At 38.2% G+C, this 144,179-nt stretch overlaps 6 protein-coding genes across 11 annotated transcripts in view; 3 read left to right on the top strand and 3 right to left on the bottom strand.

Moving 5' to 3' along the window:
• The window catches only part of nrg1 (neuregulin 1), an 87,600-nt gene extending 39,032 nt beyond the window's left edge, over nt 1–48,568 (bottom strand). For all 3 annotated transcript variants that reach the window (XM_053644832.1, XM_053644833.1, XM_053644834.1), the window contains exon 1: nt 48,141–48,568. In XM_053644832.1, coding sequence (XP_053500807.1) covers nt 48,141–48,423 — 283 coding nt within the window. In that variant the 5' untranslated portion in view covers nt 48,424–48,568. The remainder of the gene's footprint in view (nt 1–48,140) is intronic.
• Nucleotides 48,569–55,773: 7,205 nt separating this feature from the next.
• Nucleotides 55,774–94,516, bottom strand: wrn (WRN RecQ like helicase). Of its 2 annotated transcripts, XM_053644799.1 has the most exons (35): nt 94,018–94,516; nt 90,852–90,970; nt 89,124–89,269; nt 88,896–89,044; nt 88,628–88,777; nt 87,270–87,318; nt 86,685–86,790; nt 85,875–86,223; nt 85,686–85,769; nt 84,160–84,274; nt 82,152–82,227; nt 81,845–81,912; nt 80,955–81,063; nt 78,212–78,280; nt 78,032–78,114; nt 77,594–77,700; nt 77,317–77,504; nt 77,046–77,220; nt 76,067–76,248; nt 75,807–75,908; nt 75,303–75,395; nt 73,230–73,371; nt 72,925–73,095; nt 71,655–71,749; nt 70,800–70,866; nt 70,568–70,635; nt 68,910–68,988; nt 68,562–68,674; nt 67,335–67,449; nt 67,062–67,190; nt 65,989–66,151; nt 65,694–65,854; nt 62,409–62,540; nt 60,836–60,979; nt 55,774–56,016 (listed from the first exon to the last, which is right to left on the bottom strand). In XM_053644799.1, exons 1-35 carry the CDS (start codon nt 94,093–94,095, stop codon nt 55,903–55,905), a joined length of 4,290 nt encoding a protein of 1,429 aa, XP_053500774.1. In that variant the 5' UTR covers nt 94,096–94,516; the 3' UTR covers nt 55,774–55,902. The 2 variants fall into 2 exon arrangements, with proteins under 2 accessions (XP_053500774.1, XP_053500775.1); XM_053644800.1 differs by lacking the exons at nt 70,568–70,635; nt 70,800–70,866.
• On the top strand, nt 93,879–119,155 carry LOC128620117 (uncharacterized). Of its 3 annotated transcripts, none has more exons than XM_053644797.1 (9): nt 93,879–93,986; nt 109,159–109,303; nt 109,463–109,628; nt 109,723–109,960; nt 110,111–110,254; nt 110,975–111,137; nt 111,299–116,514; nt 116,605–116,651; nt 117,238–119,155. In XM_053644797.1, the coding sequence occupies exons 2-9, from the start codon at nt 109,183–109,185 to the stop codon at nt 117,899–117,901; spliced, it is 6,759 nt and encodes a 2,252-aa protein (XP_053500772.1). In that variant the 5' UTR covers nt 93,879–93,986; nt 109,159–109,182; the 3' UTR covers nt 117,902–119,155. The 3 variants fall into 3 exon arrangements, with proteins under 3 accessions (XP_053500772.1, XP_053500771.1, XP_053500773.1); XM_053644796.1 differs by lacking the exon at nt 93,879–93,986 and adding an exon at nt 107,799–107,867; XM_053644798.1 differs by lacking the exon at nt 93,879–93,986 and adding an exon at nt 108,611–108,653.
• Nucleotides 98,779–104,221, top strand: purg (purine-rich element binding protein G). The gene has a single exon (XM_053644801.1). The coding sequence runs from the start codon at nt 99,396–99,398 to the stop codon at nt 100,404–100,406; it is 1,011 nt and encodes a 336-aa protein (XP_053500776.1). The 5' UTR covers nt 98,779–99,395; the 3' UTR covers nt 100,407–104,221.
• Nucleotides 119,156–123,947: 4,792 nt separating the features above from the next.
• On the top strand, nt 123,948–130,689 carry ppp2cb (protein phosphatase 2, catalytic subunit, beta isozyme). The gene is made up of 7 exons (XM_053645328.1): nt 123,948–124,455; nt 127,935–128,144; nt 128,258–128,431; nt 128,532–128,621; nt 129,397–129,558; nt 129,653–129,771; nt 129,939–130,689. The coding sequence occupies exons 1-7, from the start codon at nt 124,354–124,356 to the stop codon at nt 130,009–130,011; spliced, it is 930 nt and encodes a 309-aa protein (XP_053501303.1). The 5' UTR covers nt 123,948–124,353; the 3' UTR covers nt 130,012–130,689.
• Nucleotides 130,690–131,284: 595 nt separating this feature from the next.
• On the bottom strand, nt 131,285–143,050 carry ubxn8 (UBX domain protein 8). Its single transcript, XM_053645329.1, has 8 exons — nt 142,847–143,050; nt 142,464–142,592; nt 139,312–139,388; nt 137,666–137,791; nt 136,408–136,536; nt 136,221–136,262; nt 134,377–134,451; nt 131,285–133,023 (listed from the first exon to the last, which is right to left on the bottom strand). Exons 1-8 carry the CDS (start codon nt 142,929–142,931, stop codon nt 132,856–132,858), a joined length of 831 nt encoding a protein of 276 aa, XP_053501304.1. The 5' UTR covers nt 142,932–143,050; the 3' UTR covers nt 131,285–132,855.
• Between the last annotated feature and the right edge of the window lie 1,129 nt (nt 143,051–144,179).

Below are 144,179 nucleotides of genomic sequence, written 5' to 3'. Positions count from 1 at the left end.
GCCATGACCAATTGTCCATTATCTTAGATAGAGGAAGATGTGGATGTGTGTTCACTGTGTGCCAACAGACCTGGAGCTTTCCGCATTACTTCAGTCTGTTAATATTCATTATGCCGATCTTTTCAGCAAATCCTAGCCATTTCACAATCCCATGAGAACCAACAGAGGCTTTTGCCTCTTTCCAAAACAGCATTGCTCCATGGTGGGTCCGCACATTTTTCGAGACACCCGCTCCACCAGTTACAGACAAGCACAAAAGAATAATCAGCCTCCTTTCACATCTTAAACAACCCACAGGGTTGCCATGAAACTGTAGCTAAATGCAAAGTCCTGGCTTTAAGAGACGTGTTTGGGGGAAAGTTCATTATGCAAATGATGAGCAAACAGTTAACTAAGACTAGGCCATCAACTACTTCAACCTCTTGAAGCAGAAGAAGTTTATACTGTAGAGCACCCTTGTGAAGGTTGTTAGAGGATATTGAAAGCATTATCCACTAATAAACTCCGCTTCAAAGGCTTCAGATTCCCCCAAAGGATCTTCGCAGTCTGGGAATCAACAAAAACTTCCGACATGCCATGAATAATATGCAAAGCATTTCATGCTGCTTACACCCTTCGCTGATAAATAACCTGTTTTTCAGCCAAAAGAATTTAAGAGAAAGCTACCAAGGGAAAAATCTGATTAAACGACAAACTGTGGATAATCTGTGGCTTAATGCAAGAAAACGTACATTTTTGGGACATAGTTTTATGCATGTTGTCTGGGTGACGTTTCCTCCTCTGAGCTGGTCTGAATGTTGTGGACAATCATTTGTAAATAATCAGATAGGTGCTGCATACTTATAAATCCATTCCTTGCTAACATCTCTTAACTCTTCAATGCGAAAGTGAAATAAAATCCCCCCGTTGACTTGACACCAAGAACATTCTGTTACAAGAAACCCAATAATGACTTCCTGTGAGATTATTAACAACAGAAAAACAGGGGAAAAGTATCGTGAAAAATATTTTAAAAATAATGTTAATCGTTCAACCAGTGAGATTCATAACAGAATAAGTAATGACTAATAAAATGAATGCAAAATCCAATACACAAACCTTGCTCCAGATAACTAACTGTACTTTGTTTTTACACAAGTTGTTATAATACGTTGCACATATTTTAGTTTATTTCCTATATTAACCTAGCAGGACTTTGCTTAGAAAATCTTTACAATATCAATTAATGCATAAGGCTTACGAATTAAGAAAGACTAAGAAAATGTAACACACTTGGAGGAAAGCGCTATCTACCCTCTTCCACATACATGAGCTGACAGATGTCCATGATTGGCTAGTGTCACTGTGGTGAGAGAGTATACCATCTATCCATGGCCAATTTTGCTCACTTAGACTTCGTGGATGGGGCATTGCCAAGATTCAAACCTGCAATCTCCAGATGATTGGGTGAATGCTTTTCTAGTGCAAAACTTGGGAGCCCAGAACTTTGTTTTTTTCTGAAATCCAATCTCCTAAGGCAAAAATACAATGCAAAATTAATGCAAGGCACAGACAGAACACGAGTTTGGACAATCAAGTTAAACTCAGGTTCATATACTGTTAATTGTGGCTATTTACTGCTCATGGAGCAGAGTAGTTTTATTATTATAATGCTTTATTTTTAGGTAGACTGATACCAGTTAATGTAAAGGTAATCGTTTTGGCAATCCCTTCATCAATGGTATTTATCCTTTACATATTAAAAATGTACGAAAGCATTGGTGACGTACAATTAATATGAACAATTTCATAGCCTGAAGTAGTGGCACAACGACCAAATCAGCCTTACATCAACTTACTTATGGTTGGTAAATTTGGTGTAACAATATTATCAGAATTATTTAACCCACATATTGGTAACGCTTTCAGTGTCCTTGTGAATAAATCAAAATAATTACATATTGTGTACCTCTAAAACTGTTACCCAGGGCCTCACTAAAAGCCACAGCTGTAATACCTTCAATAAAAATTTTTTTTTTATAGATTTGTTCTTTTGGTCATATCGCCCAGCCATACTCCCAGACATGCAGTCTCCTTAATTAGTCTATCATCTCTGGGTAGGTCTGTAATTACACAAGCACTGTGCAAGCCAGAACTCACAGGACCTGAATAGACAGAGTTCAATGGTATATTGCAGGTTTCCCCCTGGACATAATCATACCGGTTTTAGTTTTACTTAAAAAAAAACAAAAAAAAAAAACAAACACAAACAGGTTTGTGACAGTTGTTACCTTCATTCCCAATTATCTCCAAAAGGTGCCCAACCCAAAACGTCACTCTCATTCAGGAAAAACTGATAAGATGGTAAATTCCATAGCTAAGTAAAGTACAAGGTTATGAATTCATGCCATTCATTCATTCAAACTGACATCACCGAGAGTTTGACAAATTCAGATTTAAGTGACATATTTTTGTCTGTGTGTGTGTAATTATATATTATATATATATATATATATATATATATATATATATATATATATATATATATATATATATATATATATATATATATATATATATATATATATATAGTGAACGCAGATGCATTTCTTTGCTGTACTGATCTGTACAGGAGCATGTAAAAGCTCAAGAAAGTAAACATACAGTATGTAATACCCCCCAAAAAATAGTAGGTCCAACATCTGAGTAATACTCAAATCACACAACCAATCAATACCAAAGAATGCTCAACTTAAATCAACCTTACATTTATAGCTGAACTATTAAGCAATACAGCTTCAATGCTGGCCAGTGTCACAGACAATATACAGACTTAACAATACTGTCTGCATTTACTGATCTCTTCCTCCCATAGATGTGTATTGCAAAGTGGGTGGTCCAATCTTTTTTCATCTCCATCACTATAAAATGGGTCATATGTCACTGCCATAAAAGTAGTACTAGATATGACAGATAACTTCATTTACAACTTGTCTTTCTATATTTATTTATTTGGTGGCTTTGCTTCTCCAGCTGTTTCTTTGTGTCATAGAGGAGTCCCCTTCAGGGAAACTCCTACACTGTTTTTTTTAGGCCACAAAATTTTCACGGACAAGGGTCTGCATTCCAGCCATCATTGCTCAGCCGAGCGAGGAATTCCATGATCTAATACTTAGTCCAGATACACACATACAGAGTTTGACCATCTTCTTCATTTAGTCCATGGACTATAGGGACTTGAAGAAAATGGTACACAGTTCCAACTCGTTTTACATCTGCTAAAAGACTCGCCTTAATGCTGTAATTGGTTGGAGGCTGTCAAGAGTTTAAAGACACTCTCCTTCCAAAGCAGAAAGCAATCAATCCTCCACCATAGTCAACTAACAATTTATGTACATTTATCTAAGCTGTTTAGCATCAGGAAATGACTAATAACCTTGAATTGACTAATTATTTATGTAAATGTTTATTTAAGTGACTTGTTTATGAAATTAACATCCTCAATGAGATTTTCTATAAACTAACTTTGACTGAACAGGTACCAAACTGTATTTTTCTTTGTTGCTTGGGTCGTACCATCAACAGGACACGTCTTGTACCTTTAGTATGTACATTTTACCTGGGAACCATGGGAAACTAATTTAGGGTACATTATTGAATATTATTCTAAAAGCTAATTGAAAAAGGTACACCACAAACACTTTTCTAGGTAAAAGAAGTATACTAAATATACAAAACATATTCCCTTGATGGTTCCACCCCAGTGACAAGGGAAAATACAACTACATGCATTTATTTCTGAGAGTGTGGCCTGACCTTATACTAGAAAAAAACTAAATTAGTTCATAAAAACAAACAAACAATCTCAATTAGGATGTTAATTTCATAAAACAAATCACTTATAGTAGGCTTAGCATAAACAGAGCATGCACTAAGTGACACGCAAACATCTGCAATCTCACACAGCACTCCGGTTTGATCTGTTTGATCAATTTCTTACAGAAATGTCCATTAAACCATCTGCCAGTCCTCTGATTAACAGACTATTAGACTGACAGTAACAGAAACTTGTCGTCAGAGCTTCACAGAGACAACCAGGAAATAAATGGCACCTGCCGAACAGAGGCGTTAAATGAGCACCACTTACCCCAGTGCACACTGCCTCATGAATGAATATGATCAGATTATACTCTGAGAAATTTCAACATCTAACACTTTAAGCGCACAAGTGTGCCTGTTTCAACAAGACTGTGGAAGTACATGAGTAAGCACATGAGTTGTTTTGTGTGACCGTGAGGTATAAAACAAGATATAGGATTTTAGAAAGATATGTGACTGAGTCAACAGATAAAAAGAGAAATCCTCAGTGAACATTTTGTGTGATTGCAAAGATTAATTAGTTTAGTTTAGCTTATTTATTTATAAAGCACATTTAAAAACATCAGAAGTCAAAACCAAAGTGCGGTACAAGTAGTAATAAAGACAGATTTTAAACAAACATAGTTTAATATTACCAAATATGGACAATTGACAAATGAAAATTCTACACCCTCAGCCCGAATTAAAAGATAACGAATAGAATAACTAACATGCAAAGGGAGACTACTCCAGCACCTGAGAGCAGCTGCTGAGTAAGCCCCGTCACCTTTGGTTTTAAAACATTAACGAGGGACTGAAAGGAGTAGTTGACTAGTTGAGTAGTTAATGTGGTCTAAGGGAATGAGACGGTTTTATAACTACATTCACTTATGGCTAAACTTCTGTGACTGGTACTTACAAGACTGAACTGAGACTATACTTCTGAGACTGGTACTTACAGGACTGAACTGAGACTATACTTCTGAGACTGGTACTTACGAGACTGAACTGTGACTGTACTTCTGAGACTGGCACTTCTGAGACTAAACTGAGACTGAACGGAGACTGGCACTTCGGAGACTGAACAGAGACTGGCACTTCGGAGACTGAACGGAGACTGAACTGAGACTGAACGGGGACTGAACGGGGACTGAACGGGGACTGAACGGAGACTGAACGGAGACTGGCACTTCGGAGACTGAACGGAGACTGGCACTTCGGAGACTGGACGGAGACTGAACGGAGACTGGCACTTCTGAGACTGAACGGAGACTGGCACTTCTGAGACTGAACAGAGACTGGCACTTCTGAGACTGAACGGAGACTGGCACTTCTGAGACTGAACGGAGACTGGCACTTCTGAGACTGGCACTTCTGAGACTGAACTCAGACTGGCACTTCTGAGACTGAACGGAGACTGGCACTTCTGAGACTGAACTGAGACTGAACGGAGACTGGCACTTCTGAGACTGGTACTTCTGAGACTGAACTGAGACTGGCACTTCTGAGACTGAACTGAGACTGAACGGAGACTGGCACTTCTGAGACTGAACTGAGACTGGCACTTCTGAGACTGATACTTCTGAGACTGAACTGAGAGTGGCACTTCTGAGACTGAACTGAGACTGGCACTTCTGAGACTGAACTGAGACTATACTCCTGTTCCTGAAACGTGACCTCTTTAAACTCTTTAAAGAGCTGTCACAACTCATTTACCTTTCCGAAAATCTATGGTAACCCTCAGGGAATTTATTCACAGTGGGTCAAACTATCAAAACGTATATTTTAAACTATTTTGTTTACCAGCGTGAACGGAAAAACGTGACTGTCTCTCCCCAGTCCATACATAAGACGCAAGAAAACTCGTTTCATACCACGCTGCACCTGTGCTGAGAAACACAGTGGAGAAATTCCAATCTGCCATCAGAACAAAACTCTGGGACCATAAGACATCCAAACAGCAAGAAAAATAGAGAAAAGAAACGTCATTTCGAAAGTCGTTAAACGGCATTTTTTGACTGGGATTCCGTTACCGCTACCACTCCCACACACCTTGCCGAGGTTGAGTAATTTACACACCTGGAACGTCGCTCTTTTCCTCCTTCTGCCCGCGCCTTCCTTCCTTCTCTCTTTTTCTGCCTTTTTCACCTTTTCCAGACATGTTGAACCGTCTTCTCGGTGCGTCGGTGTTGTCAGGCGCGTGAAGTTCAGGTTGAACAGAGTTGAAGTGTATGCTCCTTGCGATCTGAGCGCGCGCTACTCTCCAGCCAACTGTTGACTAGCCGCCGCCTCCGCGCGCACGTGTTTTACAGCTCGAGCGAGAGGCGGGATTTCAACTTCGACAAAAGCTCAAATTTCTCTTCAGTTAATGAAAGTTCTCTACACCTACAGCTGAGGTGCTCAAACATTTTTACACACAGGAACACGACCAAATTTTAAAAACAAAACAACAACAAAATTTGTACCACAACAAATATGTAAATATTAGCCATATAAGGCAATCAGACCATCCGTACTTTTCCTTGTCTCTGGTGTAGTAAAATCAAGGCACACATTAATATGTATCTGTACACCCTTAAAAATAAATAAGGTACATAATTGGACATTAAAGACCACTGATAAAGGTCACCTTTACTCTAAAAGCTAGTTAAATGTACAATACACACATACAACCTTCTCGCCTACTGGACACATAGCCTATTAAAGCTAAAAAAGAGGTACCTTCATGGTACCACCCCAGCAAGAAGGAAAAGTATCCTTTGGTGCCTTTTTTTTCTGAGAGTACAGATCTTTATTCCTGAATTATTTCCGATAAACCAGTTATATCGTGTTAAAATGTAGATTTCAAACCCCCTCATTTTATTAAACTTGTAGTTTGATTCATGTTGACATTGTTTACACTTGTTTCAAAGTTAACTAGCTTTAGATTAGGAAAACTTCCCATAGGAAACCCGTTGTGTGACTGGAATACTTTTCAGCCTATTTTGTTTAAGTGGCACATCAATTAGATTTATAGCTATGATGTTTTTGTAATTGTTAAAATAATAACTTGAACAATCCTGTTCTCTGGAGACCCTGAGTTCAAATCCCACCAATGGCATAGCTAGAGAGAACCGTGTAGTGGGTGGGAAGTGTCAAGTGATCAATATGCGGGGGCATGGTGGGTGGGGTGGACAATAACTATAACAGTAGCTCTAGGGTGTCCAGTCCAATCTGAGTCTTGGATTCTTCTATACTATAACAATAATACTTGATCATATTTTGTTATATTGTTTGAAGTCATACAAATGGAAAAAAGTAAAAACACTAACCTGTCTTGACCCCAGCTCTAATCTATGTCCTTTTTGTTACAAATTTTACTTTGTGGTGGTGAATTTGCAAATAAAGGAAAACAAAGCAACAAAGCAGGTCCAGACTGTTATGTCTTCCCCCCTCTTTTGCAGTTGACTTTTTTTTTTTTTGGAAAACAAGATTTTAATTACTCTCTTCCCATAGACACTAACACTGTGCACTGAAATCAAAAAGAAAAGATGCCTGCAGCTCCTTAACTAATACTCTAGGGTTTTGTCATTTTTTAAGGTCTTTATTGGTGCCCATCACAGCTCACTATTGGACACTTATTCACACAGAGCTACAGTGGTGAATTTCAACCATTTGTATAAATATTCCAGACTGTGGACTTATAGAAACCCAATTCTTTGGAAACCCATTTTAAAAGTTTTATGTCTTAGGAGCGTCTACAGCTCTTCTCTAGGGTCTAAAGTTGTGTGGTAGCTTAGGTGAAATCCACACTTGAATTGACTGGACCACCTGACTTCAATTACTCTCTTTTCAAGAGGTTCACTCACCTTCCACCAATGACAATCATTGTTTAAACCAATAATGCAGATGACTAGTGAACTTGTGTGTTCTTTGTTAAATAAGAGTATTACTTAAAGATCACACAAGTTTATTATGACAAATGATCAGATCGTTTATCAGATATTTTAAGGGCCACGAATTTCTGTACTGTACCTATGTCAGTTCTACTTTAAATCAGAAAAAAATACAACATGCAAGTGATAGCATCATCCTTTTCAAAAGACAGGTGCTCCACATATAATTTTATTATCAGTAGATCTTAACAGGGGTACATAATTTCCCTTATTTCTACAGTGGGGGAAATAAGTATTGAACGTGTCAAGATTTTTTTTTAAAGTAAATACATTTCCAATGAGGTTATTCACATGAAAATTTCACCAGACATCAGTATTAACTCAAGAAATCCACACATATAAATAATTCACATCATTAAAGTCCATAAATAAAGTTATGTGTAATAAAGTGGAATGACACAGGAAAAAAGTATTGAACACACTAAGAAAAAGCAGTTCTCCAAGACAAGGCAAGGCAAGGATCCAGGTGAAATTTGTAAGTAATTATACCCCCTATCTGTGCAAATTAATATCAGTTGGGTTAGTAAATTGATGGTCTATAAAAAGGCTTTTTGTTACCAAGGTGTCACATAAGAAACATCATGGGTAAAAGCAAAGAGCTCTCCCAAGACCTTCGCAACTTTATTGTTGCAAAACATATTGATGGAATCACACACAGATGTATTTCAAAACTTCTGAATCCTCCAGTAAGCACCATTGGGGCCATTATCCACAAGTGGAAGCAACATCACTCCGTCATCAACCGGCCACACACAGGACCTCCTCACAAAATTTCTTACCAGGGAGTCAGAAGAATAGTCAGAAGAGTAGCCCAAGAGCCAAGGATCACTTGGAAGGAGCACCAGAAACACTTGGAGGCAGCAGGTACCATCGTCACAGAGAAAACAATAGGCAATGCACAACACTGCTCACACTCACCCCGCAAGACTCCATTAGTAAAGAAAAAGCATGTCAAAGCTTGTTTACAGTTTGCTACAACTCATTTGGACAAGCCTATGAAATACTGGGAGAGTGTAGTCTGGTCAGATGAGAGCGAAATTTAACATTTTCGCTGTCAAACTACACACCATGTTTGGAGAAGAAATGGCACTGCACATTACCCTAAAAACACTATACCAATAGTGAAGTTTGGAGGTGGAAGCATCATGGTGTGGGGCTGTTTTTCATCACACGGTACTGGCAGACTTCATATAATTGAAGGAACGATGAATGGAGCACTTTACCAGGAGATTCTTGAGAAGAATCTGCTGTCATCCACCAGAATGATGAAGATGAGACATGGGTGGACCTTCCAGCAGGACAACGACCCAAAGCATACAGCAAAGGAAACTCTCAATTGGTTTCAGAGAAAAAAATCAAGGTGTTAGAATTGCCCAGTCAATCACCTAACTTGAGTACAATTGAACAAGATTTAAAGACAATATGTTTAGAAGAATGGGCCAAAATCACACCTGAATACTGTGGCCGATTAATTTCTTCATACAGGAAGCATCTTGAAGCTGTCATTACAAACAACGGCTTCTACACTAAGTATTAAATAAATTTTAGTTAGCGTATTCAATACTTTGTGTCATTCCATTTTATTACACATAACTTTATTTATGGACTTTAATTTGGTGAATTCTTTATATTTCCAGATTTCTTGAGTAAATACCAATGTCTGGTGAAAATTTCATGTGTATAGCCTCATTGGAAATATATTTACCGAAAACAATGTTGACGCATCCAATACTTATTTCCCCCACTGTATGTATTTCACAAAGTAAGACTGCTGAATTAGTGAAGTGATAGCATTCTTTTTTGCTGACAACACTTTGAGTCATCTCCTTTTTTCACTTGACTTGCTGTCCGATTAAAAGACCTTAACGAGGTCTGGTGTGCAATCAGGAACCAAACCTGTTTTACTATATCAAACACTTCTGATCTGATACAAGAGATATGGGCAAAATGATTAATATTGCCCAGTTACAGTAAAAAGAAAGAAAGGTCTAAAGTTCACCTGTTGCTTCACAAGGTTCAGGTATAACAAAATAATGATTTATTTAAAAAAAAAAAAAAAATACATTTGTGAAGATAAAAAACCCTCAGTTTTCAATATGCGCCATTAACAGGATACACAATCTATGTTCTCATGAATTATGTGCACAGTTGAGATATAATCCTCAATCTTTTCATCTGCGCAAGCTGTGGCATGTTAGTCAAAGTCTTGAGAAAACATAAAAAATGCATGTGATCCCTAACTCTGATTTAATCTTGTAGTTCTGTTTCACTCCGTGGGTGTTTAATGAAACTCAGAGTGATGTCACCAGGTAGACTGGAGGAAGGACAAATGGGGGGGGGGCGCTAATGAAGGGTGGGACAGGGGAGATCACAAATGGTTTTGAAAAACCTTTTACCTTCTTCTACCTACTGATGTGTCACAAAGGAACACGCACATTCGATTTCAGGGTGAGCCAAGCCTTTGGAATGTGGCGTCTTCAAAAGAGCGCGTGGGACACACACTGCAGCAGAGATGGGCTCAGCCGTGAAGGGCAACAGAGATTGTGTTAACAAAACCAGAGGTTGGTTTCCTCCCGTAGCTTACAAAGAGATTGCAGGTTATGTGGGAGGAAAGTTTTCTGAAGGACATTAAAGAGATCAATGAAGCAAAACATTGCACTAAAATTTGAAAGGAATAAATTAACTCTGGACTCGTCTGTACCTGGGGCATAGCAATATTAAATAAAAATATTTATTGCATATCTTGCTGTGTTGCACTTATTGATGAAATTGTTATTACAACCAAGTGTATCTTTTTCTCTTTCATAAAATAATAATAATAATAATAATAATAATATATGCATTTTAAACAGGGAATTTGTTAACTCTGTTTACAACATGTAACATTACATTTAGACTTATCTTAATAATAATTATTGTAATTATTATAGCCTGTTTTATATCTGCAGCATATGGAGCACAAACATAATTTCCATAGCCTTTGTGTGGACATGTCCTTATCAATACAAACACTGCTGCTGGATCTAGAAGACTTTCAAACCTACTATTTTATTATATCAGGCCTACTGTAAATACAGCCTCTATACAAGCAATGGAATTAACTGTGCGTAAGAATGTTAGTGTTACATTGCCAGAAGAGAAAAGTTGAAATAGTGGTTCTGTGCAGAGCAAACCAGTTGGTTTCTGAGACTGGCTTTTCAGTCATATGCTTGTCTGTCATTCAACAAAGCCCTTCATAAAAAGGTCAGAGGAAGTAACAATGATCCAGAAAGGGACAAGGGTAAATATAGGACACAAACTTTTGGGACAATTGCATAGCTTATATGAACTCTAAAGGCAGAACTAACACAAGATATTGGAGGGGAAATAATTTTTAAAAAATATTTGTACATGACTCATGATACTGACAGAAACTGCTCTGAGCTGCAAAAGAACTCTTCTTCCTGCATTGCAGTCAAATAATTGAAAGAAGAAGGAGGTTCACAAATCAGGGAAATGACTAAAATATAAAACAAAACAATCATTCTGTTAAAAAGTGTCATGGGGAAAAAACATATTGCTCTTATAGCTTGATAAGAAATGTAGGTAGGCAGAGAACAAGCTCATTGCTCATTGCCGTCATTTCCTTTGGACAATAACTGAACATGATGCGTAAATGGTGACTCTTGTTCACCTACGCTGAGACTTCTCATACAAACAATTTACAGCATTGAGTTCAGGGCACTTAACAAATCTGACATTTCCAGAGGACTTCTGAGAAATTGCAGGGTTTAAGGCGAAACAGATGATCCAAAACAGTTGTCTACATGTGAGGACACCACATCCTGATCACCACAAAACAAACAAACAAACAAACAAAAAAACCCCTAGACTTAATTGATTACTGAATTTGTTTCATGGTTTTATTGTGTTCTCTCAAATGTATTGTAAGTCAAAATTTACATCACAAAAAGATTGAATCACTATGTCACAAGATTAAACAGATTTCCAATTTTTGTGTTTTACTTTTGTGGGGCTATGAAATTATACTGTGTAAATGAACCATTTATTGATTCATTTTCAAACTGTAGCGTCTTTGAAATAGTCTAGGTGTATTTTCAGTATTTTTTTTTTTTTTTTTTTACCCAAGTAGCTAGGAGGGGCAGTTCTCCATTCATACTAATCCATCTACATGTGAAGCCTGTTTAAACTTGAATAGATCAAATGAGCCATAACTTTCCCTGACTACTTGCACTTTATTTGGCTTCCACCTGAACCTCTTAAGTCCACTGAGTTGGACTCAGCAGAAACCAGTTTCCCAACAGCATTAAAGAAACCTGCAAGATTACACATTGTTGAAAGTAGCAAGCTTCAATGTCATGCTGCTTTCCATTAAACTTGAATCATTACTGCCAGACCTGTTTTCTTAGAATCTGTATTGAGATTACTTGAACTTGAAGATAATGGCGCACACTGATAGACCAGTTAGGAATTTTGGTACAATAACAGTCTACCAGTAGTTTAGTGGTTGAAATATGAGGGGTTTGAGGGATAACTACTAACTAATAACATTACTTCTACTACTAATAATACTACTTTTTGCCAAGTTTTACTTTACTCAAATTCTCAGAAAGTGTCCTGGAAGACATCAGAAATCATGCTATACAAAAACAAAACAAAACAAAACAAAAAACCCCAACAACAACACTGATACCCAAAAATCATGAACCACTTTGTTAGCTACTTAGACTATAAATCACTGTGACATAGCAAAAAATAATTATACCCACAATTAACCATTTTCAACTTAGCCATTTGTAATTTTTTTCCATTTTCAAGTTATATTTGCTCATTTGGCTGACGTTTTTATCAAATCCAACTCACAATTGAGACAAGATAACACTGAGCAGTTAAGGGTTTTGCTCAAGGACACAACCATGGAAGTGCTGGTATTTGAATTCACTACTGAGCCACCAAACCCCCAATTTTTACTACTACTTTTAAAGCTATTTATCATATCTGTTTTATTAATCTCACTGTCCTTTTCTAAAGACTTTTAAAAGTTATTGATAATAGATTTCTTAAGTAATACATGACATTCATCTAAAAGGGGATGGAAAAAGTGATGGCAGTTTCACTAGGGTGCTTATTTATGCCATTTTTCAAACTGGGAGCAATTGCATCTCCTTCCATTACACCTCATATTGAGTCCTGAGGTGTGTGAGTCAGATGGGAATCAGGGTGCAGACTTGAAATTACACTGTGATTTTGTCAATGCTTTTAACAAAGTAACTGTTATTTTAACACCCCTGTAACTGTTCACTTTAACACCGCTTAAAGTTACTAAAAGAAATAATCTCACCTTTTTTTTTGAAGGGACAAATAGAGGACCAAGGTCTGGACAAATGTATTATTTATTTACTTATTTATTTGTTAGTAGCAGTCTGAAGGTGATAATTCTGTAATTTTATGAAGAACTACAGTACGTACTTTCCATCTTTTCATTTACAGTCTACATGCATTGGATGACGGTACATTTTATGGGTCACTACAGGATGAACCAAGTCCTGATTAATCACCAATGTTGTTTTGTCGGAAAAATACACCAGCTTTGATAAAGTAAATATTTTTCCCAACTTTTCTGACCGCAAGTGGATGTTGAACCCGATGAATATCTTTTCGCAGGTGTATGTTTTTATTCCCATAAAAGGTCATTCCAACTAAAACCGAATGACAAAAACCACAATTAAAGTTGGGTTTTATAAATATTATGAGTAATGGAGGATAGCATTAAACATGCACTTTTGCTTCACTATGTTCCAGCGTTTATTCAGATGAACAGAGTAGACCGCCGAATCATCAAAGCCATTTTTTCCCACACAAAAAGCCAGATGTTGTCTATGTTGTGTGTATTCGCTGTAATGGAGTGTTTTTATGAAACACTGCTGAAAGTGAAGTTGTTCTAAACTGTTTATTAAACACAGTATAGGCTGAGGAAAAGTCCACTCAGCAAAGCTTAGAACATATGGATCTGTAGGGAGACTTACAATGTGCACATACACAAATCTAAATCTCCAAATATGTCGAGACATGGCCTGAAGTTTTGAAGAATTGTAGTAAAATCTTCAGGACAAAAGAGATTTGAAAGTTTCTTTGTTGGAGGATTTAATTTCACAGTGTGCAGCTCAGAAATGACTATGCACTTTCGAGATTCAAGGTAACAGTAATACATTTCTTTTAGATGGAAATTCACATGATGCATTTCTAAAGTCAGCAGGTATACCCTCATCTGCATGGCTCCTAAGCATTAGATTTAATGAAGCATAAACCAAAAGCATGCAGGTCCGGTACTATTTAATCTCCAGGTACTGGCTTTCACATGCTTTCTACCGCTCCACTAAATTCTAATGGCAGGATTATGATAATTGGCAGAATGAATTCAGTCATCACTCTTTCTACTGTACACTTGTCTGTCATGATGGAAGTATTCTCTTATTTTATGTTGAGCAGAATAAAATAATCTCTTATCTTATTCCAAGTCATTTACTGAATAGTCACACATCATAAGAGTGTCCCTTCAGTGTAGAATAAATCTACAAAAAATAAACAGTCCCTGGTGAATCACAGAGCAATGAGCGTAAGCACAGATGAATCCTCTATTTATGGTTTACTGATGGTCATATCCTCTAGCCGAAGAACAAACATACATTTTTATATTGTGTCACTGGCCAGCGAACTGGAGGTTCATCATGTGTAATTTGTATATTAATGAAAGAGCTTTTACCCAAACCTGACCTCATATTTTTACATGATACCGGCATAATCATTGGACAAAAAATAAAACATTTAAACTAGGAAAGTACCATAAGAACAAATATAATGTGTTTAGATCTGTTTAATCCATATGGATTAAATTGAAATGAAAGAATTTTGGATATTTCTAACTAGTGAGTGAGCAAAAATACTTTTTAGGGGTTTCCCGTCAGGAATGTTACATTATAGGCTTTTCAGATTTTTTCAGAGTATTTATGTTAATTTGCTTAAGCAAAAGATAACAAGGTTAAACAATAAAGACAATTTTTCACAACCTTCTTTGCTCATATTTATCAAGGGTGCCAATATTACTGGATAATGCACCATGTTTTCATGTCAAAACACTGAATCCACCAGAGCAATTATAGTGTGAGAGACAACCTGAATGGATCATAAAGTAGGCATCTGCTGAATTTCTCCATTAGTAGCTCTCAAATTGCCTGCTGTCTGGCAATTTCAGAAGGTTTGGGTTTCTAATATGTTTAATGCATCCTGTATTGTTAATTAGTCAGCACTTATTAACAATTAGACCCCCAGAAGTGACTTCAGGTGCACTAGGATAAAACACTAAACCGAAGTACACAGAACATTTCTTTACTTTATATAGATATTAAGTAAAGTACTTTAGATCATTTTCCTAACTCATTACATACTGAAACAAAATGATCTTCAAGATTGATAATCATAAGCTAATCATATGCAGAGCTTCCCTAGATTCAGGATGCATGCATTACCTGGATATTAGTGTCAGGTACTCCAGTGATAATCTCAATAATATAGAGCAGGCCAAGAATAGCCTGAGATGTAGCTAGAGATAAATTACATCAGAACAATTGCCATAGTTACAACAGTAGTTATTAACGTAGTTATTAAGCTTACATTTTTAAAAATAAATACCCAGTTGGACACATCACATTAGTGGAAAACTTCAATCACAATATCTTGTTGTGGGACAGACTTAAGTAGACTTACTAACAGACTGTAGGCAGCGTATCCATGTATGTTGTGTATGTCGGAAACTAATCTTCTTGTGTAAATGACTGTTGCAAGGAGAAAAGTTCTCCAACCAAGGACTAAGCAGTGCTGAAACTTTGCCCATCGGTGAGCAACTGCATCAGATCAGTTCATCCTGATGACAATGACGCAGTGATACAAGCTCCTGCTCTTGGCTCCCATTGTTCTTGGGCTCGGGGCTTCGTCAATGCAGAATAAGATCATTCTGACCCAAAAGGTTCATTCTGTCTTAGACAGAGGCACAATTGAAAAGATAGTCCCCACAGTTCTACTAAAAGGGTTCTACTCAACATACTTTCTGATTCAGAAGGACACAGATGCTTTTTGAGATTATCCATTCCAATTTAAAGTTCTACCATTTCCCTTTTTTCAAGATGTATGTATACAATCCTGTCTTGTCTGATAGCCAGAGGCATCAGGCTACAGCTGCATTTGGATGACTGGCTCCTATGTATACCAACCAAAGAGCATACTAACCCCTCCTTTATGCACTGTCCTACAACTGTTCCCACCATCTATTGTACACCTTTCCGCCTCTTCCCACATTGCACAGAACCTAGCAACTTCAAGATGGCTGGCAAGGACTTGGTTCCCACTAATACTTTCCCTAGTGGTCAGAACACCCAGGAAGCTTCCTTTCTAGACAAATCTGTTGTCCCAAATGGACCGTACGATTTGGCACCCCCAGCCAGGTCACATATGTCTGTGGAAGCTGTTCCATGAGTGGTGTTCACTGCTCAGTTGGCTCCTCAACCTTTCTTTAGGAACTGCTACACAGCAGAAAGTTGCCATCTACACTAAATGTGTTTGTGGCACCCATTTTTGAAAACCTTACTGAAAGGGGCAAGGTGCCTTAATCCTCCACAATTCCCCAAAAGCACAGCATGAGATCTACTGCTTATGCTGGTGTCCCTAACCCAATCCCTCACTTATATGAGGTTATGCAAGATTTCGAAATGGGTGTCTTATTGCTAGCAATCACTTCAGCAAAGACTGGGAGCAACAGTGGGAGAGCTGCATGCTTTGTCAATAAGCTCACTTTGCATGTGGTGGTGGTCAGATGAACTTGGAGTGAACTTGTGGTTAACCTGGAGATTCTGGCCTTTGATTGACCTCGCAGCATCCCATGAAGCCAAACATGCAGTGTGTTCAGTGTACTTAGACACTTAGACTGAATGGTGCTCATGTGATCCTCTGTAAGGAGCATCTTCCCCTCTTGCCCATTAGTCCAGGTGTGCGACTCCAGGAATTTTGCGCCGCTGCTACCTGGGCATCACTGTGTACGTTCTCCTGGTTCTACAGAGTTACTATCACTGTTCCACTACTGTGCTTCCAACGAAAAGCTGCATTGTGATAATGTTGCTAAAAGTGCTATAGAAATAAAATTGAATTGAATTAATATTTAAAGTGCCCTTTACACAGTATTTCAGTGAAAGGTCTGCATACTGCTAAAATAAGCTTGTGCCATTAAATAATTCTTTAAAGAGAAAACTACTAGCAAGCTTCCTATCTGTTTTCCCATGAATAAATTTCATAAATCCAACTGTCAGATGTTATAAAGACAAATTATGGGAATGTTCAAGAAAATGACAAAAGAGATGTGTGGCTATTTTGCATGTGGCTGCAAACAAATGTAGATGCTTTCCAACATTTTTGGTGCATGTGAGGATGCAATTTCTAATTCAAAATTAAATTAGGACATGCATAGTAGTCTACAATTTCGAAGTACTAATACTCCATATGTGTTTTCTGTCCTTTTATTGATGATGTACAGCTGACTATAAAAGTTCCGAGAAGTTAAAAATGAAATGTGGGTGCGTCCAGCAACAAAACAGCAATCCTTAACATAAAATTCAGTTTGCTCTAAGAAAAGTTTGGAAGCATTTATCAAGGCAGAGAGTAGACATACAGTATCTCACAAAAGTGAGTACACCCCTCACATTTTTGTAAATATTTGATTATAACTTTTCATGTGACAACACTGAAGAAATGACACTTTGCTACAATGTAAAGTAGTGAGTGTACAGCTTGTGTAACTGTAAATTTGCTGTCCCCTCAAAATAACTCAACACACAGCCATTAATGTCTAAACCGCTGGCAACAAAAGTGAGTACACCCCTAAGTGAAAATGTCCAAATTGGGCTCAAAGTGTCAATATTTTGTGTGGCCACCATTATTTTCCAGCACTGCCTTAACCCTCTTGGGCATGGAGTTCACCAGAGCTTCACAGGTTGCCACTGGAGTCCTCTTCCACTCCTCCATGACGACATCACGGAGCTGGTGGATGTTAGAGACCTTGTGCTCCTCCACCTTCCGTTTGAGGATGCCCCACAGATGCTCAATAGGGTTTAGGTCTGGAGACATGCTTGGCCAGTCCATCACCTTCACCCTCAGCTTCTTTAGCAAGGCAGTGGTCATCTTGGAGGTGTGTTTGGGGTCGTTATCATGCTGGAATACTGCCCTGCGGCCCAGTCTCCGAAGGGAGGGGATCATGCTCTGCTTCAGTAGAACTGTAGCTCCCCAGTGCCGGCAGCACTCATGCAGCCCCAGACCATGACACTCCCACCACCATGCTTGACTGTTGGCAAGACACACTTGTCTTTGTACTCCTCACCTGGTTGCTACCACACATGCTTGACACCATCTGAACCATATAAGTTTATCTTGGTCTCATCAGACCACAGGACATGGTTCCAGTAATCCATGTCCTTAGTCTGCTTGTCTTCAGCAAACTGTTTGCGGGCTTTCTTGTGCATCATCTTTAGAAGAGGCTTCCTTCTGGGACGACAGCCATGCAGACCAATTTGATGCAGTGTGCGGCGTATGGTCTGAGCACTGACTGGCTGACCCCCCACCCCTTCAACCTCTGCAGCAATGCTGGCAGCACTCATACGTCTATTTCCCAAAGACAACCTCTGGATATGATGCTGAGCACGTGCACTCAACTTCTTTGGTCGACCATGGCGAAGCCTGTTCTGAGTGGAACCTGTCCTGTTAAACCGCTGTATGGTCTTGGCCACCGTGCTGCAGCTCAGTGTCAGGGTCTTGGCAATCTTCTTATAGCCTAGGCCATCTTTATGTAGAGTAACAATTCTTTTTTTCAGATCCTCAGAGAGTTCTTTGCCATGAGGTGCCATGTTGAATTTCCAGTGACCAGTATGAGGGAGTGTGAGAGCGCTGACACCAAATTTAACACACCTGCTGCCCATTCACACCTCAGAAATTGTAACACTAACAAATCACATGACACCGGGGAGGGAAAATGGCTAATTGGGCCCAATTTGGACATTTGCTCTTAGGGGTGTACTCACTTTTGTTGCCAGCGGTTTAGACATTAATGGCTGTGTGTTGAGTTATTTTGAGGAGACAGAAAATTTACACTGTTATACAAGCTGTACACTCACTACTTTACATTGTAGCAAAGTGTCATTTCTTCAGTGTTGTCACATGAAAAGTTATAATCAAATATTTACAAAAAATGTGAGGGGTGTACTCACTTCTGTGAGATACTGTACATACAACTAAATATACACACTTTTTTTTTACATGAGATAAAGAAATGTCTTGTAGCAGCTATAAATTACATTGATATATTGCAGTCTCTGTGTCAACATATATTTACAATCCTTTAGATTTTCTTTATTTCTTAAAAAGTCTGTCGAAAACACCAACTGAAAAATATCTAGTGAGTTTTTTCAAGAAAAATTATTTAAAATGAACCTAAAATGATTTTATGTCATGTTGTGTCACCGTACATGCCCTCATGAAATAGGCAAGCAGAACATAAACACCATAGAAAGCCAAACAGATTAGAGCCCACCACCTGCACAATCTCACCAGGAGATGGCAAAGTGTATGTCACAGCATGAGGAGGAGGAGGCGGAATGGTTACATACAACAGGATGTGTTCGCCAAACAAACCCACTCACCCCGGGAAAGTACTAAAGCTTTGACTCGTCCACCCATCCTAACACTTATATCCTGAATCAGTGGATAAACAGTAAAGAAAAGTCCCCAACAATACAAACAGAATACGTTGTATGTGTTGTCACTGAATAATAGTTCAACTATTCTTCCAGAAAACCAGTAGTTCAGGATATGCATAAACATTTAGATTTTATAGGTTGAATCAAGCTTGTTTACTACCATGTTCTGACCAAAAAAGTTACCTTGTTTCACCTAAGGACAAGTACTGTTTACAACAAAAGTATGTTTGATTGTTTTACTTTAATATCACTGGTGCGTACTGTCACCTAAAGTGACTTTAACAATCGATTATGAAATGCTTTAGATTACTAAAAATTTAGAAAGCAAAAGCCTTACAATTTTTTATTGCAATTTTCACAGGGTCATTCCAGCGCAGCTCCATTCTGATTAATTATTTTGAATAATAAATTTATTTTCTTTAATCAGCACAGAGTTATCCGAGTACAACTTATTCAACATGGTTTATATAGTAATAATGTTCTTAGAAACAGCCACATGAGCTTTCAAAAGCTAGCAATGACAGGCTGAACTTATGCTTAAACATACATAGTAATTCTTGTACATTTATCTGTTGAAATTGCCGAAATTACCTACATTTGTAGAACCAGACCCAACAATCCATTTTTGATGTTAACGCCAGTTATAATAATTAACTTTTGTTAGCTGAATTGGCGACGTTCTTTCTTGCTCAACCGTGAAACAATGACACAGGCTACAATGCAATGCAAGGCATTATATTATATATCCCAATTATGTAATTACAATATTATTGCTATGCAAATGTAGTTGCAATATATATATAATGCTAACAAACGGCACATTTCACCAAGTATTTTTGATCAAAACAACAGCCATGGCATTTAGTACTATTTTTAGTTCAATACAATACATAGGTCCATGGTGACAGGAGAGAAACAGTCCATTGCTGACATAAAGGGCATTACCCTGGTGCAGAAAGACATCAAGCAAAACAACAGATTAAAGGCATACAGTGGGGCCACCCTGCTCCAATTTCCTTTTTCTTTTTTAAATAGCACAATGCTTATCTAAAAAACAATTACAATTTCCATGTGCTTCTGTGGATTAGCACTGTCAAAGTCTGCCACTGTTTTAGTGACACTAATTTGGTGGTGAATGCTGAAGAAACATAAACTCTGCTGAAGAACCATATAAATGACACTTTCTGTCAAATGTTTTGTTAAAAACCACATGGAGGCTTTTTAGAGTAGAGTAATACTATGATCAAGGCATGCCATGTTTTTTTAAATGCTTTAGTACCTCCTGATTTATGAAAGCATGTTATTGCTAAGTTACATAGCCAGATATTGATCCAAAACATACTGTATGAATATATACATGGATAAACTGAAATGTCAGATCTGAACTCCACAAAGATGACCTGTCAAGACACAAAATCCAGCATTCCTTAATAAGACGTAAAGCAGTTGTGCATGGAGGAACAAGTGACTGGTTGACACCATTTGTACTATAGGTGTTAAAAGAAGATATTGTCAGCAGGGGACAGATACTAGACATGGGACACTCTATGCCAACAAGGCAGAAGTTTCACATCAACGATATTTTGAAACACTACTTTGAGGCATGGTCCAAATGCACATGTCGCTGATACCAATGCTTCTACAACCCCTGGCAAAAATTATGAAATCACCACACACAGCCTTTTCTCTTTGTAGCAAATAAACAAATCACAGATATGACACGAAACAATTTTTGTTTAATAGCTGAACATTCTGGCTTTGTGAAACATACCTCACTCAATTTAAATGAAATTATTTCAATTAAATGGTATATTTTTTTCCATATCAATGTTGAGGAAAAAATTATGGAATCCCTCAATGTTGAAGAAAAAAATATGAAAAGCCCTTGTAATTTGCATTTCTAAAACAAATACCAGCACAAGTCTAAAAATGCAAATTAGTCTGCAGCTAAAAGAGAGTGCTTACAGACCTTAAAAGAGTGCTTTAGGACTTTACCCTTGGACTTTTTGAAAGGAAACCTGGCCCCAACAAGAGAGTTGTCAGTTGAAACAATGGAAAGGATTATAAAACTCCTTCAAGAAAGAAATGTTGGTTATTTCCAGTCAGCTGTGTCAAAAATTTGGTCCAAGTATAAACAAAATGGGAAGGTTATAAAAGTAAAACATGTGAGTAGAACAAGGAAGACGTCAAAGCGCCAGGATAGAAAACTCAAAGCAAAATACCTTGAAAATAGAAAATGCACAACAAAACAAATGGAAAACAAAATGTGTGGAAAAAGGAGTGTGACAGAACTGTAAGAAATCGGCTGAACGAAATGGGATTTACACATATAAAAGCCAAAGAAAAAGCAGCACTAACACCTAAACAGAAGAAAACAAGGTTACAGTGGTCTAAAGAGAAGCAATCATTATCATTAATACTATATATTGGTGCTGTTTCCTTGCAGATAGCCTGAAGTTCAACATCAACCACTGTTAAACCTGTTTATTACCAAAAGGTTAGCAAGAGGGACCATCAGACTAGTGTAGAAGGCTATCAAATATATCTAGAATCAGTGACATCTTATCTGTTAAACCATTGCAATCCCTTACAGTGTGACATCAACACAAATTAACATTAATAAGAAATACAAAACACCAGAAAACCATTAGAAACAAATAAAACCTGTAGCTTTTTTCCATGTAGGCGGTGAAGGAGCTGACAACAGTATCAGACAGTTTTTTTAATGGGTACATCATTGTAAGTCATTTCCAAAGTTGAAAAATTGGGGTCCTGTTCAATAGGGAAAAAAAGTATAGACAACATGCAGACTCATACCAGCATGATTCATCTACCAAAAGACCTGAGAGGCATTACTGATTAATGAAGCCATTAAATGAGATCCACTTATCCACTGGCTCCAAAAGTACCTTGTAGAAGATTTCAGGCAGACCAAACTGCTGGACTAAGCAGGGAGATAAACAGTAGCACACAGCGCCCTCTCTTGAAATACAGAGTAAAAAAAAAAATCTGCACTAAATAATCAAGAGCAAATAATAATGTTATATCTGATCAGATATATCATTATCAACTATGTTTGCATTTCTGCTGGTTTATGAGCTGATTAACGCATGAATATGAGTTAAGTATAGAAATCAACTATGGTACAATAAAAAAAATGACTTAGGACTGAATACTTAACATTGTTAAGAAATAATGAAGAAAAAAAACCAAACAAATGCTTTATGTTAAAGTTATTTGTTACAATAAAAAAAAAAAAAAGAGTCATCACTATGATATAGTTATCCGGTTTTACTGTGCTCACCGCGGCTCAGTGGTGAAGCATTCATTCCTGTAAGCATATGCAGCATGTACAAACAGCTGCACACCATTCACTTAACAGCCCCTGTGTGTGGAGAACGCGAGCAAGGCCCTCTGGGGCTCTCAGTTCCTACTAAGATGACCTTTCCACAGCTGGTGTACACTAAAGGAGAAAACATTTGTTGATAAAAAAAGGCCATGTTTTCGACTCAAGAGCCAGCATGAGAGGTTAAGCCAAGTTGACCTTGCTGAACAGGAACTCATCCATTAGATGCAGAGCCTGGACTTATCACAGTCCTGTTGCTGCTGCACCCACCACCTCCAGGCCTGACTCACATGTGCCACACATGCTCACAGGCATACAGGACATTTCCACAAAGCCTTTCCATAAATAAGGGCACAGCACAGTACGATACATCATTTGGTGGAAGCCGAGATTATGTAAAACACTGATATGCCACCTCTGGATTAGATAAAAAATGTTTCATCCAGGTGCTACTTGACTGATTTACAAAAGTTTCTCAGTGCAATATATTTTACCATTTTTGGATAAATAGGCAATGGGTTCTTTTTAATGTGAGTCATACCTTGCATATGGTGCTGGTTGGACCTTAAGATATTTGAGAAATGTTATATTAATGTTATTATAGAGCATTAAATTTGTGAGAAGAAAATTGTAGTGTTTATTCCATCAGAACTAAACGTGTTGAACATAACACAGTATAGCATAACAGGGTAGAAATATGAAAGCAAAATTAGCTGTGGTATTAGTAAACCAATATACTAGTATTGACTTTGAACATATTTTAAATAGCTTTGTCTCGCATACATTGGAGCAGCAAGAACAATTCCGATTTTTTTTGCTTGTAGACTGAAGACATTTGGGTTTGAGATCAAAAGATTAATATGAGAAGACAGTTTAGAAATTCAGCTTTTATTTATACCAGGATATTTATATGTAGATGTGTTAAATGACATAGAACATAGTACATTCTCTATCAGACAACCCAATTTATAGGCGAGCAAAAATATGGAACACATGACTGACAGGTGTTTCTTGTTACCCAGGTGTGTCCTGTTAGATTGACTGCTTAAACAATAAATAGCTTTGAGATGCTACTCTTAGTTTTACCTTCAGTTTCACCTGAAACATAAAGAAACCACTAGTGTACTGAGCAACAGACACTGAATGGGTCGGCCAAGGAAAACAACAACAGCTGATGACAGAAACATTGTGAGAGCTGTGAAGAAAATCCCCAAAACAATAGTTAGTGACATCACCAACAACCTCCACAGGGCAGGGGTGACGTTATCACAATCCACCATTTGAAGAAGGCTTCAAGAGCAGAAATATAATACAGAGATGAGCCACAAAAGTTCTGGAACCTAGAATAACCTCTACCAAAGTGATGGAAAGGCCGAAGTGTGGAGAAAGAAAGGATCTGTTCATGGTCCAAAACGTACAAGTGGAACGTGTACGTTTTGGACACTACCTCCACCATGTTTCATCTGTGAAACATGGTGGAGGTAGTGTCATGGCTTGGGCTTGCATGGCTGCTTCTGGAACAGGCTCACTAATCTTTCTTGGTGATGTAACTCATAATGGTAGCAGCTGAATGAATTCAGAAGTTTACAGGAACAGTTTGTCTGCCAATTTAGAGAGAAATGCATCCAAATTAATCGGACGGAACTTCATCATGCACCAGGACAAAGACAAAACACACTGCCAACTCAACAAGGACTTTATCAGGGGGAAAATGCGGAAGGCTTTAGACTGACAATCACCAGACTTTAACCCAATTGAGTAGCATTTCACCCCCTGAAGAGGAGACTGAAGGGAGAAACCTGCCAAAACAAGCAACAACTGAAAGAGGCATCACAAAAGAAGAAACCAGCAGTTTGGTGATGTCAGTGGGTCACAGGCTTGATGAAGTTATTACAAGCAAGGGCTATGCAACCAACAGTGTTATTACATTTACTTCAAGACTTATCTGTTCCTATACTTTTGCTCACCTAAAAATTGGGTGGTCTGATACAAAAGGTTCTATGTTTTATGTTGCTTAACACATCTAAATCTAAATACCAGGAAATTAAAGATGAACTCTAAACTCTCATATCGATTTTTTGATCCCAAACACAATTGTCTTTGTTGTACAGCACAAACAAATTAATTGGCCTTGCCATTCCAATAGTTTTGTAGGGAGTATATATATGTATATATATTTTTTTTTTGGGGGGGGGAGCTAACAATGTGGCATGTGTATGAGGGGGTAATACAAGATGCTGTATGTTCATAAAGAGACAAAACAATAAAAAAAAAAATAAAGAGTTTTAGGCCGTAATCAGTTTATAAAATTGAAAATTGATGAAAGTGATAGAAAGTGTAGTCTGGGTTAATTCCTTAAATGTCCAACATACTAACTGGGTAGAAAGTAATATTGGGGACAGTCAAAAACATAAAATGGACTGGGATAAAATTAAATATTCATCAATATTTAATTTTATTTCACTGCATATTAGTGGCCTTAATAATAATAATAATATTACTATAGAAACAATCTAGCTCTATTTGAAAAAAGTGTAGAATTTTGTGGCACTTGTAGCAGACTACATATTGTCTTGTTGTCCCACAGTTGATACTAGCACTGTCTTAGAGTCTTTTAGTTATTCGTTTAATTGGTTTACCCTCCAAGTGCACCTTCTTAAAGTACTAATTTCGAGTGCTATTAGCATCTGAGAGCAGCAAGTTGAACCTAAATACAACTATCTGGGTCTTTGATAGAAAATGTTTAATATTTTTCCCCATTTAGTGGCCAATCTGTCCCTTATAGCACAGGTGAACCCAATGAACTGATCTGAATCTGGACCATTTTTGTCCAGATTCTTAATGCCATTAAAGCATTAAATGTGACTGCTTACATCTGGGTCACTGAGTTCCTTTTCTCATTGCAATTACTGGATCTTATGTTTCTAAAGTTCTATACTATGTTTTCTTTTTTTGCACGAATAGTGATTCAACTGTAATAAAACCAGAAACACAAAAGTGTACAAAAAACATCAGCTGGTGCTATACTTGAAAGACAGGCAAGAATGATGGAGCAAGACACTGAGCATACGTACAATGTGATGAACATAATAAATTGTTTTAAATTGTGGGACTGTTCCATCAGGAAGAAGCTTATCTAGGTGAGCAGGCCCAATGGAAAGTCTAATCATGCTGTGGTGAGGTCACTGTTTACTTGGAGAGCTGAGATGGGCTGTTCAACATTTCCTGTTGATATCCACCACTCCATGTGTTGTGTGTCCTTTTTTTTTTTCTTAGAAAAGCAGCGACTGTCCTGAACAACCCTTAAGCAAGGGAAGACATTTATGTATGTATACAGAACAACTCTCTTGGCTAAATTGAATAAAATTCAACATTGGTTATGTTTGTAAGAACATACTTTGTGTTAGGGTTAGTTGAGTGTAAGTTGATGGTGCACTTAAAAGTTTCATGTTGAGATGTTGAGAATTAAAGAGTTACCCTAATTTGGGGTAATCTGGGGAATAATAGAGTATTATCTTATCTTATCTTAAAGGATAGGGAGAGTATGAACCATTACTGCAGGTTCAACACTAGGGGAAAAAAAGCATACAATTATATTATTACCTCTAATACCCATGTTTATCCTGTAAAAGTATACTAAATTAACAAATTTAATCAAATTAATTAGTCTCCAATCCTATCCTAACAGGCATGAGCTCAATTTCTCTTATCCAAATACAAGACTATCTTGTAATCCAATATGATATGTACTGTTTCCACTTTTAAAAAATGAATTACATTCATGAAGAAGATTATGTGAAGGGAAGCAGGTGACCAGCGATAAGATTTATAAGCATACAACACTGCCATCTAGAGATCAGAATGGTAAGGAATGAAAATTTTGGAAAGGTTGTCTTGAATGAACAGAATTGTGACAATTAAATGGCTTCAACTCATAGTAAATAAAGAAAAAATACTGGAGTCATGGGCACTTGTGTATGTCTATCGGAAGAACTCGCCAGTTTGGGATGAGCACTCCTTCTTTCTGAAGCGTACAATATTACATAAAACTTTATATAACCTCCGATAAAACGCATACGACTCTATATTCAATGTTATAGAATATAACAGAATTTTGTTTAAAGCAAAGGACTTAACACCTAGATTTATATACAAGTTAAATAATGAACACTTTTTTGTTTGTTTGTTTTTACCTAGACACAACAAAATTTGGAGACTAAATGTCTAAATAGACAGTAAAAATAAAGAAAAGAAAACATTTAGCATATTTTTGTTCCATCACCTGTTTTTTTTTGTCATTATGGGGAAAACAAGTTGTAAAACTTATTATTTTTTATATTTTTAAGCTTGCTGAAAATTTATTTCCATCAAATTTGACCAAAATGAGAAACATTCATGACTTTAGAGTCTATACTGACTGGAACTGGATAAAGCTTGAAGAAAGTCAGGTCCAGAGGATCCGTAGGGTTTAAATTTGGCTGGAGAGGGAAAATGTGCTGGAGCTCCAAACAAATACACAATGACTGCTTGTGTCTAAAGCATGGGTAGTACTTGAGCAGCTGCTACTATCTGTTTAACGTTACAGAGAAACATCACTCTCAGCAAACCCAGAGCCAACAACCCAAGCTCCAGGCACATAGCCAGACTACTCCAAAAAGTGGAGGTTTTTTTTTTTTTTAATTACAAGCAAAGGGAATCTGAAGGTCATGCCTTGACCCAGTTCTAGTGTTAGACATTTATCCATGACAATTAAGTAGGCTTGTTTTTCCCTAACATTATCCAAAACATATTGCACATTGCCCGTTTTCTATATTCATTGTCCCTGTTCAAATTTTTCCCCAGCATTTAGCCATTGCACCCTATACTACCCATCAGTAAATAAGTCATCATGGAAATCAATTTAACTGATTCATTTCTGTATACTTTGATAATATTAGCCAGAATAATTAATTATAATAATAAATAATGTATATAAAATAACAAATGAACTTTTCCAATGAATTCATACATTCAAAGTGAATTAATGAATTGATATTTCACGGATATTTGAGTCCCAAAATCACATTCATAGTAACCATGAGCTTATTATCCAGTTATTTAGTTACTGATCTTAAAGAATATTGTTTTGTAACTACTATGAATTATATGAAGTAACTGGAGGAAAAAGAGTCTAAACCAGGTCCTATGAGTTTAAGGGGTTAAAGTAAGCGGGTGATTTAATTTGAACTGTCCGTTGCTCCTGCTTTTTTTTTTTTTGAGTGAGTGAGTGAGGTAGGGGGAGGGGGGAGTAGGTCAAACCTAGCTGACACACCGGCTTGGCCCCTGAACTCTAATGGGAGAGACATTCATGCATGCACACACGTTCATATACACCGTAGGGTATTTTCACTCACATCTGTATTACTGTACATAGATAAACCTATTCCAAAAGCTTCACCCTGTCCTGGCCTTCACCTCAGTATCCAAAAGGAAATCATTTGGCACATACACAAACACACCCTATAATTGATCAATCACCCACATTCATTTATCTTTAGGCCAGTTCCAGCATCCTGTCACACACACACATGTGCCCACACACATGCTCACAATATATAGGTCTATTAAGGTCCCCGAAGACACATTTACATACATATATACACACAAAACAGCTAACTCAACATCTATGCCTTCCATGATTCACCATCAGACACAGATGCCACACACTGCTTAACGGGGCTCAGTGGTATCCCCTGCAGTTGTGTGCATGCCTATGGCAGCAAAGGGTCCAATTCAGGATCATGCTCTCAGCACACATAACTTCTCCCATGGGAGTCCAATAATGACCCACACACTAATCCTGTTGCAGAATACCATGCACGCACGTGCACACACACATACACACACACACACACACACACACACACACACACACACACACACACACACACACACACAGTCTTAGGCCCAATTCCAAATCACAAATCACAGACCTCCCACACTTCCACTTGCAATTATCACAAGGCAAAATCTACTTTGCAAGAATGCACAGCTGTCGAATTTAAACCGATACCACTATTCCTAATACCAAATGATGTTTTTTTTCGCATTGGAATCAGGCCCAAGTCTTATTTTAGTAGATGCTATCTACACATAACCATTCTCAGAAAGGAATAAAGACAAAAACAACTAAACATCACATCACTCCTAATACTTTACTGACTACCGGTTTCTTTTCAAATTCTTTTACTACATTTTATACGTGTGCATACAACCCATACAACCATTCCCGCTAAATCACTCAGGCCATCAAACAGCAATACTTTCATCCCAAAAACCTGGTTAAAAGGGGTAGAGTCAGCTTTTATTTACTATTTACTTTATTTACCAAAGCACTGAAACTCTCGTCACCTTTAGCGGTTTTCTACTTTAATCTTTTATCAGTTTATCTTTTTGCTATAACTTCTCTGTAAAGCATATTATAAACCCTGATTCTGAAGTGGGCTATTAAGTATGTATTGATATTGGCATGAAATACCGGATCTGTCTTGAATTGGATTTGATGTATTTCCATTCAGATTCATGTGTAATGGTGACTGAAACAATGGCAATCATACATTTAGACAAGGCCACAAATTGTCTAAAAGCATCACCATCACATCTGTGAACTTGGAACGTCTGTATTAGGTCAGCACCAAGGATCAATGAATACTCAGCTCTGATATTGAGTGTATGGAGTTGTAGTGCATATCTAATGCTGTATGAATAAAATGTCCCTAGTTTAATCCTGAGCTCAGATCTGTGTGGGTTTCCTCCAGGTTCTCCAATTTCCTTCATCTCCCAAAAAGCATACCTGTAGATGGATTAGCTACTCTAAATTGCACCCTAGGTGTGAATGAGTGTGCAAAGATGTGTGTAGGGTTCCCTGCAATGGACAGGTGTCTCATCCAAGTTGGAATATGCTCCGGATCCACTGCGACCCTTACCAGGATAAAAGTGGTTACTGAAGATGAATGAATAAATTGTTAAAGCATGCACATTGGGCTGTTTTAATAGACTCAATGGGAGTTAAAGAGAACCTTGAAACCAACACAGGATGTTATAAGATAATCTATTACAAAACACTTTCCGTCAAACAGACATGTAGAGAGGTGCATGTTCTTATGGTGAGGCACTTGTATCTGTAGTGGTTGGTGATCCAGTGCAGCAAATACACAATATTAGTGCTGAATGTGCAAGACAAGGCTGAATATTTATTTTCATACAGTCATGTGAAAAAATAAGTACACCCCATGGAAAATGTTCTTTTTTTTATATACATATTTGGACAAGCAAACATTTGATTCTCTTTGAAATGCTGCCTATTAATAAAGATGATACACTCTATCAAATGACACATAAAATTGACATTTAGTAGTAATTTGCGTTATTATGTAGTATTTTTTGCAATTTAAAATAACAAAAAACAGATCAGTCACATGGAAAAAGTAAGTACACCCCTACATTTATCAGGTGTTCACAATTGGGTGCCAGTGATTTATATCAGTCTCATATTTAGTGTCTGGTGTTCCCTTTGTTATTGAGGTGTGTGGTGTCATCATGCCAAGATCTAAAGAGATCTATAAGGCCTTCAGAAAAAGGTTGTGGATGCCTGAATCTGGCAAGGGATTTAATTCCACTGTTAGGAAAATAATCTACAAATGGTGCAAATTTCAAATGATTGCCAATTTGTCCAGGACCGGCCATCCCAGCCAATTCAGCCCAAGAGCAGATCGACTGATGCAAAAAGAAGTCTCCAAGAACCCCAAAATTTCATCACAGGATCTGCTAGTAAGTCTTGCTTACTGACTGTTACTGTTAGTAAATGTTCGTGTCAAAGTGCATGCTTCTACAATCAGAAAGAGATTGCACAAATTTGACCTGTATGGGAGGCCTGCCAAGAAAAAGCCTTTGCAAGACTACAGTTTGCCAATGAGCATATAGGCCTTTTGGTATAATGTGCTCTGGACAGACGAATCAAAGATAGACCAAAGACAGCTTTTCAGGAGAATCACCTCATACCAACTGTGAAGCACGGTGGTGGAAATGTTATGGTTTGGGGTTGCTTCGCTGCCTCAGGGACTGGACAGCTTGCATTCATTGATTCAACTATGAATTCTACATCATATCAAAGAGTGTTTGAAGATAATATGAGGACGTCTGTCCGAAAATTTAAGTTGAACCGAGAGTGGACCTTTCCGCAGGATAATGATCCTAAGCTCACTAACAAATCAACCAAGGAATGGCTCAAAAAGAAGAACTGGAGGGTTATGGAATGGCTTAGTCAAAGCCCGGATTTGAATCCCGGATTTGAAATGTTGTGGGGGGATTTGAAATGGGCAGTACATGCAAGAAAACCTTCAAACATCTTGTAACTGAAAGAATATTGCATGGAAGAGTGGTCAAAAATTCCAGCAAGCATGGTGTACAATTATACAAAACGCCTATAAGAAATTATTTCTGCTAAAAGGGGTAATTCTAGCTTCTGAGGCCAAGGGTGTACTTACTTTTCCACATAACAATCTGACATCTATTGATATTTCTGTTGAATAAATGTGGTTTTGTTGAAGTATATGGACTTTATTAATAGGCACCGTTTCAAAGGTCAAATGTTAGCTTGTCCAAATATTTCAAAAAAGCCAACAGTTTCCATGGGGTGTACTTTTTTCATATGACTGTATATCTGAAGTACATTTTTATATTAAACTTGAGCCCCAGTAAAAAGAGAGGAACGTAATCAATAATTATAAAGCAAAATCGATTTCCACTCTTGCTTGTATTGGGAGTAGTAATGATCTAATTACCTTGCACTATTACCGAGAATGTTGAAGAACCAACAAGTTTAATTATGACTGAAGCCAAATATAACTGATAGTGTCTGGCTCCTGAGCAGACAAATCAGTTTTATGGGACAGTCTATATATTACAGTTTCACTTGGCTCTGTGCTCATGTTTAAAAAAATAAAATAAAAAAATACATGGTAGCAGCTTGTACTGTTAGTGATATACCAGTCTGAAAGTAAACAACATAACACATAATGATAAAGATTGGAATACAAAAATAAGGAGAAACTGAACATGTCTTATTAGTTACTACCAGCTATCATGAGTTCAATAAAGTTCACAACTGGGAAATGATACAAACCCTGCAACAAGGGTAAATCTGTTTACGGTAATCAATAGATTATCAACATAATAATTATTAAACGTATCTACAATATATAGAATTATTAGGCATAATTCACTAGATTTTCACCTAATAAATTCCTTACCTGTTTACTAAGAAAAATGCTAAAACCCCACAAATCTCATTTATATTTGCTTTGTTTACTCTTCCATATATTCTCACGATCTCTCTCCTGATTGGCTACAAGCTCCTGCTACTCACCATGTAGTCTGATGCCTTTTGTGTTCTGAGCTGGCGTATGGTGTATGCTTACAGATTTGCCACCAATTCTGACCTGACTCCCTGCTGACCCTGCTGAATTATTGTTCTACAACTGTCATGGTGACTCACGCAGTGCAGGAACATCTGCTTATTGGGTATTTTCAACTTGACTCAATAATCATGAGTCATTTTTAACAACACAAAAAAACCTATTCACTTATAGCTATAAGTTAATCAGGTTAAAAGCTCATACTTAAGGCCCAGTATACAGTGGTGCTTGAAAGTTTGTGAACCCTTTAGTATTTTCTAGATTTCTGCATAAATATGACCTAAAACATCGTCAAAGTCCTAAAAGTAGATAAAGCGAACCAAATTAAACAAATGAGACAAAAATATTATACTTGGTCATTTATTAATTGAAGAAAATGATCCAATATTACATATCTGTGAGTGGCAAAAGTATGTGATCCTTTGCTTTAAGTATCTGGTGTGATCTCCTTGTGCAGCAATAACTGCAGCTTAATGTTTCCGGTGACTGTTGATCAGTCCTGCACCTCGGCTTGTAGGAATTTTAGCCCATTCCTCAGTACAGAACCGCTTCAACTGTTGGTGTTGGTGGGTTTCCTCACATTAACAGCTTGCTTCAGGTCCTTCCACAACATTTCTATAGAATTAAGGTCAGGACTTTGACTTGGCAGTTCCAAAACATCAACTTTATTCTTCTTTAATAGAATGACTTGTGTGCTTAGGGTTGTTGTCTTTCTGCATGACCCTCTTTCTCTTGAGATTCAGTATACAGACAGATGTTCTTTCCTTTAGAATTGGCTGATATAATTCAGAATTCATTGTTCCATCAATGATGGCAAGTTATCCTTGTTCAGATGCAGCAAAACAGGACCAATCTATGATACTACCACCACCATGTTTCACAGATGGCATAAGGTTGTTATGCTGGAATGCAGTGTTTTCCTTTCTCTAAAGCTTCTCATTTGAACCACAATTATATTTTGGTCTCATCCATCCACAAACCATTTTCCAATAGCCTTCTGGCTTGTCCACGTGAGCTTTAACAAACTGCAGAAGGACAGCAATGTTCTTTTTGGAGAGCAGTGACTTTCTTCTTGCAATCCTGCCATGCACACCATTCTTGTTCATGAACCTGAACATGAACCTTTAGAGATGCTTTTGTAACCTTTTCTAGCCTGATGAGTATCAACAACTCTTTTTCTGAGGTCCTCAGAAATCTCCTTTGTTCGTGCCATGAAACACTTCCACAAACATGTGTTGTGAAGATCAGATTTTGATAGATCCCTGTTCTTTAAAAAAACAGGGCGCTGACTCACACCTGATTGTCATCCCATTGATTGAAAACACTCTAATTTCACCTTCAAATTAAACTGCTAATCCTAGAGGTTCACCTACTTTTGCCACTCACAGATATGTAATATTGGATAATTTTCCTCAATAAATAAATGGCAAAGTATAATATTTTTGTCTCATTTGTTTAAGTGAGTTCTCTGAGTCTAATTTTAGGACTTGTGTGAAAATCTGATGATGTTTTAGGTCATATATATATATATATATATATATATATATATATATATATATATATATATATATATATATAAATTCTAAATGGGTTCGCAAACATTCAAGCACCACTAGTACATGATATCTTCTAGCTTTTAGCATAGAAAAGGAGTCTTTTCAAATAAAAATAATATCAATATATCATTTCAGAATTTAAACTACATTAATACACTGAGTCAGAGGTCCAGCATTGAATGTACTTGAATGGATGTATGATTTTCAATACCGAAGTCATGACCCTAAACGGTAAGCTGAAAGAATTGGAACCCAGCCAAAGACTGCTGTAAATGAACTCTTAGAACATCATGCTGAAGCCCATGATCTCCATGAACTGAAATTTTACGTATCACCAGATTGAAATTTACATTTCACACCATTTGGCAGATGCCCTTATCCTTACATTCTCATTTATACACCTAAGCAGTTTAGAGTTAAGGGTCTTGCAAGGCCCCAGTGGCAGCTAGGCAGTGCTGGGATTTGACGTCATGGCCATAATCACTGAGCTACCACTGCCTATACCATAGCACATACAATGTCAAAAAAGAGAGAACATTTCCAAGGGAGAAGACATTCATATGAGTGAAATTATAGCTCTTCTTCTTTAATCACTCATTCATCTTCAGTAACCGCTTTATCTTGGTCAGGGTTGCGGTGGATATGGAGCCTATACCAGGAACACTAGACATAGACCTTGGATGGGATGTCAGTCCACTGCAGGGCACCATGCACACACACTTTCACATCTAGGGGCAATTTAACATAGCCAATCCACCATCTACCATATTTTTGGGAAGTGGGAGAAAAGCAGAGAATCCAGATGAATTCCATATGGATCCTGAGAGAACACGCTAAACTCCCCACAGACAGCAACCTGAGCTCAGGACTGAACTAGCTCTTTTTATTTTTTTTGCAACATTTTAATTGATTCATTTTGAACTCTAGATTTATTCAATTCATTCTTAACCAAAGTTACTTACAAGTGAAACAAATCAAATCAAATCCAATCAAAGCATAGAGCTGTGCATTTGAGGGTTAGCTGCTAGCTTGGGAGCCAAAAGTGGTCCTCTGGGAGTCTCAGAATATTTTGGTTTCTAGCACAGAACCATAACAGCAGAGCTATCATTGCTAAATAAGATGTTGCAGTGCACTAAAAATGCAAGACTTAATTATTGTCTATGCAATTACAGAAGACTATCAAGATGTCAGATATTGGGCTCTTTAATTAATGGAGCAATAAAAAAAAATCCAACAAGCCTTTAATGTCTGGCTGTGGTTTATGAGAACATTGTAGTTTCTTTACTGCATTAGTATAATTATGCATGACCACAGAACCATCAGAATTTGAGCATCCCAGCTCCTTTTTGTTTTGAAACAAATGGACATTTATTATTATTATTATTTCATCTTTTGCATTGTTCTTAATGCACATGGACACAAACACCCTAACCTTTGCTGTGTGATGGTCAGAGAAATAAGACAGGGGAATAAGAGGGAACATCTGCAGCATGTTTACACATGACACCATGTCCACAGACAGCTGCCGAGCGTGTGTCTGCCAACTTGTTTCATGTTTTATGTGCGCTGACTCTCAAAAGCACAGAACAAGCCGATCCTTCCTACTATACTGTACAAAACAGCTGTCTGGGGATTAGGGACAGATTAAGACCACTTCAGTTTCTGGTTTTTGGGGGTGCTGAAGTCTGCACCAATGGAGCAATGAATTTAGGCAGAAGATAGAAAACATGGAAAAAATGGATCCTCAAGAACAGAAAACCCTTTACTGTTGGGCCTACCTAAAATCTTTATGGTTTCCAAGTAGGACAAATTGAGGAACCGTTTGGTGATGGATAAAACATTGACAACTTGTATTTTATTTGGAGATAGGTGGTATGTGAATAGAATCATAAACATGAAATTAGAACAGACTAGTGGTATGACCATCTGTCTTAATGCTCTTAGCGGTTGTATGTTGGCTCCTAGTGGTCATATTTGGTTGGGGGGTTTCTCTTTCTTTCTTCTTCTTCTTCTTATTTTTTTTTTTACAACAGATAAAGTATGTCATTGATTGCATGGGGGTGCTGTGCCAGTAAACTGAGAGAGAGAGAGAGAGAGAGAGAGAGAGAGAGAGAGAGTGAGAGAGACATAGCTGTCCATCACCTTCCAATGTCACCAGAAGTGCCAGTTGACCAGACCAAGCCACCTCTCTTTCTCACGTGCAAATTTTCATTTTATTGTTGTGAATGGACATCCAGTTCCTGAAATATGAACATTGCACAACAATGGAGTTCTTATAGTGGGGCACAGTGGGCATTGAGAAGGGAAGCATGATCCTTAACTCCAGCAGTTGTCTTGAACAGCTGAGGAAGTGGACACAACAGGAATTGGGATGGGGTGGGGTGGGTTGGTAGTGGGCACGTGCCAGACGTAGACAGGTGGGTCCTACTGTACATGCTACCAAGACATTCTTCTACACTTTGAACCAGTGTTCTCTATAGTCAGTAATATTTTAAAGGTGGATTTGAGGCTTAGAGTTTTAAGAATGTTCTGGTTCAACAATGATAACAATAATGTGATTTTATTAGAATGATGAATTATTATTATTTACACAAAAGTGTAAGTTTTTCAGTATTTCGATTGCGATTGATCAGAAATTGTTTATAACTTTTCTACAACAGCAGCTCGGACAGTAATTCCGGATGTAAGGCAAATCACAGATTTATATTAAGTTACTTGCTTCAATACATGTGGACGCTCAATATAAGCAGATTACAAAACATGTCATTTTTGATATGCTGAAGGTTTCTGTGAATAGATGATAATTTAACATTTTGGAAAGAGTCCCCAGTGTCATTCCTGCTCCTTTAAGTTTTATGACACAAGAAATCATTCTGAATAGAGTGCTTTCCAGTTTCTTTGTAACACAAGAAGCATTTCTTCTAACTTCAAATGAAGGTTTTCTTAACTTCAAGAGAAATAAAAAAAAAAGAGAGGCTGGTGAGGGAATGACTTTTATAGCTGCTATAACTGCGATATTGCTGTTGTATAAGAGGAATAAAACACTTCAGGAATGTGCTGTTATTGAAAAATAAAATCACACCACCCTTCCCTATTTATAACAGCACTCTCCATCATGTTTTATTCCTTACATAACATACACTCTGTCAGACTGTACTTATGAGATGATCATTAAAACAGTATATTCCAACTTCCAAATTTTATAAAGTCCCATATGTACAGTAAAACAAAATCAGTGTATTTATGGCAGAACAAAAAAAGAGCAACGTTTTATTAATGAAGTTATAACTGAATTACAAATAACAAAATTCCTCAATATGACAAAGTCGTGAAATGCTTCGTGATAAAATAAATAAATAAATAAAACTTGTTGTGTACGTTTGTACCCCAATTTAACTGCCTAACTGGTGTTCTCAGTAGCAGAACTAAGGCTCAGAGTATACAAAAACAAACAAGAGCTTGTGTCTGGAGCACAAGCTGTGATCCTGGCGGTATTTTAATTTCTCATTGATCACCTATGTGCCTTTCTCCAGCCTCCTTCACCTTCTAACTTATTCCCTCTTTGCATCTGCTCATTCCATCAAACAAGCCTCATCTTCTTACCTCCAAAACAGCCAAAGAATTCCCCAGAGCAGCTCATCGCATTTTACACGCTGTCTCAAAGAACTGTGATGCATAGGAAGACATTAAGGAGGGGATAAGAAGAGCAGTAAACGACAATAAATGAGGAATTTCAATTTGAAGCGTAGAACAAACATATTATCCTCTCTTGACACTGATACCCAGATCACAGGCCTTGCATTTGTATCTTGAACTTGAAGAAGACTCAAAAGGCAAAATCATACAAGACTGATACAAGACACAAGACACCAGATTGGGCGATAATAGAGCATTAAAAGTCCAAGGCTGCAATATAAGCTCCCTAATGCTAAAACAATAACATACAGTCGAAATATACTTATTTAGTGAGGTAGATCTTCTGCAAAAACAAAGAAGAATAAAAGATGTATTTGGCCTATGTACTGTTTCGCTGCTAATTTGACTACTCTTGTGATTATGTACACTTCCATGATGTACAGTTATATTTTCCATAATTAATAAACGATTATGGAAACTATTACTCCAAAAGGATGGATGCTAAACACCAAATTAGAAGTACATGAAATGAAAATAAAGTTTGTGCCTTCCGAACACAATACCTCAGTAATGCTAAATTTGCTACAGTGGTTAAAACGTTGGACTGCTGATCAGAAGGTTGGGAGGTCAAACCCCAGCACCACCAAGCTGCCACTGCTGGGCCCTTGAGCAAGGCCCTTAACCTTCAACTGCTCAGATGTATTAATGATGTAAATGTAAGTCTCTGTGAATAAGGGAATCTGCCAAATGCTATAAAAGTAAAGTATGTTTAAAGCACTACATTAAGGAAAAGGGAGCTTTTAAGGAGCTTCTGCTGAAATACATCAAGCATTATATGGGAAGCATGGCATCCAAAAATGGGGCTGTTCAATAACAGATCAGTTCTAGAATAATTTACCACCACATTTACATTATGTTTGTGTGTCCATTTTGCAGAAGCTTTTATCCCAAGTGACGTGTGACCAGAAAGAGACCAGAAGTATTACAAGATTTGGAAGAACCATAGAGAGGGACACCGGATACAAAATACATTATTCAGAATGAAAAGATAAAGTGATCTAAACAGACACTAAATCTTTAGTGCACTATTATGTGTGTTATTTTTTAATAAAGCTTCTGGTTGAAACTAGAGGTATGTATCGTGACTAGGATCCTAATGGATGCAACAAAAATGTCATGTGAGCGTGAGTTGTTAGATATGAAGCTATGTTAGATATGAAGATATTACCAGATGATCGATGTGAACGTACAGTATGAAAGTTTTCTTTTCTTGAAGGTAATCTGCAGTGCAAGCAGAGCTGGACAATTTTCTGTTAAATCAAAGGACGTCCCATGAAGACAATATGGTAAGTCTTGAATATGTTGGCGGCCAAGGTTATTGGGTGTTATACAAACTGCTTGAATCTAAAAGAGTTCTTTGGCTTGTTCATTTGGAAGAACCCAATGTTGGGCAAAATATTTGCTCTAGCTATTTGATATCCTTTTTAGGTTCAGTCTTCTCCAGAATTACAAAATTACAGAAATAATTCACATTACATAAGGTTGGGTTTATGTAAACACAATTTCGAGAAAACGTCTGAGTTACAATATCAATACTATAAATCAATAACTTTGGTACTTTTCTAAGAGTATTGGGAGTATCATCAGGAATTTTCCAAAACACCATTACTCATAGCAAACTAGATGTTTTTGTAAATTTTCCTAGTTGAGTTATTTTTCCTTCTGCTTCTATCAAATGGTTTCTTTTCATTAAAAAAAAATGGGGATTTATAGTTCTTGCAATCTATTTATAAAATATCACACTGCTTTCCTGTTGATTTGTTTTCACAATACCTGTATAACTAAATAGTGCAAACGTGATCATTTACCATATACTGTATTTCATTTGCCTTACAACACAATGTTAATATATAGAGTGCAAATGTATGTAACATTCAGCATTCATTTGCAAATAAAAAGTTTACTAGTGACTATAATAATTTCTCAGAAAGAATGGGATTAGCCAAAGCACACAATTTAAAATGTCCAAAGCCTAAAGGCTACACTGCAATTTCACATGAGTAGCTCTTCTATCAATGACCAAATTACCAAATATTTGGCCAATGTAATATAGCATTATAAACAGTTTACACCCAATATTCACCAAATATCTCCCCTCATATTATAGACTTGTACCCAAGATCTGCTGCTGTAATCATAAAGCCTGTCCTGTGTTCATCACAGGAATTTTACTCACAATATGTCTCATACTTCACATCCTTTCAACCCAGTACTGATTACCTGCAATCTTCTACATCTGTATACTGTAATGATTTATAATTCTACTATCTGCTGTAACTCAGAAGAGGATGGGTTCCCATTTGAGTTTGGTTTCTCTCAAGGTTTCTTCATCACGTCATTTGAGAGAAATGCTCTTTGCCACTTCTGTATGCACTGCTAATTTATTGCTAGTGACTGTACGTGTGAACTCAGCAGTCCTGTAAATAAAGACACATAACTTCCCAGCACTATGTCAGCACCGCAAGACATGCCTCCATAGAGTGTCTAGGGAAACACTGGTAATGTATGTTAGTTCAAGACACACAGACTGGGTTAAGCTTACACCTTTCCATTAGCAAATGCTTTAAAGATTATGACAGTCCCTTTCATGTGTGTGCTGCGTCCCCACTTTATGAAATTACAAAAAGGTCTACAGCGAAGTACTTTAAAAGAAAGTTGCTTACTCCTCCATTTTGTATGTCCATGATTCCTATCCATACAGAGTATTAAACAGAGAACAAGCCATGTTATTTCATCCATTTATAAAGAAACACATTACTAAGATGAGATAAGAGTGGTGGTCATCACCCCCTCCCAAAAAAAACCCAAACATATCCTATGCTGTGGATATATTGACTATGTTTTCCAAATCCGATAAAACTAATTCAATCCACTGCTTCCCTCTGTGACGTAGTAAATGATCATCTCGAGTTACTCACTTAGAGTTTTTTTCAGTCTTTCCATTTTTCACCAGTTTGAAGGCAAATAATTACAGCATTTGTATAAAAACAAACAAACAAACAAAAAAAAACAACAACAACACAACAACAAAAAAACCAAGTGTGAATACTACACTGATGTCTAAATAGACAAAAATGTCAGCTACCTCCATATGCTGTGTTCAGTGTGATGGTAATGTACTGTAATGTGTTTAATTACAAAACTTGTATTTATAGTGTCTTATATAGTGGCTTTTTCATTTTAAGAGCATTAAAAATAGATTTATGAGATTCATGAGAAATTGTCTTGACATTAACTTTTTGAGGATTTGCATTTTGCGTCAGTTGTATGATTTCCTCTCAAATAGCAATGAAGACATTACTGAGAAAACGTAGAACAGTCTTGTGGTTACACTTTGCTCTGCTGTGATGAAATAACAGTAACATTATAACTGAATGTTCACAGTCTGAAAAAAAGAAAACAACAAATGATACTTGCAGTGATTCCTACACACTGGTAATACTTTGGCAGTACGCCCAGGTATATTGACGAGCACCCAAGTATATTTTGTCCCATTAAAAAGTAAATCACATTTTATTTATTAATGAATCTGTAAAAAATAAATGTACCTTCTAAATTGGCTGTGGCATGAACTCAGCTCAGGGTCAGAGAGATGCGAGAGAGAGAGAGAGAGATGCGAGAGAGAGAGAGAGAGAGAGTGAGTGAGAGAGACAGAGAGAGAGAGAGAGTGAGAGAGATGCGAGAGAGAGAGAGAGAGAGAGAGAAGCAAGAAAGAGGGAGGAAGGACTGGACAGAGCTTCCAATGTCAAGCTCAAGCTCTTCCACAGCAACCTTGGCAAACCATGTCTTCATGGACCTCACTTTGTGCACAGAGACACTGTCATGATAGAACAGGTTTAGGCCCCATGGTTCCAGTAAAGGGGAATCATAATGCTACAGAATACAAAGACACTTTATACAATTTCTTCAAACCTCAAACTTTGTGGCAACAGTTTGGGGAAGACCCAAATGTGTGTAATAGTCAGGTGTCGGGGATTTATCCGGTTTTATATCACACACACACACACACACACACACACACACACACACACACACACACACACACACACACACACACAACCCCAAATGCAAAAAAACAAACAAAAAGAGTCATTTGAAAATTCAGTTTACCCTGTACTATATTGAAAACACATTATTAACACATTATTTGATGTTTTAATTTGTGAATTTAATTTCTTTTTGAAAATATACACTCATTTCAAATCTGATGGCTTCAACACACGCTAAAAAAGTTGGGAAAGTTGACTGTGTACCACTGTGTAAACTCATCTTTTCTTTTAATAACACTTATTAAGTGTTTGGACGCTGAGTGAAGACACCAGTTGGTTAAGTTTAGCAAGCAGAATTTTCCCCCATTCATCCATTATGCATTTCTTCAGCTGCGTAACTGTACGGGGCCTTCGTTGCCTTAGTTTGCACTTCATAATGTGCCACACATTCTCAATCGGAGACAGGTCAGGACTGCAGGCAGGACATGCTAGCACCTGCACTCTCTGCTTATGCAACCATGCGCTTATAATCCGGGCAGAATGTGGTTTGGCGTTGTCCTGCTCTGGACAGCAGCATATGTTGCTCCAAAATGTGTACATATCTTTCTGCATTAACGGTGCCCTCACGGATGTGCAAGTTACCCATGCCATGGGCACTGACACACCCCCATACCACGACAGATGCTGGCTTTTGGACCTGATGCTGATAACAGCTTGGATGGTCCTTTTCCTCTTTGGCCCGGACAACACGATGACTGTTTTGTCCAAAAACTATTTGAAATGTTGACTCGTCAGACCACAAAACACGATTCCACTGTGCTACTGTCCATCTCAGATGAGACCGAGCCCAGAGAAGTCGGCAGAGCTTCTGGACAGTGTTGATGTATGGCTTCTGCTTTGCATAGTAAAGCCTTAACTTGGTTCTGTGGATGCAGCGGCGAATGGTGTCGAGTGACAAAGATTTACCAAAGTATTCCCGAGCCCATGTCATGAAATCCATTACAGACTCATGACGGTTTTTAAGACCGTGGCGTCTGAGGGATCGGAGATCACGTGCGTTCAGAAGTGGTTTTCTGCCTTGCCCTTTAAGCACTGAGATCTGACCGGATTCCTGGAATCTTTTAATTATATTGTGCACTGTAGAAGGTGAAATGCCCAAAATCCTACCGATTTGTCTTTGGGGAATGTTGTTTTCAAAGTGTTGGATTATTCGATGACACATCTGTTGACAGACTGGTGAGCCTCAACCCATCCTTACTCTTGAAGGAGTAGACCTTTTCTGGAGACTCCTTATATACTATGATTAGACGATTGCCTCACCTGTTTCACATCACCTTCTTATTTCAACATGTCACATCAATATTAGTCCTAAATTGCCCTTGCCTCAACTTTTTTAGAAGGTGTTGCAGGCATTAATTTCAAGATAAACATTTACCTTCAAAAAACTATGCAGTTGATTAGGTAAAACATCAAATACCTTGTCTTTATATGATTTTTGTTTAAATACAAGTCAAAGTTCATTTACATTCAACCCTCTTTGTTTTTATTTGCATTTTCCATACTCTCCAAACTTTTTCGGAATTGGGTTTATATATATATATATATATATATATATTTCCGCTTAACAGCTTAGGGAGTTTTTCCTTGCCACCATCGACACCAGCTTGCTCAATTGGGGTAAATTCACACATTTAAAATCTGTATCCCGTGTTTAGATATTTCTGTAAAGCTGCTTTGAGACAATGACCATTGTAACAAGTGCTATACAAATAAAATTTAATCGAATTGAATATATATATATATATATATATATATATATATATATATATAATACATACATACATACATACATACATACATACACACACACACACACAGTACATATTAAAGCACTGCATATTTATTTATCCATCTGTTGTTAAAGCATATTCCACATTATGTCACACAGTCCCATGGGCAAATAGTAAATCAATACTTTTCAATCAGTCAAATGAACTAACAGTGTTATCTGCCAAAAGGAGCCAAATTTGTAGTTCCCACAAGGCTCCTGTGTCTATAAAATCAATCTGTTTCCTGGCCATTATTTAAGACAAAGCATGTTTGGGAAAGACTTAAGAGCTCTACTAAACTACCATACAACAGTACTTTAGCCAAATCTGTTCTCTATACAGTAGTATAACTTGACACATCTGGGTTAGTTAACCTCACTTTGCTAGGCTGTTACTGTAATAATGTTCATTTAAAAGAGATGTGAGTGCAGAATAGATATGGAGTAGAGGCCAAACACTTTATCATCATGTGCAACAGCAGCCACTCACTTAATAAAAAGAATAAAGATGTGATTAATGTCAACCAAAACTAACCATAGAACCTTTTTGTATACGGAATAATAAATTGCCCAACAAAAGACAGAAATTAGGAAAAGGTTCTATGAATCTGACCCCAAGACTAGATCCTCATCTCCCCTGGTGCGCTGCATTTGCATATTTGAACATGATTGGCTGTTATATTTTATGACAGTAAATGTCATTTTTCAACAGTAACGCAGATTTTTGACTGAAGTTTTCAGTTATCCTTGTTTCCGAAATGCCATAATCCCAAAAATCAAGTATAAAGTGTCTTTGAAGCCTCATGCAACACTTCATAATTCACAGGTCGACAGAATAGAAATTTCCTAATGAAAAACAGAATGGTGTAATTTTGCTTAAACACAGTGCCCTTTTAGGGGTTAAATTCACATGCCCTATATAAATGCAAAGCCAGTTTCTGCATTTTTTATGAGCAAAGCACTTTCTCTAATCAGAACGGAAAGTCGCATACTCTACATCCACTATGCAGAATAGATTTCTCAGATGTGACGCAATTACAGTATATTTACAGTATGTAATGTCAAATTAAGAGACCAAGACACATGTAATAGAATTATTAGAGTGAAAAACTGCATGGTATGATGCAATCACCATCTAATAATCCATGAGCCAGTGTTCAGATGATATGTGTGACCTCAATATGCCTTCAACAGACAGGGAAACAGCACAACATGTAGATATGTAATGCCGCTGTACCAGCTGAAAAACAAAGCAACATTCAGCTACAAAAAGCTCCTTACCACATTGTTTGCATGCCCATATTCTCTGAAGCAATGCTAAGAACTACAGATTTGATCTCACAGCAGTGACAGATGCCAAGTCCTTCTTGCAACTGTTAAGTGCTTGATGCACTCAAAAAGAGGCCACAAAATGACAATTATTATTACACGACATTGTTTTTGCCAAAGATGTCATAAAGTTATGAGGGCATGTTTAAATGGTGGTAGAATAGGAACAAAAAAATCAGTCGAGGAGTTGAGTTTAAACAGAGTATTCACTCTGTTACTGACTCACTTTTAGTAACCGATTTATCCTGATCAGGATCATGATGGATCCGATCCCAGGAACACTTGGTGTGAGGCAGGAATACACCCTGGATGGGACTCTAGGCGATTGCAGGGCATCCCGCACACACTCATTCACACCTAGGGGACATTTATCTTAGCCAGCTCACCTACTGGCATGTTTTGGAGTTAGGAAGAAACCAGAGAATTTGGAAGAAATCCATGCAGTCACAGGGAGAACATGCACATAAACTCACACAGTGAGTAACCCAAGCTCACAATTGAACCTGGGACCCTGGAGCTGTACGGCAGCAGTGCAGGTGTCAAAAAGCTTATTGCATAAAAACCCAACCCCATATAATCCAGTTAGTTAGCTAGCCAGCCTATGAATGTATTTAGCTATATTAATGTGGCATTGTATAATTAAATACATAAGACATACCCAAGATTATAAATTCAAATTAACTGTTTTATTAACCTGAAAATATATGCCTGGTTAATGTTGATAATCAGTTCTGTCTTAAGTTGGTATCATTGTGGGTATACTGTATTTCCCCCATCAAACATTAAGCCATACAGATTCCTATACAGATTTCTAATATATTCAACAGGGATTTGCAAAGCTCATTTGGTAATAGTGTGGATTCTGTTACTGCCCATTCTGCCAAAAGCACAGCTTTTAGTTAATAGCAGATCACACCATCTTAAATTGTGACTTAAATGGCAATTTTTTTTTTTAAGTAGCCCCGACGTTTGTCAGGAAATCCATGGGAATACAAATGCTGGATTTAGGCATGGGAATAGAACTTTATTGGGCATTTTGGAATGTTGACTCACACGCATAATGTTTAACTCAAAGATCAAAGAGTTTTTACAAAATGTGTGCAAAATGAGGCAGGATAGTTAAAGTGCCTTAACGTCTGCCTTAAACTAGCAGTCAGGTTGCATGACAGAGGAAACAACTCTTTTAAAATAGGCACTACTACTACTATGACTACAGGCAGTAGTCGTAATAGTAATATACAACTATAAAGTAAACCAAACTAGTAGCTGGTAGTAGCAGAAGCAGTAATAATAGTACTAGGAGTAATATCTATTAATAAACTTGGCATGAATAAACACACAGACTATACAGTAAGTAATGTTTCTAAACACAAACTGATGAAGATCCATGGGCAGGTGACAAAGATCACAGACAAATCTATAGGGATATAAATGTGAAAACAGTGGTTTGGCTTTTTGAGAGCATATTAAAGGACCATTTTAGGTCAGTATTAGGAAATGACCTAAATTAGGTACTAATATTATTGTTTGTTGGTTATATAGTTGGGGGCTTGAAGGTGGCATCACTGCTGTATGCTGATAATGTTATGCTTCTTGCCCGTCTGAACACTAGTTCGTGGAGACTGTGATCTCCAAAACGCTCTCGAGCATTTCGCTGCCGAGTATGAAGCGGCTGGGATGAGAATCAGCACCTCCAAGTCTGTGGCTATGGTTCTCTGTTGGAAAAAGAGTGGATTACCCGGTCCAGGTTAGGGGGAGCAGCTGCCTTTAGGGGAGGACTTTAAGTACCTCTGGGTTTTGTTCACGAGTGATGGAAAGGGGGAACTAGAGATGGACAGGAGGATCGCTGCAGCATCTGCAGTATTGCGGGCGCTGTATCGGTCCGTGGTGGTGAACTGAACCCTCGGACAAGGCTCGCGGTTTACACGTCAATCTACCTCCACATCCTCACCTATGGTCATGAATGTTGAGTAATGGACAAATGGACGAGATCGCGAGTGCAAGCGGCGGAAATGAGGTTTCTCCACACAAGGTTGCTGGACTCAACCTTAGGGATAGGGTGAGGAGTTCTATAATCCATGAAAGCCTCGGAGTAGAGTCGCTGCTTCTCTGGAACGAGAGCGAGAGTTGCCAGTTGAAGTGGTTCGGGTATCTGGTAGGGATGCCACCTGGGAGGCTGCCTGTACAGCTCTACCGGGCACGCCACACTGGGCGGAGACCCCGAGGCTGACCCAAGACATGCTGGAGGGATTACATTTCCCAGCTGGCCTGGGAACGCCAGGGATCCCCCAGGAGGAGCTGGAATCTGTTGCTGGGGAAATGGAGGTCTGGTCTTCCCTGTTTAGTATTCTGCCACTGCGACCCTCACCAGGACAAGCAGTGTAGAAAATGGATGAATGGATGGATGGATTATTGTTTGATGTTTCACATGAAAATATTTCAATTTAAATAATTACAAATGCCTTTGCTGGTCTTCAGAACATCAACATAAATATCTATTTATATTATATGGTTGTAGTTTCTCTTATTAACAATTAATCCTTAAAAAAAAAAAAATTAAGTGCAATCCTAGTTGTTAGAGTAAGAAATGCTTTTAAAAAAGAATTTGCAATCAGAACTTCCACGAAGATTCCTTAAATTGTACCAAGTTCAGCACCACAACGTGTAGAAAGCTCCATAAGCTACATGGCTGAGTCCAAAACACTTCCCTGTTATCTATTTTAAGTGCACGACATTTGGTATGAAATAGTGGCTTCTACACCTTATGTAGCTAACTATACGTTCAACACGGAGGTCGTTTTGATATTCAGCATCCTGCATCTCTGTGCGCTTTTACGCGGTATGACCTTTCATACAGGGGCAGGGAAATAATGCGGCTGCGATGAGTCAAGCACAGGGTTGCCAGATTGGAACTACCCTTACAAATCAGATCAATATCCTACTTCCAGGGTAGACCCAGAAGTGCAATCACTGTTCTTAGGTTTAGAAAGACTTGCAAAGCATGCGGTTGTACTCACACCCCACCAAGATTCTTTACACCTGAAGCAAAACTTTGCGGCTATGATTAACAAAGCTCCGTGTTGCCAGATTGGATGGGCTCTTTGGTCAGTATGAGCTAGACACGAATTTACTAGGTTTGCATGAATAACAATAGCTGCCTTTGAGAGTAAGACTGGAGTGGAAGGGTTTATTTCAAGGGTGACAAGTGTCACCCTGTTACAATGTTTATATCTGATTTTTTTTTTTCCAAACCCAAAGTTGTCATACTGAATTTATGGGAAATCGTTCAATCTGGCAACACTTGCCAAACAAATAAAGTTTTAGGGAAAAGTTTGATTAAAATAGTAAATAAAGGATAGATTAGATGAGGTGCCTACCACATGTTTGGCACAGAGCGTGAGTGATATCCTTTCTCTCCGCGCGCTTGCTCTGCACAGGCGGAGAGAGCGCGCGCAACACCGACGCGTCTCCGGTGGGTTCCGTGAAGAACACATACCGCGTCCCTGCTTTCATCCGAAAGCACTTATCCTCCTGGGACCAGATAAGAAACACCACAGCGTCCTTCCTGAGCCCTCCGGTCTTGATCTCCCACACCCGGTGCACTCTTATCCTACTTTGATGAAGCTCTGCACCCGGTACCGGCTCGCGCGTCTCTCGCATTACCCCATCCACACGGAACGTCTCCGTTTCGTACTCCGCGGATTCCTCCAGTACCCCCTCAAACACGACCCCAGCGTGCAGCGCGAGGTCCCGCACCGGGATGGAGAAGCAGTTGGGCTTCCCGCACTCACACACGGACAGAGACGTCAGGAGTCCGCAGATCACGCATAGCAAGCGCATTGTAACGGAGGTTTTGGCGCAGGGAATGGACGCAGGTGGCACAAGGGAAGGGCACTTTAAGCCGACTGAGTTCACTCGGAGTGCACACTTGGTGCTACTGGAGAGGGCGGAGTTGCCCAATGAGAAAATCTGAGCCTTGCGTGAGAGGATTTTCCTCTTCACATTCTCCAGTCAATTGTGGCATCATTTATCACCGAATTTGCATTAACATTACAGCAATTCATTACAGCAAGCTGACATTTAAAATACAATAGATATAAAAACACACCCTTCACACCCCTGATAAAAATGACAGGTTTCTGTCGTGTAAAATATTAAACCAAGATAAAGCATGTTAGAACATTTTCTACCTTTATTGTGAAATTTTAACCTATAGCCTAAATTAAAGTGAATAATAATAATAATAATAATAATAATAATAATAATAATAATAGAGGGAAAAGGACAATAAACAGGTTGCATAAGTGTGCACACCCCTAAATTAAGATTTAGTTGAAGCACCTTTAGATCTTATCACAGCATTCAATATTTTTTTGGTAAGAGTCAGCCAGTTTGGGACATCTTGAATAAGCAATATTTTGCCATTCTTCCTTGCAAAAGCATTCTACCACTGTCAGATTGGCTGGGCATCTCCTGTGCACAGTCCTCTTCAGGTCACCCCACATATTTTTGATTGAATTCAGATTTGGACTCTGGCAAGGCCATTCCAAAAATTTGATCTTGTTTTGGTGAAGCCATTCATTTGTTAATCTGGAGGTTTGCTTTGGGTCATTGTCATGCTGAAAGGTGAAAGACTTAAGGTTTTGTGACAAAACTGACTGGTATTTGGAGCTATTCATTATTCCCTCCATCCTGATTAAAGCCCCAGTTCAAGCTGAAGAAAAGCAGTCCCAAAGTATGATGCTGCCATCCCCATGCTTCATCCTGGGGATGGTGTCCTTTTGGTGATGTGCTGTGTTTTTATTGTGCCAAACATATATTTTAGTACTATGGCCTAAAAGTTCAACTTTGGTCTCACCGTACCACATTATTCCACACGGCTTGGGTAATTTATTTTGTGTTGTTAAAAATGCTTCTGTTTTGCCACCCTACCCCATAGCCCAGACGTATGAAGAATTCAGGAGATTGTTGTCACATGTAGGGAGCAACCAGTGCCTGCCAGAAATTGCTGCAATTCTTTTAATGTTGCTGCAAGCCTCTTGGCAGCGTCCCTGACCAGTATTCTCCTGGTCTCCTCATCAATTTTAGAAGGACGTCCTGTTCTTAGTAATGTCACTTTCCACTTGTTTATTGTCTTTACAGTGTTCCATGGTAATTCTATCCATCTATTTTCTGTGGGGGACCCTGGGGCCTATCCCAGGGAACTCAGAGCACAATGTGGGGGACAGCTTGGATGGTGTGGATGGACATTCACACAATATGGGCAATTTGGAAATGCCAATCAGCCTACAACGCATGTCTTTGGACTGGGGGAGGAAACAGCAGTACCTGGAGGAAATCCCTGAAGCATGCAAACTCCATGCACACAGGGCAAAGGTGGGATTTAAACCCCCAACCCTAGTGGTGTGAACCTGCTAAGGGCAAACCTGCTAAGCACTAAGCCATAGACCCCCCTCCTCCTCCTGATTGATATTTTTCAACAATGAGATTCCGTACCTGACAAGGGTGTGGAGACTTTATATCAAAGGATATCACATATCTCATAATAGATACCTCTAATTTGCCAGTGGATTAGTGATACTCTTACAAGTATTATTCACCCATTTAATAAAACTAGATAAAGTCATTCAATGTTGTTAGGATTAAAATATTTATTTCACTGTAAAGACACACTCAAGAGAAAGACTTTTTCCTAACAACTTTGGTGGAATTGTTTTTTTTGTTTTTGAAATACTTTATGGCGTAAATCTCATAAAATAATTAACATTTTGTGTAATTCCTCTGTAATACTAATCTAATTAGGATTAGGAGTTAACATGTAAAATTTCATGAATGAAGAAATTGTCCAGAAACTGAGAATTTGAATTCTGAATGGAGAAAAAAATGGTGTTGAAAATCCAGTGTGGTTTAATATGTTGACACTCTAGTTAATGTGGTTTATAAACTGTATAAAATGTATATTATGATGGAAACAAAATTTTCAGGGATAAATGGTGGTGTGTTTGTGACGTGAGCGAAGCTTAAGTCTTCTTCATAGTCGAGACTTCAAAGTATCAAAGAATGCTGTGGTTTAAGAGTAATTTCTACTAGCTTAGAAAAGGATATTTACTAGAAAATTCTAGAAAAGTCTTAATGTTGACCCTAAACTAACCCTAACCATAACCCCATAGTTCATGTTACACCCCCCATAATACCTCCACAATTTCACATTATATGGACATCTGGCAGGATATTTTATACTAAAGAGAGTTTTTATTTTAAAAACTAAGAGCAAAAAAAAAAAAAAAGCATTTTGGATACTAAGGTTTAGCATAATGTAGCTACAGTAATACACAAGTCAATGGATATTCTCCACAAAGCTGTTTTAATACTGCACACTGACTGTCTGTATTGCTTGTGGTAACAGAAACAGTGGCATAGTGTGTAGGAAATACTGGAACTGACTACCTAGATGCCCTAACTAGAGTCAGCCCCTTAAGGGGCCTGGACTAAAAACCTTGCATTATCAAGAGGCCACTGAGTCTACTGTACCGAGTCTTTCTGTGCATCGAAAACTGGACATTTGTGGAACTCCCTGGGTTGAAATGGTATTAGTGCAATTAAAAAAATGCTTTCCTCTGGGTTCTGATTCTCATCTGAAACACATTATTCCAGAAACTGTTTTATCATGGTTTTTTAAATATATATATATATTTTTAAATAGAGATTAAGATTATAAACACATGAGTGTACCTTTAACTTCATTTATTGACATTCATTGTGCTGAAATGAAGAGCAGGTGATATGGTAAAGACAACAATAAGCATTTTGTTGTTAAAGATTATTATCAGATCCGGTGTTAACTTTTAGGCCCATTGTCCCAATCCTGCATGAAAGGAATTCTCAGTAATATGAGTAATCCGAGTGGTACTCATACTCAAACCAGAACAACACAATAATTGTGAGAAATGCATTTGTCATGCCAGGGTGGCATCTGATAGTAAGTGAGAACTCCAGTTGGCACTTTTATCCAATTTCAAAGGATGTTTGGGAACATCAGGTAAAGAGTTCAACATTCATTTGATACTCCATTGCAGGGTTTCTCAAACTTTTTGTAGTGACTCATTTAACTGTAAAATAAATTCCACAGGAAATTGACTTTCTGTTTCACAGGGGTATAAATATGAGGTAACATAAGCCAAATTCCCAAATTATTTGGATAGGCCAAATTATTTCCACCATCAGGGCAATAATTAAGAAGTTCCAGTCAACTGGAAATGTTATGAATCAACCTGGAATTGGATGTGTGTCTATATCGTCTCAAAGCACTGTGAAGAGGATGGTTCGAGTGGCCAAAAAATCTCCAAGTATCACAGCTGGAGAATTGCAGAAGTTAATTGTGTCTTGGGGTCAGAAAGTCTCCAAAACTACAATCCGAAGTCACCTACATCATCACAAGTTGTTTAGAAGGGTTTCAAGAAAAAAGCCTCTACTCTCATCCAAAAACAAACTCGAGCATCTTCAGTTTGCCAGACACTACTGGAACGTCAAAAGGGATCGGGTTCTGTGGTCAGATGAAACCAAAATAGAGCTTTTTGACAATAAACGCTAGAGGTGGTTTTGGCACACACAGAGAGGTGGCCATATGGAAAAGTTCCTCATGCCCACGGTTAAATATGGTGGTGGCTCTTTAATGTTTTGGGGCTGTATTTCTGCCAGAGGACCTGGACATTTTGTTATGATACCTGGCATCATGGACTCTATCAAATACCAACAGATATTAAATGAAACGCTGACTGCTTCTGCCAGAAAGCTTCAAATGGGCCGTGGTCGGAACTTCCAGCAGGACAATGATCCAAAACATACATCAAAATCAACACAAAAATAAATAATTTACTGACCACAAAATCAGTGTCCTTCCATAACCATCTCAGTCCCCTGACTTGACACCTGTAGAAAACCTGTGGGGTGAACTGAAGAGGAGAGTCCACCAGCATGGAAATCGAAATGTGACGGATCTGGAGAGATTCTGTATGGAGGAACGGTCTCAGATCCCTTGCCATGTATTCTCCAACCTCATCAGGCATTATAGGAGAAAACTCAGAGCTGTTATCTTAGCAAAAGGAGGCAGCATAAAGTATTGACTAAAAGGGTGCCAATAATTGTTGCATACCTATATTTAACAAAGATATTTTTTATATATATATAAACCTGTGTTTGCAATTGTTTGATATCCAAGTTTAAACAATAAAGACAAATTTTCACAGCGTTCTTTGCTCATATTTACCAAGCGTACCAATAGTAGTGGAGGTCACTGTAAATGTTGCTCGTATGAAGTAAGCAATGACACACTTACCTGTCTGTTTTCATTAAAAATAACTTTATTTTAAAACCATACCACTGTAGTCATGTAACAGCACTATCAAATAGCTTCATTGCTGTTGCGATTAACATATTCATGGATTGAAAACACTGCTTGTTTTATATTGCAGGATTTTTTTCTGCTGTAGCAAAGTGTATGATGCAGCAGTATTAAAGATTCACCTTGGGCTGCTGTAAAGGAAGCTAATGTGGTGGTTCCTGGCAGGGAAGAAGACTCACCATAAATCATAATGCTAATTACTTACTGTATTACTTAATTCTCTTGCAAAATTAGTATTAATTATTTTATATTCAAATCAACTTCTTAAGAATACAATCCTCTCACTTGAAACCATGTCTTCGAAAATTCATCACAGAACTGCATCAGTATAAATCCAATGAATGTATTCATTACATGAGAATCAAATTACAATAACAAGTCTAGTCTCTGCTGTTTGTCCCAGCAGGCGTTCGTGTGGTTTTTGTTGGGGTTTTTTTTTTTTTTTGCCTGTACAGTACAACAGAGTGGGCACTGATTCCAAACACAATATCTCACACCCGTAGCACCAACACATGCTTAGTTGAATCTCACCACAGCCTTTAACCTCACCCTATGACACTGCATGTCCTGGGCCAGAGTATGACCACAAGCGCCTGTGTCCTGGGCAGCTGGGAGTGGCAGTGGCGCCTGCCGTCCACCTGCTCCTGAAGCAGTCTTTCAGTCTCGAAGCATACTGGCACATCTGACCTGAGGGCGTGTGACATGACAGAAACAGCTGTGTGGGATTCCCCAGACACGACAACATCATTTCCTCAAGGCCTCCACAGTGAAACACTGCTAATGATGGATTTCCACTTTCCCTAGTCCACTGGGTTCTCAAATGTTCACAGTCAGGGACCCCTTTAACTGTGGAAAAAAAATCCCCTCAGTACAGAATGTTATTTTATGACGTATTCAGCCTTAGTTATGTAGCCTTAGAGCTTTTTGTCCCTGAACTTTTCATTGATCTTTAGGAAGCAATGGATCCAGAGATTTTACCGGGAACACTGAGAAAGAGGTGGGAATACACCCTGGATGAGACATTATTTACATATGCTTTGAGTTATTATGGTTTGGATTAAATCAATGAAAACACAACAATAACTATAATTTTGAAGAGAGTTCTGATTTCCACCACTGTAACAAAATAAAAAGCAGCAGACCTTCTGGCTATGCTTTACAAATCCCCAGGGGTCCCCAGATGCCACTATGAAAACCACTGCACTAGTCCAGTATAGGCAGAATTACTGGCTGGAATTTTCTTCAATGAATAGCAATGTGCAAGCCTGGGTACTCGTATAATAATATTATTTTTTGATAAAAGCTTATTAGCTTTGTCTGGGTTATAATTTCATGAGATGTGAGAATGCATAAAAAACTGGGATTACAGATGCTGGTCATGGCAATATCAATAAGCTAAAAAGAATTAGGTTGAAAAAAAAATGCTTGATTGCATTAGAGAAGCAGTCAAGCTTCACTTAGGTCTGGAGAAGCATTCATTTCAATAATCAGCGGCTATTTAATGAGATGGATCAATGCACAGCATGGAAAACTTGTAAAGCGTAAAACAACACCAAAGTTAACCATATTAAAAGTTAGTTAATTGAATCTATGTTTGGGTATGCTGCCAATACTACTCCACTGCAATTTTATACACCTCCTTTCTCATTGTTGATCCAAAGGCTTTCCTATAAATTATGCATTACAGGCAAACTCCTTTTTTATCAACAGTGGCCAGGATGCAATGACCAGAGACACCCAAATGCCGGCTTGATTTAGAGAAACCACACAACTTAAGCCACAGCTTCACCAGTTTTTGTAAAAACATGCAAAGTTCAATAGATCCATCATTCGATCTGCTTTGAACCCCAGTGCATCGTTGCACATTAGGTTAAGCCACTATCTTTGACTAGTAATCCAAGGTCAACTTAATCTGAAAAGACAGCAGGGTAGTCAGGAGAGCTTTACCTCAAGCAGGATTAACCCTGTACACAGGAACTATTTCTATTCAGTGTGCAGCTCTGTACTTTACAGGTCTTACTGCTTGGTCTGAATGAAGTATCATCTCCTAAATGCTTTTTATTCTAAACAGTGGAATCAAATACCTACAAAAATGTCTATGCTTACTACCAATAAAATAGGGATGTAAAAAAATAATGTTTCGAATAGGTAAATCTATAAGAAGTTTTATATATATATATATATATATATATATATATATATATATATATATATATATATATATACACACATACATACATACATACATACATACATACATACATACATACATACATACATACACACACACATACATACATGCATACACACACACACACATACATACATGCATACGTACATACACACACAACAGCTGCATTGATTTGCAAGCCGAGAAACCTGTCAAAAATTGCAGCTTGTCATGTTAGCGAAAATGGAAAGTTTCCATAAACTACTCTGTCCAGAGTATATGTTTGAGTCATATCGGTGCTGAACCAAATCGTATTGGATCAGCAGTGAACTGAGGTATATGGAATCGTTACTTATTTAACTTTCAACAAGTATATATTATTATAATTTTAAATACATCTTACTGTCTAAGACGCAGATTCACACTCCTACGATAAAAAAAATAGACAAATAAAATCAATTTATTTAGGAAAATATCAAAAGATTGTTTTCAAAAGTGCATTTCTTCAGGCAAAAAATCTCAAATTATTTCTGAAAAACTATATACACGTGTAGCGTTTTACTGAAAGTCACATGAAGAGTCCTTTCTTCTTTTTGTTTTTTTTTGATGCAGCAGCATTAAGAGAGTCAGTCGGTGGTTCTGGCCAGTCAGGCAGCTTCCTCTTTGGCGCCTGGCTTTCGGTCTGTGGGAACAAGAGATCATATTAAAGCATTCTTTCTACGCCCCCCCCCCCTTTTTTTAAACTAAAGTAGTACTATTCATTTCAATTCTATAATGAAATGACACAAGTTAAAGCAAAGAGAGGGTAAACGAAATAAATTTTATTTCTACGCTCAATACATTGACTAAGATATATAGATAGATATTTAACATGCTCATATATTGGGTTTTTCCCTTTTTGTGTGTCTTTTTGCTTTCTTAAAAAAACCACTAATCATGAGCAGAAAAAGTTTGGTCATAAAGAACTAACACTGGAATTTTATATATCATACTACACTGTAAATTAAACATTGTCCTAACAGGAATCAGATGGGGGGAAAAAAAGCACTCTGTTGTACATCACCACAATAACGTATGCGGTCTGACCCCACGGCCCATCCATAGGCAGTTGCAGCGTAAACAATAAAGCACAGACATCACTGTTGAGACACTAAAGCTAGTTTTAGACTTTAAAGATTATTGCTTGTTGCAGTGTATAATATGATCCAAATAAAATCTAGCCTGAGTACTGTAATATGTCTGATAATACGTGCGCTTCATGTCAGATCACACAATGGAGATCCTCTAATGATAGCTCTACGCTGTAAAGAAATGACTATGCTCTGTGCACATCATCAGTCAGCGTGATACGGGTTTGTACAGAAAACAGGGACTCATATAGAAACATTGTTCAAAATGAGCTTGAGGTAATAAAGATTTTGTGTAATCCAGTGCCGCCCCCTCCTATTGTTATCTTTCACATGGGTGTCATAGCAGCGCTCACACTCAGATTTAAGTGTAAAATTGTGACACTGCCTAAACTTGTTTGTGGCTGTCTTTGGTTGCAATGCCACTCATGATCTTATCATGCTTTCTAAGACCATAGATTTCAAGTGATGACTAAAGAATTCATTTTACAATGTCTATAACAGAAAAAATAAATCCAGCAATAATAAAAATATACAAGTGTAAATCCAGCTTTAGTGATACTTCACAATGTATGTACTCTGGCCAAAATAAAAAAACATGGGTCACATTTATTCACACCAAGCTATTCCCATTACGACATGCTCAATAATTAAGCTTCTTTTACAAGTGCGCTCTATTAAAAATTAATAAAACGGTCCATGATTTCCTACCAAATCATACTGTACTGAGGAAAAAAACATCCACTATAACCATCCAGCCATTGTGATCCCTGCATTTCAAAATCATTGTGAATTGTGACTCATTTTTTGTTGCTAAACGTGTGAAAATATGGCAATTTTTTTTTTTTTTTAACATTAACATGCTAAACACAAACAGTAATGGGTGGAAAAATTTAGTTCTCTCCCTTGGAAGTGTTTAAATAAAATACATGATGTAACGTGAACAACAAATCACACAGATGTTATCCTACAAATGATCATATAAATTGTTTTTTTAGAACAATGATATTAGCACAGTGTGTTCCTTCTGGTTGTCCACCCCCTCCACTCCCCAAATTCCTCCACCCAGTTTGTTCATTTGCCAATTCCCACCCACCAGCCAGCTCTCCCCGATCATAAGACAGCTACCAACAGGAGAGGGTGAAGGCTAACTGCATCTTTTCGAAATTCTGCTTGAGCTGCAGCACAGGACAGCGTAACACACTTGGGGGAAAGTGCTATCTGCCTTCTTCCGCATACAAGAGCTCATAGAGTGTCACTCTGATTGACATCAGAGACAGAATATTCTCCACGCACCCAGAGACCTTGTAAAATTTTACATTGGAATCTCCCAAAATCTTTTAAAATGATCAGAATTGGTAACAGCTTTTTCTTCAAATTGTTTTGTTGTGTTTCATTTATTTAAATTTTTTTGTATTTTGTCATTTAAGTGACAGTAGTAACGTGCACAGAATGTCCCATTAATGAACAACGTAAAAAGGTCATTTTGATTTCCGCTTCCTTGCTGTTTCCCAAAACAGCAGCAGTGAAAATATTATTATTATTAAAAAATATGCAATTCAACCAAAATGGCTCGAGTTCTCTTGGTAAGTGTTTTACCCCATGTTTTACATGCATAATTTAACTTATATACTTAAATTAAAACTACCATCGCTTTACAATCAAACATCATTTCAAGTAAACCACTTATTTATCTGTTTCTATGCATTTCATAGTTTTCAGGCCCTTTTTCTCTCTCTCCTTAATGGTGGGAGCCTTAATCTTAATGACATCACCAGCGTCGCTCCAGACAGGATGCAGCAGATTGAGGAGTTTATCTATTTAGAAACGAACCCTAATGCTCACATATTGATCCATAGATTTGTGTCAATGCAGCACAAAAGAACTTTGATGAATGGCCTCTAAAACCTGCTTATATCACCATAAATGTCCATGTCGAGATATAATGTGGCTAGTTAGGAACATTTTTGAATAATAATAGATGCTGTTTGTGCTGGCATGAGAATGGTTGTAATGAGTAGTGACAAATATTCGGTTTTAATCTTAGTTTATTATGTTAATATTTGTTATTTTGCAAATATATAACATGAAATGCTAAATACCAAATCAACAGCTAATATTCAAATGAAAAAATAGGTGCCATTCTCCAGTTGTAGTATTTTATAGCTTACTGTGCCTTTCAGCAAGAAATAAGAGAACAGGAAGAAGCAACACAAAGAAAGCTCACACTTTTGTCCTATGACAATACCTCTACTTTTTATGTCCAGCAACGAGCTCTGGACTAGACAGGAAATTTACAGCAGGAGGGGATGAAACCCCAGATGTGGCGATTGAGTCTGTTCGCGTGAGTGTATGTGAGGGCAGGCAGGGGTCAGACAGAAGCTAAGCCGCACCCCCTGAGCTAAGCTACACCACTGCACTCATCTTGTTAGAGGTGGCTGTGACGGCCCAATCGATCCTGTCGCGTGTCATTAGCCTCGGGGCAGAGGTCAGGTCCCAGAGGCCACTGTCGCAAATAAACAAAGCACTTCACGCTGCACGCCCATTAGACCTACATGAGCTCAACTGCTGTTTTGTATTCACATACCTGTTTTAAATCTGCCCTTTAGAGGACAGAACACAGAAAAGGTCACTGAAACCATGAAACCAACACCAAAACCAAAGGAGCAGAGCTTATAATTAGATCTCTTAGCTACAGCAGAGACTCCGGTTTAGATTCCACTCTATGCAAGTCTTTGCAAGTCTGAATTTGCACTGACATGCAACACAAGAAAATGGTGCCTCAGACTACACTTAGTCACTCAGCAATGCTGTAAGCTCAAAGGCGGCTTTGTACACAATGGAATAGGCATGTGATAGCCTTTGGATGTCATGAGAGGTGGCACAACCTGCTACACAAAGGAGTCTGACTTTTTATTGTGGCCATTAATGACTTTGTAAAAGAAAAAAGTCCTTTAGGGCGCTTTCACACCTATTCGTCCGTTCGGAGAGTCCTAATCAGAGTGAAATTGACACATTTGGTTGGTCTGCTATTTGATTTGGTTTTTCTCTCACACTGCACAAAATTAAAGTATCCTGAAAAATATTGGCTGAGGCGTATGTAGGGCTGAAAATGTCTTCGTAAAACACCTTCGTTCATTGGTTAGAAATACAGTGATGGAAAAATGCAAACAAAACAAACCAAAAGTGGACGGAAGTCATGGAAATTATCTAAGCATGGGAAACACTGCCCTAACACTAAATAAATGACCAGATATTTATTTCAGCAGCTAATTATCATTATGTGTACTGCATCCAGCTTTTATTTTCTCTTTTTGCTTGTCGGTGTAAATATTCAGAACGCGTCACATTTCTACACCGCTACAGCTGTCTTTCGGTTCAGTTTGCGGCTCGGTTTAGCAGCTTATGCCTACAAAATAAATAAATAAATAAAATCGTTGAGTTCACTTTCCGGAGGAACTCAAATCAGGGTTAAATCACTTTGACACTGCAATCAAACTATGCCAGAGTTCCTGAACTGAGACTAAATTGATAAGATGCTCATGGATCACTTGAGTGTGATTGGTATGTTCTCACCTGCTCAAGTGAACCACACAAAGGTTTGATTCAAATGGACTAAATGTTGCCTATGTGAAAAATTCCAGGGAACCAATAAAATCCATGGCCACTCTCTAATTAGTTTAATAAGCATTTTATATGTATGTATACAGTCAAGTATGCATAATGCATGGGGGTACCATCCCACGTATAAAATTCTTTGCCAGAATTCCCCCCTCGCCGATATAAAGTGGGCGGGGCTAATCGCTGGCAACGCTGACATAGTCACAGTCACAAGACTGCGCTTTGACCCTCCTAAACCACCTTTCTTAAAACTGCAGCAATTTTCCAGCCATTAAAAGCTAAACTGGTAACATATAGGCTTCTGTGATTATCCTATTATTCAAATTTATCAGAGAATTATCACTCTATAATTTGGTAGGTGTGTACTTGTAGAGTCAAACACTGCAAAGTTCTTCCTGCTTGTCCCACTGGGTACTATTTCTGTTTGAGTGGTGTGGGCAGGCTGGGAGATGAAGGAATGTCAATCAAACTGATTATAATATTAGGCCACACCCAGGCAAACCTTAGACACCTCTGATCAGCTAATCAGTTTTTGGGGAATGTCAACAGTCAACTATAAATCTTTAAATAATTTTAGCTTTGTATACTACCAGATAGAAGGTTCTTTTAATCCTGAAATTATTCACATACACAATTTCTTACAAAAATTGTAACTCTTTTGTGGCCGATACTGAGCTTTGTGCTTGCAAAAAGTATAATAGTGTTATGTTGAGGTAAAATAATAACTAAGGTTTAGTGTATTTTAAGGTATACCTTGACTGGTGAATCACTAAACAGGTCCTGAGTGTCTCTGTCCAGGCTCTCCAGGTTCCATGAAGCCAGTTCAATTCCACTCCTTTTAGATGGCCTGGCATCTTCTACATTACAGTGAGCAACACTGCTGGTCGGCCCTGCATCCTAAACACAGTGTGTAAGAGAAACTGCTTTACTATAGCCCACTTTGGTGTTTGTAAACAAAAATCTCTTTTTTTAAGCAACCTGGTTGCAAAAAGAGCCGAGTAGTTGCAAGCTAATGCTATTTGGTTAAAATCTGAATCTATTAAGAATTTTATTTAGGAGTCAGACTGACATTAGTTAAAATGTTTTCCACTTATTACTATGGATAAGCACTAAAATACAGGGAGTGCTCTTCAGCTACGCTAGAAGGTTAGTGGTAGCTCAATTGACGTTGGACTACTGATCGGAAGGTCGTGAGGTCAAATCCCAGCACTACCATGCTTCCACTGTTGGGCCCTTGAGCAAGGCCCTTAACCCTCAGTTGTATAAATGAGATAAATGTAAGTCGCTCTGGATAAGGGCATCTGCCAAATGTCATAAATGTAAATGTAAGGTTCTTATGGCTAAGTGCCCAGTCAGGGGGTAAATAATGATAAGCAGTGGTGTAGCCTGCAATGGCTGGAAATATATACATATCATATATCATGTATGCTAGAAAGAAACTGAAGGCGTAAAGTCTCTTGACGCGTATAACTTTGTTGTTTGTGGGCATGTACAAGACATAATGTTTTACGATTACAACATCGGAAACAAAGCTCAACAAAGCTAGCTAGCTAAACATTCTAAACATAGCTAATATCCATTATAAGCAACATCTCAGTTAAACCGTTACCTAGCTAAATGACCTAGCAATGATAAATAGCTTGTTTCCTGATGTAGATATTAGGCAAGCTATGTAGGTTTGCTAAAGCAATATAAATTAGGCATGTTCGCTAACGAGCAAGTTAAGCCTGTTAAATTCTTAGTTGTTAGCTGGCTACTTTTCTGAGACTAAACAGGTGCTGGAAAGATCACCAGTTAACAATCTTAATTGCCTGCAACCACAATCATCTACTGTTGGCTTGGAAAGGTGTCTGATTGGATAGAATGTGGTAAAACAAATGTGTTTATGAACGCTTTTCCTATTCGGCAACAAGGAGGTGCAGTCAAAGTCACAATGAAGTCTCATTCATGGGTCTACACAGCTCAGAACTCCACATGGTTCTGATTTTTTGGCAAAATCGCTCAATGATATAAATGTTATGTATGGTATGTATAGGATGTATGTATGTTATTTACATACCACTGTATATACTAAATGTTACACCAAAAATAAAAAACATATATAAATGGGAATACTAAAATGGGAAAAGTGAAATTTTATGATAGATATCTTAAAATAACAGATTTTGTCAGAAACTTTCAAGCTCCAAAATTTTAGGTTTGTAAACAAGAATATCGTTAATTTATTTGCTTTAAAATGCCAATAGCTGAATGAGTGCACAAATTAGTGACTGATGGAATGAATGAATGGCAAGAAGAAAACAACAAATGAAGGAAAGGATGATACCTCAGGCATGGGAAGTTCACTAAAGAGTTCATCATCACTCATGTCCATATTGTCCTGCTCTGGCTCCAGCTGGTGTGTTCGAAGCCCTGAAGTGACTGCTTTAGCAACACCATCTGCCTGGACAAGCTTTTCCTGAGTGAAATAAGAGAAGAATTATTTCTGTTACTTTCATTTTAAAACCCGGTAGAATTCATTATTTATGATTTGAGTCATAGAGTCACTATTTATACACTCATGAGAAAAAATAGCTACTCCCAATGGAATTTTTCTTAAATGTATACATTTATTATTTTTTTTTTTTTTTTTACATATTTGAACAAGCAAACATTTGATAACAGTGCCTACTAATAAAGGTGATGCACTCTATCAAATGACACATAAAATTGACATTTTGTAGTAATTTTCACAATTTAAATTACGAAAAAAAAACCCAAATCAGTCAAATGGAAATAGTAAGTACACACCTACATTTATCACACCTTTAAATCCATAAAATTAGAATTAGGTGTTCAAGATTGGGTGCCAGTGATTAGGACCTGCTTAGGGAGTGCGGGTGGAACCTGTCTTATTTATATCTCTCTCATATCTAGTGTCTGGTGTTCCCTTTGTAATTGAGGTGTGTGGTGTCATCATGCCAAGATCTAAAGAGTCCTATAAGGCCTTCAGAAAAAATTTTTTTTGGATGCCTATGAATCTGGCAAGGGATTTAAAAATAAATCTCCAAATGATTTGAAATACATCGTTCCACTGTAAGGAAAATAATATATAAATGGTGCAGATTTCAAATGATTTCAAATTTGTCCAGGACTGGCCATCCCAGCCAATTCAGCCCAAGAGCAGATCGACTGATGCAAAAAGAAGTCTCCAAGAAGCCCCAAATTTCATCACAGGATCTGCTAGTAAGTCAATCAGAAAGAGACTGTACAAATTTGACCTGCGTGCGAGGCGTGCCAGGAAAAAGCCTTTGCAAGACTACAGTTTATCAATGAGCATATAGACAAAGACCAGGCCTTTTGGAATAATGTGCTCTGGACAGAGTAATCAAAGATAGAGTTGTTGGGCCACAGTAACAACAGACATGTTTGGCACAGACCAAAGACAGCTTTTCAGAAGAAGCACCTCATACCAACTGTGAAGCACGGTGGTGGAAATGTTATGGTTTGGGGTTGCTTCGCTGCCTCAGGGACTGGACAGCTTGCATTCATTGATTCAACTATGAATTCTGCATCATATCAAAGATTGTTTGAAGATAATATGAGGCCATCTGTCTGGAAGTTGAAGTTGAACCGAGAGTGGACCTTTCAGCAGGATAATGATCCTAAGCTCACTAGCAAATCCACAAAGGAATGGCTCAAAATGAAATGGAGGGTTATGGAATGGCCTAGTCAAAGCCTGGATTTGAATCCCATTGAAATCTTGTGGGAGGATTTGAAACCGGCAGTACATGCAAGAAAACCCACAATCATCTAGCAACTGAAAGAATGTTGCATGGAAGAGTGGCCAAAAATTCCAGCAAGCCTGGTGGACAATTATACAAAACGCCTACAAGAAGTTATTTCTGCTAAAAGGGGTAATTCTAGCTTCTGAGGCAAAAGGTGTACTTATTTTTTCCACAGAAAAATATCACATCTATTGATATTCCTGTTCAATAAATGACTGAAAAAGCTAACTTTACCTTTTTCTTTTTTCAAAAAAAGGTTTTGTTCAAATATATCAGCTTTATTAATAGGCACTGTTTTAAAGAGGATCAAATGTTTGCTTGTCCAAATATGCGCAAAAAAACAATTTCCATTGGGTGTACTTATTTTTTCACATGACTGTAGATTGTATAAAGAGGAAATTTGGTTTGTCAAAAATGATTGCACCACATGAGCATTTCATTCCAAACCACAACTTTTTTTTTGGTTGTTGTTTTGGTGCTATGAACACTCCCGGCACCTTTATGGAAAACAGGTCTGCAGTAATCTGAGCAAGAGGACTGAGCAGATGTCAGACCCCGCCTTTTCTACCCCTCCTCTCTCTTAATGAAGGTTTTAAGAGGTAACAACATTTAGAGGTAACAAGAGCTCAAAGACACAGTATTCTTAAAGCACGGTGCACACAAGACATTTCCTGCAAGAACGCATTGGGGCCAATGGGGCAAAAAGGCTTTTTGCTCTAAAGTTTGCATTTAAACAGCACAGCTATAGAAATCTGGGTACGTTCAATCAACATATGTTGGTCACATTCTGCCAGAGTTGTAATATAAGTGACCTCAGACGTAATGAAGCATATTGGGATGGAATAGCTGAAGTGACAAGATCCTAGCAGGCATAAAGGAAAAAAAATAAAAGAAAACAGGATTCTACAACAAATTCCCTAATATATTTGTTGGTTTGTGGTTGTTTTTTCCCTCATAGACAACAAGAATAGTACGAAAACAGCAAGGCAAAGGTCTGGAGTGACTGCTACTCAATAATAACCGGCTCAACCATATTTTACTGACCAAAAACACCATAGTCCCGCCTTTTTTTCTATTCTATTAGCTCACAAGAAAGAGGTTCGCAAATTCACAGGTCAAAGTTCACCTACATGTAGTGAAAGTAATCGTTTTTTTCACTCCCCACATCTTTTCCTTTAGTTTTAGGCTTTTCTCCCGGGAGAGTTTTATTACCTGCTTTTGCTAAATAAGTAGAAAAGCATACTTTACAGGTCTCCCGTATCACCGTAGCAAGGGGGTTGGGGGGAGCTACGGGTAGACCGTAGATGTTGGCACCTCTGGAATAGTGAATTCTTTACTTTTGCACTGGAGCCACAAAGCTAAAAAAGTAAGGGAAGTTTATAGGCTAATTTAGCACTACGCTTCACAACTACATGTCTAAATAATCTTACCTCAAAACACATCGCTTTACTCAGTAATGCTATTCCTAAATAAACCTCTATTAAAGATACAAAATACAAATCAAACTGGAACTACATTAAAGTTATATGGAACTATATCAGAGGAAGAAGGGATACAATTTTAAAATGGCTGCTACTACTGTTTTCTGCTAAAAAGCCTTGTCCTTTTGTCCAAGCAATGTCTTTTTGTAATCTGAAGGCCTTACTCCTTGAGGTGAAAGAGGCACAGGACACTAAGCAGATAGCACTTTGCTGCCCTCTGCTGGTGACTCTTCATATGGACAGATTGGATTCTGACATTGTGTGCTACAAAAACAATCCAACGCCTTGTTAACATGCTTAATTAGTAAATGTTTCTGGACCCAGTGAGCTGTTAACTTGATTAGCACTGGCACCAGCACTAACCTGAGGCTCTATCCAGGTGATCTGGTGCTGTTCCGATGGCAGGTTAATGGGCTGCGGCTTTGGAAAGCCTTCATCCTGTAGCTTAGCAACGCACAGCCTGAGGAGAAAAGTGCTGATGTCCTCTGGCACCACAGCACGAATATTCTTAAAGTCACTGAGATCTGATAGACAGCCAGAAATGAAAGAGGAAGGACTTTTAATGTTCACACCAAAATCTGCACAAAACATATATTTACACTATATGACTGTATGATTTATGGTATAACAGACATTTTCTAAACGTAAGCATTGTTACTTGAGCTGAGAGGAGGAGAGGCGAGGATGCGCGTGATGTTGTTGAATAGAGACGAAGACAGGCCGGCACGCTCGGTGTCCAGTGTCCGGCTGGCCTTCTGAGCCTGTAGTAGATGCGACTCAACCACTGCCAAGGGCAAGCTACGAGCATCAGCTACTTGTTTCTGCACATACACACAAACAGAGCAGATTAAACCTCAGCACAAATGCGCAAGGATTCAAATTGACCTGTCAGCCATGCTGCGGTTTCACACACGGAAATGAATAGTAAAGACATTAGAATAGTAAAGATTTAAGTTGTCAGATGGTTACCAATTATCGAAAAATAAATAAATAAAAATCAGCGAGCAGTCCTTACAGAAGCACAAAAGGTTCAACAACAAACAAAAAACAAAAAGGTCTTCATGTAATGCATGTTATATCCTTTCTCAGGATGATTCGATATGTCTTCCTACTCCCTAAATTAATGCACTACACAGAGAATCCATAGTAATTACACTTCTAAACAATGTAAGACAGGCCGTGCTGGTTGACTTGCAGAAATGAAAACAAGGGAAAAACAAGATTTCTCCAGAATTTCAGATTTTAAAACCGAATTTAAAAAAAACACGTCTTCACTACGGTGCTAATCCATTTCATTTTCTTCTGTATTCCGTTCGGTTTTGTTCTGGCATGCTATCCATCCTCTGCCATTGTGTTTTGGTCCTTTGTCTTCTCGTCTTCATTTATTTTGTTCTATGTAACATGCCCTTATTCTGATGCAACCATTATTTCTGCTTTTCCATGGATATATTAAAGCGACCCTTACTTTGAGAAAGGCTACTAAGCCATAAACTTTCCAGCATGTAAAATTCTTTTTTTTTTTAAATTAAAATATCAGTCTGTAACCATTAAAATAAATAAATACAAACTCTGAAAAACATGAACAACTAAATTCCAGTATTATTTCTGCATCACACTACTGTACATGACATTGATTTGTTACTAAAAATATCCTGATTAGCTTTTTTTTTTAAGCACTCAAAAGTAGGCTAGGATTAAATCAACACAGTTTGTCCATAATCTGCACCCTACCATGCTTTTGCCATCAATCTGGAAAAGTCTGTAAGTTATGGCCACACTGTCAGACAGAGACACTGCTGAGGCTTTTCCTGTCAGTGTACTGTGTGTCTCTTCAGCGCAGGAAGCAGAAGTCACGGCCTCCTATAAACACAAACGACAGCAGGTTCATATGCGCACATACACAATGTCACCAGTTTATTTCACACAACCACACTCGCACACAGACTGGAATATCACATAAATATATATTTTATAGATATAAATAAGGCTTGCAGTGATGTTCACCTGCAGCCCGTGTGTCTGGCAGAAGTCTGTGATGGTCTGGAGTAGAGGAGCTAACATGGCTGCTTTAGCCTCAGACACGCCGTCCACCAGCTTCAGCTTGGCTACTGAGCAGGGCCTGACACACACACACACACACAATGAAAAAACATCACCATGCAATTAACTAACTCGTTCCAATCATGTGGCAGCAGCGCAGTTCATATTTCTTGACACACATCTGGCCACTTTCATACCAACCGTGCATTGTTTGAGTGCCACAGCCTATCACAGCCCACAGTATGGTTGCTGACCACGTACATGACCACAATTTACTCCTCTTATAAAGGCTACTTCCAGAATGATTATTCGCCATGTCTCAAAGCACAAGTTGTCTCAAACTGATTCCATGAACATGACAATGATTTTAGTGTACATTCCATCACCTTCCCAGTATCCTGATCTGAATCCAATAGAGCACCTTCATGATAGAACAGGCAGCTGACAAATCTGAAGGAATCATGTGATGTAATGTCAACATGAACCAGAATCTCAAAAGAAGTGTTTCCAAAACCTTGTAGAACCCATGCCATAAAGAACTGAGGCTGTCCTGAGGTCCTATCCAGTAGCAGTATGGTATCCTAATAAAGAGCGTGGTGAGTGCACAAGGCCGTACACATTTCTACTAGGGATGCTCCGATCAGGACTTCTGCAGCCGATACTGATTACAGATTACTTGTCATCATGATCGCCCGTTCCTGATCGTTCAAGCTTGATATAAGTGATCTGTAAGCTTTCTGTTCAACAGTCAGTGTTAACCCTTTTTTTTTTCCCCCAGATAAAGTAATACCACAGATGTTGCCTTAGTTATATTATTTATAGCAATGTTGTAGATTGTTGTTTTAATTGAGAATCAAATACATAAGCACAATAAATATTACTTTTACAATGAACATTTTAATAGGCCTTTTGATAGGAATTTTTCATTGTTTCTTGAGACCTCAGAATAATTCCACGCTGGTGATGACATGCCTGCAGCGCTAAAGTGTAACGTCGTCCTATATTTTACGTCATCAAATTGTGATCGGTTCGTGAGACCGGCCAAATTTAGAGACTACTGATCGAGTCAAAGAATGTGATTACCGATTGCCGGCTGATCGATCGGAGCATCCCTAATTTCTATCTCTGTAAGCATATTGTGTGAGATTCAAATATCATCTCGAGTTTCTCTTTAACATCATTTCCCTATACCTTAACTTGGCCAGGTCCAGGAGGATTTTGTTGGTGGCCAGTATGGCAGGAGGGATGTCCTTCATGCTGGCTAGCTTCTGCCTCTCAGCTACCAGCTTGCTGTACAGCTCGGCCTGAAATGGATCACAACATACAGAGAGACAGAATGAACAGAGATGATCCATTTCCTCTATTTCAGGAAGGCGATTTACAGTCATTTTGGTGCTATGTAGTAAAAATATCCCATCTGTCCTATTCATTAAAATTCTAGGTACTATACAACACATGATTTGGGCTATAAAACATGACTCCAAGGTCTAACAAAATGAACAGGTCATGTTTTGCTAAATAAAACTGACAGAACAGTACCTGTAACTCTGTTTCTCTGGCAGAGACTGCTGGAGGCTGAGGCGTGGCTTTGGGAGCAGGTGACAAACCAGGATCTGACCTGAGTGGCAGCAATAACATTAACTTTTGTACAACTAATTCAAAAGTCAATATTAAAACTTGTGCTAGTTTCATGATTAATTGGTTAATTCGAATTACTGCTTTAACACGATTTTCCAAATGTTCTAATCGAGATTGTAACTGAAATTTTTTTTAAAAATTTGTATAAATGCAATGCAGTTTTCAACCAATAATATAAATAATATATAATAATAAGTTTATTTTACATAGCGCCTTTTTCAAAACCAAGGTAATTTTATACAATAAAATATTATAAGCATAAAAACAGAGAAAAAAATCAAATACAATCTAGACTGGGGGTAAAGCTAAAAAAGTGGAAGTGAGGATTTACTGAGGGTACAGAACCTATGTTACATGGGTAGATTTTTTAGTGCGTGTCAGTAACCAGGCTGCTGAATTATTCCCCATACCCTAGCTTATTCAGGGAATGTGATGGAAGAGCAATAAACAGAGAAGTGCAGTAATGAAAGCATGGACCAGGGTTTTAGCAACACAAACGCTAAAGGTACTATGGTAGTGAGCAATATTACGGAGAGGAAAGAAGGCAGGTTTGGTGATAGATGAAATATGAGAATTAAAGTACAGTGATGAGTCCAAAGTTTTGAACTGTATCAGATTGAAATATGTGCTACTCCCAAACTCTGCCAAGAAAATCAGGTAGTGCATCGCTGAGGAATGAGCTCATAGCAAAGAAAGGTGGAAATATCACCTCAGAGACATGGAACTGGTAGAAACAAGTTCATGTAAAATAGAACGCTGCATTCGACTTGCCTCGTAAATGGTAATTCGCTGGTCGAAAAGACGTCATTTTCGACCTCGGTAGGTTCAACAGACGAAGTGGAAAAAAATTAACACTTCCGTGTGCATCTTTTATTAAGAAGTTAACCAGCTAAGTGTGATGAGTTATGCATATTTCCCTCCTCAAACAGCGACCTGTATTGTCAGTGCTTTAGATTTAACAGGCTGTTAAATATATAGATTTAACAATATGTCTGTACATTCACTAATCTAAAGCAAAGACTTGTATTGCCTGGAGGCTGGGAATTATTACAAGTTACAAGTCAAGTCGAATGCAGCATTAGCTGAAACATTTTCTAGCACTGTTCCATATGACAGGAAGAGAAATTATTGATGAAGTGGCATTTCATATCGCAAAAGACATGGTGGTTCAAAAATAGCAACAGCACCATCAATGGCAGATAATGCAAACCATGGTTCTTTTACATATCCTTTATTTAAATATATTTTATTTAAATATCCTTCATTTACATATCAGACATTTAAAGATCCTTCATATAAATATCCTTAACTCACAAGAAGCACTGTTTGCACTAGTTGTTATAGATGGTGCTGTTACTATTTTTCACATCTATATTTTAAGTCCAATTATAATAGAATTAAATTGTTATTTTTCGATTGCATCATGCAAGATTAAAAAAAATCCTAATCGCGGCATACATTTTGAAAAATAAAATCAAATAAATAAACCTTACTGACTGACCATAATGCAAATGTTAATAATAACCTTACAAATGTTTCGCCACATAAATTCACTATACCTATAATGTGATGCTCGGTCATTCGTGACCACGGCACTGGAGGCCACCTGAGACCTGAAATTTGTTCTCTGTAATATACAGAGGAAGTGTAATGATGATTAGGAACATGTAATGACGATTAGGAACACAAACACTTCTCTACATTGTGTGCATTTTAAACAGAAATCTGGGTTTGCAATAGTAAAATACACGAGCCAGTAGGGATGAACCGCTTCTGCTGATCAACACTAACCTGAGTAGTGCTTCGTAAAACTTGGTCTTGAACACCAACCACAACGGGTGTTGTATCTTGTTTTCTCCTTAAGACAAATACCAAGAACATAAACACATACAGATGCTCTCTTGTGTTGCGATAATAAAGAGCGTTGCATTTTAAACAGACCAACTTAAAAACTAAAACTAGACCAGTCTTTACAGACACCCCTTAATTGAACATATTAAACACATTTAACCCGTATTGCACTAGTAAGAAAGAAGGAAATCCTGGAGTAACAGCTGGATTCCTTTTTAAAAGCACTTGACAAGACTATGAGGAAACCAACCATGTCAAGAAGTATTACAGGGTTCCCACACAACTTCAATAATGCCACATCCCTCAACTCAATTTCATGTCTACATGCATGCTTTGATGTCTCATTTAGTGGCATATGGTTTTTTTCACATTCACCACTTCCTTCAGATGTTATCAGAGTCAAGTTAAATAAGGCCTAATAGAGAAACACTCAGTGAACTTTCCAGAGCATGAGTGAATGAATCAGAGTGTGACTGAATGGGTCAATGAATCGGTGCAAGTAAATGAGTGAATAATAAGAGTAATAAGTGAATCAGCGAATGCATGAGAGCAAAGCAAGAAGGACTGAACACATCAGAGCACGAGGTAAGGAGAGAGCAAAGAAGAGTGCAAGTGGATGAACGAACAAGTCATAGCTCGAGGGTAAGACTGAGTGAAGTCAGAGTGTGACAGGAAGGAGGAGGAGTGCGTGTGGTTGAGAAAGGAAACCGAGAATATGCAGGGTTTAATGTCAGACAGTGACAGATAGCGAGTGGGTGATACAGTAAACTTTGTCAGGTTGCTATTTACACTTACTTTGGCACACAAACTCTTTGACACAGATCTCTGTTAGGTTGAAGAAGGAGGGTTCTGTGTTTCTCATTCTGGGCTTTGCTTAACCATGTCCTGCCCTGTAATCATAATGTAACATGTTGTATTACCATATTTATGACCTCAACCACCCTATAATAAATTGGATCAGATGTTCTGCAAATACTACAAATATACACTCACCAAGCACTTTATTAGGAACACCTGTACACTTACTCATGTCATGCAATTATCTAATCAGCCAATCGCGTCGCAGCAGTGCAATGTATAAAATCATACAGATACAGGCCAGCAGCTTCGGGTAATGTTCACATCAACCATTAGAATGGGCGAAAAAAATTACTGATTTTGACCGTGGCATGATTGTTGGTACTAGATGGGTTAGTTTGGTACTAGATGGGTTTGAGTATTTCTATAACTGCTGATCTCGGGAGATTTTCACACATAATCGTCTCTAGAGTTCGCTCAGAATGGTACAATAAAGAAAAAACATCCAGTAAGCTGCAGTTCTGTGAACGGAAATGGCTTGTTTATGAGAGAGGTCAACAGAGAATGGTCAGACTGGATCGAGCTGATAGAAAGGCTACAGTAACTTGGATAATCACTCTGTACAACTGTGGTGAGTAGAAAAGCATCTCAGAATGCACAAAACGTCAAACCCTGAGGCGGATGGGCGGCAACAACAGAAGACCATGTCGGGTTCCACTTCTGTCAGCCAACAGAAAGCTGAGGCTTCAGAAGGCAGAGGCTCTCCAAAACTGGACAGCTGAAGACTGGAAAAACATGGCCTGGTGTGAGAAATCTCGATTTCTCCTGGGGCACACAGATGGTAGGGTCAGAATTTGGAGCGAACACCATGAATCCATGGATACAACCTGCCTTGTAGCAGCAGTCCAGGCTGGTGGAGGTAGCTTAAATGCCACAGCCTATTTGAGTATTGTTGCTGACGATGTGCATCCCTTCTTGGACTCAATTTACCAATGTTCTAATAGCTACTTCCAACATCATAATACACCATGTCACAAAGCAAAAGTCATCTCTAAGTTGTTTCATGAATAATTATAATGAGAGCATATTATAAAACTGTTTGAGAGCAAAGCAAGGCCCTAACCAGTATTAGTATAGTGTTCCTAATCAATTGCTCAGTAAGTGTATACTGTACACTTGTTTTTATTTCTACTGTTTAGTGAAAACAGCGCTGCCATATTATGTTATGTGTTCATTTGAACTACACTGTGTGCTTCAGAAACAGTACCTTGGGAGTGAGTTTACAGAGTGTGCTGAACTTATTATAACCAGAGGCCTCCATGAGGTACTGCTCACTGATGAGCTCACGGCCAAGCGCCCTCCACCAGGCTTCAGACACACCCCTGCCTGCGCCGAACAAAGAGTGCTGCCGAAAGCGATCAGGAACTCTCTGGGAAGTCTGCAAGTATCAAAGAGAGAGACACAATAAGGAAATGAGCTGGCAAAGATGTTTAACCAAATACTCCATTAAGAAGGCATGCAATGGATCCTCCAGCAATGACCGTGTGGTTGTACTGTAGTGTTGAACCTTACTGAGCCACGCAGCAGCAGTATGGGAGCTGTTATACCAAATTTCTCTTCCATCGCACTCACTGCACCCATCAGCTGGAAGGCACACACACCAAAATCCTGAACATCTTGTTCTGAACAGTCCTGGCTCTGGCTTCTAACGGGCCTGAGGAAGTCACAATAACATATTACAGCTAGGACAGGAGAACACTGAATAAATATGTTAGACACTGATGTTAAAATCTCAGGGGACAGAACAATACAGAAGCAAATAATCATAAATCTAACCAAAGTATTTTTGAAAAGCGAACTTTAGAGAATAATGAACATTGGCTCATGTGTGCTAATTTAAGTTGTCAGTCTTCAATGTTTTCTAAATGCAAAACATTATCTATTGTGTTACACCACATCGCTGTTGAATTCTCAAATCTGATTGCTCTGAATGTGTTGATTAATCTTTAATAAGAGCAGCTCTGAAAGTAGAACCGGTTACAAGGTAAATCACAGATTAATAATGTGCTCAGTCTAATACATTATCATTTTTATAGGAACAACTTAAACACTTGTATGGAAGATGCGCCACATAAACAGATTTTTATATATATATATATATATATATATATATATATATATATATATATATATATATATATATATATAAAAAAATAAATAAAGGGTGTAATTGTTGACATGCTTATGTTTTCTGTGAGATGTTTATTAGCGTTTTTGGAAGGAGTCTCCATTGTCAGCAGTAGTAAAGCTGGCTGTTTCAAAGCACTACACTAAAGACTGAATAAAGCTCAAAACTCTGAAATTCAAATATCCAAATAGGATATTTAAAACAAAGAACACATCCCAGTGAACTTGGAATTCCTCAACCCTGAGTTCACATATGACGTCATGGTAACATGGCCCCATCAACAATAAATATCACTTCACTACTTCAAATATGTTTTTAGTAGTATTTACCTTAGATCACTCATTACAAATTAGTTGTTTAAACCTATAACAGTGACGTTAAGAGTTCTCCATTTTGAGAACGTAAATACATCATAAACTCATGATCACTAATATTACCTGGCTAACTTGCTGGTGAAAAAACACATGGAGGCCTCCATGTTCTTTGTAGCCTCAATGTGCACAGCCTGAGAACTGACGTAATTCTGAGTTCAGACTTCCTACTTCTGAGTTAAGCTGAATGCACCATTCTTCCTTATATAAACATACCCACATCTCATTGCATATTGTTGTTATTGTTGAGTCCTGTGATTATTTTAATTGTGTAATTATTCTGTGAACACTGACAGTTAGCAATACTGTACATTATCCTATAACTCTGTGCATATTTTGGCATGAACAATACATGGCATGTTTTTAGAAATGTGGCATATTAACCACAATTTTCCTAAAATAACTAGTAATCTACACACAATTACCTACTCCAAAAGGGATTATGGACAATAACGTGTAGATTGTAGCAAAAAAATAAATAAATAATATGTGTATATTATATATATAGATAGATAGATAGATAGATGAGATTTTAACAGGGCATTTGTAAATGTTGCTATGCACAGTGACATATTAGTGAACACTGCCTGGCTATTATTAAATATTTTAATAGGATTCTCTTATTATTAAGGTTAGACTACCAGGCTAGCAAACACCAGACTTCTCACACTTGCGCGGCATTCAACTCATTCATGGAGCTGTGAGTAAAATTTCAGATGATGCCCAGAAAAAACACACAATGACAACTGATATATACAGTAAGCGACTTGATTATAGAGTAGACGATTAGAAAGAGGGGATAATGAGAATACGAAAATGACATGATAATTATAAGAGAGTGGGCGATTATTGAGAGAGAACAAGGGAAAATCGCTTTAAGGGATTATAGGCGATCGGCTGATTATCAAGAGAGAAAACTGATTATAGAAAATACATGCTGGTAATGGTTATAGTGAGGATAATTGAATTATTTATTGCTTTTCTATTATCAAATAATGCATTATTATTATTATTATTATTATTATTATTATTATTATTATTATTATTATCAGTGTTTATTGTATTTCACATGCTACTGACACATACCCAGCTTTGCAGTTGTCGCAACACTTGCCGGTCCCCATTATACCTGAAGTGACTTTTCGGAGTTGCTTATCCTCAAAATGTGACAAGATCAACCTGCAAAAGTTTATTTTGATAGGAGTCATTGAAATATTTTTTTTTTTTTAAAAAGACCAAAAGATTACAAACACTGTCTTACAAACATTGTTTTATCTTAGAAGAAATTTCTGCTACAAAAAAGCTTTTTTAAAAATCAATAAACATATTAACAGCATTTATTCTAACTCGGGTATTATTGTTAAAAAGTGAAATCTGGTTTGAAAAACATCTGACTAGTGATAAACAATACTATCCTATAGATATATAAATCCAGCAGCATACTATTCTAGAAAAGTAAAATAAGACTATAAGGACTGTTGGACATGGTGAATGTTCTATTATAGGTACAATACAAAGACATGGTTGTCAGGCCAGCACGTTTACATATGTAAATACATACGAAAATTTCCAGGTACATAGTCAACCTACTTCCTTCTGCACTTAGTGGAATTTAAATATTTCTCCATTTTGGCCATCATTTCCATTTTGTAGCCCCTGAATCGGTCACTCTTCGTCTGGTTGAGAAGAAACCTGGGCAAATGGAAGACTATCTTAGTGCTGAGATACAGTCTAATTAGATAGAATGCTAACTTTAGCACACGCTGATTCGTGAAATGTTACTTACAGTATGGTAACAAGCCTTGCAAGAAAAGGACTGGAGAGAATGATTAGCATTAGGAAAGACTCACCTGTTGAGTGCCATGTCGCTAGGTGTCCAGAGAACATGGCAAGCACTGGGCAGTCCGTCTCTGCCTGCTCGTCCGATCTCCTGGTAGTAAGACTCCATCTCTTTCGGTGCTCCATAATGAATGACCTTTCTAATATCAGGCTTGTTAATTCCCATTCCAAAAGCTATGGTAGCCACCACACACTGGTAAGAGCACAGAATAATTTAAAAATGAATGACATGAGTTAATAGGGTCTCATAATGTTTGCTAAAGGATTTAGTGGGTGGTGTGGCCAAATATTTCGATCATGGTCTCACTGAAAATGACCACGCTATCAGCATATTGAGAAGTTCCTCTAATTTCACAAGGACCATATTTACAAGCAGTATTCATTCAGTTTCCAGCTCTGTCGGATTGTATTCTGTGTGGACTGTGTGTTATACATCGTTTTCTCACATAGGAGCATTCCATATGAGTACAACAGTGTGGACAAAATCCATAACTTGGTTTATGATTAACAGGAATATTGGCTCAACCATCATACCACTGGCTATTACTACATTATTTCCTCCAGAAAAGAAACATATTTCTTTCACAAATTTTATTAAATATCTACTGAGAAGAGAAAGCAATACTTTATAACTGGATTGTTGTGAAGTGCTTTGAGTCAGTGCTGTCCATCTGTATTAACTACATACACTCACCAGAGGCGCCAACGATTTCTGCTGATAATTCCACTCAAACGTTTGCATTTGTTGCTTTACCCTGTCTCACCTAATTTTGCTGGAACTGAGAAAGTCTAAATTCAAATGTTGTTTTGTCACTTGCCACTGATGCGTAAATTGCAGCTCCATGTTGCTCACATATGTAGAAAACGAATGATCGCCCGTCACTTTGTTACGAACGTAGGGGTTACATGATGGCGCAAGTAGTTTGGGATAAAAAATTTTCATTTTTTTTTTTTTTTACCAGACAGCAAAAAATTAAAGCAGAGACAAACCTGTATCTCATCTCTCATGAACTGATACTGTGTCTCTTTCCTCTGTTTGATGCCGAGACCTGCGTGGTACACGCCACAGCTGATGCCCAGCTTAGACAGAGCAGTTGACACTTTTCCCGTTTCCTTCTTGGATGGGCAATACACAATGGCTGAGCCTTCAAATTCATAATCACCTCTAAAATAAGATTTCCACAAACAAGAGATATTATCAGCAGTCCTTTCTAAGAAATCAGCATTAACCAAATGGTTTACAAACAAGGCAATGGCACACCCTCTCTTTTTCACCAGGAGTGACTTGAGGTCTTGGATGATGTCACCAGATTTGCGGTTCACATCCAGATAGAGGTTGGGCCGATCGAAAGACGTGCAAGTGACAAGAGGGTTTGCCAAGTGGAGGCTCTTCGCTATGTCGTCCCGAATAGAGGGGCTTGCTGTGGCCGTGAGTGCCACAATGGGAACCTATATAACAGTAGAATAAAAGTATTTCTAAAAAATAAAGACAAACCAAGTTGTACGTTTGGTGGAATTACTACGTGAATGTAACTTACATCTGGAAGCCTTCTTTTCAATTTGCCAAGGTCTCGATAAGCACTTCTAAAATCATGCCCCCACTGAGAAATACAATGAGCTTCATCCACTGCAATCAGACAAACACCTAAAAAGACACCAGACCTCCATAAGTTTTTTCGTTGAATTGAAAACTCATGAGGATTCTCAAATGAAGCTAATATTTGGGTAAATACAAACAAAAAAATGCTAGTCAGATTAGGATGACATTTCCCTAGTCTCAGCAGTCCCAGACACCAAGACATCCAAAAAAAACAATTGCAAATGAAGTAGGCAGTCAATCCCGCCTCATGGCGCCTCGCTGAAAGAAAATGACTGGGTCATGTCTGAAGCATCTTTCTTAAATGCCACAGCTTCCTCCAGACCCACATCACCTGGAAAACAAGGTTAGCCTTTTCAAAAAGCCTGTGTGCGCTTACCGATGGATTTATTCAGCTGTTCAAGCAGACTTATGTTTCCTGAGCAGAATTCCGGTGTCATGTATACGACTCTGAAATACCCCCTAGAGGTCACACACATAGCAAAAAGACATTTAAGAGAAAAGCAAAAAGCAGGATGCTTTTAATATTTAGATCAGATCACAGAATAAGTCAACCTACTTTTGTAAGCCAGCAAATACATTACTAGTCTGTGCTGACCCGAGGAAACAAGCAGGGATGTTGGACATCCTGGAACGCACAAAGATATAAAGAATTCTTCCCTGTTTATTTACATACAGAGCTTGATCTCTAAGATAAGACATTGGAATTGCTTAAGCACTAGAAACACGTTTTCAGCTGCAAGGTACACAGTTAACTCACACATGTACACTACAATCCATTATGAAAAATGCATGCATAAAACTTTGAGGTACATATGAATCTGCCATGTTTGTATTAATGGAAACCTACAAGAGCAAATCGAACCATGCCCTCAATGCTTGATATGGATGGTTTAAAAGAAAACTCTACACTGAAACACATTAAATAAGTTTATATAGAAATACTTGTGATGTGCTTCATGATTCTGGTGCTAATTTGTTGATTTGATTCCTGTGAGAAGCTACCAGTTATCTGGTGTGCTGACGTCACACTGGGAGATTGCTAGCTCAGTTACAATGGCGTTTGATGGGAGAACATTTTCAACAAACACAAGGAATAACAGTCAGGTCTTGCTGTTAGCGCTGAAAAACAAAAGAGCAAGAGCTTCTTTTCTCACTCACCATTTTTTTTACTGATGTGCAAGGTCATATTATTAAGAAATCCAGTGTAGAAGTAGCGGAGACAACAATTCAAGCTTCCAGAATGCGGTGCAGCTATATGACTCGTTAGGTTTGGCTAGTTAGCGATCAATGAGATGACAAGCATTATGGTGCTGAAGGTGGTATTAGTATGTAGTACGTCTCTTAATGTAGAGATGAAATCCCACTGCACCCCTATAATCAGGCAGGTAAATGGCATTGTAGGCAATGAAACCCTTAAAGGGATAGTTCACCCAAAAATGAAAATTATGTCATCAATTACTCACCCTCATGTCATTCCAAAGCAATAAGACTTTCTTTCATCTTCGGACCACAAATGAAGACATTTTTAATGAAACCTGGGAGATTTATGTCCCTACATTTACAGTACATGTAACCAAAACTTTCAAACTTCAAAAAGTTCGTAAAGGTATTGTAAAAGTAATCCACGTGACTCCAGTGGTTTAATCCCATTTTTTAAAAAGTGATATGAATGCTCTGTGTGTGCAAAAAACCCCAAAAATTAACTCTATAAGAACATGAGAGTAGGCGTTCTTGTAATACAACGGGACCTGGAAACGCTGCACTGTTTGCAGCAGAGGGAGAGGGACGCTGTACACAAACCGACATGCATAGAACAATCTTTGTAACAAAGATGTCCGCATATTTTGACAGAGGAGGACTTGCATTTTTTTCATCCGTTCTTGAGAAAAATAAACGTCCGTTCTCACGTCAACACGACACGCATGCGTCATGGTTCTCTTGTGAACACGCATCGGAGATCTATGCAAAAGTGAAGATATTTTGTGAATAAAGATTTTATTTTATGGTTTTTTTCCTGCATCTAAGCATTCATATCGCGATTAAACAACTGGAGTCACATGGATTACTTTTACGATGCCTTTATGAACGTTTTGGAGCTGGAAATTTTGGTTACTTAGACTGTAAATGGAGGGACAGATATCTCCCAGGTTTCATTAAAAATGTCTTCATTTGTGATCTGAAGATGAAAGAAAGTCTTATAGGTGTGGAACGACATGAGGGTGAGTAATTGATGACAGATTTTTCATTTTTGGGTGAACAAACCAAAGTGAAAATAGACCTATGTGCTGATGTAAGAAGCTTAAATAAAAAAACAAACAAACTCAGAATTTCATTAGAATATACGTCTTGGACACTATTGAAGATCACATGCTAGGCATAGGCTTCATGAGACAATATTGACACAAATAACAAGAAAAGTAGATCAGGATTTATAATGTCATAAAAGTATTTCATGGCAACATTATTAATATGGAAAGAGCTGATGGTAGATTGTACCTTAAATGATTAGGCTAAATAAATTTGTTTTATTCACTTCTCCTACTGCTCACTCTTACCAAATGAATTGTACATAAGCGAAAAACAATCGTGATTTTATTTTGTATATTTCCTGATCCTACCAAGATTTTCTGGTTATGCCACCACCAGCACAACATGCAACGTGTTTCTGAATCGTTTTAGATGCAAGTGTGATTTATATCAAGCACAGCACACAGGTGTTGATTTTGTGGTTAAGCCAACCTCGATAGAAACCAGAGTGCACATATAGTGGACATATGATGGCTATGATTGGGAGCTGCTGTGCATTCTAGATATGGTGAAAATGTTGAGCAAGCGAAAGATTTGTCCCTCGTGCCTTGTCTTCGACATATATGCCATAACGCATCCATCTGATTAGCTTAACTTTTTGGACTATTAAGTAAGCATGCTTCGAGACAGTTAGGTTCCCTCTCGCAAACTTCCTGCTCTGTTGCTAAAGGTGTTGCTTAAACTCCGGTGCTGCAGCGCAGTGTGTAAAAAGTGGTAAAGCTCATAATGAATATTACGATACACGAAGTGAGCAGAAAATTCATCTCGCCAGTATTTTGTATCACGATATTCGAGACAATCATATTCTGTCTCATGCTTATAACAAAGATTTATATCAGGTTTATCTGTTATGTCAAGCAAGAAGAAGTCAGTCAAGTGTTTCAGGATGTATAGAATAACATGCAAATTCAATAGGCTGGCCAAATCAAGCTGCTCATACAACCAGGAAAATGTTAAGACTGCTAATATTGAGCTCCCTCAGAGTTACCCACTGGAGCTGCAGCACCTGGTCCTCCATTAGTGCGATCAGAGGGGAGATGACCACGCTGATGTTCCCACAGTACACAGGAGGGAACTGGAAGCACAAGCTTTTTCCATAACCTGCACAGAGTGGTATACATAAAAATAGCATGAAGGCAGAACATCATAAACTCAGCTTCAACCTTCATCATGAAGTTAAAATCAACATACATAAGCAGTTTTACAAAATGCACTTGGCTTATAGCATCACCACAGATTTTTTAGCTTTTAAAGGGGCAGTTTGTAAAAAAATTTTTTTTTTTTTGAGTCCTCTGCATCCTATTAGGCAAACTGCAATTGCAGTGCAAACAATGCACAAGCTTTCTCTTTCACCCTAGCAACATGTTGAACTATTAAAGAAAAGGGTCAGTGGGTCTGCACTATTGGAGTTGGGGCTCATTTCTGGGCCAGAAAAATAAAAGTAAATAAAAGCCTGAAGTAAGGAAACTAGCCAGATCGATTGGAATGAAATATTGTGAATCACAGTTTTGCTTTTCTAAGGTATATTTGAAATTAAATGATGATTACAGATCTAGAAAAAAAAAAATGTAAACCTTACAGACTGCACCTTTAATCTGCCCTGTATTACAGCTTCCCACCTGAGATTTTTATCTTCAGGCATTACATAATTTAAAATGACGGTGCTGGGAGGCTTGCACAGCAATGCATATTATTTAGAAAACATGATCTCTATAAGCTTGCAAAAGAATACTAACAATAAGCTGGCTGAAAATTTGATTATCAAGGTCATTTCTATGAATTGGCTAATTATATGTCCACTACCACAGAATAAGAGGTTGAAATATACAGATAGATCTCAAAAATTCATCACCCTTTCCCAGAAAAAAGGAAAAACCCTTACCAGTTGCCATGACAACAAGGTTATCCCTCCTCTGCTCGAACACGGACTGAATCACTTTCCATTGTACCCTGCAGATGAGTGTCATGTGCTAAATTAGACTTGGCTTCTGCATAAGTTCTGTGAAAATTGCAGTGGTAAAGTGCATGCACAGCCTTTAATGCACTTTCATATCAAAAATAGCACACTGATATAAATTCCTCTGTCAAGTGACACATCTGGGATATTTACTAAAAGTACATAACATGGTTGAAAATCATGAAAGCTTCAAAAAAAAGCATGGAATAAAAATGAGTAGGTGCAGACATACGGTTTAAAATTGTGATGTCCAAAATACATTTTCAGGCATTTAATATGCTCAGGAGCTGGCTGGGGGAAATTTGCATCTAAATGTGGACAAAAAAAAAAGAACAGTTGACACCAAGGACAATAATGACTGTGAGAAATGTCATGACAAACTCACAAACAAAACTTGCATTAAAAAGAGCACTAGTTAGCAATTAAACTCTGCTGAAGGTTGCACTGTATTGTATTGTATGCGTCAGTGCATGCTTCATATAAGAGAATATGACGTTATTCACACAAACGGTTAGTTTACGAATGCCATTTTTACAACTTAAAAGGTTATTCTGCTTTATTTATCTCATAAGTACCATTACATACATTTGAGCATTTAAATCACCTTAATATATTACGTATAATTTAATGTATGTTTTAACAGAAACCTATTGAGGAAAAATTCATTAAAAAAAAAAAAGAATGCTCTTAAGCAACAACATGGATTTACTATTATATCTAATTAAATAAGGACTCCTAGGCATGTACACATCTTCCCAAACACCATGAATAGGAAGCGTACATATAGAATATGAGCATGTGAGCAAGGATTAACAGAGTGTGGTGCCCATGAACTTATAGCTAAAGTACAGACTCACCACACATACTACAGAAAAACATAAGATCCAACCAAAAAAAAAAAAATGACATCATAGATGGACATGGGTCTACAAATGCTGTTCTAGCCCTTACACTGATGCTCAAATCTGAATGCAACTCACATGATGCAACATGTCATGCTCAATATCATTATTTCTGTATATCATAAATGGCTTGTATGAGGACTACATGCAAAACCATCAGAGAATATGTCTAAAATAATCATTGCACACATGTACCAAATAAGGCAAGTCCAAGAAAGGCGGTTGCAAGTAACCATATCAACAGCTGAATTCAGCACCACAGAGAAACACAGCAGCGAAACTTACACAGCAGCAAAACAGACACTGACTTGACAAGCATCACTAGTCTAGTCGTTATCTTAATCATTTGTTGACCACCAATTGGCTGTTGTCCCAGCGCACTCGCCCAATCCCATATACGGATAACCTGGGCTTGTTTGCGGTTTGTGAGTAATATATAGGTTGCATTGTTTGTCTTGATAACTTAAAGAGAGAGAGACAGATGGTGAGGGAACAACTCTTTATATGAACTTTTGTTATGGATGTTCCACTACATATAACTATATACAGATAAAAAGGTACAACATGTACACTCTTACTGGAAGGGGACTCCTTTTACCACACAAAAAATAATCAACAAAGAACTCGCCATGTCTCCAACGGTGTATCTTTTCAATTCCGACAACATTTCCTCGGACAATAATACCATTAGATTTTAACATTCTTAAATGTATCCCGTTATCATGGTCTAATCCACGAGTCCTGTCCATCAAGATGTTGTTAAATCTAGATTGCCAACTGGTTACCACTGCAAAAATTGACCTTCATCATAACACTGAGGAATTTGCAAGAATCTGGTCTCCTTTACAGTCTTATCTGGAGAATGCTGAATAATTATATCATCTAATTTTATTATTACTACTACTGTTATTACTCTTTAGCTATATATTTGTGCACTCTCTATTGTACCTCTCAGATCTGCCTACCATAATTAAGCTTTCTGTGGGGTGCTATAGCTCATTATTTGCTTTTTTTTGTAAGAAATTTAATGTTGGCCCTGGAAATGTAATTGTATAAAACCAAAGAAAACAAAAGAAACAACAAAAAAGTATGTGTCATTGTTTAATAAATAAGAATTGTTATCATGGGCTTATTTCTGTGGGATAAGAGGAATAAAGCATGTTTGGACATGGTACCCACATCACACCACCTAATCATTGACTATTTTCCTATATCATCACACCCAGTCATGCTTTATTCGTATTCCAAGAATACCCTTACAATTCGTTTTTCAGTACTCTTCTTCCTCTAAGAAAATGTGTTTATAGGAAAATAAGAAGCCTGAACTAGACAATTTACCAAATCCTTCATCTTCATCCTCTTCAACAACCTCATCTTCATCATCAGCAATGGCCTCAGCTTCATTAGACTGCTTTTCAATACTATCATTCAGTTTCTCCATTTTTTCAGCACACTATTAAAAAAGAAAAGAAAAGAAAAGAATGGATGAAGTGATTCAGCTGGAGACATAAAAAAGTTTGTTTTGCAAGTTGTAAGCAGAATACATGGAAGCGTATTTGAGATCTCAGCTTTTGCGATCAAATGACTATTTATCAAAGGGAATTTCCTTTCTCATTTTCACTCGCACACCAATTGTAATTTGCCTGTCCAGAAGACCAGCACACTGTTTTACAAAGAGTAATGCAACAGCAGATCCGTGGGCTGAATGTGTATCTTTATAGATAAAGTTCCAATAATATGAGTAACAGATGACTGGACTAGAATTGCCACAATCAGCTGAACTAGGCGGCATCTCCTAGGCAGTGGACAAATATAACTCCACAATAAACACTGCATGTTGGTATTTTGCCAATATGTAGTAGTCTAGTTTTGTTGTAGTAGTCCATCTTGATGTGACACAGAAACAGGAGTCCTTGACATGCCTGTTTACACACACGCTAGGAACACTGCACATACATACATTAAAAAATAATAAAAATCATGCAGATACAGGTCAAGAGCTTCGTTTAATGTTCACATCAAACATCAGAATGAAGAATAAGTGTGATCTCTGTGACTTTGGTTTGGGTATTTCCGAAATTGCTGGGGATTTCACACACACGACAGTCACTAGAGTTTACACAGAACGGTGCGAAGAACAAAAAACATTCGAGTTCTGCGCACTCATGCGCAAAACATCAAACCATGAGGTGGATGAGCTACAACAGCAGAGGACCACATCAGGTTCCGCTCCTGTCAGCCAAGAACAGGAATCTGAAGCCATCATAGGCACAGACACACTGAAAATGGACAGTTGAAGACACACCTGGTCTTTTTTCAGACTTCAGTTTCGGTGCCCATGACAGCCTCAGATACTTCTTGTTGGCTGACAGGAGCAGAACCTGATGTGGTCTTCTGCTGTTGTAGCCCATTCACATCAGGTTTTGATGTGTTGTGTGTTCTGAGATGCTTATCTGCTCACCACGGTTGTAAAGAGTGATTATTTGCAATACTACAGACTTCCTGTCAGCCCAGAACAGTCTGGTCATTCTCCTCTGATATATCCACACACAGGATGTTTTCTTGATTTTTGCACCATTCTGTGTAAACTCTAGAGACTGCTGTGCGGGAAAATCCAAGAAGATTTCTGAAACACTCAATCCAGCCCACATTGTACCAACAGCCATGCCACGATCTACAACACAGAGATCACACTTTTCCTCATTCTGATGTCTGATGTGAACATTACCTCAAGCACTTGACCAGTATCTGCATGGTTTTTTGCAATGTGCTGCTGCCACATGATTGCTGATTAGATAACTGCACCGGTGCTCCTAATAAAGTGGACGCAGTGTGTATATGTGAAAGCAAAAACATGGATTTACCTCAATCATTTCATTATCAAGATCCTCATCACTCTCGAGTTCGTACGACAACTCGGCAGAGTCTTCCAGAGCTGATTTCTCCTTCTTTAAACAGAAGAAGACAGCTGAGCCATTAAACCCCACAAAACCAATGACTTAAGATTTTGAAGAAAATCAACATCAACAAAAAAAATTGCTCAAAACTTGTACCTCGAAAGCTAAAATGGATTGCTCCTCGGTCTCCTCCTGTCTGGCCTGCATCTCCAGCATCTGAAGTTCATACTGAGTGATATCCAAGGACATGACGCATTCCCTCTGTACTGTCTGAACAGGGCTGTTTGTATCCTCTTCCAATGACAATGAATGCTTTACATGGTCTCTGGATGCAGATGTCTGATTGGCTTCAGGACCCACGGTGCTGATCTCAGCACTCTGCAATTTAGGACTGTGATCCATGCTGGCTTTAGAGAAACATTCTTCTGCTAGGTTTTGGTTGCTTACCAGTAGATCTTTAAGAGATGCAACTTGCTGAGATAAGTCGTCCACTAGCTTTTCAGTTCTGCAGGATGAAAATGTGCTGATTATTAATAAATATTCTTCACCCAGTTTGCTAAAGAAATAGTACTTATGACTTGTGAGAATGTTGTGAGGTAATGCTAATGATCAATATTTGAATTTACAGATTTGCCAGTGTAATTATTTATTTGCTTAATTATTTATTTTAGAGTGTACAATGGAAGTGGAATCTAATCTGATCAAGCACCGGTATAACAGTTTATATAGGTAAAGTTTTTCTTCCCCTTGGTCTTAGGCCAAATAAAACCTACATCCCATAATTGTGTATGCATTTCTAATGCTAGCTTACGTTACAGAAACAACCCGAATTCAATGCTGCAGGCTAGAGAAAAAGAGGAAGAAGGAACCAACGCAACCAATGATTAAAATATTGTGGTTGCAAATCCATTATTACTACAACCGGAATGTAAAACACAATACAAACAAAAGTGGTAAAAATATAACCTGCTCGTGCAGTTGAGTCCCTCAGGAATACATCTAGTAATGTCATCAAGCTCTCTGCTAATCTGGCAAAGCTTCTGTTTCAAGCAATCTTGAGTTTTCAGTGAACCTGTACCATTGCAACAAGAACATATTTGGAGAGATGGCTAGCAAATTGACAGTTATAGAGGTGGATGGGGAAAAAAACAATTATGGCAGAATCAGAAATAGTTCAATCGACCAACTAAGTTTTACTATCTGGCCAAAGATTTGTGGACAACTGACCATCACACCCTGTGCTTTTTTAAACAACCCATTACATATTTATTCCCCCTTTGCTTTCCACTAGATTTTGGAACATGGCGGTGGGGATTTGTGCTCATTCAGCCACAAGAGTGTTAGTGAGGTCGGCCACTGATGGCACTCTGTGCAGGACACTCCAGTTCTTCCACTCCAACAATTGTGTGCTTCCAGCTTTGTGGCAACAGTTTGGGGAAGAACCACGCATGGGTGTGATGGTCAGGTGTTATATAGTGTACACGTTTCACTTATTTTCTCTTCTCATATTAAAATAAGCAAACACAACAAAGAGCATGCAGTAAATTTCACCTGGGTTCACCACCATTCTTTCTAGCTTCTGGTGTGCTATGAATCCAGCCTGTAAGGAAATGTGAAGAAGTCACTAAAACATTTTTGGCCTGTCTAAAATTTAACCAAAATATGACCACAAAAATAATCCATGTCGGGCTGGTGTGATACCACCGTAAAGTGGATTATTTTTGTATAACAGCACAATCGTCAGTGTGTTATTCCACTTATAACAGATAAACTTCTTCCATAAATGTTAAATAAGCGTCTCCGAACAAAAAACTTTTACGTTTTACTAAACATCACGTTTGTTAAAATACATTTATTATTGGTCTTATATTATGTGGAGCTTCTGCCATACAAGAGAGTATGTATGAGCTGTTACTATAGAAAAAATTATGTATTAGAAAGAGTGCATTAATATAAGCCTATCGTTCTTGCTACAGCTGGAACTACTGTCCGAGTCGATACATGAAAATACCTCTACTGTAAGCTAGTTACACAAGTTCCAAAAAATTTAATATTTGGTTTATATATACACATAAATAAATAAATACACACTGAATATTACATTTTTAGGACGTTCTGTATTACCAGCTTACAGTAGATGTATTTTGCAGGTTGAATTCTCAAATCAGATTGGTCAGAAGGTGTGCATTATTTTTGTATTATTTGTATGATTGTTTTGTTTCTTTAATCCAAAGTGTTTTACATGAGAGCGAGTATAAACAAAGCATATTCACTAAGAGTTATAGGTATTCTTCCATAAAATGATTGAATAAAATAAACTTTACAGACAATGATTCAAAATTTCCACTTAAACACTAAGTGGAACTATGTTTCTCTCAAAGAATATACACTATATGTTCAAAGTTTTGTTGAACACCTGACCATCACACCCATATGTGGTTCTTCCCCAGACTGTCGCCACAAAGCTGGAAGCAAACAATTGTATATGGCGCCTTTGTATGCTGTGACATTACAATTTTCCCTCACTGGAACTAAGAGGCCCAAACATGTTCCAGCATGACAATGCCCCTGTGAACAAAGTGAGGTCCATGAATACATGGTTTGCAGCAAAAAAAATAAATTAAAAAAAACCTCAAGTGTCCCGTACCCCAGGCCTTCTCACCTGACGTAAATGCTCGAAATCACTAAAGCTCTTGTATCTGAATGAGCACAAATCCCCACAGCCATTCTCCAAAATCTAGTGGAAAGCCTTCCCAGAAGAGTGGAGGTTATCATAACAGCAAAGGGGGGACTAAATCTGGAATTCAACAAGCACATATGGGTGTGATGGTCAGGTGGCCACAAACTCATGGATGCCTCAAGAGATATTTTAAATAAATGAGAACAAGTGCACTGCGTGTCACACTCACATAGGCATCTATTGCAGCATATTGTTTCTGCTCCTCCGTGAGTCCAAAGTCATCCCAGTGACTACAGCGCACATCCTTGTCTTTTAAGATCCGTTTTTTGAACAAGTGTTTGACCAGACCATCCAGGCTCCATTTCTCAACACACTTCAGCTGATTTTTAGAGAAAGAGCCAGAGAAAAAAAGAAAACCGTTGCCGTTTCAAGAATTTAAAAAAAGGATTTTGCTTGGACTTTTTTGTGTATGAAACAGAAGCAAAAAAAAGACTTACTTTCTCATTTGCCAAATCAGAGAGCTCGACAAAATTCTTCAGCCTAATTTCGTAATCAGACAGCAGCTTCCACTTATCTCCTTCGACACCCACCCCAACCTTTTTGATGCTCTCATCCTCCAGAAACATCTTTAGGCCAGGAGGGAATCCTGCAACAGCGTGGAAAGGTGAGTGGGAGGCTACCAGAGCAATCCATAATTCATTTAAGACTGCAAGCAAGCAAGCTACCTGACATCGACGAGATGTGAAAAAGGTAGCATTTCTCCTCCGACGCGCAAAGCTGAACCAAAGCAACCTTCTTAGTCTTCCCCTTGGTGAAAGACGGAGGCCATTCTAAATCAAAGCCCACAGCCGAGCCAGGTGTGAGAGAGGATCTGAGTGGAGATGAAAAGCACACAGGCACAGCAGGATTATAACTACCTTGCAGTGCTGCAACAACTAATCAATAACAATCGATTAGTCGGTCTGCGCATGGCACATTTACTTCATTACGTTACTTCTGTTCCGAAAACACGCATCGGCGATTAAATACTAAAGTTGTGTCCCAAATGAAGTACTATACACTTACACTATGCACTATGTACTCTACAGTCTAGTGTATGAATTTTAGAAAGGTAATATCATCACAAATGGAACACTAGCATTTTTTGTTTTTTTATTAACCTGAAGTGTAAACCGTTTCCTAGTCGACAGCGCGTGATGTCATATGCACGTAATGTGACGCTGCTAGCTTTAGCCTTTATCCAGAGTCATTGACAATAACTTTCTTCAGTTTACTCAATGTTACCTTTTATAAAAAGTAATGCATAAATACTATTATATAACATAAACTTATATTACTTATAAACTCACAGGCTGACCCCCCACCCCTTCAACCTCTGCAGCAATGCTGGCAGCACTCATACGTCTATTTCCCAAAGACAACCTCTGGATATGATGCTGAGCACGTGCACTCAACTTCTTTGGTCGACCATGGCGAGGCCTGTCCTGAGTGGAACCTGTCCTGTTAAACCTGCTGTATGGTCTTGGCCACCGTGCTGCAGCTCAGTGTCAGGGTCTTGGCAATCTTCTTATAGCCTAGGCCATCTTTATGTAGAGCAACAATTCTTTTTTTCAGATCCTCAGAGAGTTCTTTGCCATGAGGTGCCATGTTGAACTTCCAATGACCAGTATGAGGGAGTGTGAGAGCGATGACACCAAATTTAACACACCTGCTTCCCATTCACACCTGAGACCTTGTAACACTAACAAGTCACATGACACCGGGGAGGGAAAATGACTAATTGGGCCCAATTTGGATATTTTCACTTAGGGGTGTACTCACTTTTGTTGCCAGCGGTTTAGACATTAATGGCTGTGTGTTGAGTTATTTTGAGGGGACAGCAAATTTACACTGTTACACAAGCTGTACACTCACTACTTTACATTGTAGCAAAGTGTCATTTCTTCAGTGTTTCACATGAAAAGATATAATCAAATATTTACAAAAATGTGAGGGGTGTACTGACTTTTGTGAAATACTGTATATAAAAAGTATTTATGCATTATTTTTATGGATGCACAAAAAGCACCGAATTAAACTACAGTCTTAAATTAATTATATATATTTGGTGTGTGTCTCTGTGTATTGGGTTCTTTTCAGTCTTATATAATTGGACAAACAGTTGTGTAAAACTTTAGTCTTAAGTTTATATTTGTAACACTCAGTTTGTGGATTTTATTTTAAATAGAATCTAACGATTTATCGTTAGATAATCGGCCAACTAATTGATTATGAAAATAATCGTTAGCTGAAGCCCTACTACCTTGTACAGTAATATTCACTAAGCACGTTACAATATAATATAATTTATCTTATAAAGTACCATGGTGTTATATAATCCTGTATTAAAATCAACCAAGCTTTCATGAATGACTATCTCTGCAATCTTCTCTATTATAGTTAACGAACATTACCTTAAATCCTCTGTTAAAAACGAGCAATCGTTTTTCTCCTGGCTGTATATAACTCTACCACCAAATTCCAGATAGGGAAGATCCTCCTCAATGATGTTATTTTTGTAGATACTCCGTGACTGATGGAGAACAGAAAAACACAAAATAAATAAGTCAGATATAAAATCATACTTAAAAAGGATCAAAACAAGTCCTTGGCGGTTTACAGTGTCCACTCTTATATGCAGATTAGGAGTATTTAAATCTTTGAGCTTTGTTGTTATAAACATATTTTCCTAAGTATGTAAAGCACTTGAATGTAATACCATGCAAATTTGTTCTAACTCATTTGGTTAAGCCAAGATGCCTTTTCAGTGATCACAAACCAAGACTTTGACAGTAAAAACGAAAGCAAAAGAGTTGCAGAAAAACACAGTGCCATGTGCATACACTATATGAAACGCCAGACTTCATATTTACGTAATTATATGCCATATTTAAGTAAACTTGGGTTTTTAATGTAGTGCTTCTTTGATTAAACTGTGTATATTTTGTGTACAACACTTAATTTTTTACTAAATCTTCTATTATTACTGAAGTGCAGTTACTATTGTGTGTGTGTGTGTGTGTACAGTCCAAAAAGTAACAAAATTCATTGAAACTCTGAAATAATAGAAGCTGCCAAGGATTAAAAGAATGTGTGTATATGTTTATGCATGGATAAATTCATCCATCTTCGGTGATCGCGTTCTTAGGGTTGTGAGAACCTCTCCCGAGAACACTGGGTATGAAGCAGGAGTACATCCAGGTCATCTCAGAGCACCAGGGACACACACATTCACATAACATAAGAAGCACTACACTGAAAATCCCAAACCAACACATTCTTTAAACAAAAAGTAGATCACGTGCATAAATAAATCTTTAATTTCACCTTTTACAGTACTGTGACCTAAAATCGTACAGTCAATTGTACTTTTCCCATCTTGTGTTCCACCCCCCATCTGCTTTACTGCGACTGCATCTGAACTACAGCTCATTGCTAGAGCGATAGCATTATTCAAACTAATTCAGATTCCTATAACAGGATCGTGATGTTTTTTAAACAGCAGTGTCAGTTTGTCTCTTCACCTTGAACTATCGCTGTATATGTTTTAGCAGGAAAAAAAAATCTAGAACGCTGAGTGATTCCCAGCAGAGCACGTTTAAGGTAATTTTGCCTGTTTTTAAATACTCTTCAAAAAATACACCGAGTTAACAAGTTATAATTAAGGAGTCATCGGTTTTAAAAAACCCATATATATTTTAAATTTAAATAAGCAAATAAATAAATAAATAAAAAGGCTATGCAGTGGCATATGCAGGGAAGTGAATATTTTTTGATAGTTATTAATTAGATAACAGTATGAATGGTAAATTACACTATGTTATATGTACCTAAATCCTGTGTTTGTTTGTCAGTAATTTTTTTAAAAACATTCTTTACCACAAAGGCACCACAAAGCTTGCCTCTGGATGTTGTCTGATAGCTTATCAGCTATACACCAAACTGTATGATTTCAGGGTAATAATAATAATTACACTCTGTACTACAAGAGATAAAAGTAACATCAGTAAAAAATATTCAGCACATACAACCTTTCCAACATATAAGCCACAGGGGCAGTTTTCTGCACCACAACAGGCAAATTTGTCAGCAATAGTCAAATAAGAGAGAGAGAGATGCTAATTTTTAAAGGTGGAAGCATGCCAACAGTTTTTCCTACCGGCAGACGTTGGGTCATGTTGGCTATCCAGACTTAAACCTATGCAAATAAATTACACAGATGCCACAGAGTCTCTCTTTGGTCATGAACGTCAAAAATGATGTAGGACTTGGATCAAAACAACGTGAAAGGCGATAACAAGGCTGAAGCTGTAATGAGGTTTGTTGGAGATAAACAAGCATAAAACAGAAAAATGTTTCGTTGTTGATGATGATGATGCTGCTGATAATGGGTTTAACAGTATTCTCTGTTGAAATTTCACAACATTGTAACTTAACAGCTTTAAACATGGCCAGTGTGACAGTATGGGTTGTTCAATATGGATACTTATTATAGGAACATGCAAGACTATGGGGTTAGAATTGTTTCATAATTCCAAATAAATAGATTACGATCCACAAATAAATGTAGTGAGATTTACAAAAAAAAAAAAAAAAAAATTCAACACATTCACAAATGCCTTGAATGAGATCCACAAATATATGTTAAAATGAGATTTGCAAATACATTTTTTTCTTTTTACAAATATGTTTTCACGTCATAAACACACATAAGCCCTGCATTCATTTGTGGATCGCATCCTGTGCATTTGTGGGTTTTGAAACATTTCTAATGTCAAGAGTGCACACAATCCACAAATAGTAGGACTCCGCCTACAGTCTACTCGAGCCAATGGGATAACCGCCACATAGCAAATGAATGCAGGGCGTTGTGTTTGTGACCAAAAAAAAAAAGCATATTGGGGAAAAAAAAAAAAAAAAAGAAGAAATCTCATTTTATTTATTTGTCAATTTCATTTGTCTAATTCCTAACATATATTTGTGGATCTCATTCAATGCATTTGTGAATTCGTTTCATTTCTGTAAATCTCACTACATTTATTTGTGGATTGTAATCTATTTATTTGTATTATGAAACAACTCTGACCCCATAACAAACTGCCAAACATTTTAATTATAGTTATAAATAATTGTTCATACCCTACACAAAGACAGTTGGTTTAATGAGGCCACAAGTGCATGCCTCTTTAGTGTTTGATTACCGGAGGATAAACTTAATGAGAAAAACTTCAAACTAAGACTTGGCTTTAAGCAGAAATTTAAGAGAGACCCGAGATTATAATCAGTGCTTCTGATTTATTTGAATATGACCATAGAGATGTACCTGGGGAACAAAATGTATGCAAATAGGGGCTTCTGTCGTCCAATAGCAACGCAACACCTTACCTGAAAACTAACAGCACAAACACAACTACACAAGCAAAGTCGCTCCAAGCTGGACTGCACTGAACGCTGAAGATACACAGAGATTTATTTGTATTTAGAAATAAGTCTGTAACAACTACACAGCGAAGAAGCCGTCTAGCTATGTTAAAGAACTTCGCCAGCAGGTCAGTAGAACTCAAAACGTTATCTTCTTACCTGAGCTTGTACATCACCGTCATGTTTCTTCCTCATCCATTCTGGAAGCGACCTTTCACTCGGTGCACTATGATCCATAACTTTCAACGCTCTTATGCGTTAACTAATCAGCACGAGGAGATAGTACAGTATTATCACGGGACTGTTAAAATGCAGTGTCAGGATTCCGTATTTAATTCCGCGATAGTAGCGGAGACAGTATCATCTCTACATTCAGCTCTTGTCACTTGCATGTAGTTTCCAGTCCGCACGCGGTGATATCAACAACATAAACAGGGATATTAGGAAACCGTTGTATCCCACGCGCTAGGAACGCATGATAACACTTGCAGTTACTTAGACATAAAGACTTTATATTACAGACTGTTTACTTTAAACTGTCTCTTCGGTTAACGTGTTAAATGTTTTTTATAGGGTTATTATTTTTTTTTAATCCAGCGATTCAGGTGTGGTCCCGAAACTCTCGCGCCAACCTCTGCGTTTGTTTTTGCTCGGTTTTTTTTTGTGACCATAAGAGACAGCGACACCTACAGGACTGGAGCGGAGCGGCGGCGAAAACCTCCCAGGGTCCTGAAGCCCATCAGATTAATGCCTCCTTACTGTATACTGAGTAAAAAAAAAACAAGAAAAAACAGAACGGAAAAGATCAAAACCCCAGAACATTTTATCACTGCAACTACTATTTTATATAGTAACATTTATCTGTGAATGGCATAACTAGCATTCCGCATTTGACAACAAACTAGCTTTTGTGCTGCTAAAATGAAATATCCTGGAGGGAGAGCGTTTGTGTGTAAAATTCACCCGTGTACATATGCATCATATCTTACGAGATGACGGAGAAGCAGTGTGCAGGCCATTTATGTGCGGCAAACTGTCTGGGTCCACGAGACAATTCGGACTCGCACGCAGAATGGCGGCTCATGGATCACACGCGCTCTACCGTCTTCACTCTCGTTGGTATTCGCTGCACCAAGTCGATCCAAATTTCCATAAAGTTAAAGTTTTCTCAACTTTGTTATGTCACTGGACACGCCCACATCTACTTGCCAATAGTCGCTGTCGCTCGTGTTGCGGGAAGCCGGCAGTTCTCATTGAAAATTAATGGTCTCCGGTTGCTTTGTTACTGTGAGTCGCTGTATGTGTGAACGTAGCTTCCACTTTGGCGAAAAGCCCATGGTTAGCTTGAGGAGTACATGAACGCTGGAAAAATTTGTATACAGAAGAATGATATGTCATCAGTGTTTCTATTACCACTAAGTTTTGTAAAAATGTGTTGACAAACACAAACAAATAGCTAAGAAAATAATCGATGATAGGGTGGTGTGATGCTTAAACATTTCAACAATTAGATTAGATTTCTTTGTTCAATGACAACATGTTTTTCTATTAGAGAAGTTTGCTAAACATCTTTTACACTGTCGCTCCGATTTTTAAATCTAAATCCATTTATTATTATGTTTATATTATGCATAGCATCTGCCTCACAGGTCCCTTTTAAATAGAAGTTACTATAGAAATGATAACATATTAGATTGAGTACATTTAATAAAATCTTGTGATTTGCCTTGCATTCGCAAACTATTGCAAAAGCTGTTGTTATAGAAAATTAATCAACACCTCCTAGCCAATCAGATTCAGAATCAACAGTGCTGTTGTTAGTGAGCTAAGTGGTAATGAATAAACCTGTTACTGCTAAGTAAATTAGGTCTGTCATTAGTTGGCTAATATTGAATATCATTATCCGAAACAGCAACCTGTAACTAGCAAACATTAGCTAAATTAGCTAATAGAAAAAGTTATGCTAGTTTTGGTGAGGTAGTTAACATTGGGGTGTTGGTTAGTTAGTTAATGAAAATATATTAAATAATCACATTCTAAAAAAGTATAATGTTACATTTGTGAAAAATAAATCAAATAAATATTTTAGTTTGTTTTAGATGGCTAATGTTTGCTTAGTTACCTAGTACCAAATGTCTGGCCATGAGGCTTTGTGCTGTTTGTCTGCAGAGATGTTCTACAGAGATTTCCATCTTTTGAATGTTCACATTACAAGCCGTATTATTCCGTTTCAATTCATTTTTGATCTTTTTGCCATTCATGTCTGTATGTGAAAATACATTTATATTAGAGACTTAGATTCCATACTGAACAGTAAGAAACCACTTGAACTCCATACCGGTTCTCCCGCTCCACTAGAAAATTGTTCATAGATGAAATTGAAACATTTTGCTATAAAATATAGATAACAAAAATGCCCTAGTTAAGACACCCAATCTCTGTAATGTCTTATACATTTATTACCTAGTAGTGATTATTTGATAGCTATTAGATGAATAGCTAGCTATGGTAGCTAGTCACTGTTCTCTGTAAACATTAGCTAGCTAAATTTCACTGCTTATTTGACAATCATCGGTTAAGCAGGTAAGTCATATTATTATTATTATTATTATTATTATTATTATTATTATACACTTGTCTGATATACATAATGTTTTTTAAACAGGGCCTAAAAATGTATGTGAAGGTTTCCAGGCTCCAGTAATACTTATTATGTCTTATTATGTCAAAGGTGTGACTTGTACCCAGTTTTTAAATAGAAGGGTTAAAAGGAACTGATGAAGCTCCTTGGAGGAGTGGCAAAGTGTCAAGATTAAGTTTAGTCACCAGGCCCTTTTCTACAAGTGAGAAGATTTTTGCTCATTTACAGAGAACACATTGCTGACAACTTCAGAAATGATGTCACATACTTATCACATATAAATAGCAGGAAATGTGATGTGTCACCAACGGTAATTTCAGTTCTGACCTGCTGTGTTCTGTTCAAATCACTCGCAAGATGTTAAGTTTATTTCAGCCGAAGTGGGACACCATGTCTAAGTTTTCTATTGCTGTTTGAGGTATCATAACCTGGCTCAAATGTTTAGCCAATCCATTATCATGTGGCCTAATGAAGCACGTAATGTTAAATGGTGTACATTACATTTTTACAGCACTGTTAGATCTGCCTTACATTAAATTGTAATTAGCACAATAATCAAAACTGCTCTTTCCCAGAAAGTGATGGGTGTAAAGGCTTAATTAGCATCTGATTAAATTCAGTAGAATTCAGGGACATCCGAGGACATCGCTCTGTCTCAGTGTGATAAAAGGCAGAATGCTGCAGCCTCATCCGCAGTTAGCTTATAACCTCAAGTCATGAACTACTCTGGCCTAGTACTTCAAGATCAGATTCAGTAATAACCTAGAGCTTACAAGGATTTAAGTCACTGCTCTTTCTGAGGTCTTGCACCTGACAGACTGAAAGGCATGTGCCAAAGTGTAAATGAGGAAAAAAACAGGAGTGGCATCATCAAAATACAAAATTCATTAAAGGCACCTCACAAGTACGTATATCTATAAAGAGTCTAAGGCTCCATCATTGGTTTCGTAGATGGGTTTATTGTAAAGTTGTGGTTTGATTGGGACAAATTCATAAATTCTACATCATTGGTTAGACATATTTTGGTGTGATGATTTATTTAGACATAGTCGACACAATAACGGAATACCCTGAATATGTATACCCTGCTAAAAAAGAAAAACAAACAAACATACAATTGAAACCATTACAGAAATTCTAATGGTTTCCACTACAAATACCATTACCATTATTGGTCCTTAATGATATCCATTAGACATCACATACAAGCCAACAGAACGCAATAAATTACCAGTAGAGACAGTAGAGAAACACAGGAACCATTACAGTTTCCATTACAACTAGTACAAATCCCATTATAACCATTAAAACCATTACAAATTCTATGAGGGTTTCTATTGTTCCCCCCCAACAGGGTAATTAAGTATACTTTTACATTTTCAAAAGCAAATGGGAACTCAAAGAGAGCAGTTCTCTTTTACCTCGTCAGTTAGGCTGTGGAATTCGACTCATGATTCACAATACGCGGAATCTGGGGTCGATTCTTTTTGGGATGAATCGACTCCCATCTCTACTCAGCAGCGGTTGGGGGAGGGGAGGGGATAAAAGAAAAAGAAAGAGACTTGTAGTGAGATAGTTATTACTATTATTTCTATCCCTCTTCACATAGCTAAGAAACTATTTGAGTGTAACGTTTAGCTTGTGTTCTAACAACATGTAAGCTAACGGTCGTTAAAATCTGACAAATTGGATTAGCACCTGAGCTAACTAACTAGCTGAAACCTAGCAACGTGTTGCACGTTGGCATTATCGGTGCAATGTTTCAATGATTGTTTTTTTTAATAATAATAATAATAAAAAATCCTGTTAGAGCATGTCAGCTAGCTTGCATCACCACAGAAAGTTGCAGTGGTGTGTTCAATTTAATTGCTAAGCCAATATAATTGTTCAGAATGGAAATTGTTCAGGGCCAACATTCCTGATATTAAAAAAAACGTACAAGTTCCTTTTATTTTTTTAGCCATTTATAATTTGCCTTCGTCCTCTGCACAATAGGCTATTATTGGCGTTTTTCCCTTCCACATTTTACCCAGACTAACATGACTGACAGATTGACAGCACGTGCTTGTGTGAAATGGAGCTGAGATGCGATTGCTTTTCACTTCTGCACTGAAATGTCAGTACGAATAATAATTATAAAAAAAACCCGAACTCAATCTACTCAAATAAATCCAATCAGGTCAGAAATAAATCATGCACGCTCCGTATACCATGCACTATTAAGTCCGAGCTTAGAATTGTGTTCAAAGCTTGCATATTTCACATGCATTTTAGTGCAAAATATCCTGATTGAGAATCATCCTGATTAGTAGAATAAAAATGCACTGATACGACAGCAGTGTGTCTTGTCTCTCTGTTAAGTGGCAATAAGAATTACGCCACAGCTCTACTCCACACTCCCGTGTCTTTAAACGTCGGAGTGTGTTGTAGTAGAAGGGAGAAGGGAGGAGGGAGGGTCACTGAGTTCATTCCCATCCCGTACTGATGCAGCGCCCTCTAAAGAAATCCAGGATTGGATGATTTCTCTCCCTCTCTGCCGTTTCATCAAGCTGGCTGGGCTTTTAGCAAGCAGAGATAAGTGTCAGATGTGCGCTAAGGAGGGAAGAAGAAGAAGAAGAAGAAAAGAAAAAACAGCAGCCGTGTAATCAGCTGATAATTCGACTGGGTCGATGCGATTTGATTTGACCTTTAATTCAGGACACGGAGCCGCGATCAGCTGATGACTAGCCGGGCAGCTGCCATTTTGCAGGTCAATCGAGGATTCGCTTCAAACTTGTTCAGCGCACACAAAGCCGACTAAGCTAAAATAATTGAGCTGAGCTCGCTCAGTCGACGGCACGCCAGGATATCGGAGATGGAGAGGAAACTGGGCCGCTGTCGGGAAATCTGAGCGAGCATGGCCGACGGTAACACGAGAGAGATGGAAAGAGGGAAAGGCAGGATTACGGGCGACTCGTTTCCGAGAGGCGGGTACGCACAGCAGTACAGCACGGCTCTCCCCGCACTGCAAGGTCCGGACATACAGGAGCTCGCGTCCAAACGCGTCGACATCCAGAAGAAGCGCTTCTACCTGGACGTGAAGCAGAGCGCGCGCGGCCGATTCCTGAAAATCGCAGAGGTGTGGATCGGCAGGGGGAGGCATGACAGCGTGAGGAAGAGCAAGCTCACGCTGTCCATGTCCATGGCTCCCGACCTGAGGTATTGCCTGGGGGATTTCATCGATTACTACGCGCACGTAGGCCTGCGAGGCGGCCACGCGCCACGGCCTGAGGAGCCGAGTGACGCGCAGCGAAGGCGGCAGCCAGACCATCACGCAGCGCCCGCATCACCCAGCGGATCGGCGGCGTCTGAAGAGCCCGCGCACCGGGTGCTGAAGAGCGAGTCAATCGAAGGAGACAACCGGAAGTACTATTTGGATCTGAAGGAGAACCAGCGCGGCCGCTTTTTGCGCATCCGGCAGACCGTGAGCAGGGGGCAGGGCGCAGTGGGGTACTACGGCCAAGCCGTGGAGCAGACCATCGTGCTGCCCGCGCAGGGCTTAATCGAGTTTCGGGACGCGCTCTCGCAGCTCATCGAGGACTACGGCGACGAGCGCGAGGCCAACGGGCGAACCGGGAGAGGGGAGCGCGACCGGGAAGCGGCGTGTGCCGAGCTGCCCGAGGCGGCGTCCTTCCGCGTCGACAATAAGCGCTTCTACTTCGACGTGGGCTCCAACAGGTACGGTGTGTTCCTCAAAATCAGCGAGGTGCGCCAGCCGTACCGGAACACCATCACGGTGCCCCTGAAAGCCTGGGCCCGCTTCGGCGAGAACTTCATCAGGTACGAAGAGGAAATGAGACGCCTGTTCACCTGCCGCAAGGAGAAGAGGACAGAGGCGCAGGCGGACAGCGAAGAGCGCGAGGATTGACGGCGGCCCGCCATCTATGTTCTGTTGCAGTATGTCACAGTGCTCCGGTTTATACAATATCCTCATACATGTTTCAAACAGTGTACCTCTATAGCCTGTTCAAGTACCGTACTGTACTGTACAACTCCGATCAATCACAATAGCACTTTTACATTTAGCAGTACTGTTTTATTTTCCCTTTTAGTTCATTTTACGAACAGTTGGCGTTTGCTTTGAAATCAGGTTGTGTATGAGCGACAGACTAAGATTCTTTTTGTTTCGTTCACGTTAAAAGGGTCTAAACACGAGATGGAAAGGTCCAGATGGAAATGTGCATTCAGCAATCTACAGTCAGGCTGAAGCGCGCGCGCTCGTCTGTGGGTGTGCGGGAGAGCGCTTGCGTGCGTGCGAGCGCGCGCGGCCAAACGTACTCTCTCGCGCGATTCGTTGAATCTAGTAGCGTTTAAAATGCCCGTGTTAAACATACAGAATTAGTACACTTATGCAGAGTGTTCAGGTTGTACAAATTGGCTGTGATGCATGACCACATGCACTCTTACAGAAATTTAGGCATATTAAATTATTAAATTAAGGCATTTTATATTAGCAAAATGCATCAATTTAGTCTACATTTGGAATGTTGGGTAAGACATGCATAATATTATGCCAGAGACAGATGCTATACATTATTCTTGGAAAAACAGTTTTTGAATATTACACCACGTCAGCAATATATACCTCGTGGATACACGAATACACATCTTTCTCCAGACAACTCAGGAGAAAGGTTAAACCCGAAGTAATGTCAGTCAAACAAACATGCAATGATCCAGACTGCTTGTTTATGTTAGATTTGGTAGATCAGTTGCTTGTTCAGCAAATACACAAATATCACCACATTTACTTTTAATGGTAACATGTTTGATGAAAGGTTACATGCACTATTTACCAAGTGGACACTCATTTAAACAATGGGTCTGTTGGAGTTAAAAGAGGGAAGTTTTCCTTATAAAGCTATAAAGATTTTTTTAAAAAATTAAGATATGAAATTACTATCGAAATATCTGAATATGGATAAGATTGAAATGATCATATACCCAATATTATGAGCACAATATGTTTAAACGTGTAAATAGGTCTCCAATAAAGATTAATATTTTAAAAAAAAAAAAGAACACTAACGTTCACATAAATGTGAGCCAATTTCCTCCTCTCTATATCATCTGAGAGTGATAATAGCAATAGTCACTAGCTGAAATTAGGAGAATCAACAGATCTGGTAGATTTGTACTATGTGGTTTCAGCAGTAATGCACCTAATACCAGACTTCCTGTTTGCTATTAGGTTAATTGCTTGGGAGAATGTTTAAAAAAAAAAAAAAAAATTTTTTTTTTTTTACACAAATTACAGAAAAGTGGTGTGTAGCCCAATGACAAGCTAAATTCACACATACCTGCACATTAGGTTCAGTTGAATTGCTTTGAAATAAGGCAGAGAGTAATGTCATCAACCCTGTAATATGTATTATTATTATGATTATTATTATGATTATTATTACTACTACTATTATTATTATTTATAGAGAAGTGAAAGACGCAAGTGTTGTGAAAATGTGGATATGAATTTAGCAGCACCCAAGACCTACTTATTATTTAGCGTAGTCATACCGTTCTTAATAGAGGATGACCAGTGGATAGCCACATTATAGATTAAAATAATAATGTTATTAAATACAAACCTTACAGGATATTATTAAGGGCTTTACAGCATGCATTTTAAAAGGGGACTTCATATCGTAACTGTTTTCACAGTGTAACAGCTCTAAGGGCCTTTTCAAAAGGTGTTAACCAATGGAAGACATTTAGTAGCGCTGTCTTGGTGTTGCCAGTTCCCTTTCGAGGACAGCACAAATGTTTAAAGCACTCTTCTATAAAAACACTAAATGTTTGTCTTATAATTTATTTTCATTCCATGTGTATGCATTGCCGGTGTTGTGCAATTGCTGTGGAAACATAGAAAGACACAGTAAATCTGTTCGTCTGAAAAGCGTGTTCAAAAATGTTAGATTTTAATAGAATAGTGATGTTTATAAGACGACAGTGCAATGAAAGCTCATCAAGTCACTCATTAACCTCTAAATTGACTGTCTTTCAAATGCCTTTTCTATGAGGATGTCACATTTGTCCTCATAGCACAACTAAACTTAGAGGTTAACTTCCTGAAACGGCTAAATGCCCGCTTGCTTATTGCGTGTGTGTTGAGAAATACACTCGAACATGTTCACGTATGCAAATATTGCCAGCTGACAAAAAAAAAAAGCAATCCTTTCATCAATTCCTATTGGTTCTTAGTGCTTTAAATTAGTTCGATAGGGTTTTTCTTTTGGACCCTCGGTGATTTTAGATCGGTTATATCTATTTCTCACGATGAACGTAAGGAAAGTATAATGTGGGCTTAGCTCAAATGGCTGACATGAGACATAGGCAGCACTTCCCCACAAGCACTTTATTCAAACAGCACTTTTAGGTGCTGCTATTGTTGCTGCTTTTACTATTCAATCTTATATGGAGGATGTGTTTCTCATCTATGTGACTACAAGGAGGGGTCTTGTTTATTTTGAAATCGCGACAGTCATACACGTAAAAACAAGCAAACAACATTTCACCATAAGTACATAAGCACATAAAAAAAGGCCTGTAGAAGTATTATGCGATCTTAATATTAGTCTTTTATGACAGCTAAGGTGTCGCAATGCAAAAAAAAATAAATAAAAAATAAAAATCAATGAAACAATACATAAGCAAAAATAAATACTGTGTGTATAATTGGCAGATCATTGGAATTCCTCCTTTCAGTCCATCCATACATATTGTATGATGAGAGTTGCCTCAAGTGCAACATTTCCACTAGCAGTGCACTTGTGGGTTTGTATTTTCTGGGCATGGATTACGCCTAGTCTCCATCTAAATTGTCAGTGGGAAGAAAATTTAGGAGGAGTAGTCCAGAAAACCTGCCCTCTCCTCTTTAAGAATGAATCTTGCTTTGTTTCATTAACACTTTAAGAACTGTGGTTTATTACCTCTATTATGAATTATTTTTTTTTTTTCCTAGTTATTTAAAAAATATATATATATATTTCAGGGCTCACTCATTCTGGGCATTGACACAGCCTAGGCTCTATATTACAGTTAGATAATCGTATCAAAATATTAACCTTATTTCTAAGTTAAAAGGCTGTACCCTTGAAAAAGTGATAAAAGGAGTAAAGGCCATAAAGGATGTTACCTCTAAACAATGTATAGTACAGATAAAACAAACGCAGGCAGATTTAAAAAAAAATATATGCACTTTAAAACTGTATCTGCGTTTGTTCCCTCGACCTCAAAGAAATATCTAAAATTATGTTGTATGGCAAAGGATCACAGATCTATAGTGTGTCGTATGGTAACATTTTATTCAGGGTGGTATTGGTATACAGACGTTGTGTTTGCTTTGTCACTAGTTTACACGATTTTTCTTTCCCAGTCGTTCAGGATGATTTTGCTAGCAATTTAAGAAATTCAGTGTAATCCCTGAGGCTGTTTGGAAAAAGTTAGCCTATTACATCGCAGCTATCTTAGTTCATTGTGAAACTTGAATTCACTGAATTGGACTGTTACAACGCATCCGAGTAACACTTTTAACCCATAAGCCTTAAAATCATTACAATGTGATTGTAATGATTTAGTTTAGGTTTATGATTTGTTGGTACAACTTAGCGATTTTCGTTCATCACCAACACGTTGTTCTTCTAGTTCTTTTCAGGAACATTTCAGGCCTAGCAAGCAAACGTTCGAATTTTGTAAGGAGTAACTGAGCATTCCTGTAGTATGAATAAAGAATTCAGTAATGGCAGTTTCAAAGGTCAATATCAGTCCAGCCAAAGGTCACAGGCCTCTTTTTGTGTTAATAAAAGATAGTTAGATGTAGGTAATGTGCTGTAAAGGTGTAGAAGCTTTATTGATTCGTTTCCTTTTCTTTTGTGTTTAACGGCATCTCTGCTGCAGTTGGAAGTTTAGAAGTAGTGTTCGATAAAGGTTTAAAAAGAAATGGTGAAATAAAAATGTTTCGGTGTATCTTTTTTGACAACGTAACGTACATCATTAGTGTGTCCTCCTGTAGTACTCTAGAGTATTATAAGACTCGAAACAAGAAAGCAATTGTTCTGTATTGTAGCACTTTCTTTATCGTGTGTACTGTATTAGTTCCGGTTTAATATGTATGGTACTGTATGAATATTCATTAATTGCCTTGTAATGTTCGTAAAAGGTTGCAACATGTAGGATATGTATCTGAAGGTAACATAGCGGTTTTATTTGGTTTTGTTGTTTTAAGTTCATGCATGCTGACAGTTGGGTCCTGTCTAACTCAAAAAAAAAAATGGTGCTATATAAAAATATATAAAAGGTGCTCATATGGACCACAGCTGCATGCATGTTGAGTGAAAAATTGAAGTGAAGCTAGCCATTGGTCAATCACAAAACAAGATATCGTCCATGAGCAGAAATGGGTTTGTGTAACTGTAAATTGCACAAAGGATCCGTTGAATCCTCAACATCTTGACTGACCGAGAAACAGCAAGACTGCATGACAGTTGCATAAATTTGCACCAGCAGTAGAGTGCAGTAATCATCAGCCCATCTGAGAGTTATGGGAACATACAGATATACTGTATATATATCTCTGTAGCTTTTATCCAGAATCATTCTCATGTTTTAAAAGCTTCGTGAAGGATACCTGCACCAAAGTAAATGCTGAGAATGAAATGCCTATTTACAGTTACGCAACCTTTGTGTGTGTAAACTCCAAAAGATCCATAGACAATCTAATCTAATTAAAAATGAAACCTTTTTATGCTCATGTTTAAAATGTTTTTTGTCTTTTTTTATTAACTTGTGTCACAGAGTATAAGAAAAGAGATCGCTATATATTGCAGATTGTTAAGTGGAAAGATATGTAAGCCTATGCTTTTAAAACAAAGGAGAATGTGGTTATGTTGGTTGTATCTATCTTTGTTTCTTTTAATAAAAATCGAAGAACTGAAACAGGAACGAGACAGTATGTGGTACGTTGTGTTTTCATCGATATAAAATTAAAGACATTTAATGAGTAATAAATGACACACAAACACACACACACACACACATGCATACAAAAATCACTTCAATCATTGTTCAGGGTTCTTCAGCCTTCATGGTTGTGTTCAAACCCATTTATAGCACACGATTAAATATGAGTGTTGCCCTGGGGAACCCTTTCACATGGTGAGATTTTATTCTATATATAGTTCTGAAAACTGCAGGTTTTCCTGCACTGAAATTCTTCTCTTTTGCATATGTCTCATCCAGGAGTAAAATGTGCAGCACATTAGAATCTGGTTACTCCCAAAAAGTGAAAAGAGACCATTCTGACTGCAGCACAGGAACATCGTGAACGTTTAGACAACCATATTACAACGTGCAATTGCAAAAAAAAAAAAAAAAAAAAAAAAAAGGCTCATGTCAGCTTCACTATGGCACGTAGCTATCCAACAACTTGATCAAATCATGAGATTCACTTTGTGAGGAAATGACACTTAGCCAGCAAGATTTTAGACAAGTTTAGGCAGTTTTTAATCTCGGCACTTGATGAACAGACTCCTTAATTACCCAACATAATGGAAGGTAAGATTTAAAAGTAAATAAAAAACACTTCCATGACATTTTGGTGGTAAACTATATTTATGGTTTCTTAAATGATGAATCTTTTTTGGCCGTTTTCCAGCATTCAGCCACAACGGTGTCTGATGACTTTTCCCGTGATACCGCACACGACAATCTGATTATCAGTTGGTACCATGTGGGGGGTCTAAAAAAAATGGCTGACAAATCAGCAAGTTTAAAGTGTTCAAAGGTCATGACCAAAAGGACTTGACACTTAAGTACTCTGTGTGGAAACTATTGAAGGTTTTATGTAGAATGCCACAACAGAGTGTTTCCATACAAGTGGACACTTTGAGAAAGCTTGAGTATCAACAGAATTATTTTATGAGATTGTACAAAGTCATGAATTAGAATAAATCACAACGGGAGGCATACTGTAATAGGAAAATAATCTACAGCAGGGTTATTTTTCTATAAACGAGACATGTCTCTTAATAGAAAACTTCACCAGATCAATGATTCAAACATTTTTCTTTGTTCAATAAGAGCATGTTTATTATTAGGCTCAGATTATGTCAAGCGTCCACTACGCAATTCCCTGTGAACGAGCTGTTACTATAGAAACGATAATTTATTAAGAACAAACGCATTAATATCAACTTATTTGAACTACTTCCTGAGCTACAATCAGACTTACTGCTGTTAAACGCATCAACGCCTTCTGGAAAAATCCGATTTGAGGATTCTACAAGTATGCGGGATCATGAAACGATGTCACCCTTGCAGCTAACCCAAATCAGTGCTCTTTTTCGTTAATAACCATAAGTAGCCATCATGAGAGCTTTACAAAAGATGCTTTGGAATAGTGTTTAGACCGTGGATGTCGATCTGGAAATTGAAAGCAGTAATCCATCAGAAAGCACTGTTCACTCATATACAGTAACTAGCAAATCTAAATCTTTCTTTGGCTAATTTCATGCATTTATTTCATAGATAAATAATTTAAGTGACAAGTAAACATGCTTTAGGTTGAGGCTTTCATTAAACAGTCAAAAGAGGAAGTGGTAATAAAAAAACTGCTGTCTTAGATTGTGTAAGGATAGTATCTCTCCTCCCTCTGGTCAGTTGATGCAACCGTTTCACCAGACCCCACTTCCTGTTGCACTGCTACTGTTCACATGATAGGCGCACACACAGCCTTGACACGCTATAGATCCTACAGCCAACAAATTGTGCTCATGTTAATATTTCCGGTGTCTTAATTTGGACACTGACCTTTGTTGCTGTATGACCTGTACATACAAACACATGGCAGTTTGATTTTAAATTTGCTTTTCATTTGCATTCTAACAAATTAGTGTTGAAGGTCATATGTAAGGAGGTTGTTTAAAAAGAAGGAAAGAAAGGAGAAAAGACAAATGTCGGATGTCCATTTCGGTCCGCTGATGCACGAGTCACCAAGCATCATCAAATGTTTTCTTAATCATTATTTATATACTGATGTCAATGAGATGTCTAGAAGAAGATAGAGATTACTCTTGTGTCTCAGGGGCCCCATTATGTAGCTAATTCTGTTGAAGTACATGCTGCTGTTGTACTAAAGAAGCCCAACCTATGTTTTTAATGCTAGCAGTTCTGGGTAATTTCCTGTGCCTTAGCTCTTCACAGTTTGAGGTCAAGCGATTTCCTTTTTGGTGTGTCACTTGATGTTCCTCAAACTCAAGTGACAAACTGCACAGTTCCCTACAAAGGCACACCAGACACACGCGTACTTACATCCTTAAGCAAGCTTTCCAAAATGGTGAGTACACAAAACCTATCGTAACAAATTGCATTTACCAAAATGAATGGTCTTAAACTGATAGCCATCGATATGTTCAGTTGAGGTAGATTTCAATAATGATAAGCAGATTTTAAATTAACACCTTTGTTTTAAAATTATATTTGTGTACGAAATATTTAAAAAATGGTGTCTACTTTCACTACTTAACTCCTAACATTACTCTCTTTAATCTTTCCAACCGTCACTGTAACATCTCTGAATGTGTATTATATGTCATTCTAGTGCATGGAAGAAAGAAAAAAAAAACAGATAGAAACTGTCAAGCGTTTGCTTTCCTCCATAGATCAGAATGAGGTGTATTTCTGCATTTATCATGCTCGCGTTCAGCAGTGTTTTCACAGAAGGTCTTTCACAGAGATCCATATCTGTTACTTCCACATCTTATCATCTCGTTGTAGCATAGTAACAACACGTTGCCTTAAACCATGCTTTATTTATAATAACGATGCTCTGTTTATACTGTACATGTGTGTTTCAGTAGATACACAGAAAGATATAATAGATATTGTAGCAAGTCATTTTAGATTATTTATTGCCATAGTCGGTTTGAAGGAAACATGGTTTAAAAAAAAAGTATTACATGTTCATATTTATGCAGTCACGTGATTTAAACAGAACAAATGGAGGCGCATATGCTTATCTACAGAGAGTAGACAAAGGTCAGTTTTAAAGAGGATTGCAACATTAGAAACGTGCCATAACAAGGACAGTGTGTAGCAAGGACCTTCGCTGACATGAAGCTTGGTGAGATTTGTTTTTGAAGTAATTGTATTTACACAGAGACTTAATCATAAACTACTCAGGAAGCAGTGGGCTTCAAAATTTAGAGACAACAAATGATTGGAAATAATTACTAATGGTCAAATTGACCTTGGCCAAAAAGATGGAAGTAATGGTGTTAGCCAGATCAGTTGAAGTATTTTGTGATTATTTGCCTATTCACAATTGCACTGGAAATGTAGAGACAGGTATAGGCAATCAACAAAGCGTGTGTGTGTGTGTGTGTCTATGACGTGGCCAGTCATTTCAAACGACTATTCAAACTGTGTCGCTGTAACAAAGCCAGCAAGTAACACTTCTACAACACAAACGGGTAGTTCTTCACACATTAGCAGGAGGTCTTTTTTGTAGTGTAAGTGGAAATGTCATGCGGTGTTGAGAAGTAAAGTAGCACTTTCACATGTCAAAAAAGAGGGCACAGCATACAGACTTCAAACAAATTTACAAGCGGAGTATTTGCTTTTTGCAGGATCATATTCTGGAGTAAGCAACTATGGAAGTACGAGGAAGGAAAGGATCTGTTGAGATTTCCACACCTAACCCAACTAAGCCAGTAGGGACCGTGGCATTGAGGAACTTCACCATACCCAGGAAGAAGCGGTTGTCTGGACAAGGTTTTACCAACATACCAAAAATACACAACACACATTAGTAGTCTTTCTGAGAAGAACGGATGTGTAGTCATTATATTGTCTCAGTCACAACAAGTCACGTCCTGCGAGTTTTAAATGTGCGTGTTTTTTTTCTTTCTTTCTTTGAACTCCACTGAACAGTTCTCCTGGAGCCTTGTCCAGAAGACAGTCGCGATTACACTCTTATTCAGTCCAAACTGAGAGAATCCAGATTAGACATGAGGAAGGAGCATGCCAATACATGGCTGTGGAAAGATGTCAAATTAGTGCACAATGATGGGTTTCTTAAGGAATTCTCTGAAAAAAGGTAAGGTAATCCAAAAGTAATAGTATATACAAACCATTCATTAACAACTCGTTTTTCTACCTGTTTGACTTTGCTAATGGTTTATTGTTTGCAGGTCAGAGATGCGTACAAAAGGTAGACATGGGAGAGAAATGGAAGAACGATTTTGCTTCTTAGTAGGATCTTCTGAAACAACAAGTCAGATTTACCAGTTTGGATTAAGGACCGAGAGCCAGGATCAGTATTCTTTGGGAAAGTCCTCACATGGGGTTTATTTGTTTAAGCATGTTGATGTGGCTCTGAAGCATGCAGCGGCAAGCGCATGTAGTGGAAAAAATCTGATTGTTTTCAAGGTCGGTTTTCAAGTGTCAGCAACTCTGAATGCTGTCGTTCAGTCTATCCTGCTGTTCTGAATTGTTATAACATTTAATAGTTTAAAATGATATTAACTGATATGATGCTTTTAATGTTTTTATTTTATTTTTTTATATTTAATACTGAAGGTGCTCTTTGGAAAGGTGAAAAAAGTCACACCAAGTTTGGAGTGGAACAGAACCGTAGACCCTATGGTTGGCTTTGACTGTCACATGGCAAAAGATGCCGTTTCTTATCGTGACGGTCTTTCCCAGCAGGTTTTGGGCTCATCGGTACGTTTTATAATCGTACAAAGTAATAAGGAATGAAACACGACAGGAAACTAATCAAAGATGGGGTGGTATGATGCCAACATAATTGAACGTCCCAAAATGTTTAATTCCACTTCTACTACAGCAATTTGCCAACATTTACATTTTTATTAATTCAACAATCAAACATCATTATCAGTTTATAGTTACATTTAATGTTGTGGAACATCCACGGAACAAGTTAGTTCCTGTTATTACTTACCGTTACTACTTACTGTTATTCTAAGTATAGCAGCTACAGATAGCACTTCCACATAACAGGATCTTGTTTTGTTCTTTCTTGGTGTTAATAAGACAAAAATAAAAAGCACAGCATATCATGTTACTGTTAAACAAAAAGTGTAAAGTGCACTGTCCTGAGGTAAAAAATGTACTGTTACAAAGTGCAGACACTGGACACTTTTTCCATGTAATGTTGCATAAACGTCTCCTAACAAAAACCGTCACGATATAAATGATTATAGGTTTTCGTCATACGAGTTCCTTTGAATTAGCTGTTACCGTACAAATGATAACGTATTAGAACGAGTGCATTAATATAAACCTGTGATTTGAATTACAGCTGACACAATATCTGAGATACCTGCAGACCAATTAAATTTGAGAATTCAAAAGCATTGTGGTATAAAAACAAATATTGGCAAGAGTTTTGATTATATGGTTGCCATTTGTTTCTTGCAGGTGTTTCTATTCGACTACAATGAAAACCAGGAACTCAACAAACGGCCAAGGCAATGTTTGCCATATGCTGTGGTTTCATTTGCTACAGCCATTAGTGCTACAGCACCAACATCCATAAGTCCACCTGTTTCACCCACTAAACCTTCTGCTGGCCTTATGCATGGTATGATAAAGCACTCCATAACAAATATGTTTTCTGATAAACTACGCAATACAAATTCACTAATTCGTTAAACAATAATTCTTTCATCTGTTTATTCAGAACCATCTGTGATGACACACATCTGGAATTTAATAAAGATTTTTTCCAATCTACCCTGGCAGGCCCTCTAGAGCATTTGAAAGGCTGCACTGTGGCTAAGAGAACAGGCAAAGGAGAGAATGCCACAGTGATATTCAAACGTTTTGCAACACAAGGCTGCCAAGGCATGGAGTACCAGTCACAAACTCCAGGAGCAGAAGCTAATGGAGTTGATGCTACTCCATTTCAATACAACGATCTGCAAACACCTCCTCCTTTTATCCCTCAGCTGCCATATAGGCCTTATTATAATACAGCAGAATATTTCAATCCTTCACTACCGTATTATGGCAATAGCATTCCATGGCAAAATTATATGGACCAACCTGCATTCCTTTCAAATATACACAACCAGAGCACCACAAGTATCTGCGGAGGTAATACAGACACCTTAGAGGCAATACCTCAAACCTCAGCAGAAAAAATCTCCACCATTGTTTATTCATCACGTCTGGTTAAGGACCCAAGATTATCCAGGCAAGAAACAAACATACAGAAGAAAAGTTCAGAGGAAGAAAGTGCATCTAATGTTCCAGAGTGTGAGGAACAGGGATGCCAGGCACACTCACAAAACCAAAAAGAAAAGAATGAATTCACTTTATCTTGTGAGAAACAGTCACTGGAACTGGATGAGGAACAAAAAGAGGGCAGGTACCTTAAACCCTCACTGGATGGTCCAAGCAAATCCAATCCCAATGCACAGCCAAAGACTGAAAATATGCCTTCAATTAAGTTATTTAAAATGAAATTCCAGAAATATGCTGCATATTTCAAGATGACAGAGGAGGAGAGGCGCACAACAATATGGTCCAAAGGAAATTTGACCCCAGAGCAAAAACAATTATTGATTGACCGCATACATTTCTATGAGATGCATCACCAAAAGTATAAACAGGGACTGCTTTTTCAAAAAGACACAGAGACAGAAACTGCCTTCAGTTCGTCTCATACAGAGCCCCAAAACAATGAAGTCTGCCCGTCCACACTGCAACGTTCCCCTTTAATGACAAAAGGGAACCAATGTGAAGTGAATCAGTCTCATATGAGCCATTCTGTAAGTGATAATGTTTCTAATTTGACATCCACAACAGTATTGGTGGACACTGAGAGAAATACAGTAGATATACAGAATACAGACAATGATAATTTGAGCCAGAACATTTCTATGCCGAAAGAAAATTGTATGCAGGAAAAAGATCCTTCTCCAGATTCTCAGATTAAGCCTCAAGATGGTGGTATGCTTCAAACTGTAAAAGAAAAAGAAAGGATTTCAGAGATGTTCATTGTGCAGGGTACAATGCCATCAGATCCTTCAGAAAAGAGCAAAACTTTAGAAAATACACATGATTTTGCACAATCTTTCTGTCCTTCAAAACAAGTTGAGATAAATAACCAAGATGTCCATGAAAGTGAGATTCCCATAAGTCCAAAGGAGTCCTTTGCATGTAAGCCTACACTAAATAATAACATAGGAGACTATCCTGAATTTGAGCAACACATAATAGCCATGGAAGTAGCAAACTGTGTTGACATCTCAGCTTCTGAGGTACCAGAATGCAATGACTGCTCCTATGCTACTGCAATGGAGCAAGAGCAGGATACTCATTGTAGTACTGAAAAAGAAGACAGGGAAGCAACTCTTTCTAAATCTGATGTAAATTCTGAGATGTCGATAGAGGTTGAGAGGGAAGAAGTACAACACAACAACACTATTTACAATGCATTATATAAAAGATTACAGCTAGATCAGCTATTGCCCAGTTCAAATGGAGCAAGCCTTTTCTCCAACAACTCTTATCTCAGGCCAAAAGTTCTGGACAAAGCCCTTGTCATCAATCTACCAGATAGTCATGTTAATGAACCAGTGTCAAAGGAAGAAGACCGCCAGCTTATAGTTAAGATAAAATCCAGCCAGACACCCCCAGCAAGACTTACGCTTTCTGAACGATTCTCAAAATTGAGATGCCTTGGTCAGAAGCTAGCAACCTTTGTTCTTGTAAATAGGTTAACCAATGGCTACACAGCTCATCTCAATGGAGATCTAAACTGTAAACCAGAAGCACTAATCTCATGTAGCGATGGAGACAAAGGAACAGGAAACAATAATACTGAATTGATTAAAATCATGGCACAGAGGTACAATGAAAATAGGTTCACCGCAAATTGTAAACGCCTTAGACAGAAACGTTCAAAGGCTCTGTGCAGAAAAAGCTCAATCTCCAGTGTACTGAGTAAAAGAACTTCACGTCAATTGCCATTTCGTGTTCAGAGGAAGACAAAGCATATTAGAAAGCGTCAGCTGCTGAAAGCAAAGAGAAAATGTCAAACAAAACTAGCCTTAAAAATTAGTTCTCGTGGTCTAGCCTCATTTAGCAAGTTGACTTCTGATTCATTAAATGGCCTTTCATGTACCGAGACAGCTAATGATGTTGACAAAGATTCTGATTCACATCTTAATTCAGCTACTGCATCTCAGTCTGGATCTCAAAGCCATGACAAACTTCTGAACAAGGGGTCCAGTCAGAATGATATTTCCACTAATATTTCAACTGAAGAGGGTTCTCAAACAAAAGGACAGTGCATTAATCCTTCCAAACAATCAACAGGAACTGTCCATCATGATGTTTCAAAGATTTCAAACCATAATGATATCAACAAATCACAGGAAAACATCACTTTAGATTCCAAAGATCCAGTAATAATTCAGGAAATGGAAACAGATAGCGGAACAAACAGTGACAAGACCAATCATCCAGAAAAATCCTCCCTGGTCACATGTTCTGGCAGTAATGAGTCAAGTAATGGTGAGAGTACAGAAGCAGAACACAAGGAAGAGGCATTGTTACAGAAAAAGCTATCTCAGGAGGACAGTTGTTACACTAAAGAGATTTCGTCTGATTACAACACTGGAGCTTATGAGGACACAAGTAGCCCTGTTCCCACTATCTCAAGTATCTCTAGTGATATAACCTCAGGTAATATGATCAGCAGCTGCACTGCCAAAGCCCAGACGGCCATGACTCCAGATTCACCTAGAGCAATGAATAATGAGACAGACACACAAACCGAGCCCAGTATTCTTGGGGACAATGCTGTGGACAATTCTAGTAGTGGTTTATCCCAAAGGGTATCGAGTACTAACAAATCAGGAGAGACCAATAAAAATGCCAATCTTCAAGACAGAGAACTATACAATATCCCAAAGAGCAAAGATGCAAATGAAAAGGGGTTATTTTCAAGAAAAGAGATGTCAGATGCAGACCAGAACTGCTTAAAAGCACTGAAAGGTGCCAAGGATGATGTTGCAGGGATCTTCACAGAGAACACAAATCATCCTTCTGAGCTAGCTTCAGGTTCTCAATGCCAACCTTCTTTACAGGATACTAAAAGCAGTGGGATAATGAACTCGCTTGTAGAGACAACATCAGCTTTCCACAGCAGAATCATTAAAGATGCACAAGAAGACCTTGCTGGGATTAAAGACAATCTGCATTCAGCCTGGCAAGGACAAGACAAAAATAGCCTCCCAACTACTTCAGATACCCAAATAATTTCTAAACTGAGAGATTATTTAACCAAATTTGAATTCACTGTCAAAAAACAGGACACTGTCAATAACTCGATAACGGAGGCTGTTGTTCCAACGGCATGGATAACTTTGGATAGTACAGCTCACAAACAACAATTACACAACACAAGACACTACGACAGACATGGTTCGGCTGATATCACACTTAAACAGAGTGAAACTGTACATTTCCAAGTAGCCCCTACCAAACACAAGCAAAGTAATGGGGACAGTCAGCCTAACAGCTCTATCTCGAAGAGGAGGAGAACAAGTAATATAGAAAGGGTCAGTCCAGATAGTACCTTTACTGAAACAATCAGAAATGAACCAAATTCACATCTGGTAAACAAGGGCGCGCAACCACATCAGACTGCCTCTGGCGTACCAAACACGAACCACTGGTTGCAAAATCATGGAAATAAACTGCAGGAAAATCAAAACATCTGTCCCCAATTTTTAGGAAATCTAAATCTAAGCAGATCAAGTGGACAGCAAGGAAACGGACCAAAAGAACAGCCATGCCAAGTCAATCAATCAAATGAACAAACCACACCCGAAAAAGTACATATAACATACATCCAGAATAAGTACAGTGTCACTGACATCTCCAATACTCTAAAAATGGCTGACCACGCAGTTTCCTTGACAGAACTTGGTCCCCTGCAGTCAAAATGCAAAAGAATGCTCCAACATTTTATCTCCAACTTCGAACAAGATCAGAAGGATTCTTTCCACCAGTCCTGCATTTCAAGAAATCTGATCTTGGAAAAATATCTAGATCATCCACCTGTACCAGTGGAGTTGAAGTTTGAGGCAATAAATTCTTTCTTGGAACTACAGATGATAATCGAGGCTTGCCAATTTGTTGACAACAAAATAAATTTCCTGAGAAGAAAACCAACATTTAGGAGTTTGCTGTGGTATGATCCTTCTCTCTATGGTGAACTCTATAAAGGCTCTGTTGGGTTTCAGCAACAATCATCATTGTTTTCATCGTTCCAGCAGTGCCTTACCAACGATGACTACAGAAGATTGCGGGAATACTATTGTGCAGTGTCCACTTTGCACCAGCAGCTACAAGATGCCCCTGACACGTCGTACTACATGTACCTGAAAACCAAGCGGGAGAGGCTCGAAACAGAAGCTGCATTTAGAAATCCCTCGGATGTTAAGAGCTTCTTTTTATCTGTACCAACAGCCATAATGATCAATTTAGGAGACAGCTTGGAAATTTTGAAAAAGACGTACGATTTAGTGTCGGCGTTTATTGAGACACCGGCAGATCGTTTGCCAGGCACGTTTGATGTAGGAAAAGCTGAGCATCTGTCCATTATATGCAGGTATCTCCAAGAAAAAATGCTCTTCTTGAAATCCAATAAAGAAATTACTAAAATTTCATGGTTTGGGATGGAACATCTTCTGTATGACGCATCAAAGGTTCTTGTATGGAGTGAATCGGAGCATGGGATGCCGAATGAAGTGCTGAGGAAATACAATAGGTTAAATTCAAAAATTGTTTATGGGGTGACCGAGAATTGTGTACCCCTTGTTAACGAAATCGATCAGCCTCTAAAGCCTATGGATATTGTGAAAATCACACCACCACAGCAATTGAATGCTATCAGAGTCCCATCAGCAGCGGTATCCACTGAGAGGACTCAAGGTGCACTGGTAAGTTTTGAGAACTGCCTACTGTTTTACTTCTTATAATAATTTATATGTGGTTTGCGGTAATAAAACACATATTTTACCATGATCTAGAACATTCAAATGGAAGATGGAACAAAAGACAACACACCCAGAAGAAGGTAAGAACAAAAATCATTTACAATTTGTTGTAGGGATTGAGATGATGAAAATGTATCTACCGTGGGTTGAAGCATCTGGTTGGATCTGAAGAGATGTTTATGTAAAACTCACTGGAAATTCACTATGTAGCTGGTGTGTCCAACCACATCATCAATAAAGTTCTGTTGGTAGTCACACATGCTTACAAGACCATGTTTCATACATGAAGTAGTAACGTTTGGATTATAAACCAAATTGATTTTTTTTTTAATTGCCGAATGGATTAAAACAAACCTTGGCAAGTTTCTATTTTTCTTTTACCATTGAGGTTTACATTTATCCCTATCACAAGTTATTCTGGTGTATCCTTGCATCTCAAAAACATGGCATTTTGACATACCTCCTGTGTCAGCTTATGCCTCTCATTTACTTAGTGCCTCAGGGTAACCTCTTTTACCAGCAAAAAGAGACTGAAAACAAAGTTAAAATGCAAATGCCACATCTAGAATCATCTCTATACCGTTATGCCAAATGGCCAATTACTTATGAGCAGTATTGCTGAACAAGCATTCTTTTCTTGTTATAATGAATCTCTGTTATTTTTAGAGCAACATATCCATCCGCAAGACGTAACTTCAGTGATGGTGTTACCCCACTTAATCAGCCCAGTCTGGCAGCCCAACCTGGAAGCTCACCTCTTTACACTGATTTCACCCAAACAAGTAATGCATTGCATTGGAGGATTCCCAGAAATCCTGCTTGGGACTGGAGACCACCAGAACCTATACAATCAACATCACACTCCCAAATAAGGGCTCTACTTTTGTCTAAGAGGATGTCTACACCACCCACAAAACCGAGGACAACATCTTTGACAGATCTTCAAAACAGCCATGCAGTCAGACAGCAAAAATTGTCACAACCATTGATTGTGAAACCTATACCAATTGAGAGAAGTAAAGCTCAGCCAATAATCAGTGCACTTCAGCATCCAGAGCTCTTAAATGAGCAAACAAACGAGTTCAGCATGCCTATGATACCACCATTTCCTTTCCCAAGTTTCTCCCCAGACGTACCCTCAGTAATCCCTCCGCCTCTTCCACCACTACAATTCTCCAGCACTTCGCATCAAGGCTCACTGCATACCAATTCAACACCAATAAGCTACCCTTTCTTTGTCTTCAATGGGCAAACATACTCCACTACAGGCTCTTCATTGCCTGTGTCAGCCCGTCATACTGAAACTCAATATCTTCCTCGCCCTGTTTAGAGAGAGCATACAGTATTTGATACTGTTAGAATCTATGTTCTTTTCTTAAAAATGAAAATAGATTTTGATTCGAAATCCATAGATTTCTGAACCCTCCACCCATGTTATGTCTCTCTCTAATATGCTCCTAACCGGCTTACCTTATATGTTTAACATGTTAATTGTAAATAGACAAAAAAAAAAACCCAGGATCTGTTTATACTGTAATAGCTTTGTGAATAGATGTTACATTTTGGTTTTTTTTTTAATGAATAATATATTTTAACATTAAATTGTTTATATGTTTATAATGACTAAAAATGCACTTTGTTTTATATTGTCAAAACTGTTAAATATATGTTTGAAAAGCAGAACTCAAGGCATGTTTTCTTCACAGTACTAGGGTTGGCATGAAAATATCTTGGAAACCAACTAAGAAAAATTGCTCCCCACAAATAGGGTCATGATGTGACATGGTACTCAAACTTCCTGAATACATACACTGAGTTACTATAAACTGGCAACTTAATAGTTATGTTTAAATGCAAATAATAGCCCTACTAAATTCTTCCTTTAGACCGAACCAATATGTTTAAATGGTAACGAGTCCACTTATATTGCTATTTACATACAAAAGTCAAACTCTCTATGAAGCATCTATACATTTACCCATGTACAAGTTTCCCTCTCTGAATCAAACAGTTTGTTATTTGCGTATTACACCTGCTACAATAATAATAATTAATTTCACAGATCCTTACATGACTAGAGTCATCTGGCTAAAAGTGGGGTCAGTGATTGTAATTCAGAAAACGTCTAATAAGATTTAGCAATGTTCTCCTCACTTGTAGCAACTTGTGAACCAGTCCTGTAGTTGCATGGCATGAGTAACCTTTGATCGTTTTAACATATGAAGGTGGGGAACCAGTTGATCCCTTTCAAGTATGTAGAGACCTGACCAATTACAGCCAGATGTGCTTGTTGAACATCCCATTATAGATTTAGTTCCCGCCTCGCTGGCATCGCACCCAATGACGTGCTTCCTCCAAGACACATGAGGTCCTGGTGAACAGTGGGGTTGAGGTCAGGGCTCTGTGCTCTTAATTTCTTCCACATCAACCTTAGCACACCATATCTTTCAATTGCAGTGAAGGGGAATTCTTAATGCTACATCTTACAAAGACAATCTGGACAACTATGTTCTTCATACTTTATGGCAACAGTTTGGGAAGGCCAAATGGTCAGGTGTCCACATACTTTTGGCCATATAGCGTATGATAAGTAGACCCCTTGCTTTGAAATGTATTTTCTACAATTTCAAAAGCACCTCTCTCCAAGAGGGCACAAAGGAACGTCCTGGGTGAGAACAGCAAACTTGATGGGGTCTGATTTCGACAAGGTACTGAGCCCCAAAAAAAGATAAGGGGCAGACAGAAGAACTGAAGTTTGTAACTTCAGTTGCAACCTTGCAACATTGTCATCAGGATCCACTGGTCTAATGTAATCTCTGACCAGTGAGCAATGGTTTTTGTCTATATAGCTTCCTGCCAGCAGTCCCTATCCACTGTGGGTAGGATTTGCAGGACCCTTTAATGGTGGGGAGATGCTGTATAAGGATGAATGGTGGCCTAAGAGTATGAGTGTTATTTTGGGGCCTTGTGTGAGGCTGATAGAACTTATGCGAGTGGTGAAGCACAGAGTTGTGCTGTGGTGACTTGTGCTGCATGGCCAGTCCATTTGACTTGCTGGTGGCTAGTTTCTGAAACCTGCACTCTCTTCCCTGTGTGCAAGCCCTGTTTTTTGAATCAGACTTAAAGCCTGGCACACAGGGCAGATTTTATAGGGTTGATTTACACATGCGCGTCAATGAGAACTGTGCCAACCACACTTGGCACACCTGACACTTGGTGAATAAACTAGATTAGCAGAGAGTCACCCCATGTCCTGGCTTAGGGGTCCCGCTTCTAGGAGTTCAGTTGAATTCAGTTTTATTTTTATAGTGCTTTTAACAATGGACTTTGTCACAAAGCAGCTTTACAGAAATATATAAATTCAGGATAGAATTTTTTAAATTTATAATGATATGACAAAGAAACCTTGAGAGGAACGAGTCTAAAAGGGAACCCACCCTCATCTATGTGACACCAATTATTATAAATAATTCCCTTCCATAACTGTGTCAAAAAGTACATGGTCAAAAAGTGCAATTGTGTAACTAGAAAATTTATTATAATTCAAAACTGTTTGTGGCAATTGCTGTCCTAAAGCTATCATAGCAACAGTAGTCCTAAGCCATCATAGGAAAACTGTTTGTATCAGTTGCAGCCCAAAGCCACGTTCATGGGTTCTAAGTGGTACCATCCACAGTAATATATACATTCCCCTCTGAAAGTATTGGTACAGCAAGGCCAATTCTATTACATTGTCACGATGAAGACATTTGGGTTTGAGATCAAATGATGAATATGAGGCGACAGATCAGAATTTCAGTTTTCAGTTCCTCATATTCACATATAGATGTGTTAAACAACATGGCACCTTTTATTTGAACCCACTCGTTTTCAAGTGATCAAAAATATTAGAACATGTGACTGATAGGTGTTTCTTGCTGCCCATGTGTGCCCTGTTAAATTGATTGTTAAAAAAGGAACAGCTGTGAATGTCTAGTCTTGGTTTGAGCCCTGTCATTTCACCTGTGCAGACTGCATTTGTTGTTAAAAAGGATAAACCAACATGAAGAACAGAGAGCTGTTTATGGGGAAAAAAGCAAGCCTTTCTAAAGCTGGAAAAAGAAGGAAAATCTATCAGAGCCATGGCACAACCATTGAGCATAGCCAATGCAACAATTTGGAACATCCTGAAAGAAACCAATGGTGTACTAACAACCAGACAAGGAACAGGTCTACCTAGCAGCAGTTGATGACAAACATTGTGAGAACTGTGAAGAAAAACCCAAAAATAAAAGTTAGCGGCATCACCAACAACCTCCACAGGGCAGGGGTGAAGGTACCATAATCTACCATTCGAAGAAGACTTCCAGAGCAGACATTTAGAGGCCATACCACAAGATGCAAACCACTCATCACCAGTAAGAATCAGAAAGCCAGATTGAAATTCACAAACAAATATAGAGATGAGCCAAAAAAGATTAACCTCTACCAAAGTGATGGAAAAGACAAAGTATGGAGAAAGAAAGGATCTGCTCATGATCCAAAACCTAGAAGCTCATCAGTCAAGCATGGTGGAGGTAGTGTCATGGCTTGTGGTTACATGGCTCCTTCTGGAGTGGGCTTACTAATCTTTATTGATGTAACTCATGATGATAGCAGCAGAATGAATTCAGAAACAATCGGTCTTCCACTTTACAGAGAAATGCATCCAATCTAACTGGGAGACACTTCATCACGCAGCAAGAAAATGACAGAAAAGCACTGCCAACACATCAAAGTACTTCATCGGGGGGGAAAAAATCATAGGGGGAAAAAGTTTAAGGTTTTAGACTGGCCAAGTCAATCACCAGACCTTAACCCAGTTGAGTAGCATTTCACCTCCTAAAGAGGAGTTACACTGATGTTGTAATATCCAACCTAGAGGTAAAAAAGCATGAACTATTTTTCTGCATTGTGTAGTGACATTATATTTCTTATCTTAGCATTATTTCTGGGATGAAAGAAGGCTATCCTAGTAATATTATCTATGTGAGCTTCAAATGAAAGAAAGGAGTAAATAATCACACCAAGGTCTTCACATGATGAAGCAGCAAAGCCATCCAGAGATACTGGGTAATCAGAAAAATTCTAGCTGTATGTGGTTCTTGTACAAGTACTTCTGTCTTGTCAGAATTAAGTAGAAAGAAGTTAACAAGCATCCAGTGTCTAACGTCCTTTACACATTCCTTTATGTGCTGCCTGGTACCTCCTGGTTCGAGCCTGGTTTTCCCACCTCCCAAAAAACATGCATATAGGTGGATTGACTGTTAAATTGCCACTAGCTATGAATGAGAGTGTGCATGTGTGAGCATTATTTCCTCACGCACAGTGTTCCCAGGATGTCCTGACCAGCTGTCTCACTGTGTGGTATGGAAACTGCACATCCTCCAACCGCAAGACCCTACAGCGAATTATGAGGACAGCTGAAAAGATCATTGTAGTCTCTCTCTACCCACCATCGACACCTCATTCAACAACTGCTGCATCCGCAAAGCCACAAGTATTGCGGATGACCCCTCGCACCCTTTTCATGGACTATTCACCCTCCTGCCATCTGGCAGAAGGTACAGGAGCATCCATGCCATCACCAGCAGATTCCGCAACAGTTTCTTCCCCGGGGCAGTCAGATTACACAACACCCTGCTGCCTCCCAACACTCACCTGGGCTAGCCGAACACCTAACCCAGTAAGACTCATACCACTGCACATGCACTAACCCAGTAAGACTCATACCACTGCACATGCACTAACCCAGTAAGACTCATACCACTGCACATGCACTAACCCAGTAAGACTCATGCCACTGCACATGCGCTAACCCAGTAAGACTCATACCACTGCACATGCGCTAACCCAGTAAGACTCATACCACTGCACATGCGCTAACCCAGTAAGACTCATACCACTGCACATGCACTAACCCAGTAAGACTCATGCCACTGCACATGCACTAACCCAGTAAGACTCATACCACTGCACATGCACTAACCCAGTAAGACTCATACCACTGCACATGCACTAACCCAGTAAGACTCATGCCACTGCACATGCACTAACCCAGTAAGACTCATGCCACTGCACATGCACTAACCCAGTAAGACTCATACCACTGCACATGCACTAACCCAGTAAGACTCATACCACTGCACTTTACATCGCTGCATCAGTCGCTTCATACTTTTTTTTGCTGACAGTATTGTTGCTATACTCGTGCTGCTACATTACACAATAGCTTACTAGGGCGGGTAAAAAAATATCGATTCTCCGATTTTAATCGATCTTCAATGGAACGAAACGATATCGATTCAGGAAATCCCCGAATCGATTCTCAATGTGCGTGCTTTACTTGAGAGGATGTGAATAATGTCTGTAGTTCGCCTCTCGTCCTGAAGATGTCGCCATCTTTCATGTTTTGAATTTTGAAAACGGGTTTTATTTCTTAAACATGTTTCAAGTTGTTAATGAATTTCACTGTTGCACATTTAACAATGTTTTTATGTTGTTGTTTGTTTTTTTGTTTTTTTTTACAGTAGTATGCAGTTTGTGCTTACCTTGTGTGCACTGTATGCACATATTTATGATTTCTTGCTACAATTTTGTTATTCAAAGTAAAAGTAAAAAGTAATTAAACTTAAGCGGGTGGGCCCTATTAAAATAAATGTGTATTTCAGTCATATAGCTAAGTAGGAGGGTTTCAGTTACCAGCATTTATATTAAAACATGGATTCCATGTCTGCAAAACTAACATATTAAATGAAATATTGATAACTAATTGATATTGAATCTAATCAAAACCATATAAATAAGAATCAAATCGCCAAACTGGTCGCAATACCCATCCCTATAGCTTACAGTTTACAGTCCATGTTCTATGTATCTATTGTCCTGTGTATTTATTGTTTTGTCCTGTATATTTATTGTTTTGTCCTGTATATTTATTGTTTTGACCTTTATGTAGTCTTGGTATTGTTCCTTGTTCCACTGTGATCCTGAAGAAACGTCATTTCGTTGCCATCTATACAAGCTAAATAGAGGAATGACAATAAAAACCCACTTGACTTGATAAGCTCCAAATCTACTGGGATAGACAGAGCGGTTACTGTGGATAAATGAATGAATACACTCTGCTTAACTTTATTACATTACCTGTTTGCCCACTTTGCTTCATCAACAGTCACTTTGCCTCCTTTGTTAAGCAATGGCGTTAGCATAAATAACAACACCTGCTCTGACAAACAGAAACCTCAGTTCTACCTGTCGGTCGGTCCGCTTAGCCGCGAGAGGGCAGTAGAGCGTTTGTTCAAGCGTTCCTCGAGCGCGACGCCCATCCTCCGCAGATGCCTTTGTGATGACGTCGATATGAGGCGGGCGCGGAGCGGCCATTACGCAGCGGCTTTCTCTCGGAAAGGTCGGCCGAATTAAAAGCGAATCCGCCGAAGATTATTAACGGCGATCTGCTGGTTTTGCCAAGCGGCTTTATTAGCAGATTGACACCAGAACGCGCGAAAACACTTAAACATTCGGAGTGGCCAGATTTCTAGCCGGAAACGCGTAGTTTCGGGTCGTTAAACTGGGGGAAACGGCCTGTGGTGTGCTAAGCTATCTTGCATTGCTAAGCGAAAATTTAGCTAGTCGAGCTAACTATCTAGACGCGAAAAGCGCCGCGGGTCTCAACGGGGTGTTAACTAACTAACTAACTAACTAATTGAAACATCTAAAAAGGTAAATAAGGAAATCTGTGCCATCCTTCAAGACGTATTCAGAATGGACGATAAAACGTTTACAAAAGAATTAGACCAATGGGTAGAACAGCTCAACGAGTGCAAGCAGCTCACCGAGAACCAAGTGAGGACGCTGTGCGAAAAGGTAAGCTGGAGCTAGCCACTAGCCTGCTAACACTGGTAACCTAACTACGTATAAAGGATCGGTCATAAACGGTGTTCGGTCGAGGATGACACATTACTAATGATGATGATGATTAAATAGCCAGAACTGGTTCTTGGGTGATCATTATGACTAGTTAACACTGAGTATTACCCTGGATTCCTGTTTTTTCTCCTTTTTATTTCAGCTAATTTGGCTACCAGTGCAGTTTCCTCGTTTGTTAGCCAGTTAGCTAACGTTACCGCTGCTCGAGATAGAACATGGCTGATTATTGAGCCACAGCCCCATCAACTGTCTCGGTTGTTTAGCTAGATTTCACTCAGCCGGCGTTAGTTATTTCAGTTTTATTGTATGATTTACTCTGGTTTGTGTGTTCTGTTTTTAACTCTAAATTCAGGTTATTAATTATGTTTCGTGGTGGTACTTGTTAAATAAATATCAACTTGACTGTCTAACGTTATCTAAAAGTATTTTCTGGTTATTTTAGCCGCTTCAAGTGACTGGATATTTTTTATTGTAGTATTTGGGGTGTGTGTGTGTGTTGGTGCTTTTCTACACTGTTGTTTGGTGGTTCTTGTAGCTGCAGCGCTGTCGAGCTATTTCACGCGCTAACCCTGACTAGCCACACAGAATGACGTCATCGCTGTTGCACGCGAACTTTTGAGATATTTAGGTTGTAAATAATTCCTAACGACACGAAGCCGTCGAGTTAAATACGGTGTGTTGTGGCTTTAAATGAAGTTTTATTCTCCTATTCCCAGTGTTTCACACTCTGTTGAAGTGTGTTTATATAAAAACGCTGAGGTTTGTCAGTGTCTACTTGGCCACATTTGACACTGATTTTTTTTTTTATTATGCAGCCTTGGCCAGTTGTGTCTGAGTATCTAACAATAACACGTCCTGCATTGTAACTGATATGCTGTGAAAAATCTTGACTTTTAAACAGTAAACTAATAAATGACATTTGTCGCTCATGCTTTAACATATGCACTGGTGTTTATTTAGTCCTTTTTTCGGTCAACTAGATTTTACACCATACAAACACACATTAGCTTGCCTTCCAGTCCCAGACCAGAGTGACTGACCCACTTCATGAGATGAAAATTGCAGGTGGAGAAGCTTTAGAGATGCTAATTGCATTCCCGGCGGTCCAGTCACTCCTCAAATAAATAAAAATGTGAGGAAATGTACTGTTTGACTGAAAACACTGAACGGTATTGTTCTATCGGATGAAGAAACTTGAAACTGTACTTTGCACTAATCTTGTGCCAGTCCCTGTTCCTAGGAAATGCAGGGTACAGATTACTGCTGCTTCTTCATACAAGTGTGTTGAGAACACTGACGCCACACACTAACGAGATGGTGGATGGTTTATTTAACCTGCCAGTCCAGATCCTACTGTTCAAAATGTATTTTGTTTGTTGGCTTGATTTTTACAGAGCCCTAACAATCATTACAGTCTGTATGAGATGGGTATTTCCACTGAAAGACCGAACCATAGAAGTGCAGAATACGGTGTCTTTTTGTTATAGTAAACCTGTTATCGACGTAATCTTGGTATTCACTCTAATTGTCACTCATAACCCCTCCATTTTGTGTGTTTTGGTACTGCTGTGCCTGATTAACAGGCATAATGTGTTATGTTGCAAAGGAATGCACTGCTTATTTCATATGTTGTATCTTTTTTTTTTTTTTTTTTTTTTATAGATCTGACTGCTTTATTAGAAATGAAAACCTTTTTTAATTGTATTTTAGGAAGATTGTATTTTGTTTATGGTTGACTTGTATGCTAGTTGTGAAGTTAGAAGTCTGTATTACGATTGAAACCACAAACAGCATGTTTACTTGCAAGTCAGGATTATCATCACAAAGTTATGTATTTATTTTTTCAAATTGGTGTTGGGCCAATGGAATAATTGGAACGTTATGGTTTTGTACAGAAAAAGGGGGGGAAAAACCCCCCAGGTAGCTGATTACATTTAACAGCACTACAAACGTGCCCTGCCCCTTTAACCTAAATATGTAAGGCAGTTTACAAGCAGGTTGTCACAGTAACTTCTTTTTCATTATTCTCAGCGGTCGTCCCCCACGCGTTTCAAAAGGTGCGTCTGAATATACATCATTATTCATAAGCTTCTTTGATCTACGCCTGGCTTTAAAGTCCAGTCAGATCTCGTCATCCCTCTACCCACGTGAAAGCAGAGAAAAAAAAATCTGACTAGGAAATACACGGGTAAAGTGTGTTCATTTTGTTGATCATTTAAATTAATCATTTAGAAAGCATCTTAGTGTGGCTTTATTTTCTCTAATGAATGAAGTACTTTATAAACAAATGCTTATTTTTCTTTCTTGTTCAGAGTATGTTCTGGCTTCTCTTAGTTGTAGGATAAGTAAACGTAAGTAAAATGTAGGTATCTGGGTGACTGGGGTATTTTACCCGCTGTTTAAAACAGAGCCTTTCTTGGCAATTCCCGACTGTCGCGGATTCCAATTATATCGGACGTCGTAGATATCAGATTGCATCTTCCGATCACTCGGCTCCTTTCTAAAAAAACTGCCATCGTGTTACACTTGTGTATACGGAAGAATTAAAAGCGTAGGGCAGAAAACTCTCTAGCAAAAACGGACACAATGTCAACAATGAGCGCTCTGTCAATAATCCCTGCCTTCACATGAAATCCTGTTCTTTCCTCATACGTAGAGTTCTGAATTTAGGCTGGTTACCAAAATCTGACATGGCATTCGTTATTGATTTCTTCATTATTTACACAATCTCCGAATCGATCGTCTCATTTTTAAACGTGCCGAGAGCTCGGAATCATTTCAGTCTCAAACTATTTTGGTCTTTTTGTCAGAAATGAGTGAGAGGCTAAACTCGGGTTACGGCTGTTCATGGCATCTGCTGTAATGTCCTATTTGCTGTGTTAAATGAGGGAGGGGTGGGAAAGAGGAACAGGACTGCAGAGGAGAGGTCTCCATGGTTACCCTTGTATTGTCTCCATGGTGACGCAGGGGGTTGTCTTTACAGCCAATATTGATTTGATTTCAGAGTTCTGCAAAGGTCATTTGGGCTCAATAACTCCGTGTTAAGACTTTGCAACACGTGTGTGTGAAATGGTTGTCATTCATGCATTAGGAAGAAATTAAGCCTCCTTTGGTCAACACTGTTTGCTCTCAAAATGAGGTTTGCAGAATGAGTGGTATTTTTTATGTTCTGCATGGCGAATTAAGCATGAATTCTAGTGGGTGAAACATTTGGTACAAAATGTATTACCTTGCGCTCAGTGTCTTGTCTCAGAAAAGTACATTGTGACTTATCATAATGTTGACGCCTAATACCGCCCACTACAGTGTGATGGCCTGTACGTGCTTTTGTGCTGCTGCAGATGTAACCGATATCTCCTTATCTGATTGTCTTTCACTACAGCATGACTGATCTTATTCGTTCCATATCCACACAGGCTAAAGAGATCCTGACTAAGGAGTCCAACGTGCAGGAAGTGCGCTGCCCTGTCACAGTTTGTGGCGATGTGCACGGCCAATTCCACGACCTCATGGAGCTGTTTAGAATCGGAGGGAAGTCTCCTGACACAAACTACCTGTTTATGGGTGACTATGTAGACAGAGGCTACTACTCAGTGGAAACAGTCACTCTGCTTGTTGCGCTAAAGGTATTTCAAATGTACACACAGTGGATTTGCAGGACGCAATAATGATTAGCAGTACTCATTTGGACATTCGATTTGGGGTCCTGAGGAGTATTACTGTATTTCTTAATCGACAGGTCCGTTTCCCAGAGCGCATCACGATACTGCGTGGGAACCACGAGAGCAGACAGATTACACAGGTGTATGGCTTCTATGATGAGTGCCTGAGGAAATACGGCAACGCAAACGTTTGGAAATACTTCACAGACCTCTTTGATTATCTACCCCTAACAGCCCTGGTTGATGGACAGGTTAATATACCCCCTTTTTAACCCAAAAAAAGTTATCATGCACCTTTAGTGATGGTGACTACTGAGCAAAAGTTTACACTAACCATTTTTTTCTCTGTAGATCTTCTGTCTGCATGGTGGTTTGTCTCCATCTATAGACACACTGGATCACATTCGAGCTCTAGATCGTCTTCAGGAGGTGCCACACGAGGTCAGTACACAAATACGACTGGATTTAAATCTGAAAATCGTTCCTCCTACTCCACAGACTGTATAGATGTTTATCACACCCTTTTAATATTCCTGATGATTTATCATCACAAATCACACACACACAAGCATGAAACGTTTTAAAATCATTTCATTCCTGTGTTCAAGGATTTCGCACACCTGGAGTTTAAACACTAGAAATTCCCCCCTTCCCTTCCAATTTGGTCTCGCCAGTTTTCAACCACCAGATGGCTTTGGCATCATCTAGATTCAGTCTCCCATAAGATGGAGAATGTGTTTGTGTTGCGCCACTCAGGAGTCTCTATAACAACTGTATAACAATTTTTTTCTGCCAAGCTGTACTAATATTTGACTTGTAAATGTGCACGTTGACACTTCCTCAATAGGTGTCAGTTAAACTGTACTCACACCTTCAGTGTGTAGAAAAATGAATACCATGGAAAATGGAGAAACGCATAAATCAGTGACGTACATGCTGAAATAACGATCAGCATCTGGGAGGGCAATTCCAGTATGCTATTCATCAAATATTACGTTTACAGTTGGGGGGGAAAAAAGTAAAAATTGACCATTTTTTAGCATGAAAAATTGTTTACATGTTTGCTTGTTATGTGATAGCTGTTGACAGCTGTTAAGACCACTATATAAATACTCACCTGAAATAAGAATTGTGGTTCATTTCTTTTCTTTTTTTTTTTTTAAATCTACCACTTTGGTCATTTCAACCAGTCTTACTGCTTGCTGGTGCGTTTCAGGGGCCGATGTGTGACTTGCTCTGGTCAGATCCTGATGACCGTGGTGGCTGGGGAATCTCTCCCAGAGGTGCTGGATACACTTTTGGACAGGACATCTCCGAAACTTTCAACCATGCCAATGGTCTTACCCTGGTCTCCCGAGCCCATCAGCTTGTTATGGAGGTGATGACCATTTTTCCATGTTGTGGTAATGTCAACTTTGGTAGAAGAGAAGAAATTCACCATGTGTAAGGAACTGCTCCTTTTTGTCTTTCAGGGATACAACTGGTGTCATGATAGGAATGTTGTCACCATCTTTAGTGCACCAAACTACTGCTATCGCTGTGGCAACCAGGCTGCCATCATGGAACTGGATGATACTCTTAAATATTCCTTGTAAGTATTAGCAATTGATGATATCTCGTATGTAAATCTTTACAAATGAACACAGGGCCTCAAATACAATATTTAATGACACTCCATGAGTGTCTGGCCTTTTTAAACCTGTTAAATTCAAATGTTTGCATTAGTTCTTTTCTAATTGCTTGAATCCTCACTTTCAGCCTTCAGTTTGATCCTGCACCTCGGCGTGGAGAACCTCATGTTACCCGCCGCACCCCTGATTATTTCTTATAAACACACGCGCGTGTGCGCTGGCCTGACGTAGGAAAAACAACCTCTAAAGCAAACGACAAATACGGCAGATCCCTACATATATACATGTATTCATCCCACCGCGTGTGTGTATATATTTGGGGATGTTACGACATGACATGAAAGCACTAACATGGACCAAAATGTGCCATACAAGCATTTTATGCAGAAATACAAAATTGCCCTGTGTCTCATTACTGCTACACAGTGTCCCGTTTTAGCCGTTAGTGCAATTGCCTGCTGTATACTATGAATAGTAATGTTCTCTTTGTTCTTGAAATGTACCTGACTCTGAGCAAAAAAAAAAAAAATCTGATATCTAGCTTTCCCCCCCTTCAGTCTCACTGGACAAATGTTCTTTAAGTTGGCGATGCCAGGCATGTGAAATAAGATAACATTTTATACAAGTGCACAAGCTTACATCCTTTCCTGTCTTCACCAAACACTATACTATAGGGAAGGAATGCTTCATCTGAGGGAGGAGCCTTTTTCCTTTTTGGGAGTGTATGCTTTCATGTATATGGACCCCTATCTTAACTCAACTGTCTATCCCTTTGTCTACCATCTTTTGTGTTCACTGTCTTTTCTGTGTATTTGTCATAAAGTGATTGCCTCTTCTTTGGTGTATTTGAACTAATAAAGTCCTTTTATCGCAAGCTACTCCAAATAAATGTTTGTGATGGGTTTTTTGTCCTTTTGTGGAATGATGTGCATCATATTTGGAAAATCACAAGAAGTGTAACTTGAGGTGAATACTGGTATTTGAAGCACAAACCAATTTCTTTCATGTATCTTCTTCAAATATAGCCCTCTAATGGTGTGGCTCTACAAGTGACATCTGAAGTTTACTTCTATACCTTTAAAAATAAATTGCCTTTTTTTTTGCCATTAATAAAAAAAAATCTTTGGTTCTAATGTTAATTATGCTGTTTTCCTTCACTGTAATCTGTAATGTATTACAGTTTCATAACTTTGCTGTTGAGGTAACTAAGAGCAAGCTCCAATCCACTGTTGGGTTTTTGTTTTTTCAAACCCTCTTTCTGGATCCTTAGCGTCATGTGAAACTGTTCCACTGTAAATATGGGATTAATTGAGTAGAATTTTAATTCCTGTAAAGAGAGGTTATACAAAATCACCTACCTCAACCACTTCAGTCACTCTAATGTCTAAATTCTTGTTTTTGTAACACTTCCTATAGCAACATCTTATAAAACATTAATATTCCACCCACCCTTAATCATTCACTGTTCTTGAAGACATGATCCACAGTATTTATTACGTTATTTACAGTCCTCTCAAAGTATTAAAACAGCAAGGACAATTCTTTCATTTTTGGTCTACATATACATTTGGATTTGAGATCAAAGGCTGAATAAGACACTAGATCAGAATCTCACTTTCCTTTCCTGATCTTTACATCTAGACGTGTTAAACAACTTGGAATATGGCACCTTTTGTTGGAACCCACTCGTTTCTCAAATTATCAAAAAATATTGTAATGTGATCGACAGGTGTTTTGTAGGGCCCAGATATCCCTGTCAGATTGACTGTTTAAACAATTAACAGATTTGATTATCTACTCCTGCTTTGAGCCCTGGGTTTTGCCTGTGAAGGCTGCATTTGTTACAAAGGATAAGCCAACATGAACACCAGAGAGCTGTATATGGGACAGAAGCAAGCCATTTTGACACTGAGAAAAGAGGGGAAATCAGAGTCATTACATAAGCATTGGATATAGCCAATACAACATTTTGGAATGTCCTGAAAATAAAATAAACCACTGGTGTATTAACAACCAGACATGGAAACAAGACCTCCAAAACACACAAGCTCTTTGGTCAAGCATGGTGGAGGTAGTGTCATGGCTTGGGCTTGCATGGCTGCTTCTGGAACAGACTCTCTAATCTTTATTGATGATGTAACTCATGATGGGAGCAGCAGAAGGAATTCAGAAGTCCACAGAAACATCCTGTCTGCCAATTTACAGAAAAATGCATCCAATCTAATTAGGAGGAACTTCATCATGCAGCAAAACAACGATCCAGAACACACTGCCAACTCAACAAAGGACTTCATCAGGTTGAAAAGTGGAACTGTTTTAGACTGGCCAAGTCAATAATGAGATCTTAACCCAATGGCACATGCATTTCACCCCCTGAAGAGGACACTGAAGGGAGAACCCCCCCCCCCCAAAACAAACAAAAACTTAAAGAAGCTGTGGTACAAGCCTGGAAAATCAACACAAAAGAAGAATGCAACAGTTTGGTGATGTCACTGGGTCACCAACTTAATGCAGTTATTGCAAGCATGTGATATGCACCAAATATTAAGTGTTGTTTACTTAAAGACTACCTGTTCCAATACTATTGCTCACCTACAAACTGGGTGATCTGCCACCAGAGTTCTAAGTTGTTTAACACATCTAGATTTCACAGTTATCTAGATAACACATCTAGATTTAGATGTGTTATCTAGATAACACATCTAAATTTCTGGAAATGAAAACTGAAATACTTTCAGAAGGGATATAAGGTTTGCTAACAAATTGTCAGCAAGTGCTATAAAAGTACTGAAAAGCATATTACAGTGTACTGTATCAATATCGTCACATAATATCAATATCGTCCTTAAGATATAGATGAATCATCCTTATAGATTTTTTGCTACAATAAAGAATACAGAAGGTGTTAAAATGATACAGAACCAGATGTGACTGACATCTATTTAACTGTGTCTAATAGATCTAATATTTCATCATAAAAGGTCCAGGTGCCTCGATTCAACTACTGAATTGCTGAAAACCTTCACAAAGACCTGAGGATGGTATTAACATGTGGGAGGGTCTTTTTCCTCCACGTTAAGAGTGGTGTGCGCGCTGATCCCGACATCTTCCATACTGAGGTCTGATCGTGTGAGCAGTGGCCTCCTGGGGTACATGTACAAGGCATAAAGAGTGGGAGAGTATCCAGACTTGTGCAACCAGTCTAAAAGGACCTAAAAATGATAAGTAAATATTGTATTACAGCTTTAAAGGAAGTTTTCAATGAAAAAGTTGCACCATTTTCCATTTAAGCTAAATGTAATCAGCCAAGACATGTTTCCACCAAGATGTGTTAATGTTAAACATTTGCTTCTTACTTGGTTTTGCATTAGAATTTCAATTCTAGCTAAGAAGCTTTGCAAGTCAATCTCAGCCAAATTCTTTTCTGTAAAGACACTGTATGGACTAAATATCTGCTTCTAAGTGCAATCAGGTATTTTAGGATCATCACACAGACTTGGTGTGCTTCTTTAGGGCACAGTACGACTTAATCTGATCTATAAAAACAAACAAAACTTCATCTGAACACAAATGCGTAGATGACATTTTAGCTCGACTGTCATTGGTTATCAGAGTTACACACATGATGTCATGATTATGTTTGCACAGGACACAGTATGGTACCACCTCCATAATGCACAAAGTTGAGTCCAAAATATGGAACAGTAATGGCCATAAAATCCAATCTTAATCTCTCTGACTTAAGGACCTTTCGCACCGAGCGTGATTAAGCGGTGTGAATGTACGACATGATGACGTTCTTGAATCAGACCAATAGATCCCTATGGATCTATTCACACCGGGCATGACTTTCAACCAGTGTGCCGATTTTTCCCCCGTGGCCCTGCGATGAAACGGGCCGTCCAATTAGATTTGAGCTTCAGATCACGTGCCCGGAGCCGCTGCTGTTTTTAGGGTCATCTGCAGTGTCATTTCTTCTCCAAACTTGGTGTATTATGAATCCAAAAAGTTCAATTTTGCTCTCGTCTGACCAGACTACACTCTCCCGGTATTTCATACGGCTTGTCCAAATGAGTTGTAGCAAACTTTAAACGAACTTTGACATGCCTTTTCTTTAGTAATGGAGTATTGCGGGGTGAGCGTGAGCAGTGTAGTGCATTGCCTATTGTTTTCTCTGTGACGATGGCACCTGCTGCCTCCAGATGTTTGTATGAGGTTTTATTTTAGGCAAATCTTGCAAAATCTGTTAGAATATCTGAGGTGTTTTACATTTTCAACATTGTTTTAGTATTGTAGAAATCCTAGAATGTGAACAAGGCATACATCTGGTATTTATTTATTTTATTAATGCAGCAGATTTTAGTCGAACTATTAGTTGGACAGACTTGGACTATTTATTATAGCTTCATAATTCCAGTGCAAGTCTAAAGTGGCAAATCTCAGACACCAAACATGTCTTGGCTGATCGACTACATCGGAGATATGTAGAAAAAAATTTGGCAAAGCATTTTTTAAAAACTGTTTATCTTTAACATGCCATGAATGAACCAGGATATACTACTCACTGTAGATCTGCAAGTTTTAAAAAACCTTCTTCGGACTGTTCGTCCACTGGGACATCTCAGAGCAATTTTTACAACCTAAAGAGGAGTTAATCAACATTAATCAGCGAAAATATACATTCCAGCATTCATTCTTACAGCATTGCTGACATCATGGGGAAGATTTTGTGCCAGACAGAAAAACAGCACTGGGCAAAAACATTAAATGCAAAGCTGTCTGTGTAACGCATTTCATTTGTGACATGAGGACAACGTGCCACAATGAAAAGCAAAACCTCTACTGCATTGCTCTTACATTGCTTTCTCTCTTCAGTCAAACTGGGTGGTGTTGTTTTTAAAAAAAAAAAATTAATTAATTAATGCTGACTTTGTGCCAGAAGTGAATGTAAAGTCGTGTGAAAAAATAAGTACACCCCATGGAAATTGTTGCCTTCTTTGACATATTTGGACAAGCAAACATTTGATCCTCTTTGACTTGTGCCTATTAATGAAGTTGATATACTTGAACAAAACAACTAGGAAAGTTAGCTTTTTCAAACATTTATTCAACAGAAACATCAATAGATGTGATATTCTTCTGTGGAAAAAGTAAGCACACCCTTGGCCTCAGAAGCTAGTATTGCCCCCTTTAGCAGAATAACCTCTTGTAGGCGTTTTGCATAATTGCCCACCAGGCTTACTAGAATTTTTGGCCACTCTTCCATGCAACATTCAGTTGCATGATGTTTGACGGTTTTCTTGCATGTACTGTCCGTTTCAAATCCTCCCACAACATTTCAATGGGATTCAAATCCGTCTTTGACTAAGCCATTCCATCACCCTCTACTTCTTTGATTACTCTGTCCAGAGCACATTATTCCAAAAGGCCTGGTCTTTGCCTATATGCTCGTTGATAAACTGTAGTCTTGCAAAGGCTTTTTCCTCGCATATCTCCCAGGCAGGTCAAATTTGTATAATCTCTTTATGATTGTAGAAGCATGCACTTTGACACCAACAGTTGCAAGACTGACTAGCAGATCCGGTGATGAAATTTTGGGGTTCTTGGAGACTTCTTTTTTTTGCATCAAATGGTCTGCTCTTGGGCTGAATTTGCTGGGCTTGCCAGTCCTGGACAAACTGGAAGTCTTTTGAAATCTGCGGCATTTGTAGATGATTTTCCTTACAGTGGAATGATGTATTTCAAATAATTTGGAGATCTTTTTAAATCCCTTGCCAGACTCATAGGCATCCACAACCATTTTTCTGAAGGCCTTATAGATCTCTTTAGATCTTGGCATGATGACACCACACACCTCAATTACAAAGGGAACACTAGACACTAGATATGAGAGGGGTATAAATAAGACTCCCTAAGCAGGTTCAAATCACTGGACACCTGATTCTAATTTTATGGATTTGAAGGTGTAATAAATGTATGGGTGTAGTTACTTTTTCCATGTGACTGATCCGTTTTTTGTTCATTAATACAAAAATGTCAATTTTATGTGTCATTTGCTAGAGTGTGTCACCTTTTATTAATAGGCAATGTTCCAAAGAGGATCAAATGTTTGCTTGTCCAAATATGTCAAAAAAGCCAACACTTTCCACAGGATGTAGTTATTTTTTCACAGGACAGTATTTCCCTGTGTATTTCACTTTCATCAGTGCATTGCAGTTCCACACTGAAATGCACTCACTGTCCAATCACAGCCCTGAGCCATAGTCAGCGGTGTGGTTGTAATCGGAGGAAGAGTTGCTGTCCATAGAAAGGAACATCCTTTATAGTTTTTCAGAATTATTACGAAAATGTGTGTTTTGTTAAAGTGTTAATATGACTAAGCAAGCTTTTAGAGAATGAACACACTCACCCCATTAGTGTCTTCTGAAGGTTCATCAGGTAAGGTTATGATCTTAGATAGAAAGATTAAAAAAAAAAAAATCACACAAAAAGCACATGGTGAAATGATAAATACAACCTCATACCATACTCCATTAACTTCACTATAAATAACACTGCCACAGCAGTGACTCAATGTAATCAGGAACATTTCTTACCTTTTTTTCTTTCGGCAGTCGTGTTAGGACAGGAGCCTGATTCGGTGCCTCTAGCTCCTTCCGCTTCCTTGCGGCCCTCTGGTTAGGAGTCTCATCGTCGCCATCTGTGTTTGCCATCGTCTGTTCCTCCTGCATCATTAGCTACAGTTAGTGCAGTGGGAGGCATTACAGCAACTAAAACCGTCATAATAACACAATTTATTAGTGATCTGGAAAAGACTAGTCTTGGTTTAACCCTCTTACCCCTAAGTTCCCACAGTATTATGTCCCATAACCCTATATTCTCCAGAGAAACAGCACGCCAACCCTGAGTTCCTGGGCCAAAATCAACATTTTAATTTTAACATTTTTAGGCCTTGAATCAACTTATAATAATGTATTTGTGTAATATTACTTTGAAAATGAAGCAGTTCAGTGTTTTTACTAAACTTAGAGCACAATTCTTAACTAGAGAAATTACGTAATAATGCTCGCTAAAATCCTTCTACTCATTTAGAAGTACCATACGAGCATCAGCGTGGTCAATGCCTTTGAATAAATTCAAGTAAATAATAAATAAATAAATGCATTTTAGCGCCAAAAGTCAAGTTTCTGGTGATAATCAGACCAGCAGGTAGTGTTTTCACGAATGCACAGAAATGGTCCCGTTATGACTCCAGACCCCTGCAGTGTCAGTCGCACTGGTTGATGCTGAAGATGAAGACAGATCAGGGTCTGAATCAGGAGAGTTTGCGTCTCTATCAGTTTCGGTTTCGACATCGCCTGAACTTTCACTGCTGTCACTATCTAGAATCCTCGCTCTCTCCTGTGTAACTGTGTATGTTTTTTCTTTTTTTTTCCACTGTTTTAGATGTACCCGTGTTCACTGTAGGTGTAACTTTAGCTGGAACACGATTAGCTTTTCGCTTTGGCATTTTTAGTTCACTTCTACTATAACACCAATATTCACGCTTGGATCAGCTTCATCGTAATGCCGGCGTAATGTCATAATCACGTCCTGACGTCAAGACGTCATCAACCTTCCAGGTTAAAAAATAATAATTAAATAAGTAAGGAATCATAGCAGAGTAATGCCGGTACACCGGCCTTATGGGGATAACGTTTACACTGTAAATCCTCTATATCGGCCTTACGGGGATTTGGCATAGACGACCAAGCCGGTATATCGTCCTTACGGGAATAGATCAAAGACGGGCAAGCCGGTTTTTCGGCCATACAGGGTAAGAGGGTTAAAAAGGTGTATGGTCAGGTGTCTCACCCCTCCTAGTGTGAAACCCTGGCTAAGTTTCCAGGTTTGTCCCGTCACACGATAGAAGTCTTCCTCTTTCTTCCTGAGCACTGCTTCCTGTCGGGGCTTCACGACTGCCTCGAGGTATTTGTCTGACTATTTAAAAAATACATACAAAATGTATTTATTTATTTTTTACAGGGACAAGTCACAATATATATTACAACAGTCTAAGCATAAAGCTAAATTTCAACCGTAATGCCTGGGTGGCAGTTACAATAGTACCCTATAGAGCAGTGTCCATTCAGTATTACACAATCATATTACATACACGCAATATTCTACATAAAGTAAAAACAACTAAATGATCATGAAGAACATAATATATACATGTACATGCAATTCTACATTTAAATCAACATATCCGACAACTTCCCTCTCCTTATCCCTTTAACAACCACAAATTACAATAACTCAAATGTTCACAGGACTGTTTTTCCTTCAGCCGTTTTGTTTTTTGTTTTGTTTTTACACCTGATTTGAATGTTTTTAAGGTGCCACATTCTCTAATGGCTGTCGGCAGAGAGTTCCAGTATTCAACTGCTTTAACTGAAAAAGCTGACCTGGCAAATGCTGTCGATCTGTATTTAATATAACACTCACCTCTAGTTGCTGACCTAGTCATCACTGTAGCATAAGTATTATGTACTATCAATTGTTTGAGGGGCGGTGGGGCAAGACTATGTAAAATTTTATATACTAGTGTTACATTTGCCAATATAAAAAAAAAATTATCAAATGTTAAAAGATTGTATTTATAAATAGTTTTACAGGAGTGATACAAATTCTTTTTTTTTTTTAATCCAGTCAGTACCTTAAGCTTATAAAGTGCATAATCAGTAAAATCAGTTTCTGTTACTAATTAAGCAACAAATGTTAAAAGTTGCAGAATGTAATGTTAAATTTACAAGTATGAACACTGCCATGCAATGCATCTGTCATATTTTTTTTTTGGGGTGTCTACATGCAACCAGGTGAGAAATACCGGCCTCGTAGTACAATGTCAGCGCTCCAGAAGTAGATATTTGACATTATGAGACTTTGCAATTATAAACTATAATCTGGCTTGAGTGGTAGATATGCTATAATGATAAATATGTTATTTACATGCCAGTGAATATACATGTTAGAAGTTCTTCAAATATTGCTTAACTCCATCAAAAATACACAACTGAAAAGTACTGCTCTGACTTTAATTAATATTAAATATTTATGGCACAATATCTTAAGATCATGGAATTTTCAGTTCGCTTATATTAGGCTAGTATATTGTGTAATTTAAAACCAGTAGCCACTTTGGTAGCAAGTCAGCTAAACTTCGGTAACTTACAGTATATTATTGGCAAATACTAAACTGTGTGTAAGAAGTATACATTTCTTTTTTCATCAGTGCACATATAGGTTCTGCTTCATTCATTTCAGGCTTTTGTTTAGATTTTTCCAGCCCTGAAATTACAAGGGACATTTGCAACTCACCTTGCAAGCAACAGAGGGCCATAAACATTACAAACTGCTTCTTTAAAAAAAAAAAAAGAAAAAGAAAAAAAAAAAGGCTGAGCTTGAATTGATAAATCAATTACCACACGTGTGTAGCTTATTTGTGTGACTGTCCAAACCTTAACACTGTGTTGATGCTGTTGTTCCCTTCTTGCTTTCTTCTGTTTAAGTATACTGTGTGCATCTTCAGCAGGACCTAGAATGACAGTACAGCGCTCAGGGCCATCCATTTTACTTGTGAAAATAATCTACATAAGTCCAAAAAAAAAACAACAACATTCATCTGAGACAAAAGCTGGGAGCAAAATGTGTTATAAAATTTCTCTAGTAGAAGTAGGAGTTAATCCTAGGAATAAATTGTAATCATGAACTATGGAGAAGATTTTTTGCCAGACAGAAAAGCAATCCCACTCAGGGGAAAAAGCTGAAATGCAATACACAGATGCTTTTCACTTGTGATATGGAGAGCAAACTGCAAAACCTAAATTGTATTCCTTCTTATACCTTATACCTCTTCTTCATTTGGCTATATCTACAAGTAACAAAAGCACATAATTCAATTCATAACTGTTTCCCTTCTAGTCTGTTTTCCAGCTACTTACCATAAATGCTTATTTTTGTCTACACTCCTGATAGCAATAATAGTATTTTTAAACATTTAAATAGTTTATGGTGCCATGACCAAAGGCTTCATCTTTCTATAAGTAATAAGTTATAATCTATTATACCACAGTGCAGCTGAATGCTCGAATATGATTGGTCGGAAGGAGTGTATTATTTTTGCTTAACAGCACGGCTCAGACAGTAGTTCCAACTGTTTCATTAACAACAGCTTTGTATTAATGTGCTCGTTCTAATACGTTATTTTATTGCAAAATCTAGACATAATCTAAGACTAATGAAAAAAATAAAAAATTTTAAAAAATAGTTGTGGTTAGCACGTTTGCCTCACACCTCCAGGGTCGGGGGTTCGATTCCCACCGTGGCCCTGTGTGTACGGAGTTTGCATGTTCTCCTTGTGCTGCGGGGCGTTTCCTCCGGGTACTCCGGTTTCTTCCCCCAGTCCAAAGACATGCATGGTAGGCTGATTGGAATGTCCAAAGTGTCCGTAGTGTATGAATGGGTGTGTGAATGTGTATGTGATTGTGCCCTGCGATGGATTGGCACCCTGTCCAGGGTGTACCCCGCCTTGTGCCCCATGCTCCCATAAACTCCAGGGACGCTGAAGGAAGGATAAGCGGTATAGAAGATGGATGGAACCTATAGTCATTGATGCAGTGACGTTTTTTTGTTAGTAGACATTTTATTAGAGCTGCAACAACTAATCGATAAAATCGCTAATAATCGATTATGAAAATCATGGTCAACGAATCTCATTATCGATTAGTTGGTCTGCGCGCAGCACAGGGGAGATTTACTCATTACGTTACTTGTGTTCCGAAAACAACCATTGCAGCGTGAATACTAAAGTTGTGACCCAAATGAAGTACTATACAACTACACTATGCACTGTGTACTCTACCATGTAGTGTATGGATTTTAGAAAGGTAATATCATCTAAATTGGAACACTAGCGTTTTTTTACTAACCGGAAGTATAAGCCACTTCCTACATGACGTCACATGCACGTAATGCGACGGCGTTAGCTTTAGCCTAGTACCCAGAATCACCGTACATGACTTTCTTTTCTCTCAATGACCATCAGACGGAGGCGAAATCGTCAAGTGACTGAGGAAGAAAATGTGCGACCTCCAAGTCCTCTAAGGCAGTGGGGCATTTTATATTAAACGCCGCGGAGAAGATTTATAAACTTTATAAAGCGGAGTTTGTGTAGCACGAGCATGACAGTGATGCTGTCGCAAGTTGCTTAAAAGGTTTAGTTTAAGTTTATTGTCATTATATGCTGTATCAGTGTAACTCGTGTTGTTTATTATAACGGAAGTGATCTATTAGTAACGAGGCCGTGTTGCTCCTCACGAGCAGTGTAGCGCGAGTAATATCTGTAATGTCTAAAACATTATGATCAAAAGTAAACAGAAGTAAAATAACATGTCTAAAGGCAACGAGTAACAGAAACCACAAGCTGCAGTGAATGAGATTTTATGATTAATTTAGGACTGCAGTTTAATTCAGTGCTTTTTGTGCATCCATAAAAAGTAATGAATATATACTAGTATATTATATATTTTGTGTGTGTGTGTCATATATATAATATATATATATATGTGTGTGTGTGTGTGTGTGTGTGTGTGTATAGTGTGTAAAGTATTTATGAATTTTTTTTATAGCACTTAATTAAACTACAGTCCTAAATTAATAATATATATTCTGGTGTGTGTCTGTGTGTATTGGGTTCTTTTCAGTCTTATATAATTAGACAAACAGTTGTGTAAAGTTTTAGTCTCAAGTTTATATTTGTAGCACTGTTTGTGGATTTAATTTTAAATAAACAAAAAAAAAATGGTACTGAAAGTTTGCCCCGCCCCCATCCGATTAATAAAAAAAAATCAAAAAAATAATCGGCCAACTAATCAATTATGAAAATAATCGTTAGTTGCAGCCCTACATTTTATTTAACATTTATAGAAGGAGTCTCTGGTGTCAGCACTTTGCAACTGTCACAGCGCTTTGCAAAGTTTCCCAGAAAGTCAGGACAGAGAAGTTTACACTTTCTTGGTAAAATAACAAGCTGTTTTTGAGTGAGTGAGTGAGTGAGTGAGAGAGAGAGAGAGAGAGAGAGAGAGAGAGAGAGAGAGCGTGAACCTGCATGGTGTATGGTGTAAATAATTACATGTAAAAGGTAAAAAATGAAACTGACTCGCTCTGGATTTCTATTTTGTCTTCGGAAAATCTTCCTTATTTGTGCTTTGATACGAAATTCTGATGATTCTGTGAATACGCAAATCAATGCATGACATAATCTGGCGACATTTTGAGCATGTTTTATCTGCGTTCCCCCTGAAAAGACATGGCAGTGCTGCTGAACTCTACTCGTAACAGTATGAGACTCCTCTGAAACTCTCCTAAATACCGGACGAGTGCTTCAAGACTACTCTTAAGGCGAAGACTCCAAGTTTGTACATTGCTCTCATTCTTAAGCCTAAGTAGCTACACAGAGTTCCTGATTTATAATATTGGTGTGTTTTTTTTTTTTATTAGCACTTATGACCAAAAACTTACTGTGAGCAGCTTTATATAACATCCCAAGCCTTAGATTAGCTCTCAAATCTTTATCAGCGGTCATGAGTTGAAGAAGAAAACCTTGTAGTACCTTCCACTGACGGTGGGGTCGCTGGACACAGGTAAGATTTCAGTTTGGGGTACAAGCAAGAGCTCATCCAAGTCAACACACCGAGTATCAACAGCCCACGACCTGCTAACTTCACTGCATCCTTCACACCTGTACAACACACAGGAATGGAGCATTTACTGTAGCACAATTACACATTTACACACGTTATTAATAAACTATAGACACGGTTCATTTTGAGGAAACAACAACAATAGCGTAATTAGACTCCTTAACCCAGATCCAGAAAGTACCTAGGAAGAGCTACGTAGTATTCAAACTTTTTTAAAATTAAGTATGCGAAAAACTTTATTTTATTTTAATGAACTGTGTTAAATTCAGTTTTCGAAGACAAAACATATCACCTATTATTGAAAACTTCCACGATACAATACAAAATAACGAGAAAAAGAAAACGCCAACATATAAAAACTCTCTCGCTGCAGCCATTTCCAGATTTGTGGCTCGATCCTAAATTGGATTTGTAGTGCACTACATGGAGTCTAAAAACATTCCGTTCACACGCCGTATAGTGCACGATGGAATAATGCTGGATTTGGGATTCAACCCCTTCGTTGCCGGCTTTCATGCGGAAGTGCTGTTTTCAAAATAAAGACCTCAAGTTGTTAAGCGTCATTACAAAATAAAAGGTACACCTACTCTAAAGAAATGCATCAAGCAAGGAATCAATAAGGGCTGCACGATTATGGCCAAAATGATAATCCCGATTATTTTGATCAATATTGAGATCTCGATTATTTATCACGATTATTAATTGATTTTAGTGACAACATATTTTTATTGCACTTTCACATTTATTAAGTTTTCTCATGCCACTATATAACACACAAGTAGGCATGAGAAAACTTGAGCTTCTCAATTATGACAGAATTTAGGAACATAATGTGAGCCATGACACATTAATTTACCTTCTGATAAACTAAATTTAATATTTTCAGTTCATTTTACAGGCTGTATGCAAAAAACAAATGTTAACCTGTTTCACCTTGTAAACAAATACAATAAACATCAATGTTCAGCGTTTGAAGTCTGCTCCTCTTATATATATTTAAAGCTACACTATTAGACATTTTCCACTGTCATGGTTCTGGGCTGGAGTCAGTTCTCGAACCGCTCTGTGTATATTGTGTATATATCTGAATAATCTCATATAGGATGTGATTGGGTGAGTTCATTTACCCGTCAGATGCAAAGCGCTTTAGTTTAATGGTGTTCATTACTGACTCTCCGATCAGGATTTTTACAGACGATACGATCCAGATACCAATCTTTTTTTATTTAAACTTTAATCAGGAGGTCATAAACAGTTAAATGTAAACTCTCTGCTCGTGGTCACTGTTAATTGAGTTAAAATAATAGCAATGAGATACTGTTGGTTAATTGATAAATAAAAAAGCATAAAATATTTATTTTTAAATATGTTAAAAACAATAACGAATCCTAATTAAGAGTAGACTAACACAAAAATTATCCATATTAGGAAAAAGGCTAATAGATTTCTAAGGAAATAGCGAACTAAGCTTAATGTCAAATTGATATTAAATGCAACCCATAGTAATTAAACATTATTTCATTTCTCATTTTATTTATATTTTATGAAATTATATCTATTTTTTATATTAAGTGATTTATTTATAACTAAGCACATTTTCTGTCTTTACATTTTAGCAGTTTTAT

This window comes from Ictalurus furcatus, chromosome 16 (genome assembly GCF_023375685.1).
Source record: "Ictalurus furcatus strain D&B chromosome 16, Billie_1.0, whole genome shotgun sequence".
In the NCBI taxonomy this organism is placed as follows: domain Eukaryota; kingdom Metazoa; phylum Chordata; class Actinopteri; order Siluriformes; family Ictaluridae; genus Ictalurus; species Ictalurus furcatus.
The sequence above is the reverse complement of the archived record's forward strand: the minus strand, read 5'-3'. Positions and strand labels throughout refer to the sequence as shown.

What these genes read in the sequence shown, in the direction of transcription:
- ubxn8 (XM_053645329.1), bottom strand. Translation starts at nt 142,931, where the DNA reads ATGGCTGCAGCGAGAGAGTTTTTATATGTTGGCGTTTTCTTTTTCTCG. An exon ending in GACTGCCGAAAGAAAAAAAG is followed by an intron (nt 136,263 to 136,407) that starts GTAAGAAATGTT and finishes TTTCTATCTAAG; the next exon opens with ATCATAACCTTACCTGATGA. An exon ending in TTAAAACTTGCAGATCTACA is followed by an intron (nt 133,024 to 134,376) that starts GTGAGTAGTATA and finishes TATCATTTTTAG; the next exon opens with GTCCTTTTAGACTGGTTGCA.
- wrn (XM_053644799.1), bottom strand. Translation starts at nt 94,095, where the DNA reads ATGGATCATAGTGCACCGAGTGAAAGGTCGCTTCCAGAATGGATGAGG. An exon ending in TGAAAAGAAGGCTTCCAGAT is followed by an intron (nt 77,505 to 77,593) that starts GTAAGTTACATT and finishes ACTGTTATATAG; the next exon opens with GTTCCCATTGTGGCACTCAC. An exon ending in CTCTCCTCCTCTCAGCTCAA is followed by an intron (nt 65,855 to 65,988) that starts GTAACAATGCTT and finishes GCTGTCTATCAG; the next exon opens with ATCTCAGTGACTTTAAGAAT.
- LOC128620117 (XM_053644797.1), top strand. Translation starts at nt 109,183, where the DNA reads ATGGAAGTACGAGGAAGGAAAGGATCTGTTGAGATTTCCACACCTAAC. An exon ending in GAAGCGGTTGTCTGGACAAG is followed by an intron (nt 109,304 to 109,462) that starts GTTTTACCAACA and finishes TCCACTGAACAG; the next exon opens with TTCTCCTGGAGCCTTGTCCA. An exon ending in AGCAGGTTTTGGGCTCATCG is followed by an intron (nt 110,255 to 110,974) that starts GTACGTTTTATA and finishes TGTTTCTTGCAG; the next exon opens with GTGTTTCTATTCGACTACAA.
- ppp2cb (XM_053645328.1), top strand. Translation starts at nt 124,354, where the DNA reads ATGGACGATAAAACGTTTACAAAAGAATTAGACCAATGGGTAGAACAG. An exon ending in CTCTGCTTGTTGCGCTAAAG is followed by an intron (nt 128,145 to 128,257) that starts GTATTTCAAATG and finishes CTTAATCGACAG; the next exon opens with GTCCGTTTCCCAGAGCGCAT. An exon ending in TTCAGGAGGTGCCACACGAG is followed by an intron (nt 128,622 to 129,396) that starts GTCAGTACACAA and finishes GGTGCGTTTCAG; the next exon opens with GGGCCGATGTGTGACTTGCT.
- purg (XM_053644801.1), top strand. Translation starts at nt 99,396, where the DNA reads ATGGCCGACGGTAACACGAGAGAGATGGAAAGAGGGAAAGGCAGGATT.